The sequence below is a fragment of the Salmo salar genome, chromosome 03 (genome assembly GCF_965601325.2).
Source record: "Salmo salar chromosome 03, fSalSal1, whole genome shotgun sequence".
Classification (NCBI taxonomy): Eukaryota; Metazoa; Chordata; class Actinopteri; order Salmoniformes; family Salmonidae; genus Salmo; species Salmo salar.
The window spans coordinates 40,712,693-40,856,871 of NC_138293.1; the positions used below are offsets into that span (position 1 = coordinate 40,712,693).

The 144,179-nt window shown below is 43.1% G+C and overlaps 1 protein-coding gene across 1 annotated transcript; it reads right to left on the bottom strand.

The window, feature by feature from the left end:
- Window positions 1-3,818: 3,818 nt before the first annotated feature.
- Window positions 3,819-63,794, bottom strand: LOC106599990 (leucine-rich repeat and immunoglobulin-like domain-containing nogo receptor-interacting protein 3). The gene is made up of 4 exons (XM_014191322.3): window positions 63,142-63,794; window positions 6,019-6,631; window positions 5,168-5,911; window positions 3,819-4,988 (listed from the first exon to the last, which is right to left on the bottom strand). Exons 2-4 carry the CDS (start codon window positions 6,568-6,570, stop codon window positions 4,416-4,418), a joined length of 1,869 nt encoding a protein of 622 aa, XP_014046797.1. The 5' UTR covers window positions 6,571-6,631; window positions 63,142-63,794; the 3' UTR covers window positions 3,819-4,415.
- Window positions 63,795-144,179: the final 80,385 nt, after the last annotated feature.

Here is a 144,179-nt window from a genome sequence, read left to right on the forward strand (position 1 = left end):
AAGACACCCCCAATAAAGGAGTGGTTCTGCAGGTGGGGACCACAGACCACTTCTCAGTTCCTATGCTTCCTGGCTGATGTTTTGGTCACTTTTGAATGCTGGCGGTGCTTTCACTCTAGTGGTAGCATGAGACCCACACAACCCACACAAGTGGCTCAGGTAGTGCAGCTCATCCAGGATGGCATATCAATGCGAGCTGTGGCAAGAAGGTTTGCTGTCTGTCAGCGTAGTGTCCAGAGCATGGAGGCGCTACCAGGAGACAGGCCAGTACATCAGGAGACGTGGAGGAGGCCGTAGGAGGGCAACAACCCAGCAGCAGGACCGCTACCTCCGCCTTTGTGCAAGGAGGAGCAGGAGGAGCACTGCCAGAACCCTGCAAAATGACCTCCAGCAGGCCACAAATGTGCATGTGTCTGCTCAAACGGTCAGAAACAGACTCCATGAGGGTGGTATGAGGGCCCGACATCCACAGGTGGGGGTTGTGCTTACAGCCCAACACCGTGCAGGATGTTTGGCATTTGCCAGAGAACACCAAGATTGGCAAATTCGCCACTGGCGCCCTGTGCTCTTCACAGATGAAAGCAGGTTCACACTGAGCATGTGACAGACGTGACAGAGTCTGGAGACGCATTGGAGAACATTCTGCTGCCTGCAACATCCTCCAGCATGACCGGTTTGGCGGTGGGTCAGTCATGGTGTGGGGTGGAATTTCTTTGGGGGGCCGCACAGCCCTCCATGTGCTTGCCAGAGGTAGCCTGACTTCCATTAGGTACCGAGATGAGATCCTCAGACCCCTTGTGAGACCATATGCTAGTGCGGTTGGCCCTGGGTTCCTCCTAATGCAAGACAATGCTAGACCTCATGTGGCTGGAGTGTGTCAGCAGTTCCTGCAAGAGGAAGGCATTGATGCTATGGACTGGCCCGCCCGTTCCCCAGACCTGAATCCAATTGAGCACATCTGGGACATCATGTCTCGCTCCATCCACCAACGCCACGTTGCACCACAGACTGTCCAGGAGTTGGCGGATGCTTTAGTCCAGGTCTGGGAGGAGATCCCTCAGGAGACCATCCGCCACATCATCAGGAGCATGCCCAGGCGTTGTAGGGAGGTCATACAGGCACGTGGAGGCCACACACACTACTGAGCCTCATTTTGACTTGTTTTAAGGACATTACATCAAAGTTGGATCAGCCTGTATTGTGGTTTTCCACTTTAATTTTGAGTGTGACTCCAAATCCAGACCTCCATGGGTTGATAAATTGGATTTCCATTGATTATTTTTGTGTGATTTTGTTGTCAGCACATTCAACTATGTAAAGAAAAAAGTATTTAATAAGTTTATTTCTTTCATTCAGATCTAGGATGTGTTGTTTAAGTGTTCCCTTTATTTTTTTGAGCAGTGTGTATATATATATATATATATATATATATATATATATATATATATATATATATACAGTTGAAGTCAGAAGTTTACATACACCTTAGCCAAATACATTTAAACTCAGTTTTTCACAATTCCTGACATTTAATCCTAATAAAAAGTCCCTGTTTTAGGTCAGTTAGGATCACCACTTTATTTCAAGAATGTGAAATGTTGGCATAATAGTAGAGAGAATGATTTATTTCAGCTTTTATTTCTTCCATCACATTCCCAGAAGTCAGAAGTTTACATACACTGAATTAGTATTTGGGTCAAACGTTTCGGTTAGCCTTCCACAAGCTTCCCACAATAAGTTGGGTGAATTTTGGCCCATTCTTCCTGACAGAGCTGGTGTAACTGAGTCAGGTTTGTAGGCCTCCTTGCTCGAACACGCTTTTTCAGTTCTGCCCACAAATTTTCTATAGGATTGAGGTCAGGGCTTTGTGATGGCCACTCCAATGCCTTGACTTTGTTGTCCTTAAGCCATTTTGCCACATATTGAAGTATGCTTGGGGTCATTGTCCATTTGGAAGACCCATTTGCGACCAAGCTTTAACTTCCTCACTGATGTCTTGAGATGTTGCTTCAATATATCCACATAATTGTCCTGCCTCATGATGCCATCTATTTTGTGAAGTGCATCAGTCCCTCCTGCAGCAAAGCACCCTCACAACATGATGCTGCCACCCCCGTGCTTCACGGTTGGCATGGTGTTCTTCGTTTTGCAAGCCTCCCCTTTTTCCTCCAAACATAACGATGGTCATTATGGCCAAACTGTTCTATTTTTGTTTCATCAGACCAGAGGACATTTCTCCAAAAAGTACGATCTTTGTCCCCATGTGCAGTTGCAAACCGTAGTCTGGCTTTTTTATGGCGATTTTGGAGCAGTTAGCGGCCTTTCAGGTTATGTTGATTTACTGTGGATATAGATACTTTTGTACCTGTTTCCTCCAGCATCTTCACAAGGTCCTTTGCTGTTGTTCTGGGATTGATTTGCACTTTTCGCACCAAAGTACGTTCATCTCTAGTAGACAGAACGCATCTCTTTCCTGAGCGGTATGATCGCTGCAGATGAACGTGGTACCTTCAGGCATTTGAAAATTGCTCCTAAGGATGAACCAGACTTGTGGAGATCTACAATTTTATTTCTGAGGTCTTGGCTGATTTCTTTTGATTTTCCCATGATGTCAAGCAAAGAGGCACTGATTTTGAAGGTAGGCCTTGAAATACATCCACATGTACACCTCCAATTTTTCTCAAATGATGTTAATTAGCCTATTAAAACCTTCTAAAGCCATGACATAATTTTCTGGAATTTTCCAAGCCGTTAAAAGGCCCAGTCAACCTAGTGTATGTAAACTTCTGACCCACTGGAATTGTGATACAGTGAGTTATACGTGAAATAATCTGTCTGTAAACAATTGTTGGAAAAATTAGTTGTGTCATACACAAAATAGATGTCCTAACTGACTTGCCAAAACTATAGTTTGTTAACAAGACATTTGTGGAGTGGTTGAAAAACAAGTTTTAATGACTCCAACCTAAGTGTATGTAAACTTCCGACTTCAACTGTGTGTATGTGTTTGTGTGTGTGTTTGCCCTCTATATGACTTTGTGTTTGTCTTGAGAAAAGGTTCTGTGCACTTGTGAATGAGTGCGAACATGTGATTGTGAACATTTGTGTGCATGCTTGCATGTCTAAAAGTGAGTATGTGTTCTGCACTGCATGTGACTCTAAATGTGTCGTGACTTCCATGCTGCTCCCCTGGCAGCTGTGTGGAGGTCAGTTCTGTCCCAGCACAGCCAAGGGCAGTCAGACGGGAGCAGGGTTAGAGGGAGGTTAGAGATAGGGTGCATATACACTCCCTTCTCCACCTCCCTCTCCCCACATCCTGCAGTGGTATGGTAGTAGTATTATTCGAAGGTTAGAAAGAGGATGCATAAACAAACTCCCTCTCCCCTTGTCCCACTGACCCCACTACTCCCTGCTGCACTGGGCTGTGTATTGGTTGTCATGATTACCGTGCGGCCCGTGCCCAATGGGTTAAGCTTCCCAACCAAACCCTTGGGGCGTCGGGCCGTCATCACAACCGTCGGCCAGTGGCTTTGTTCCAACTCACACAGCTAACCTTGTTGCAAACGGTCACGTCTGAAAGTAAAGTGGGCCCAATTTAGAATATATGGTCAGAATATACTTCTTTTCATGTTTTTTTTAATGTTTCTTCTGATCTTTTTTTGTCATGAATTTGAAAGGGTCAAATGATTGAAGTAATTTTCTGTATTCATTTCACTTCGATTCAATGTCTTTCTGGAGTCCTTGTCTCAGCACATCCTTCCTCAGTTCAGCTGTGGCCTTGATGCTGTCTTATAAATGTGACAATGGAAATCATATCCTAAATGTCTTACAAAAATGGCTTGTTTTTATTCAATACTATAATCTTATTACTATACAACTAACTTTAAACTGCAATATTTACATGCTATTGCAATATTTCTCAAAAAGGCAGAATTTAAGAAAGCAAGACTACAAATACTGTGATAAGTTGATGGCCGTGTCTCTCCATGCCCTCTGTGCAATGACCACTACAAGTACACAGCTTCCAGGAAGTCCTTTTCACTTCCTGTGATGTCACTTCCTGTGAGATAGACATAACTACAAGCATTTCACAACACAGTAATCACCCAGTAAAAGATCACACTAAATTCTTAACTTCTATAATTCTTATCAAGCTCAATGACAAAAGAATTTCACTGGAAAATTCTTATAATTATCTTAAATACACATTTGTACCACAAGCTGAATAAAACCAGTAAGAGTTGGTGAGATCAAGGTCATCATCAAATCGAATCTGGCCATGCCATGTGTGAATACTGTATGGATTAATTATTATTATTATTATTTTATCTTTGCGAGTCAGCGCTGTGTGTTTTGTCAAACACGTTTCCGGGACATGCTTATGCCTCCCCCGGCTGGCCCTTGGCTGCGTTGTTTCATATCATCTTCATGTTGAATTTCCGGGCCCCTCCGGCACTACCCGTGGCCGCAGGCCCCTCGGCCTTCCGGAAAGGGGTCTCCACTGTGAAGTTGTTCTTGCGCTGGCCCCGCCCCCTGCTCCATGCAAACAACAACAGGAAACAGAAGAGCACCACGCCTAGGAAGGTGATGCAGCCCATAGCCGTGGAGACAAGAATGGTGGTCAGGTCCAGGGTGAACTTGAGGAAGACGCGCGTGCTGTTCAGGTTTGTGTCGTTGAAGAACTCGCCGCCGTATAGCGAGCGGTTGGCAAAGAAAGCCGACGCGGCATCCAGCGGCGCGCCCCGGACGGTGAGCATGGCAAAGTAGGTGTCGTTGCCGCCGGCGTTGCTGGCGATGCACATGTAGGTGCCACTGTCGGTGACCTGGGCATAGCGGATCTCTAGCGTCCCTCCTGGGTGGACAGTGATGCGGCCATTGCTCTTTGCTGTGATTATTCGGCGCTGAGGGGAGATCCACATGATGTTGGGGGCGGGCTCTCCCACGGCACTGCAGAGGAAACTCACTGGCTGGCCCTCACGAGCTGTCACCTTAGAGGAATGAATGAATGGATGAATTAATTAATGAATATATAAATTAATTAGTGAATTAAGTATTAGGCACAAATCTGAAACAGGCAACAAAGCTGTAAGTACTACATATCAATGTGTACCTTCACTGTAGTTACATTATGCTTACGTGTACAGCAAAGTGGGATAATAACTATTACCTGTTGAAGCTTGCGGTTGCGTATCTTGGGCTTCTGGCATGTGAAGTGATCGAAGAGCGCTGAGTCGGTGAAGGTGCTGAGGCTATACCCCTGCACCTCCTCCGGCCCAGCGCACACGGGCACCCTGCCGTCAAAGTTGAGGGTCTTGCGTCTCTGCAGGATCCACAACAGACGGCAGTCACACAGCAGCGGGTTCCCGTCCACCCGCAGCGTCTCCAGACTGTTGACAGAGTGGAATGATCCCTCCTCCAGGGTCTGGAGTTCGTTGGAGGAGAAGTTGAGGACCCGGATCTGTCTGAGGCCTCCCAGGGAGTGGGGCTCCACCGTAGCTAGGCCCGTGTTCACCATGATCAGCTCCTTGAGCCTCAGCAGGTCCCTGAAGGCCCAGGGCTCCAGGGTGGTGATGGGGTTGAAGGACAGGTTGAGATGAGTGAGATGGATCAGGTTCCTGAAGGAGGACGAGGGGACGGAGGTGATGTTGCTGTTAGTGATGGACAACCAGGACAGGTCCAGGCCTTGGAAGCTGAGCGGGGAGATGTACTCCAGATAGGGCCAGTTATCGATCTCCAGCCCCCGCAGGTTGTTAAGCTTGCGGAAGTTGTGGTCTTCTAGGGCGGCGATGCTGAGGTGCCGTAATCGCAGAGTGACCAGGCTGCGTAGGTAGGACAGTGTCTGGCCAGAGATGGACGTCAGGTTGCAGTGCTCGATGGTCAGGTCCTCCAGCCCCAGCAGACCAGAAAAGGCCTTCAAATACAATCAGATTGAACTTGATTAGATGTGAGTGCCATTTGTGGAAACATAATATAATCAATAAAAGGTTAGAGAAAATACTTGGAAAACAGATGGCTTACCTTATGAGAAATGTAGACCAGGTCGTTGTCTCCCACCTCCAGATGTCTCAGACTCCTCAGGTCCTGGAAGGTGTAGTCCAACAGAATCACCATCTTGTTCTCACTCAGGTCCAGCGTGGTCAGGTTGCCCAGCTTGGCGAAGGCCCCCATGGGTACCAGCTTCAGCTGGTTCCCCCTCAGCTGTAACACCCGGAGGCTCTGCAGATTGACGAACGCATTGGGCTCCAGCGTGGCAATGAGATTCTCACTCAAGTCCACCACTTCAAGGTGCGGGTATGGTGCCAGGTCGCCCATTTCGACCCAGCGGAGCCGGTTCCGGCTGAGGTCCAGGAGGCGAGTTTCCGTAGGGATGCCCTCTGGGATGCCGGTGAGGCGCCGCCGTTGGCACGAGACTGACCGGATCTGGGCCGAGCACTCGCACCGCGGCGGGCACGCCTGGCAACTACCTGGCAGCAGGGCTATAATGGTAACCAGTAGCAGGGCCGGCCCCCAGAGACTCACCCACCGCCATAGCGTCAGGGACCACACACCGGGGCCCAGGGAGCCAATCATGGCCCTGGTGGTCACGGTCTGACTCCTAGCCTATCACAGGCAGGGTCAGTGTACTACACACCTATAGCGAAAGGGAGACAGAGGGAGGAGAGGTTATTGAGAAAGTTTGGGAATAAAGAGTAGAGGAGTAGGGAGGAGAAAGGGAGAACATGTGAGGGAGAAGGTAGATAAAGACAGAGAGAGGGAGGTTGAAGAAAGAGAGGGAATGATGGAGAAAAATAGAAGGGAAAATTGAGGTAAGAAATTGAAGAGATGGGGAAGGGATAATGGACAGTACAGACAGAAAATAGTGTGGGTGAAGGGAGGAGAGGAAGACAGATGGAGAAGTATTTTAAAACACCTATCAACACATTTATGTTCATAAAAATGACATTCAGTGTCCTGGATAATCCATTCTCCTTACTATACAACTGTCATTATGCCCCTGATAACCAGAGAGGGTAGACGTCACAGCTACTATACAAAGCATTAAACCACCACTGACACCATCACTTTACAGCCCATTATTTTGTTTATGATAGTTAAGATACAGATGTAGGATCTTTATTGGATCACCGTTCAATGCAGGAAATGTTAAACTTGCATTTGAGGTTTAAAAAGACTTATGAAGTTTGTAATTTCCAGACTTTCAGACTTGATTTTCCCTTATGTATTAACCCCTACAAAAATGTCCATCAATTATAATCCACAATAATTCCCATTTCCTGTTGCTGCAGGATTATTTTCCTGCTGTAGCAAACTGGCTCAAATTAAGATCCTACATCTGTAGTGAGGATACTTGTTAATTTATCTCTGAGTGTAGCAGTAGAACAAGGGCATTGGGAATCACGTGAGTGAGAAGCAGCCTGTGAATTCATGCATGTTTCCTCCCCTTCTTTCCTCCTCGCTATGTGCTTTCTTCATACCTCGACACACACTGAATTCATCACACACAACATATGATGCGATGCAAAGAGACAACAGGGTTAGCGTGGAAACATCCCCTGAAATGCCTGTAAAATCTGTGTGTATATGTGTGTCACAGTGACATGAACACATTTTCTTCATACAAGACTCACATACACCAACATTTTACAGACATTTCAGATAACGTTTTCAGGCAAACCCTGTTGTCTCATTGCCACTATGAGTCATTTTGTGGGAATGTGTGTGCAAGTGACTGTGAGTGTGTCTTTGAATGTGTCATTTTACTTTGAATAAATAAAAAATGCATGTTGTTCTTCTCTCCACAAAAAAATAAAAAAAGCTAATGCTAACGTTCCTTCAAGCAACATGTCAAGTCGCCCACCCAATGTTGTCATTGAGTGATTTGCCAGAGGACACCAGCCAAAAGGTTCAGAATGTTCAGTACTGCCCCAATACACACACACACACACACACACACACACACACACACACACACACACACACACACACACACACACACACACACACACACACACACACACACACACACACACACACACACACACACAAAGGTTCAGCATTGATTGCACCGATTCTCATTTACATCAACTACCTACGGAAGAGTTATAGGTGATTAGGTTGCCAAAGTCAGTGACCTTGGTTGAACATTTCATAAAGAGGATGTGATGCTCCTTCAAGTGGGACAGGGAGTGATGACAAGTTAATGTTTTTATATTGGGACCAGAACCCAGACTTCACCAGGCCCCTGGCTTACAAACCTAGAGCTCCATCTCATTAGTCCTGTATCTCATTCCCTCCACGTCTCCAGTTAAACACTGGAAGAGAGCTGAGATCAGCTCAACACAATTAGCACATCAGAGATAAATGGGAGTGGGATCGACACTGATCCCTGTCAGGGATCAAAGATGAAACAGGTACAGTGCAGCCTGTTTAACAGGAATTAAAGAGCCACACAAGAATCTTATTATAAGGAAACACTGAAGATTTTTTATTCTCTCTAAAATCTAAAGGCTGCTATTTTAAAAAGACCATGATTAAAGGATTGATGATGCAAAGTATTGGCTTCACTTAGCTGTTATTAGCGGTGAAACACCATGAAAAAAGCAGACATTAAAACTTCTTCAGGATTGGTGGGTCCCCTGTGGGATGGTTGAGCTAACGTAGGCTAATGCGATTAGCATGAGGTTGTAAGTAACAAGAACATTTTTCAGGACATAGACATATCTGATATTGGTGGAAAGCTTAAATTCTTGTTAATCTAACTGCACTGTCCAATTTACAGTAGCTATTACAGTGAAAGAATATCATGCTATTGTTTGAGGAGAGTGCACAGTTTTGAACATGAAAAGTTATTAATAAACAAATTAGGCACATTTGGGCAGTCTTGATACAAAATGTTGAACAGAAATGCAATCGTTAATTGGAACAGTCTGAAACTTTGCACATACACTGCTGCCATCTAGTGGCCAAAGGAAGGTGACGGCTCATGAGGGCCAGCAAGTGAGTTTCCTCTGCAGTGCCGTGGGAGAGCCCGCCCCCAACATCATGTTGATCTCCCCTCAGCGCCGAATAATCACAGCCAAGAGCAATGGCCGCATCACTGTCCTCCCAGGAGGGACGCTAGAGATCCGCTATGCCCAGGTCACCGACAGTGGCACCTACATGTGCATCACCAGCAACGCCGGCTGCAACGACACCTACTTTGCCATGCTCACCAAGCTGACGCTGGATGCCGCGTCAGCTTTCTTCGCCAACCGCTCGCTGTACGGAGGTGAAATCTTCAACGACACAAACCTGAACAGCACGCGCGTCTTCCTCAAGTTCACCCTGGACCCGACCACCATCCTTGTCTCCACGGCTATGGGCTGCATCACCTTCCTAGGCTGTGGGGCCAGACAGATTACCAGGACATGTACTCAAAGCATGACCGGACCAACTGGCAAGTGTTTTCACTGACATTTTAAACCTCTCCCTGACCTAGTCTGTAATGCCTACATGTTTCAAACATACCACCATAGTCCCTGTGGCCAAGAAAGTAAAGGTAACCTGCCTAAATGATTACCGCCCCGTAGCACTCACGTTGGTAGCCATGAAGGGCTTTGAAAGGCTGGTCATGGCTCACTACAACACAATCATACCAGAAACCCTAGACCCACTCCAATTCGCATACCGCCCCAACAGATCCACAGATGACGCAATCTCAATCACGCTCCACACTGCCCTTTCCCACCTGGACAAAAGGAACATCTATGTGAGAATGCTGTTCATTGACTACTGCTCAGCGTTCAAAACCATAGTGCCAACAAAGCTCAGCACTAAGGACCCTGGGACAAAACACCTCCCTCTGCAACTGGATCCAGGACTTACTGACGGGCCGCCCCCAGGTGGTAAGGGTAGGCAGCAACACATCTGCCACTCTGATCCTCCACACTGGGGCCCCTCAGGGGTGCGTGCTTAGTCCCCTCCTGTACTCCCTGTTCACCCACGACTCCGTGGCCAAGCACGACTCCAACACCATCATTAAGTTTGCTGATGACACAACAGTGGTAGGCCTGAACACCGACAATGATGAGACAGCCTATAGGGAGGAGGTCAGAGACCTCGCAGTGTGGTGCCAGGACAACAACCTCTCCCTCAATGTGAGCAAGACAAAGGAGCTGATCGTTGACTATAGGAAAAGGAGGGCCGAACAGGCCACCCATTAACATCGACAGGGCTGAAGTGGAGCGGGTCGAGAGTTTCAAGTTCCTTGGTGTCCACATCCCCAACGAACTATCATGGTCCAAACACACCAAGACAGTTGTGAAGAGGGCACGACAACACCTTTCCCCCTCAAGAAAAGATTTGGCATAGGTCCCCAGATCCTCAAAAAGTTATACAGCTGCACGATCGAGAGCATCCTGACCGGTTGCATCACCGCCTGGTATGGCAACTGCTCAGCATCTGACTAAGGTGCTACAGAGGGTATTGCGTAAGACTCCAGTCACAGATTCCTGTCAAAGACTCCAGTCACCCAAGTCATAGACTGTTCTCTCTGCTATCACATGGCTAGTCATCTCTCCTCCTTCCAGGCTTTTTCTTCTCTGGACTTTATATTGTGATTGGCAACTTTCATATATTAGGTGCATTACCGCCACCGACGATGTTTGTCTTTCAGTCACCCACGTGGGTATAACCAATGAGGAGATGGCACATGGGTACCCGCTTCTATAAACCAATGAAGAGATGGGAGAGGCAGGACTTGCAGTGCAATCTGCGTCACAAATAGAACTGACTTCTATTTGGCACGCGCGAGCAATGTGGGTGCAATAATTGAATAATATAGATTTCAAAATGTATTTTGCAATGCTCACGCACGTGATGCGAGCGGTGTAGTCAGGGTATTAGTGTCAGGTTAGGCAAGAGGTCAAAACCGTGAGGACCAGAAAAAACAGAGACTAGGAAAAACAGAAACTCGGAAAACACGCTGGTAAGCTTGACAAGACAAGACAAACCGGCAACAGACAAACAGAGAACACAGGTATAAATAACCTGGGGATAATAGGGAAGATGGGCGACACCTGGAGGCGGTGGAGACAAGCACAAAGGCAGGTGAAACAACTACAGTGAATACAATTTTTTGATGTACGGCACACACACACACAAAGCCCCTGGTAAACCCACACAGATTGCTGCCTGCTCTCAATCTTAGCCTGAGGCCTATCTGGGAGAGGTCCCCATCTCGATAGAGAGCTTGAATACACAACTAGATCTCAAGTTTAGAAAACAAGCCTCTCTATTTCACTCACTCACTCACACACACACACACACACACACACACACACACACACACACACACACACACACACACACACACACACACACACACACACACACACACTTCCCCGCCCTGTCAAAACATAGCACAGCCAGACACCTCATATATCTGAAGGATCCTGCCTGTTTTATGATAGCTGGAAATATAATTTTTGGGGGGAATGTGACAAATATAGCTACTTCTTCATGACACAACCTCTGCAGCAACAGATGAGCGGCCAAAATACCCAGCCAAGCTTCACTCTCACTTCATTGCAAACCAGATTAACAAGACCACTGAACAACCATTCTCATAACTTATACCAGCCTATGGGTGTGTATGTGTGTATGTGTGTGTGTGTGTGCATGTGTGTCTGCATGTGTGTGTGTGCCTGTCTGTTAGTGTATGTGTGTGGTGTGTGTGTGTGTGTGTGTGTGTGTGTGTGTGTGTGTGTGTGTGTGTGTGTGTGTGCCCTTGCCTGGCTTCTCTGGCTGTTATTCAGTGTGATGGATGAGGTCTGTAGGTCTCCTCTCCCCTGTGTCATCCTACGGTTCACTGACTGAGTCACTGCATGAATGAGGACTGTGAACAGGGCCAAGGGCAGACCTCCCCCAGAGGCTCCAGTATACTCCATTCCATCACCTCCCCTTCTCCTCCCCTAGATCAGTGCTCCATTTGTGGGGTGAGTGATGGAGGCAGTGGGGCCTCTGTCTGTGATGGCTAGTACTTTTATCCAACTAGTTCTCACAGTCTCATGTCTGAATTAGACATTCATCCATGTTTCTCAAACGTCAAATTTAGAAGTGTTTAAGGTGAAGTTTAGGCATTAACTCAGAATTTTTAAGGTTATGGTTAAGTTTAGGCATTAACTCCAAAATCGTAAGGTTAGGCATTAACTCCAAAATCTTAAGGTTAGGCATTAACTCCAAAATCTTAAGGTTAGGCATTAACTTCAAAAGGTTATTAAAGGTTTGAGATAGGCTTAAAACAAAAATCTCAAAAACAACTTTCTATCATTGGATTTGAACCTTTGGCACCAGAGGCAGATGCTTATGGGCAGTTGGTGCTTATGCCCATCTGCCATCCCTGCACACAACACCCTAGCAAAACTGAAACCTACTTGAACGTAACAGCGCTCATTGTTGCCCCTAGTGGCCGGTTTCCATGTGCTCTCCCGATGCCCTCAGACATGGATGGATGTTGAATACTGACTTGCATCACAGGTGACCTGGCTAGTTTATCAGATGTATCACTATCTGCTGTTGCAAACTATAAATACTGTAGATAAGTGTTGTCATTGCAGTTGGTATAGTGTTGTCTGTCTTGTTGATGTACTGTGTGTGTTGTTACTGTTGTTGATTCATTGTTGTTAGTATACTCGTGTCATTAGCCTGTCCATCTGTAGGATACCTCAGGGCAGAAATACATGGCTCTGATAGAGAGGACAACTCTGTATCTATACAGGAGCTTCATTTTTGACTCCCACACTCACAGACCAGACAGGTCTACAGCCCTGTTAACATGCATCATTAGTGCAGCCAGATGGCAGTAGAAAATCATGATCTCCTAAAAATAACATTTGTAAATCCCACATATGGAAATCGAATTCAAATCAAACCCAATGGAGCTACCAAACATTAATAGCTAACTTTGTATATTGAATATGCAGACAAGACTGTGAAAATATTGATGCGAAAACTACAGTTTCTGTCTGGCTCTCCTCATTACTGGGCTGTGGGTCGGTTTGAGAGCTAGTTTCACCACCTGCCTAGACACGCACGCACACACACAAACACACACACACGTACACACGCACACACATGCACAAACACACCGCCCAGCTGCGCCCCTCTGTTGGCCAGGGCAGCACACCAGCGGTACCCAAACTCACACAGTGTTGTGAATGTCACACCAGCCAGATGTAAAGACTCCACCTGAGGGAGATGAGAAGGGGTAGAGGAGCAGACCCACCACTGGTCCCCAAACACACAGAACAGCATGATCCCACACTTCACCCAACACTGGCCAGATGTCCACGCAATACCACTGGCAAATTTTATTTAGGCCTAGATTCAATCTGTTCAGTGTTAACAGGCGATTACCGGCAACTGCATAGCATGTCATTGCTTTTGTTTAGGAGATGTTGGAGGTGTAACTGCGTTGGAGCTGTCAAATCGGTTAGCGGCTGCTGTTGTGGTCATCTGTCCTTAAATCCCCCCTGCATTAGAAGTTCAGCATGAGAAAGTGTACAGAAAAATACAATAAATAGATAAAATATAGAAATAATGACACTCGATGAAAATAATTCAATGATATAATAAGGATTTATATCAGCCTTCTTGAGTAGTAGACTACGTCACAGATTCCAGTTTGTACTAATGCGACTCGGTGCATCAATGGCAATGTCTGCAATAGGGATAACACCGGGAGCCGCTTGTGGGGGTCGGCAACCCAAATGAGAGGAGCCATTTTTAAACTTCCGGTCACAAATGATTGAATATTTCAGTGGATTCTATGTCATATAATTTTACATATCTGAACCAATCATTATAAACAATTACTTCAGTAGATTGATATTTACAGTTGAATATACAACTGATATATACAGTTGAAGTCGGAAGTTTACATACAATTTAGGTTGGAGTCATTAAAACTAGTTTTTCAAACACTCCACAAATTTCTTGTTAACAAACTATAATTTGGCAAGTCGATTAGGACATCTACTTTGTGCATGAAACAAGTCATTTTTCAAACAATTGTTTACAGACAGATTATTTCCCTTATAACTCACTGTATCACAATTCTAGTGGGTCAGAAGTTTACATACACTAAGTTGACTGGGCCTTTAAACAGCTTGGAATATTCCAGAAAATGATGTCATGGCTTTAGAAGCTTTTGATAGGCTATTTAACATATTTTGAGTCAAGTGCGGGTGTACCTGTGGATGTATTTCAAGGCCTACCTTCAAACTCAGTGCCTCTTTGTTTGACATCATGGGAAAATCAAAAGAAATCAGCCAAGATTTCGGAAAAAAATTGTAGACCTCCACAAGTCTGGTTCATCCTTGGGAGCAATTTCCAAATGCCTGAAGGTACCGCAGCCTTCATTCCTCTCAGGAAGGAGACGCGTTCTGCCTCCTAGAGATGGACGTACTTTGGTGCAAATCAAAGTCAAATCAATCCCAGAACAACAGCAAAAGACCTTGTGAAGATGCTGGAGGAAACATGTACAAAAGTATCTATATCCACAGTAAAACGAGTCCTATATTGACATAACCTGAAAGGCCGCTCTGCAAGGAAGAAGCCACTGCTCCAAGACTACGGTTTGCAACTGCACATGGGGACAAAGATCGTACTTTTTGGAGAAATGTCCTCTGGTCTGATGAAACAAAAATATAACTGTTTGGCCATAATGACCATTCTTATGTTTGGAGGAAAAAGGGGGAGGCTTGCAAGCCGAAGAACAGCATCCCAACAGTGAAGCACGGGGGTGGCAGCATCATGTTGTGGGGTGTATTGCTGCAGGAGGGACTGTTGCACTTCACAAAATAGATGGCATCATGACGCAGGACAATTATGTGGATATATTGAAGCAACATCTCAAGACATCAGTCAGGAAGTTAAAGCTTGGTCGCAAATGGGTCGTCCAAATGGACAATGACCCCAAGCGTACTTCCAAAGTTGTGGCAAAATGGCTTATTAAGGACAACAAAGTCAAAGCATTGGAGTGGCCATCACAAAGCCCTGACCTCAATCCTATAGAAAATGTGTGGGCAGAACGGAAAAAGTGTGTGCGAGCAAGGAGCCTACAAACCTGACTCAGTTACACCACCTCTGTCAGGAGGAATGGGCCAAAAGTCACCCAACTTATTGTGGGAAGCTTGTGGAAGGCTAACCGAAATGTTTGACCCAAGTTAAACAATTTAAAGGCAATGCTACCAAATACTAATTCAGCATATGTAAACTTCTGACCCACTGAGAATGTGATGAAAGAAATAAAAGCTGAAATAAATAATTCTCTCTACTATTATTCTGACATTTCACATTCTTATAATAAAGTGGTGATCCTAACTGACCTAAGACAGGGAATTTTTGCTAGGATTAAATGTCAGGAATTGTGAAAAACTTGAAATGAATTTGGCTAAGGTGTATGTAAACTTCCGACTTCAACCGAATATATATATTTTTACATCTCAAAACATGCAATTGGGGCTGCTGTAATAAAAGGTCAACGTCATAATGATTGAAAATATTCAGTAGGTCCCATATATATTTGTGTAGATTTTCTTCCTCATTGTTAGACATGGAGAGCTGAGGGAACATCAAATACATTTTTATTTGTCACATGCTTCGTAAACAACAGGTGTAGTCTTAGACCGAAATGCTTACTTACTACGGGCCTTTCCCAACAAAGCCGAGAGAGAGAAAATAACTAAATAATATAAAAGTAATAACTCATAATAATAAAAGTAACAATGGACACAATGAGTAATGATAACTTGGCTATATACACGGGGTACCAGTACCGAGTCAATGTGCAGGGGTACGAAGTAATTGAGGTAGATCGGTATGTATTGGTGGCAGGTAGCCTAGCGGTTAAGAGCGTTGGCCAGTAACCGAAAAGTTGCTGGTTTGAATCCCTGAGCTGACTAGGTGAAAAATCTGTCGATGTGACGTTGAGCAAGGCACTTAACCCTAGTTACTCTGGATAAGGGTGTCTGCTAAATTACAAACATTTAAATGTAACTAGGAATAAAGTGACTAGCCAACAGGATTGATAACAGCATATGTGATGAGTCAATTATTGTAAAAAGGGTTAACACAGATAGTTTGGTTAGCAGCCTTATGGCTTTGGGGTATAAGCTTTTCAGAGTCATAGGGCTGAAGGAACTTAGGTCAGACCCCCTTTTAGGATATCAACATGATCATTTTGAGAGAGACCTGCAAGATGCTAGTAGTTGTCAGCATACAAAGCACAGGGTTCATCCTGAGCATGTATGAACTGTTTTTTTTTTAGCTCTGTCTGTGTGTCCACAAATACATATGTCTGTCTGACTCTGTCTGTCTGTTTCCATCCCTGTGCTGGTATCAGGTAGTTTGTTTGTGTGTAAATAGGTCAGACATGTTGACTGGCACGGCTGGTATATGGGCCGTAGAGCATGGTCCTCCCTAAAGCCCAGCCTCTCTCTTCGTAAGCCCTGCCTGGGTTTAGAGACAGCAGCCTGCTCAACCATCCACAAATACACAACTACACAGTAGACATTTACTATCGCTAGAGACAGGGACAAACACACACACACACACACGCTTTATAAGCCTCGTAAACCTTCTCACACAAACCCAATTTAGTAGCAGTCAGGCGAGAGCAGTCATCCAGTCAGCAGGATATTCGGAGAGCTTCTACATTTCTTGTCACGAGACAAATTGAGGCGGGAACTTGACAAGTCTGTACTTCCCGGGGAAAGCTGACAGATAGTGCTTTCCATAGCTAAGTACCAGTAAGTCCCATATTCAATCCATGCTTAGTTTGCCCATTTTAAACCCAAGCCAAGCGTAGCACAGGGCTTAGCATCACATTCCCATAGCTTTACTGTGGCAGTCCCACGGCCTCAATATGAGGTCACATAGAGAGAGAGAGAGAGAGAGAGAGAGAGAGAAGGAAGGAAGGAAGGAAGTGGAGAGAGAGGAAGAGATTTCGATAAACTCCCATATCTATTGAGTGAAATACCACAGTGTGCAATCACAGCAGCAAGATGTGTGACCTGTTACCACAAGAAAAGGGCAAACAATCTTCATTGAGGTTATATTTACAAACACCATTGTAAATACAACCCGTATGAATTTATTTTCCTTTTGTAGTTTAACTATTTGCACGTTTTTACAACACTGTATATAGACATAATGACATTTGAAATGTCTTTATTCCTTTGGAACTTTTGTGTAATGTTTACTATTATTTCTTTCTATTGTTTATTTCACTTTTGTTTATTACCAATTTCCTTTGCTTTGGCAATGTAAATATATGTTTCCCATGCCAATAAAGCCCCTTGAATTGAAAATGAATTGAATTGAGAGAGAGAGCGAGAAGGACAGAGACAGAGATATCTCTGAGAAGCCTAGCTGGAAAATATAAACTATGATCAAGACAGACATGAGTCCTCACATGAGCCTCAGCTCATTACAGAAACAAACACATTAACGAATCACAATAACAACCATAAATAAGAGTCAGAGAGACAGGTTACCCTAACGGTGATTCATATGTCCAAAGTTTTAGTCAGACATTCTGACGAGGGCCATAGGATAATGTCTTCCTGCTAAATTAATCAATACAAATATCAGTTTTCAAAATAAATATCTCCATCTTTTAAACTAGGCCAGAAAGCCTATAATAAGTTTTGTCACAGTCAAAGTTTTTATGCATTACATTTTGGGAGATTTCTATCTATATTTGATTGAAGAGTGCCTGTATCTTGAAAATGAATTACTGCATATTGATCCAAGGAAGGTATCCAAAAGATGTCATTGACATTATGAAGTTGACAGGCCAAATTTTCTGGCTTGAATGCCGGCCAGCATTGTGTTTTGGGAAAGGGGTGTGGAGAAGAGAGCCAAGTTGTCAGGTGGCATGCTGTTAGCTATAAGTGGACCTCTGCTGCTCACTTTGGGCTGGCTGCTCATTTTGGGCTGGCCACAAAAGTGTCCAGCAGACACGCACACACGCAATCACGCTTGCACGCACACTCACACACACACACACACGAGCGCACACACACACAAACACATACTGCATGCAGGCACCCACACATATAGACATGGACACACACTGCAAGGTAATAACATCCCTCCATGGCAGGCACCACTGTTTAGGATGTCAGGTGCAACCGATGAATATGGGGCACATTCTGTATGCTCTCCATGTCAAACAATGAGTGAGAGCGAAAGAGTGTGTGCGCGGCAGAGATGGAGACAGAGAGAGATGAAGCGTTGAAAGACAGAAAGAGAGAGATGGGGGTTTTGAGAGAGGTGAGAGAGAGAGAGGTGTAAGGAATAAAGGCCACCGGGAAATGTGCTGATGACACAAACCTCTCTGAATGGAGATGATATGTGAAGGGCAGACTCTCTCTCTCTCTCGCGCTCTCTCTCGCTTTCTCTCGCTTTCTCTCGCTCTCTCTCGCTCTCTCACCGTTCAAAAGTTTGGGGTCACTTACAAATGTCCTTGTTTTTGAAAGAAAAGCAAATTATTTTTTCCATTAAAATAACATCAAATTGATCAGAAATACAGTGTAGACATCACTAGTTAATGTTGTAAATTATTATTGTAGCTGGCCAAATCCAGCTAAAATAGTAATTTACAACATTAACAATGTCCACACTGTATTTCTGATCAATTTTATGTTATTTGGATGGACAAAAAAAAGTGCTTTTCTTTAAAATACTAGGAAATTTCTAAGTGACCCCAGACTTTTGAACGGAAGTGTTTATCTGTCTCTCCCTCTCTCATCACATCTTAGATTAGCTAGCATACCACATATCTGATAGTACAAGCTCTTTTTTAAAAGCCTGCAAATCACACTGGAACTAGACATCAGCTAGGATGTCTGACACATCAAGTACAACTTCTGACATCCACAAAAGAGCAGAAAACAACAGTCCAAAAAAAAAAAAAATATAGATATAGGACAGACACTTTAAAACACTTTAAAACACATTTTAAAACAAACTTTCTTTTGAGTTATTGTTTTTCTATGTATTCAATGCGTTTCTATGAGCTAAATGCAGTAAGGCTTAGACTCTTAACCTTTCCACGCGTGAGTTCCAAACTGTCGCCCCAGCCTGAGTTTTTTTGGGGGGTGATGTCAGAATGCACTCACTGTTCCAAAATTTGATCGTTACACAACAGGACAGTTAACCCACGCTGCCCTCAAACCAAGGCACGATGCCTGCTAATTATCTATAGGCTATGTTTCAACTTGACAATTTCAAATTATTTGAATTGAGCGTGTTCCACCTCCTCATTAATTCACATAAGAAGTAACCCATTTCACTGTTGCGGACAATTTATATTTGTGGCTTTACTGAGCCGGACAAACATCTCTCTGATGAGAGCCCAAGCACTTCCCCCGTGTTTCCCCAGATCAAGTATGCAGACATTTGCGCATCTCTAGTCAGAACAGGCCTTTCAGAAACTTTTCCCCCCTGGCACATTTTCTGGCTGACTCTCGCATTGCCTTCATTGTTGTTTTCCTTACAAATAATAACTTTGGACATGTGTGTGTTCCTATCAAAGTAAGTACCTGATTTTCTGTATATTGTGTTGTAGTTTCTACAGTAGCACACATGATTTGGATGTGTTTGATGTTGTTCCATTCACTCCGTTCCAGTCAATATTATGAGCCGTCCACCCCTCAGTAGCCTCCATTGGTGTGTTTGTGCATATGCGTGTTTATGTGTGTGTGTGTGTGTGTGTGTGTGTGTGTGTGTGTGTGTGTGTGTGTGTGTGTGTGTGTGTGTGTGTGTGTGTGTGTGTGTGTGTGTGTGTGTGTGTGTGGATTGTGGTATTAACCATAAAAGTTGCAATTTATTATTCAATACAGCACTCTAAGGGGAGTAAACAGCCCGAGACAAAAAGGAACTAAGTGAGTCTTTGTGTGTCCCACTGTGTGTGTGTGTGTGTGTGTGTGTGTGTGTCCCTCTCCCCTTGTGGAGACACCTGAAACCCCACCTCTTTAAGGAATACCTAGGATAGGATAAAGTAATCCTTCTAACCCCCCCCCCCCCCCCTTAAAAGATTTAGATGCACTATTGTAAAGTGGTTGTTCCACTGGATATCTTAAGGTGAATGCACCATTTTGTAAGTCGCTCTGGATAAGAGCGTCTGCTAAATGACTTAAATGTAATGTAATGTAAATGTGTTGTAACAAGCCTAGAGACAGAGTGGAGCTCACCCGTCCCATAACTCTCAGTAATAAGCCTGCTACCAAGAGAAAACAAAGAAACGATCAGCTCCTAGGTGTGTGTTCCTTCACCCTCCCAGTTTATGAACCCCTATTAATATGAACGGGACCTTCCATTTCTCATTGTGCTATCATTGTCTCTCTGCGAGCGTCTCGACACACTCATTCCTCACTCAGTTATCTCACACACACACGGACACACACACACTCACATTTTGGAGATGTGCACAGTGGACAAAACATTTTACTGCCATTATCACCCCATTGGTTTGGACCCCGCCCCTTGCTCATTTTCTTTTTGAATATTGGCATCCTCTTCCTGTTGGATCTCACTGTGCCACAGGCCCTTGTATTCTCCCTGAAAATGTAATGGAAAGGGTAGGGCTACTGAAACAGTTGTCCACAAATACAACGTGCCCCTTTCTGAGGTAAGGATACAGCATGGTGATCACCATTGATCCAGATGTGCCAAGACCCTCAACATGCCTTTTATCTGTGGTGGCGCCAGTGTAGATGATCAGGTCCTGTACATACACTGTTAGACAATGACATAAAACAAAGAACTTGACTCAAAATCTGTGGTGCTTTGATGGGATGTATTGGCGGAATACAAGCCTCCTTTTCCAAACCATGAGAGACTCAAAGTACTTGTGAAGCACAAAAACTCAATGATGATGCTGCAGGACTTCCTCAGACACCGTTTTGAGTAGATGTCATGAATGGGTGGGAGCATGGCCCCAGTGATATACTGGGCCGTCTTCAACACCCGCTGGAGGGCCATGAGGTCTGGGTGGAGCGGTTCCTGCACCAGGCCATGATGCAGCCAGTCAGGACGCTCATGTTGGTCCGTGTCAAGTTCTCTTGATGTGGAAGCTGAGGAACTTAAAACTGCTGACTCTCTCCACTGCATCCCGTTAATGTGGATTGGGGTGTGTCCTTTCCTCTGCTTCCTGAAGTCGACAATCAACTCCTTTGTTTTGCTGACGTTGAAGGAGAGGTTGTGGTTCTGGCACCAGTTCTGGCAGACTTGTTGTTGTTAGTGATCAGACCTACAACTGTGGTGTCATCAGCAAAGTTGATAATGGAGTTGGTGTCGTGCTTAGCCACACAGTCGTTGTTGAACAGCGAGTACAGCAGAGGGCCAAGGACACTTCCCTGGGGGGCCCCTGTGTTAATTCAGTGTGGAGCAGACGCTATTACCAATCCTCACAGCCTGTGGTCTGCCCGTCAGGAAGTCCAGGATCCAGTTGCAAGGGATGGTGTCCAGGCCCAAGGCCCTGAACTTGGTGATGAGCTTGAAGGGAACAATAGTGTTGAACTGTAGTCAAAGAACAACATTCTCACATAGGTGTTCCTATTACCCAGGTGTGTTTGGGCCATATGAATTGTGATGGAAATAGCATATTCCGTGGATCTATTGGAGGGGTAGGCAAATTGCAGTGGGTCCAGTGTGTCCGGCATTCTGGTCTTGATGTGGGCCATGACCAGCCTCTCAAAGAACTTTATGATGACTGGGTGATAGTCATTTAGGCTTGTCACCTCGGTTTTCTTGGGAACTGGGATGATGGTGGTCTCCTTGAAACAAGTGTGACAGGGACAGGTTTAAGATATCCGAGAAGATGCCTGCCAGCTGGTCAGCGCACACTCTGAGGACACGGCCAGGGTAGCCATCTGGACCCACGGCTTTGTAAGTATTCACTCTCTTAAGAGTTTTCCTGACGTCAGCCTCGGAGAGCGAATGTACCTGGTCGTCAGGATCAGCTAGAGCCCTCCTGGATGGTTCGGTAGTGTCTGCCTCGAAGCGAGCATAGAATGTATTAAGCTGGTCTCGGAGGGAGGCTTCGGTGGGCACCACACAGCTGGATTTGCCTTTGTAGTCCGTGATAGCCTGTAGTCCTGGCCATATGCGTAGCTAGTCTGAGTTATTGAACAGTGATTCAAATTTCAGTCTATATTGTCTTTATGCCTCCCGAAATGGATTTGCGAAGCTCGTACCTGTTTGCCTTGTAAGCATCGTGCGCAACCGACTCATTAGGGTTCGTTTCGCTGACATTGAATGCATGGCAAGGATTTCTCTGTTCATCCAGAGTTTTTGGTTGGGGTATGTCCAGATTGTTATTGTGGGTACAAAGTACAACAGAATCAACACATTTCCTGATAATTCCTGTGACTGACGATGAACAATATATTCCTCAGTGTTGATGGATGTATCCTGGGTGGATGAGTCTTTGAACATTTTCCAATCAGTATTCTCAAAACAATCCTGCAGCATTGAGTCTCATCCATCCAGCACCTCACTATTGTTCTGGTGAATCCCTCTTGGGTTGCTGCTTGTTGGTGGGGAGTAGGAACAGAAAGACGTGATCTGATTGGCCGAAGTGGGGGCGGGAGATTACTTTGTATGCATCACATATGTTTTTGTACACGTGGTCTAGCACATTGTTGCCTCTCGTGGGGCAGGAGACATGTTGGTGATATTTTGGGATAATTTGTTTTGAACTTGCTTGGTTAAAATCTCCTGTGATGATAAATGCTGCATCCGGGTGAAAGGATTCTTGCTGGCTAAAATGGTCTTGTACAGTTCGCCGAGTGCCGCCGTTGTGTTAGCTTGTGGCGGTATGTAAACAGCAAACAGCGGTGATAATAACAGAAGTGAATTCCCTCGGCAAATAGTGGGGTCTTCCTCCCAAGGCACTTAAAGTATTCACACCCATTTCGTTTTTCCACATTTTGTTACAGCCTGAAATTAAAATAGATACAATTTATAACAATTTGTGTCACTGGCCTACACACAATACCCCACACTATCCAAGTCAAATTATGTTAATTTTTTTTTTTAAATAAACCAATAAAAAATGAAAAGCTGAAAAGTCTTGAGTCAATAACTATTCAACCCCTTTGTTATGCCAAGCCTAAATAAGTCCAGGATTAAAAATGTGCTTAGAAAATCACATAATAAATTGCATGGACTTAATAGGGTTAACATGATTTTTGAAAGACTCCATCATCTCTGTTACCCACACATACAATTATCTGATTCAACCATAAAGAGGTTTTCCAATCCGTCGCAAAGAAGGGCAGCTATTGGTAGATGGGTAAAACATTTTTTTAACACTTTATTAATTACACTTTGGATGGTGTATCGGTCACTACAAAGATAAAGGAGTCCTTCCTAACTCAGTTGCTGGAGTGGAAAGGAAACCATTCAATGGTGACTTTAAACAGTTACAGAGTTTAATGGCTGTGATAGGAGAAAACTGAGGATGGATCAACAACATTGTAGTTACTCCACAATACTAACCTATTTGACAGAGTGAAAAGAAGAGAGTCTGTACAAAATAAAAAATATTCCAAAACATGCATTCTGTTTGCAACAGATCACTAAAGTAATACTGCAAAAAATGTGTCAAAGCAATTCATTTTTTGTCCTGAATACAGAGTGTTATGTTTGGGGAAAATCATATACAACACCTTATTTTTAAGCATAGTGGTGGCTGCATCCTTTTATGGGTATGCTTGTAATCGTTAAGGACTGTGGAGTTTTTCAGGATAAAAAAGAAACATAATGGAGTTAAGCACAGGCAAAATCCTAGAGGAAAATCTGATTTAGTCTACTTTTCACCAGACACTGGGAGCTGAATCCACCTTTCAGCAGGACAATAACCTAAACCTAAAACAAAATAACCTAAAACAAAATAACCTAAAGGCCAAATCTACGCTGGAGTTGCTTACCAAGAAGACAGTGAATGTTCCTGAGTGGCCAAGTTACAGTTTTGACCTAAATCTACTTGAAAATCTATGGCAAGACCTGAAAATGGTTGTCTAGCAATGATCAACAACCAATTTGACAGAGCTTTAAGAATTTAGAAAAGATAAATGTGCAAATATTGTACAATCCAGGTGTGCAACGCTCTTAGAGATTTACCCAGTAGAGACTCAGAGCTGTTGTCGCTTCCAAAGGTGCTTCAATAAAGTATTGACTCAGGGGTGTGAATACTTATGTAAATGATGATATCTCTGTATTTCATTTTTAATACATTTGCTAACATTTAAAAAACATGTTTTCACTTCGTCATTACAGGGTGTGTAGATAGGTGAGAAAAAATATCAATTTAATCAATTTTGAATTCAGGCTGTAAGACAACCAATATGTCAAGGGGTATGAATACTTTCTGAAGGCACTGTATATTATTGTTTACTAGTGTGTGGGACAACATGTCCTATGACTATTGACTATTAACTATTCCGTAACCACTCACTTTTCAATCAGGGTTGATCGGAAAATGCTTTGTTCAAAATAAGACATTGTATCATTGCGTCTTTGTACTCCCTGACAAAGGGCATGCAGCCGAAACGCGTCAGAGCTTTTAAATCTTGGTTCCATTGACATACAAGTAAAGGCATTTTTATTCATTATATGAAAAATGCCTTCATCCTCCTTTGTTTTTGGTGACCAATTTACCCCTTTTACCAAAGACCACTACAAAGACCTACTAATGTGTACCCTAGCAGCGCTTTCCTTCCTTCTTTTATTCCATGTCTCATGGATAACGTTCTCTCAGAATCAGATAGGAACCTTCATAACATTCCCTAATGGACATCAAAATACCTTATTATAATGTTATACTGTGACCAAACCCGGGACCTGTACTGAATGTCCTCTGATGGTCCTGAAGTTAAAGTCATGTTTTAATGTTCCTAGAACGTTCTCAGAACGTCAGTGGGACCTAATGGGAACGTCCCCACATGTCCTTAGGATGTCCCCTGTTTGCTGGGCAAGCACGGCCAAACAGCTATAGCTGCTGTAATTGTTATTGTCGCATATGGATACACAATGAATCTACTGTATCCATAGAAACACACACAGATGGTGGTCCAGGAGGAGATAGGGAGGTGATGGGTAAGAGAAAAGGTTGGAGGTGGTGATTCATGACATGATTCAGCCTTGCTTCCCCCTCTCCACTGCCCCAGCTGTTATGCTAATGTGATAATCTTACTAATGAGATGAGGCACTCATACACACACACTCGCGCGCATGCACACACACACACGCACGCACGTACATGCACACACAGAAACAGACACTAATAATTATAATGAAGGATGGGTTGTTGTCTTACTGGGATGAGTATGATTGGTTAACAGACCTCGTCATGCTCTGTCACCACGGTAGGGATGCTTGTTCTGGACTCACTGGGGATTCAGTAGTCTGAAGTGTGGCTATCTGTCCTTGTCTTGGGCTGTTAGTTCCCATCCTTTCACAGTACAGGGATTTCTGAAACAAGGTGCATCTCAAAAGTCTAAACTCACCTCTCCTTGTCTCCTTTCCTCCATTTGAACTGACATGAAAGAACTGGATGGTTGAAAGTAAATTCCTGTTGGGCATCCATATTGCTTAAACTTGCCTGTCTCGTCAGATCAGTGCAGATGAAGGAGATGAGACAAGGAGACAAGGCCATTTTACACTATTGAGATCTACCCCTGTGCTGAGTAACGATAGTATCTAAGTCGTACACTCTATACATCATAAGTCCATAGCTGCAGTCAGTGGCGCTACAATAAGATCATGCTGTGGAACATGTTCCTTAAGAGCAGGGCTGGAGATAACGCCTGTAGAATGGAACATTTAATTAGCTTTGGCTAAGCTAATGACTTAGACACCTTGCAGTGATGTGACCTGCTTTTCTCTATGACTCACGAACACATACCGTATATATGCACACTGACACACACATGGGTCCCCAAACACGCAAAGGCACACACACACACACACACACACACACACACACACACACACACACACACACACACACACACACACACACACACACACACACACACACACACACACACACACACACACACACACACACACACACACACACACACACACACACACGCTGACTTATACCCCTTATACCCACACGCAAATAAGGGGGCTTGGAGACATTATAAATATGAAGTAAAATGGAAGGGAGATTGCAGCATTGGGACACCGGGTACAGTATAAATAACAAGACTCACCATGCAGCCACTAAGTGCTTGAACATTGTTTTTGCTGAGCTTTTGAATAAAGTAACACTCTGCTACTTCTGTGCCTGTCAACAAAGCAAAGAAACTCCTCAACATACCCCCGAGATGACACACTTATGCTAATCACACAGCTGATCAGCTCTCATGTGACACACACACGTGTAATTCCATACATTCTATTTCTACACTGTGACATCCCTTTTTTCCCCCTCCAGTGCCTAAAGCAGTCACGTGATTGGGTTCAAAGGTCAAGTCTGTGCTCTTTTACTGTAAATCCACCAGTCGCTGGGAAGTTTCCACCAGTCAGTGGGCAGAGATTTTTGGGCTAAATGGGGAAGGGACTGGTATACATGATGACCAGAGCTATGTCTTTCTGGCTTCCTTCCTTGCAGCTTCCATTAAGAACAGAGAGCCATGGCATGCCATCATTTAGGGCATTGCGCTGCCATAAGTAAGTGAGCAAGTCTTTCTGGGTGAGATGAAGAAATCTCTGTGATTAGTAGATTGCCATTGTGCCCGCTAGTACACAGATAACAGACTTACAAGCCACTTACTCTTGTGTGTGTTTGTGGGTGTTTGTGTGTGTGTGTGTGTGTGTGTGTGTGTGTGTGTGTGTGTGTGTGTGTGTGTGTGTGTGTGTGTGTGTGTGTGTGTGTGTGTGTGTGTGTGTGTGTGTGTGTGTGTGTGTGTGTGTGTGTGTGGTTGTGTGTGTATGTGTGTGTGTTTTTGTGTCGTGATTCAGTCATTTATTCTGGCACGCGATTGTTTGTGCTAAATTCTAATTAGCTAGTGAGAGTAGAGGTTATTTAGACTCTTAATACAATTAGGAAGACAGAGAGTGAGAAAGAGAGATACAGAGAGAGAGAGAGAGACAGAGACAGAGAGTGAGAAAGAGAGATACAGAGAGAGAGAGAGAGAGAGAGAGAAAGAGACAGAGACAGAGACAGAGAGCGAGAGCGAGAGCGAGAAAGAGAGATACAGAGAGAGATAAACAGAGACAGAGAGTGAGATAGAGAGATACAGAGAGTGAGAAAGAGCGATACAGAGAGAAAAAGAGAGAGCGAAAGATACACAGAGAGAGAGAGAGAGAGAGAGAGAGAGAGAGAGACAGAGAGAGATAATGAGAGAAAGGGGGAGTTTTGGTTTTGGTAGAAAATTCACTGCCAAGAAACACTAACGGACAAAAAACATTATCTTACACATTATAGTAACACATCACACCATTCCAAGCATTTTACTGTTTTGGAATACTGTGTTCAATATGTTTAGAGGTTCTCTATTGTGTCCTTATTGTTTAACCATAGATATGTTCTAGGAGCATTAGGTACTGCTGGAATTTCTACCATTGGCAATTCCATCTTTTTGTGAGAAATTACACTGGTCACTCAAACTATTCATGAAGTATTTATAAAGTACAAATAGCCCACACTTTAAATGAGGCCACACAGAAAGACTTAATTAATGATTAGTAAATGGTTTTAAGGACCTATATTAAACATCTTATGAATGGAGTAATGATTAATACATGGTGAAGAAACTATTAACTAATCCATTATAAATACTTTATTACGTGGAGTTATTTTAAAGCGCTACCTGAAGTTAGAATTTGAAACATAAGGAAGCCAAAGTCCTGACTAAACACAAGAGCCCATCACTGATGAAATGGTCCGAGAGAGAGAAAACAGGACAGGCAATGAGCATGATTTCGGTGATCCAGAATGTTGTGTCGGGAAATGACAGAGTTCATATCTGATGTCCTGTAAAGGAATAATGACTGATTAGAAACAAAATAGCTGCTGAGGTGAGAGACTGCAAAAAAACATCACGATCTCACTGCCCCAGACCGGCCATAGATTGATGATAAGAGAAGGAACTCTGAGTAAGGAAAAATTTCCCTTGAGGACTTTCACCTGAAAGAGATGAGGCCTATTCACCCTGTGTGTGTGAAATTGTGTGTGCATGCAAGTGTTTGCGTGTCTGTGCGTGTGCACGTATGTGTGAGTGTTCATTTCCCTGGAGGTTTTTTACCTCAAAGTGAGCAGCCCTTCTAATGCACCCTGTGTGTGTGTGTGTGTGTGTGTGTGTGTGTGTGTGTGTGTGTGTGTGTGTGTGTGTGTGTGTGTGTGTGTGTGTGTGTGTGTGTGTGTGTGTGTGTGTGTGTGTGTGTGTGTGTGCAGGCGTGCATGCGTGTGCTCATTTCCTTGTGGAATTAAAGAGAAAAGGAATTAATTCAATCCACTCTCTTGTTCGACAGGTGAAAACTGGGAATTTAAAACAGTGACTGACTAACTGAGGAGAGGGTTAGAGAGGAGTGTATGTGAAAGGGTGAAAGAGTGCGATAGTGATGGATAGAGAGTGGCTGATGAAACTACATACAGAGAGAAAGGGAGGGACACAGAGAGGAAGAGGTAGAAAATTACAATGAAGAAGAGAGAGAGACAAATAGAAAGAGATAGACAAATAGAGAGAGAGAGAGAGATAGTCAGAGAGAGAAGGGTGACGAGGAAGCGAGAGATAGACAAATAGAGTGAGAGAGAGTAATGACAGGGGAAGGTCAACTCCATTCCAGACAGAGCCAATCTAATGGATACAAAACAGCTTGTATATCATCCCTCATACTATAGGAGAGCAGAGAGCAGGGGGGGGGGAGTGGGCTGGTCTAACTCAAGGTGTCATAAAAATATTTTCACATGACTCTCCCCTTCTACTGTAAAATAAATTGCACACCTCCCTTCATATAATTAACTCAAAATAATGTTTACGGCCACAAATAACAATAAATGTAGCGACCCTGTGATAAATGTAGCGACCCTGTGTTTATAAACGTGGATATTAACTTTGCCACTTTCAGAATGCATTTGTGGCACAGTTGAAAGTGGCGTATATTCATGTATGCGAAGGGAAGCCAGGCTTCCCCAAAAAAGTACCAATAAAATGTTTTGAAATAAATAAAATAATTGATCATTCATCTCTCTGTGTTTCATAATTTTCCTTCAATTCGCAAGATGCTGAATGTATCTTACAGGAGAAAGCAACCGAGACAGCGTCCCTCTGTCTCTCTATGTGTAGGCCGTCTATCTGATGCTGTCTGGTCCAAACGAGTATGACATTGTTGCTGCCCGTAGCATTGAAGGCAAGGAAAGCAAGCGAGCATCTGGCCTCCCTAGACAAAAAAAGTATAAAAAATGTGCCAATCAGCATTGAGCTAAACTGAGCGAGCTCAACTGTGAATGGTGTCAAGGAAGTCAGCTTGGATCTGGCATCACTCCTATCAAATCCTATTGAGAGTATACGTCATTGACAGTGGCTAGCTAGCCAGCTTGCTAAAATTGTCCCTTTCCTAAATTAGCCATGGATGAAGATAGGGGTTTGGACTTGTGGTTTTACTTAATTCTCCGTACTGGCCAACGATTACAACGGCGATTCTGATCCAACCATTAATTCATACATTGTTGTGCCCCTGGCCTGAGAGGATGGAAGTTCAATATGTAGCTAGATGCAGAAGGCTAATGTTGATGAACCTACCAGGTTCTAACCTAACCTACTAATGTTGATGAACCTACAATGAACCTACCAGGTACAACCCCAAATCCGTAAACACGGGCACCCTCATAGATATCATCCTAACCAACCTGCCCTCCAAATACACCTCTGCTGTCTTCAAACAGGATCTCAGCGATCACTGCCTCATTGCCTGCGTCCGTAACGGGTCTGCGGTCAAACGACCAACCCTCATCACTGTCAAACGCTCACTAAAACACTTCAGCGAGCAGGCCTTTCTAATCGACCTGGCCCGGGTATCCTGGAAGGACATTGACCTCATCCCTTCAATAGAGGATGCCTGGTTATTCTTTAAAAGTGCTTTCCTCACCATCTTAAATAAGCACGTCCCATTCAAAACATTTAGATCCAGGAACAGATATAGCCCCTGGTTCACTCCAGACCTGACTACCCTTGACCAGCACAAAAACATCCTGTGGCGTACTGCATTCGCATCGAATAGCACCCGCAATATGCAACTTTTCAGGGAAGTTAGGAACCAATATACACAGGCAGTTAGGAGCGCAAAGGCTAGCTTTTTCAAACAAAAATTTGCATCCTGTAGCACAAACTCCAAAAAGTTCTGGGACACTGTAAAGTCCATGGAGAATAAGAGCATCTCCTCCCAGCTGCCCACTGCACTGAGGCTAGGAAACACTGTCACCACCGATAAATCCATGATAATTGAGAATTTCAATAAGCATTTTTCTACGGATGGCCATGCTTTCCACCTTTCCACAATGCTTTCCTACCCCGGTCAACAGCCCTGCACCCCCACAGCAAATTGCCCAAGCCTCCCCCATTTCTCCTTCCCCCAAATTCAGATAGCTGATGTTCTGAAAGAGCTGCAAAATCTGGACCCCTACAAATCAGCCGGGCTAGACAATCTGGACGCCAAAATTGTTGCAATCCCCTATTACTAGCCTGTTCAACCTCTCTTTCGTATCGTCTGATATCTCCAAAGATTGGAAAGCTGCCGCGGTCATCCCCCTCTTCAAAGGGGGAAACACTCTAGACCCAAACTGCTACAGACCTATATCTATCCTACCCTACCTTTCTAAGGCCTTCAAAAGCCAAGTTAACAAACAGATCACCGACCATTTCGAATCTCACTGTACCTTCTCCGCTATGCAATCTGGTTTCCGAGCTGGTCATGGGTGCACCTCAGCCACGCTCAAGGTCCTAAACGATATCATAACCACGATCAATAAGAGACAATACTGTGCAGACTCAACAGCCTTGGTTTCTCAACTGACTGCCTCGCCTGGTTCACCAACTACTTCTCAGACAGAGTTCAGCGTGTCAAATCGGAGGGCCTGTTGCATGGACCTCTTGCAGTCTCTATAGTGGTGCCACAGGGTTCAACCCCCGGGCCGACTCTTTTCTCTGTATACATCAATGATGTCGCTCTTGCTGCTGGTGACTCTCTGATCCACCTCTACGCAGACGACACCATTCTGTATACTTCTGGCACTTCTTTGGACACTGTGTTAACTAACCTCCAGACGAGCTTCAATGCCATACAACTCTCCTTCTGTGGCCTCCAACTGCTCTTAAATGCAACTAAAACTAAAAGCATGCTCTTCAACCGATCGCTGCCCGCACCTTCCCGCCCGCCCAGCATCACTACTCTGGACGGTTCACCCACCCGTAACACGCGCTCCAGCAGGTATATTTCACTGGTCACCCCCAAAGCCAATTCTTCCTTCGGCCTCCTTTCCTTCCAGTTCACTGCTGCCAATGACTGGAACGAACTGCAAAAATCACTGAAGCTGGAGACTCATATCTCCCTCACTAGCTTTAATCACCAGCTGTCAGAGCAGCTCATAGATCACTTCACCTTTACATAGCCCACCTGTAATTAGTCCATCCAACTACCTCATCCCCATACTGTTATCTATTTTATTTATTTTGCTTCTTTGCACCCCAGTATCTCTACTTGTACACTCATCTTCTGCACATCTATCACTCCAGTGTTTAATTTCTAAATTGTAATTATTTCGCCACTATGGCCTATTTATTGCCTTACCTCCATTATCCTACCTCATTTGCACACACTGTTTATAGACTTTTTCTATTGTATTATTTACTGTATGTTTGTTTATTCCATGTGTAACTCTGTGTTGTTGTTTGTGTTGCACTGCTTTGCTTTATCTTGGCCAGGTTGCAGTTGTAAATGAGAACTTGTTCTCAACTAGCCTACCTGGTTAAATAAAGTTGAACAAATATATATATATATATATATATATATATATATATATATATATATATATATATATATGTTAACTACCTAACGTTGCCCTTGAATAACAAGCATTTTAGCTAGGTGGCCTAGGACAACGAAAAATAAAAGCGCGTACTCTATGACAGAGATAGACCTTTTCATCAACATGAAAGAGAGAACTGGCATTTCTCTACAGTTAGGGTGAGTTGACATGTTTTCTACTTGCATGAACACACCCAGAAATCAGAACCATGGACAGCCACATCATATTTAACTTATGCTGATTGGGCAATTTTTTTGGTATCTTTAGTTGTCACTACATTAGACTAAGCAGAGGTGATTTGATGATGTTGAAATAGTGGAGACAGCTCTTGTTTTCTTTGCAACTTGCAGTAATCACATTTACATTTGGGTAATTTAGCAGATACTCTTGTCCTGAGCGACAGTAGTAAGTGCATACTACGTTTTCATATTTGTTTGTATTGGTCCCCCATAGGAAACGAACCCACAATCCTGGCGTTGGAAGTGCCATGGTCTACCAACAGAGCCACATGGGATCACTCCCTGTGGTTCTATATCAATAGTTTTTTAGTGGTCCGAAAATTTTACTTTAACTTGCTTTACCATGCTGTAAGTAATTTCCCCTGCCTGTTTCATCACACTGCTATCAGAGCCAGCTGCAGACAACGATCAGCTAGTGGGAAATCAGATTTTCAGCATTTCGATGCCATATTTATAATTATATAAAATATATGCCCCAAATTTTCCTCCAACAGTTTTCTGTGCCAATGCACCACACAACAAATAAACAAAGCATTGTCAATCTCGACAAACAGAAAATACATCCCTCACTACCTTGTAGGCCTACCCAGTATCGAAGGCTTAGTTTGACAATCTCTGTATGTCATTAAACATTATGGTGTTTTGTAACAGATGTCTCGTTTAGGCTACTACATGATACAAACATTTCCCCTATACCCATCATGAGGTTTGATCCTGAGTGGCGCAGCAGTCTAAGGCATTGCATTGCAGTGCTAGATGTGTCACTACAGACCCAGGTTTGATCCCCAGCTGTATCACAACCGGCCGTGATCGGGAGTCCCATAGGGCAGCACACAGTTGACCCAGTGTCGTTAGGGGAGGGTTTGGCCAGGGTAGGCCGTCATTGTCAATAAGAATTTGTTCTTAACTGACTTGCCTGGTTAAATTAAAGGTTACATTTAAAAAATATATATAGTTGCAAACGAGAGTTTCTATTGGACAAATTCAGGTATGTTTATCCCCCTTTCATTCTATTTAAGATTTTTTTTTCAACAGAATCGGCAAAATTAATACACCCCTGATAACACGCTAACATAGTTGACTTTCATATATGGGTGTGCCGAGTAGTCAGACAAAACAAGTATGGTAACAGATGTCGGCAATTTTCTGGATATGATTTTGATCCCAGTATTTTTTGTAATTATCAGTGAAAAAAAAACATATTTTAATTTTTTTCCAGCAGGCATCTTTCTCATGTCAGTCAGTTTCTAAACCGTACTGTACTGTCTTTGAGTCAGTCATGTGCGGTCTAAATATCTCAAATGGCTAGTTTACCCGTCTGTAAAGAGAAGGGGCAGGCTGTACGTTGATCCTGCTGCTCTGATTGGATAGAGTGAAGCTGTGTTTCTCACAGTACAAATATTTTCTGAAGTGACCGGGATTGCACAATAAAGTCAGGGATTTATTTCCATTGTGGTCCCTATTTTCTACATAAATACATATACAATGACATAGATAACAGGCACATTACAGAGATACAGACCAACAAAAATTATGTCCTCCAGATGAGTATGAGAGGGGAGTTTAAGTACAATTCTTCCAAGCTTGTTTTGGCTGGTCTGTAGCTTATTCTTTAAAAGTTTGTTTGGAAACCTGATTAATTTCAAGCCATTTTGAGGATGCTTGGAATTTTATTTTGGATGAACATGATTACAGGAGACTTTTGAAGTAGCCTAATCAGATTAAAACATTGTGACTGGTTGTGTTAATGCCACATATAAAAGGTAATACATTTTAAAACTTAAATGATAAATATTTAGGTTATATTGAAGCGTAAGGTTGCAAACTGCGTGAGGAATAGCCACTAGGATTGGAGAGGAGGCAGAGTGCTTGTTAAGCTTTCCTAAATAACTGGGCCTGCCGGGAGCAGACTGTACAGTGCATTCGGAAATTGGCCCCCGTCACTTTTTCTACATTTTGTACAGACTCAACAGCCTTATTCTAAAATTGATTAAATAAAAACACATCTTCATCAATCTACACACAATAACCCATAATGACAAAGAGAAAACAGGTTTTTAGAAAGGTTTGTAAAAACAGAAATAGCTTTTTTACATAAGTCTTCAGACCCTTTGCTATGAGACTCTAAATTGAGCTCAGGTGCATCCTGTTTCCATTGATCATTCTTGAGATGTTTCAACAACTTGATTGGAGTCCACCTGCGGTAAATTCAATTGATTGGACATGATTTGGAAAGGCACACACCTGTCTATATAAGGTCCCACAGTTGACAGTGCATGTCAGGTCAAAGGAATTGTCCGTAGAGCTCCGAGACAGGATTGTGTCGAGGCACAGATCTGGGGAAGTGTACCAAAACCTTTCTGCAGCATTGAAGATCCATTCTTAAATGGAAGAAGTTTGGAACCACCAAGACTTCCTAGAACTGGCCCCCTGGCCAAACTGAGCAATCGGGGGAGAAGGGCCTGGGTCATGGAGGTGACCAAGAACCTGATGGTCACTCTGACAGAGCTCCAGAGTTCCTCTGTGGAGATGGGAGAACCTTCCAGAAGGACAACCATCTCTGCAGCACTCTACCAATTAGGCCTTTATGGTAGAGTGGCCAGACAGAAGCCACTCCTCAGTAAAAGGCACATGACAGCCCACTTGGAGTTTGCCAAAAAGCACCTAAAGATCTCCCAGACCATGAGAAACAAGATTCTCCGGTCTGATGAGACCAAGATAGAACTCTTTGACCTGAATGCAAAGTGTCAGGAGGAAACCAGGCACAGCTCATCACCTGGCCAATACCATCCCTATGGTAAAGCATGGGGGTGGCAGCATCATGGGGCGGCAGGTTGCATTGAGCCAGTAACCGAAAGGTTGCTGGATTGAACCCCTGAGCTGACAAGGTAAAAATCTTTCGTTCTGCCCCTGAACAAGGCAATTAACCCACTGTTCCCCGGTAGGTCATCATTCTTAACCTGTTGGGGCTCGGGGGCAGTATTGAGAAATTTTGAAAAAAATATGTGCCCATTTTTAACTGCCTCCTACACCAACTCAGAAGCTAGGATATGCATATTATTAACACATTCGGATAGAAAACACTCTGAATTTTCTAAAACAGTTTCAATGGTGTCTGTAAGTATAACAAAACTCATATTGCAGGCAAAAACCTGTGAAAAATAGATTAAAAAAAAAATGTGAATTTTGTGACTGTACTATTTAGTGTCATTGTTTTATAGATACCATAGTGAGAAAGGATTCATTTCGCAACACCTACGGCTTCCACTAGATGTCAACGATCTTTATAAAGTTGTTTGAAGCGTCTATGATAAACAGAGAGCAAATTAGAATGCAAGGAAGTTGACATGTCATCACTTAATTTTTTTGCGCCTGCGCATAAATCTGAGAAGCGTGAGTTTGTCATTATTGTTTATCTAGACATAGGATAGGTTGTGTGAAAATATTACTGATGTTTAACGTTAAAAATGGACCAAAAGATTAATGCTAAACAACGTTTGACATGTTTGAACGAACGTAAATAGATTATTTACTAGTTTTTTTTAGCTTTTCGGCGTGATTTACACCCCCCCCCCCACCACGTTTTGTGGGAGCATAATGAACGCTAACTACTTGGTGTTATTTGGACATAAATTATGAACTTTGTCAAAAGAAACCACATTTGTTCCGGACCTGGGATTCCTGGCAGTGGCTTCTGATGGAGATAATCAAAGGTAAGGGGATATTTACAATGTTATTATCGATATTAGATGATGCTAACTGTATAGCATAGCTTATTGTTCTTAGCATAGCACCCCGTTTATTGCAAAATGTGATTTCCCAGTAAAGTTATTTTGAGATCTGGCCATTCGGTAGCAATTACGAGATGATAATATATTATTCTTTGAATGACAATATTATAATTTACCAATGTTTTCAAATAGTAATTTTGTTATGTTCACCGGAAGCATTTCAGAGAAGAAAAAAATCTGAATTTCACGCTACTGTAAAATGCTGTTTTTGGATATAAATATGAACTTGATGGAACAAAAAATGCATGTATTGTATAACATAATGTCCTAGGAGTGTCATCTGATGGAGATTGACAAAGGTTAGTGCATAATTCTAGCTGGTTTCTGCTTTTGGTGACGCCTGACCTTGAATTGAAAATGGATGTTTGTACTTTTGTGGCTATGTACTGTCCTAACATAATCTAACTTTATGCTTTTGCCGTAAAGCCTCTTTGAAACTCGAACAATGTGGTTAGATTAAGGAGATGTTTATCTTTTAAATTGTGTAAAATAGTTGATTGTTTGAGAAATTGAAATTATTAGATTTTTGATGTTTTGTATTTCCAGCCTTGTTAGCAATCCCGACTCGGGGTTCATTGCTAACCTGTAGCCCCAACAGGTCTTGTTATGGATAGGGGGCAGTATTTTCATGGCCGGATAAAAAACGTACCCGATTTAATCTGATTATTACTCCTGCCCAGAAACTAGAATATGTATATAATTATTAGCTTTGGATAGAAAACACTCCAAAGTTTCTAAAACTGTTTGAATGCTGTCTGTGAGTATAACAGAACTCATTTGGCAGGCCAAAACCTGAGAAGATTCCAAACAGGAAGTGCCCTCTCTGACCATTTCTTGGCCTTCTTGATCATCTCTATCCAAAACAGGGGATCTCTGCTGTAACGTGACATTTTCTAACGCTCCCATAGGCTCTCAGAAGGCGCCAGAACGTTGAATGATGACTTTGCAGGCCATGGCTGAAAAACAGTAGCGCATTTGGTAAGTGGTCGATCAGAGAACAATGAGACTGGCGCGCGCATGCACGAGAAGAGTCCATTTTAGATTTTTAGTCTTTGAACGAAAACAGGGTTTCCCGGTCGGAATATTATCGCTTTTTTACGAGAAATATCGCATAAAAATTGATTTTAAACAGCGTTTGACATGCTTCGAAGTACGGTAATGGAATATTTTGAATTTTTTTTGTCACGAAACGCTCCAGGCGCGTCACCCTTCGTTACCCTTCGGATAGTGTCTTGAACGCACAACAAAACGCCGCTATTTGGATATAACTATGGATTATTTGGAACCAAACCAACATTTGTTATTGAAGTAGAAGTCCTGGGAGTGCATTCTGACGAAGAACAGCAAAGTTAATCCAATTTTTCTTATAGTAAATCTGAGTTTGGTGAGTACCAAACTTGGTGGGTGTCAAAATAGCTAGCCCGTGATGGCGAGCTATCTACTCAGAATATTGCAAAATGTGCTTTCACCGAAAAGCTATTTTAAAAATCGGACACCGCGATTGCATAAAGGAGTTCTGTATCTATAATTCTTAAAATAATTGTTATGTTTTTTGTGAACGTTTATCGTGAGTAATTTAGTAAATTCACCGGAAGTGTTCGGTGTGAATGCTAGTTCTGAACGTCACATGCTAATGTAAAAAGCTGTTTTTTTTATATAAATATGAACTTGATTGAACAAAACATGCATGTATTGTCTAACATAATGTCCTAGGAGTGTCATCTGATGAAGATCATCAAAGGTTAGTGCTGCATTTAGCTGTGGTTTTGTTTTTTGTGACATTATATATGCTAGCTTGAAAAATGGGTGTCTGATTATTTCTGGCTGGGTACTCTGCTGACATAATCTAATGTTTTGCTTTTGCTGTAAAGCCTTTTTGAAATCAGACAGTGTGGTTAGATAAAGGAGAGTCTTGTCTTTAAAATGGTGTAAAATAGTCATATGTTTGAAAAATGGAAGTTTGGGGATTTTTGAGGAATTTGTATTTCGCGCCACGCCTATCATTGGATATTGGAGCAGGTGTTCCGCTAGCGGAACGTCTAGATGTATTAACTGACTTGCCTAGTTAAATAAAGGTTAAACAAAACATTTAAAAATGAAAATGCTGTGGGGATGTTTTTCAGTGGCAGGGACTGGGAGACTAGTCAGGATCGAGGGACAGATGAACAGACGCAGGCCGCCTTATTGTCCTTAGAATTTCTAACCAAACAGCTGGAGGCAGGGCTTTCTCCTATATAAATACATTTTTATAGATTGGTCTGCCTATCCATGTGAGAGATTCTGACTCAGTCTCAACCTTTAAGTTTTTACTGAAGACTCATCTCTTCAATAGGTCCTATTGACTGTAGTCTGGCCCAGGGGTGCGAAGGTGAACGGCAAGGCACTGGAGCGACGAACCACCCTTGCTGTCTCTGCCTGGCCGGCTCCCCTCTCTCCACTGGGATTCTCGGTCTCTGACCCTATTACGGGGAATGAGTCACTGGCTTACTAGTGCTCTTCCATGACGTCCCTAGGAGGGGTGCGTCACTTGAGTGGGTTGAGTCACAGACGTGATCTTCCTGTCTGGTTTTGCGCCCCCTTGGGCTCGTGGTGTGGAGGAGATATTTGTGGACTATACTCAGCCTTGTCTCAGGGAAGTAAGTTGATGGTCTGTTTATATCCCTCTAGTGGTGTGGGGGCTGTGCTTTGGCAAAGTGGGTGGGGTCATATCCTGCCTGGTTGGCCCTGTCTGGGGATATAGTCGGAAGGGGCCAGCCTCCAGTATCTATGATGCAATAGTCTATGTGCCGGGGGGCTAGGGTCAGTCTGTTATATCTGGTGTAATTCTCCTGTCTTATCTGTTGTCCTGTGTGAATTTAAGTATGCTCCCTCTAATTCTCTCTCTCTCCCTCCACTCCCAGAGGACCTGAGCGCTAGCACCTGAGCCCTAGGACTACCTGGCCTGATGACTCTTGGCTGTCCCCAGTCCACCTGGTCGTGCTGCTGCTCCAGTTTCAACTGTTCTATGGAATCCTGACCTGTTTACCGGACGTTTTACCTTGTTCCGGACCTGCTGTTTTGACTCTCTCTCTCTACCGCACCTGCAGTCTCGACCTCTGAATGCTTGGCTATGAAAAGCCAACTGACATTTACTCCTAAGATACTGACCTGTTGTACCCACTACAACCACTGTGATTATTACTTGTGCCCTGCTGGTAATCCATGAACGTTTTAACATCTTGAAGAACAATCTGGCCTTTATGGCCATGTACTCTAAAAATCTCCACCCGGCACAACCAGAAGAGGACTGACCACACCTCAAAACTTCATAGGTTGCTGCATTTCTAGGGAGTTTTCCATGCCACCGTGCTTCTACATCTGCATTGCTTGCTGTTTGGGGTTTTAGGCTGGGTTTCTTTTTAGCACTTTATGACATCTGCGGATGTAAAAAGGGCTTTATAAATACATTTGATTGAATGGCACAAAGTACAGAGACATGCTTGATGAAAGCCTGCTCCAGAGCGCTCAGGACCTCAGACTGGGGCGAAAGTCCACCTTGCACCAGGACAATGGCCCTCAGCACACAGCCAAGACAAAGCAGGAGTGGCTTTTGGACAAGTCTCTGAATGGCCTTGAGTGGCCCAGCCAGAGTTGGGCCCGGAATTGAACCCGATCGAACATCTCTGGAGAGACCAAGCTTCGTACTTCATACCCAAGAAGACAAAGTACTGAGTAAAGGGTCTGAATACTCTACAAGGTGTTGAAAGCATTCCACAGTCAATGCTTCTCACAGTTGTGTCAAGTTGGCTGGATGTCCTTTGGGTGGTGGACCATTCTTGGTCCCCATTGTAAGGCTGGAGCAGAATGCATAATGTGAATGTACTTCACAATGCATCTGACAGTGTATTGCTGTTCAGTTGTTGATAAAATGGCTACTGTTGATCAAAACAATTTGACAGGGAGCTAAGAGTCGTGGTTTGAGATGCACAGTCAGTTTCAGTATGCAAGTGATATAGATATGTATGTTTACGTGGATGGGATACTTGGCACGGTATGTAAGCAGTATAGCCGATGGGATGTTAGACACAGTGTGTAATCACGGCTTTACCAGTAAGTACTGAATGTGTACGTGGATGGGATGCTCAGACCAAAGAGAGGGATTTGTATGTGGATCAGCAGTAGAGTGCGCTGTGTACATGGATGGATGGGTTGTGTGCAGTGTGTAAGCTCTATCAGTAGGTACGTGTACATGGATGGGATGTCGACTGCTCTGTATAATTGCGCTGCTCCATGGGTAATGATGACCCTGTTGAACTGTGTGCTGATTGGCTCCTTGGCTCCCACGCTGTAAAGGCTCAACCAATAGGAACTGTCGCTAGGGTTTCAGAGCTAAGTGTAAAATGGAGAGAGAGAGAGAGAGAGAGAGAGAGAGAGAGAGAGAGAGACACTGCCTGAATCTCCATCACACCAGGTTCACACACAAACATGCACAGTTGTGGAGATTCTGTAAACAAGGACCTTAAACAAACAATGCACAGCATGGCGACAACATAGCAAGGCGAGGGGGGTTCAGGGACAGGCAAGGAAAAGAAGACAGAAGAGATTGAATGATATGGAAAAGAGGAGAGTGCGCAAAGAGGTGGGAAAAGAAGGGAAGAGATGTCGGTAAAGAGGAGAGGAAGCTTGAGGCTACAGTATCTTCTACTCTGTGCTTTCTATTGGGGTTATTGGGAGGTCAAAGATGGTTTGCTGATTGAGAGCAGACTGGTGAAATAGTGGAGACATTCTGGAGACACAGCATTACTGCCAACCCTTATGGAAAACCCACATGCATTTCACATGAAGTGTTCCAAAAAGACGTTTTCATGTGATCACATGATTTTATGTGAAGTTAATGCAATAACGTGGGACAGTATGTAAAGCAACATGTGATAACATGAAACAACACATGAAAACATTTGGTCACATTTGATCTGTTCCAAAAACATGTTGTATTCCACATGTAAAATCATGTGAAATACTTTTCTGTAAGGGAATCCTCATCATATTCTCCAGTCCCCCTATTCCCCCCCCCCCCCCACACACACACACACACACACACACACACACACACACACACACACACACACACACACACACACACACACACACACACACACACACACAATAACCGGTGGAGTTTTGATCAGATTGCCTGCGGGTTCCTCGTTAGCACCGTTAAGCGGATGTGACATCCAACCTCAGGTATGGCTGAGGCTCGAAGGCTCCAGACCTGCGCCAGGCATCCCAGGGGAGATAGTGCTGTGGTCAGACTGTGCTTATTACCCTCCACACATCCTGAGGGGAGCTCGGGGATGTGGCCCGAGCAGACACACAGACACTGAGAGATGAGGCTACTCTCCAGGGGATAATCTGTTGACAGATAAGTCCCAGGCTGCAGTTCATGCTTGCACTTTCTCTCTTCCACTCACTCACCCGCTCTTTTCTCCTATCCACATGTCCTCTTCTGTCTCTCTTGGTAAACACAGATAAAGTAAGGAAGCTAAATGAGATGTGTGATTACAGGAGGAATGAAAAATAAACCATTTCTTTTGTTTTAAGGGAGGTGTTTGTGAGTGTAGACTTGGGTGAAAATCCAAGGTGAAATACTGAAAAGAGAGACCTGTATAAGAGAGATGTAGCAACCAATATAGACTTCTGAAAGCACAACATGTAGACACAAAGCAGATATTTCTATCTATATCAAATGTTAAAAGATAATTTAGCTTTTTCTTTTTCAGCCGAATCATTATTTTTATGTAACTGGAAATGGAAAGGGGGATACCTAGTCAGTTGTACAACTGAACGTGTCTTCCGCATTTAACCCCTCATGTTATAGAAGGGTCCAGACACGATTTCACTTATTCTTGAGACACTTACCCCAACCAGCAAGTAATTTCCTGATCCTCATTGTGCAGTACAGAAGAAGCATTTTCATGTAAAAAAAATTAGCAAATGCTCCAAAAACACCAAAATACGTCCTTTTAGAAATGGAAAAGCTCTCAATATAGTGATACAGGTCTTAAGATGCTGTACACACAAAATTGAACATTATCCGCAACGCTATATTCCATTTTGTTGTGACTCAAACAAACCTCTCCGTCCATTCTAGCAGCAGGCTTCACAGAGAATGGAACAACTGGATAGGGGAAACAGCTCTAGTTGCACAATATGGAATTTAACATTGTGGATAAAGTGAGAATGACAATTGCAAGTGTACAATATCTAAAGACCTGCATTACTATACTGAGAGCTTTTTGTTTCTAAAATAACCTATTTGGGTGTTTTTGGAGCATTTGTTCATGTTTTTTCAGAGCCCCAGTACTGCACAAGGTCCTGTGAGGTCCTAATAGAGAGAGAAAAAGAGAGAGAAAAAGGGAGAGAGCGAGAATTTATAAAGACAGAGAGAGAGGATATAGAGGCAGAAGAGGATGGAGATACAGAGATAGAGATAGAGGAGGACAGAGACAGAGAGGAGAATAGAGACAGAGAGAGAGGAGGCATCTTGTCATGGGTCATTTTACTCTCTCTACTAATCGTCGTCACCCAAACAAGCCAGAAGGACAGAGAGTGTCAAGGGATTTACAATGCCACACACACAGTCACGCAATGCCAAAATACAGTATAGCATGCTTTGTTAACTCTCTTACACATGTACACAGACAGTACACATACGTAAAAACACACACATGCATGCACGCACACACATGCTCTCTCCTTTCTTTCTCTCTCTGACAGAAATACTGAGCTACTGTAGCAGCATGCACAAGCAATAGCCTAAATGAAAATGCCACTTTCATCTCCACGCTACTCCACAATCCACTTAAAGGCCAGCAAGAAAAACGTAAGGAAAACGTTGAGTTGACTGTACAATGCAGTGTATGATTCGACACAATTGTATTTTATAATAAGTGGAGCAGCTAGGCAAAGCCAAAGCATGCGTGTGTGTGTGCACCAGTGGAGGCTCATAACAATGGCTGGAACGAAGAGAATGTAATGGCATCAAACACATGGAAACCATGTGTCTGATGTTGTTGATACCTTTCCCCTGATTCAGCTCCAGTCATTACCATGTGCCCGTCCTCCCCAATTAAGGTGCCACCAACCTCCTGTGGTCAGCACGTCCGTGTGTGTGTGTGCGCGTGTTTGTGTGTAACTTGCACTTTAGTATCATATATAGTCGCAGCGTATGTGACAAAGAAAAAGGACATTGTGACCGCTGTATGCCTCCGGTCCCTGAGGAGTATGATGTCTGTGTGTGTGTATTGTATATTCACATTGGTGAACTGTCTTCAGGCTTTCGCAGGTCCTGTTCGTGTTGCAGTGAGGCAGAACTAACTGCTGAAGCACTGCGCCCTCACAACATTGTGTGTGTGTGTGCGTGCACGCATATGGATGTGCATGTGTTTGCATATACAATGGAGACTATATCAGCTGCGGCGTCAAAGAATACTACGAAGCACTTACCGTAATTTCCGGACTATTAAGCGCACCTGAATATAAGCCACACCCACTGAATTAAAAAATATATATTATTTTGAACATAAATAAGCCGCACATGTCTATAAGCCGCAGGTGCCTATCGGTACATTGAAACAAATTAACTTTACACAGGCTTTAACGAAACACGGCTTGTAACAAAAATAAATAGGCTTTAACGAAACACGGCTTGTAACAAAAATAAATAGGCTTTAACGAAGCACGGCTTGTAACAAAAATAAATAGGCTTTAACGAAACACGGCTTGTAACAAAAAACAAAAAATTTGCAGTAAACTGTAGCCTACCAAGAAAGTCATTGGTCACTATCTTCCTCTCTCCTTCGGAGCTGAATAGCCTCAGAATTGCTTCATCCGATATTGGATCGTTTTCATTGTCGCTCTCGTCACTTTCATCCGGAGGCAAATCCCCCGCTGAGCCCTTTTCAACACGCAGCAGTCCAGCGTTTCGAAACCCGTTGATGATAGTGGATTTTTTGACAATGCTCCACGCTGTCAGGACCCACAAATTTGAAAGCGGGAAAAATCCATATATTAGCCGCGTTTGAGGCTACAGTTGAGGATAAGAACGCTTAGAACAAGTCCCACTACCTCCACAGGCCATCAAACATGTTGAAAGACAATACAGGAATAAGGTGGAATCCTACTACACCGGCTCCAACGCCCGACACATGTGACAAGAACTACAGTCTATTACGAATTACAAAAGAGGACCCAGACTTAAACTACCCAACGATGACTCCTTATCATAAGAATGTAATGCTTTTATACGACTCCTTATCAGACGAATGTAATGCTTTTATACAAACTTCAACAAAAACAACACAAAGCCTTGCAAGAGGGCCCCCGCTGTTCAAGAGGATTGGGTGATCTCGGTCTCCAAGACTGACGTTCGTAAGACTTTTAATCGGGTCAACAATCGTAAGGCCGCAGGGCCAGACGTTATTCAAGGTTGCGTCCTCAGGGCATGAGCAGACCAGTTGGCTGGCATCTTCACAGACATTTTCTACCTATACTTTATCTCGGTCTATAATCCCTACATGTGTCACGCCCTGACCTTAGAGAGACGTTTTATTTCCTCGGGTTTGGTTAGGTCAGGGTGTGATATGGGGTGGGCAATCTAGGTTGTGGTATTTCTATGTTCCATTCTATGTTTTCTATTTCTTTGTGTTGAGCCGAGTATCGTTCCTAATCAGAGGCAGCTGTCTATCGTTGTCTCTGATTAGGAATCATACTTAGGCAGCCCTTTTTCCCTCCTTCTGTGTGGGATCTTGTTTTTGTACAGCTCCGTAAGCCTGCAGAACGTGACGTTTGTTTTTCGTTGTTTATTATTTTGTTTTAGTGTTCTGAGTTAAAATAAAGAAATATGAGCACTTACCACGCTGCACTTTGGTCTACTCCTTTTGACGATCGTCACAACATGTTTCAAGCTGACTACCATCATTTCTGTTCCCAAAAACTCTAAGGCAATGTGCCACAATGACTACTGCTCTGTAGCAGTCATATCAGTAATAATGTCATCATGAAGTCCTTTGAAAGGCTGATTATGGCACACATCAACTCCATCATCGCAGACATCCTGGACCCACTCCAATTAGCATACCACCCCAACAGATCTGCAGATGACGCAATCTCAATTGCACTCCACACTGCTCCCACCTAGACGAGAGAATTCTGTTCATCGACTACAGCTCAGTGTTCAATACCATAGTGCCCTCCAAGCTCGTCAACAAGCTCGGCACCCTGGACCTGAACACCTCCCTTTGCAACTGGTGAGGGTAGGCAAAAAGCACCTCCACCACACTGACCCTCAACATGGGGGCCCCACAGGGGTGTGTGCTTAGTCCCCTCCTGTACTCCCTGTTTACCCACAACTGTATGGCCACGCATGACTCCAACTCCATTATCAAGTTTGCTGACGACATGATGGTGGTACGCCTGATCACTGACAATGATGACACGGGTGGAGGTCAGAGTCCTTTTAGTGTGGTGGGGCAGCAGTGGAGTAGGGGAGAAGGTCAAGAGCTTCATGTTCCTCTGTGTCCACATCACTGAGGACCTAACATGGTCGTCCCACACCAGCATAGTCGTGAAGATGGCACGACAATGCCTCTTCCCTCTCAGGAGGCTGAAGAGATTTAGTATGGGCCCTCAGGACCTTTTACAGGCGCACAATCAAAAGCATCCTCACTGGTTGTATCACTGCCCTCAAACGCAAAGCCCTACAGAGGGTGTTGCGGAGGGCCCAGCGCATCACTGGGTGCGAGCTCCCGGCCATCCAAGACATTTATGCCATCTGAGCCGTGGACTGTTTTCTCTGCTCCCGTCCAGTAGGCAGTACCGGAGTATTGGGTCTCGGACCAACAGGCTCAGAGACAGCTTCTTTCCCCAGGCAATAAGGCTGTTGAATAGCTAGCTACCCTTCTCCCACAGATTATCCACACTGACTACATGCACTGACTCTATGCTCATCCACAGGTCTCTACCATTCAGGCACACACTCCTACACTGACACTCTTCTCATTCACGCTTACACACATACCAACATACACACACTCTCATGCACCCATGCTCAAACACTCACTACTGAGGCCACACACATGCTGCCATAGTGATTATAGTGACTACTGTTACCATTCGCTGCTGCTACGTTGATTATTATGATTATTATTACCATTCGTATTTATCCTGCTACCAGCCACTTTCTACCCCTTTTCTATTATTGTGATTATCATTATCGTTGGTATTTATCCTGCTACTAGTTACTTTACCCTTGTTTACATACCTACATGTACATACTGTACCTACCTCAATTATCCCAGTGCCCCTGCACATTGGATTTATGGTACTGGCACCGACCTGTATATAACTGCATTATTGTGTTTCTCTTCTTTTTTCCCTCTTGTATTTTATATGTTTTTCTTCTTATCTATAGGGAAATTCCACGTTAAAGCAATTATGCTGAGAATGTTTTTCACTTTAAAATGTATGCCAAACATATAACCACCAACAAAAAATGGCCATTAATAATTCAAAGTTCCTGTTGCTGCAGGATTATTTTCCTGCTGTAGCAAACTGGCTCAAATTAAGATCCTACATCTGTACAACTCTATGCACAATGACTACTTTGAACAATTTACACAGTAAAAAAAAACTATTTGGGAGAAACTGTGCAGACGCAAACACTGTATCTGCACAGATCTTCCTGTAAATGTGAAATTGTTAAAAGATGTCCTTGTGCATAAAGTTCTATGGTTTATTAAATCAATGGGTTTAGTCTCAGCATATTTCCGTTACCATGGACCCATACTATTACCTTTTATTCTGCATTGTTGGGAAAGAGCTTGTAAGTTAAGCATTTCACTCTACTGTTTTACACCTGCGGTATCCTGTGCATGTGACAATAAAACTTTGAAACTTGAAACGTGTGCACAATACACACATTTTTCTCACAGCATGTTTCTAATTGTGAGGATGAAGGGTATCTGAACGAACCTCTGAAGTGTAATGGAAGAAACATGTCTATAGCAGTACTTTACAAACAACAGGACTGCACTTAATAAGCCAAAGGAGCACAGAGTATCAGAGCGGACAGGTCATAGAGATTGAACACTGATTAACACTCTCCTTTAAGCTCTGCTAGTCTTTCAAGAGCCATTCATCTACTGACAGAAAGGGGGATGGAGGGAGAGAGAGCGAGCGAGAGAGCGCGAGAGAGAGAGAGAGAGAGTGAGAGCGAGAGAGTGAGAGTGAGAGAGAGACTGAGAGAAAAAGAGCGAGAAAAAATAGAGAGAGAGGATAAGGTTGAACGTCAACAGCTAAATCACCAAGCAAACAGCGGATAGAGAAAACACAAAGACAGTGTGTAAACATCGATAACTCTGATGTGGATGTGTGAGAGAGTGGAACAGGGCGTGTGTGTGTGTGTGTGGAAATACAACTAGACACACATACACTAGAAAACCCTGGTATGAGAGGCCATCCCCTAGTATTATGTTGCATCTCACCCCCTGCCCTCCTCTCCCGACCAACAGATGGCATCGGATGGCACACCCACCCCCACCCCCACACACACACAGTGACATCGACAGAGTCTAAACTGTACGGCATAGCAACATACAAACACACACTGAGACACAGCCACAAAAGTTAGAACCTCACTGCATTGATAAATGGCAAAAAAATCCAGAAGATTGAATTAAATCCACTCCCCCTCTCCTCCTACAAAACCACAACAATCTCAACCACGTCAGCCGGCCAGGACACTTTAAACATGAATCCAAATGGCCAAAGGTTATGTTTTGATAAAACATTTCAATTTGCCACAGCTTACTGAAAGCCTAGCTGATCTGATCACTAACCCTGGGCTTTAACAAATGACAGACAGAGTTAAAGCAAACTTTCACACACCCCCACACACACCCACGCACACAGACACAGATAAGGACACACGGTAAAAGGACATTACACACACAGATACATATATGTTCAAGGTCGCAGACACTCAGGCGAAAGATAAAAGGAAGGAAGCAGAGAATGGTGAGAGGAAAGGACCAATCTAACAACAAACGTTCCCAAAAGTGTAGAGAACTTTCCCTTAAGAATCTCATTAGGTCAAGCGAGGTCCATACAGAAAGGGTTTGTTGAGATCGGTGTGGAAGAACTTGACTGGCCTGCACCGACTGCATTCCACCTAATTGCCCAACATCAGTGCCAGACCTCACTAATGATCTTGTAGCTGAATGGAAGCAATTCCCCTCAGCAAATGTCCAACATCTAGTGGAAAGCCTTCCCAGAAGAGTGGAGGCTGTTATAGCAGCAAAAGGGGGACCAACTCCATATTAATGCCCATGATTTTGGAATGAGATGTTCGACGAGCCATTTGGTGTATTTGTTTGTCCAACGGTTTGGTCTGGACAGTCAGTTTTGTGAAGACCTCTTCGAAATGTGGATATCCGTGACAGTTAGCTCAGACTACTGCTATAAAGCTTGTGGATGTCGAAGAGCCAAACAACCAACATTGTTGTTTGTAGAGTCTCTTTCAATATTGGTGACATATTAGTTTATAGCTCACACGGTTTGGGTTTTACCAACTATTTTGTGACTATGTTCTTGTCCGGATCCTCTCATGTGTAGAAAAAGCAGTTTTCACAAGCCCCATATTAGGGAATAGGCTCAAACCTTATATCGGCAGAAAGAGGGGATTGAGCTGCAGTCACTACATGAAACAGTAAGTCTCTAGAAAAAACACACAGGGAGCTATTTAATATTCAAAATGTCTTCACCGTGCGATTGACGCATGTATGTGTCAATCGGCTCTAGGGGGATTCTAACTCAAATAGAATGTGGTTAACATGTTCTCAGAACTTAAGATATTAATGTTCTGTACATGTTTCAAATCAAATCAAGTTATATTTGTCAGATGCTTTGTAAACAACAGGTATAGACTAACAGTGAAATGCTTACTTATGGGCCCTTCCTAACAATACAGAGACAAAAAAAGAGAAATAATAGAAATAAAGTGCCTTCGGAAAGTATTAAGACCCCATGACCTTTTCTACATTTTGTTACGTTACAGCCTTTAAATGTATTAAATACATGTTTTTCCTCAGCAATCTACACACAATACCCCATAATGCTAAAGCAAAAAAAGGTTTTTAGAATTTTGGGCAAATGTATTAAAATAAAAAACAGAAAGACCTTATTTACATAAGTATTCAGACCCTTTGCTATGAAGCTCGAAATTGAGCTCAGGTGCATCCTATTTCCATTGATCATCCTTGAGATGTTTCTACAACTTGATTGGAGTCCACCTGTGGTAATTGTTGTTGCAGAGATTGTTGTCCTCCTTGAAGGTTCTTACACCTCCACAGAGCAACTCTGGAGCACTTTCAGAGTGACCATCAGGTTCTTGGTCACCTCCCTGACCAATGCCCTTCTCCCCTGATTGCTTAGAGATTCCAAACGTCTTACATTTAAGAATGATAAAGGCCACTGTGTTATTGGGGACCTTCAATGCTGCGAAAATGTTTTGGTACCCTTCCCCATATCTGCACCTCGACAAAATCCTGTCTCAGAGCTCTATGGACAATTCCTTCGACCTCATGGGTTGGTTTTTGCTCTGACATGAACTGTCAATGGTGGGACCTTATAGAGACAGGTGTGTGCCTTTCTAAATCATGTCCAATCAAATTATAAAAACATCTCAAGGATGATCAACGGAAAAACCTGAACTCAATTTCGAATCTCATAGCAAAGGGTCTGAATACTTATGTAAATAATATACACTGCTCAAAAAAATAAAGGGAACACTTTAACAACACAATGTAACTCCAAGTCAATCACACTTCTGTGAAATCAAACTGTCCACTTAGGAAGAAACACTGATTGACAATAAATTTCACATGCTGTTGTGCAAATGGAATAGAAAACAGGTGGAAATTATAGGCAATTAGCAAGACACCCCCAATAAAGGAGTGGTTCTGCAGGTGGGGACCACAGACCACTTCTCAGTTCCTATGCTTCCTGGCTGATGTTTGGGTCACTTTTGAATGCTGGCGGTGCTTTCACTCTAGTGGTAGCATGAGACGGAGTCTACAACCCACACAAGTGGCTCAGGTAGTGCAGCTCATCCAGGATGGCACATCAATGCGAGCTGTGGCAAGAAGGTTTGCTGTGTCTGTCAGCGTAGTGTCCAGAGCATGGATGCGCTACCAGGAGACAGGCCAGTACATCAGGAGACGTGGAGGAGGCCGTAGGAGGGCAACAACCCAGCAGCAGGACCGCTACCTCCGCCTTTGTGCAAGGAGGAGCAGGAGAAGCACTGCCAGAGCCCTGCAAAATGACCCCCAGCAGGCCACAAATGTGCATGTGTCTGCTCAAACGGTCAGAAACAGACTCCATGAGGGTGGTATGAGGGCCCGACGTCCACAGGTGGGGGTTGTGCTTACAGCCCAACACCGTGCAGGACGTTTGGCATTTGCCAGAGAACACCAAGATTGGCAAATTCACCACTGGCGCCCTGTGCTCTTCACAGATGAAAGCAGGTTCACACTGAGCACGTGACAAACGTGACAGAGTCTGGAGACGCTGTGGAGAACATTCTGCTGCCTGCAACATCCTCCAGCATGACCGGTTTGGCGGTGGGTGGTGTGCGGTGGCATTTCTTTGGGGGGCCGCACAGCCCTCCATGTGCTCGCCAGAGGTAGCCTGACTGCAATTAGGTACCGAGATTAGATCCTCAGACTCCTTGTGACCATATGCTGGTGCGGTTGGCCCTGGGTTCCTCCTAATGCAAGACAATGCTAGACCTCATGTGGCTGGAGTGTGTCAGCAGTTCCTACAAGAGGAAGGCATTGATGCTATGGACTGGCCCGCCCGTTCCCCAGACCTGAATCCAATTGAGCACATCTGGGACATCATGTCTTGCTCCATGCACCACAGATTGTCCAGGAGTTGGCGGATGCTCTAGTCCAGGTCTGGGAGGAGATCCCTCAGGAGACCATCCTCCACCTCATCAGGAGCATGCCCAGGCATTGTAGGGAGGTCATACAGGCACGTGGAGGCCACACACACTACTGAGCCTCATTTTGACTTGTTTTAAGGACATTACATCAAAGTTGGATCAGCCTGTAGTGTGGTTTTCCACTTTAATTTTGAGTGTGACTCCAAATCCAGACCTCCATGGGTTAATAAATTGGATTTCCATTGATTATTTTTGTGTGATTTTGTTGTCAGCACATTCAACTATGTAAAGAAAAAAGTATTTAATAAGATTATTTCTTTCATTCAGATCTAGGATGTGTTGTTTAAGTGTTCCCTTTATTTTTTTGAGCAGTATATATATTTTTTATATATATACACATTTGCAAAAATTTCTAAAAACCTGTTTTCACTTTGTCATTATGGGGTATTGTGTGTAGATTTATGATGAACATTTAAAATGTAATCCATTTTAGAATAAGGACGTAACGTAACAAACTGTGGAAAAAGTCAAGGGGTCTGAATCCTTTCCAAATGCACTGTATGCTAATATGGCAAAAAGTTGCTAAACATGTCTAAAATTTGATAGCTAACCAACAACTTTAACGATGTATTTGAGAGACAACAAGTGCTCACTGTGCTAATTAATTTATATTTTCAATAAACATTGGAGACAAAAATATAGTTTCATGTTTCTAAGTCAACCCCGTCTGTTTTTGCCCCATAGTTGCACATGTATCGGTTTTGTTGCTAAACAACCAAATGTTATTACACCAGATAGTGTATATTAATGTCATTATTAATGTCACCTGAGTGTACAATACATTAGGAACACCTTCCTAATATTGAGCTGCGCCACCTTTTGCCCTCAGAACAGACTGAATTTGTAGGGGCATGCTCTACAAGGTGTCGAAAGCGTTCCACAGGGATGCTGGCCCATGTTGGCTCCAATGCTTCCCACAGTTGTGTCAAGTTGGCTGGATGTCCATTGGGTGGTGGACCATTGTTGATTCATTCGAGAAAACCCGGCAGCATTGCAGTTCTTGACACACTCAAACCGGTGTGCATGGCACCTACTGCTATACCCCGTTCAAAGACACTTAAATCTTTTGTCTTGCTCATTCACCCTCTGAGTGACACACACACAATCTATGTCTCAATTGTCTCAAGGCTTAAAAAAATCCTTCTTTAACCGGTCTCCTCCCCTTCATCTACACTAAGTGACATCAATAAAGGATCATAGCTTTCAAATGGATTCACCTGGTCAGTCTACGTCATGGAAAGAGGAGGTGTACCTAATGTTTTATGCACTCAGTGCTAAGAATGTGAGAGTAGGGTGACTCCCTAGACACTTATGTAGATGAAACAACTTGATAGGTAAGCAACAAGTTGAATGACCTTTAAAGTAAATCTCAGCTCTGTTAAAAGTACACTCAAGAAAAACTATTTAATTGATCATAGTGATTCAGGAGTATGATTAAAACAGGTTAACTTGCCACACCAACATTAGACAACTACACAAAAAGCCCTTACATTTCTGAAATTAACCAATTAAATCAATGATGAGAATAGTCCGATTAACCAATAGCTGACACGGGCATGGTGGCGTAGCGGGAAGATCGGAGTACCGTGAACCAAGAGGTTGTGAGTTGAAGTCCCAGGTGACAGCATGTTGAATAATAATGACTGTATAAATGAGCATGTGCAATGTAATCATCTACGGCAAAGTGTGTCAAATATGTACTGTGAGTTGACAACACTATGTTAAAAGCACTGTGTGAGCATCCCTAACCTTGCCAAGAGACAAAGAGCTATGAATGGATCAGTAGCTCACCAATCAGGGCCTTGATTGGCTCGGCAACAGTAACAAGGCGTGATGTGTAATGAAACGCAATTTTTTGGGGAGAACGTTTCTTTGGGACCATCAGGAGACGTCCTGACAACTGATACACAGAAATGTCCTGCAATGTTCCCATGAAATGTGTCTAGGAACATTAATATCTTATATTCTGAGAACATGGCAAGCATGTTCTGTGTATGTTTGGTGGAATGTTGATATTCTCCTAACCCACAGAAAATTGGACACATTAATGTTCTTGCAAAATTCCCATGAAGTATCTACAACATTCATGTTAAGTTCTGAGAACATGTTTACCACGTTCTGGGTAAGTTTTATTTTACATGAAGGGAATGGTCTCATGGAAACAGTCCTTGCACGTCACTGGAACACTCCTATGAAAACGTTAGGTAATGACCTAATATGACTCTTAAGGAAACGTTCTCTAAAGTTGTGGGAATGTTTGTTGTTAGCTGGGCACACACACACACGCATACACCCTAGTTAGACAGGTGAAACAGTTCGACCCACATTAATCATTCAATGAAGGACAAGGAACACAAGTCCTGACTTCCAGAGAACAGGTGGTGAGGAAAGGGGAAGGCAGCCAAACACCACCACGTGAAGAGACGTGAGCTGAGTCCTTCACTCTTTGTGAACAGGTGATGGGCCGTGAGATAACATTACTGGAGACTGAATATACACTCTCAGGAAAAAAGGTGCTATCTAGAACCTAAAAGGGTTCTTCCGCTGTCCCCATAGGACAGGGATTATCAACTAGATTTAGCTGCGGGCTGATTTTGTACATTGAAAATTGACAGCAAGAAGCACAAACAGATATAATATTGGAATAAAACATAATTTCAAACCTTGTTTGCATTTGTTTATGATCACGTGTCTCTCTATTATTCGTGGAAATACTTGGGAACAGATTTCCCAAATTAAAAACACTTGAAGCTGATTTCCTGGCATTTTTTACAGTTTCTTTTTCCAACAATGAAAATTTGAATTAAAAAAATATAGATAATTTTGCTCAGAAAACTTGGGGGGCCAAATAAAACCACATGCAGGCCAAATTCGGCTGGCGTGCCGCCAGTTGGGGAACCCTGCCATAGGAGAACCCTTTAAAGAACCTTGTTTGGTTCCAAGTAGAACTGTTTTTGGTTCCAAGTAGACCTTTTTCCACAGAGGGTTCTACATGGAACACAAAAGGGTTCTATCTGGAACCAAAACTAATTTTACCTGGAATCAAAAAGGGTTCTCCTATGGGTACAGCCAAAAAAACGTTTTTTCTAAGAGTGTAGGCTGATAGACAGAGAGTTTCAGGTCAGCCATCGAGCCATCAATTTATCCAGCCACCACCATAGACTGGAAAGATATAATGATCTTATGATGCCCAATGATTACAACAACCAGCCAAGAAAACCTCTGAATGAACAAGAGAAAGACAAAAAAGAAAGACAAATGGAGTGATCTGTGAGTCAGTGATCTGTGAGTAAATCTGGCCTGTGAGTCACATCTGAGAAAATGTAGCCAAGAAAGTAAATGAAAGTATATCGAATGGAATAAGAGGGAAATGAGAGAGAGTGTTTAGTCTGTTCTTCCATCTCTATTTTTATTGTGACCTAGTTATCCAACACAATAACAAAATAGCTAGAGGGCTAACTCCTGGTTACACATAGAGCAGGGATGGGCAACTTTGATAGGGTTGGGGGCCACAAAAAAATCTGAACTCCTCAAGAGAGGCCACAGTGGCTGCCGGGGCTGATAACCCACATATATACCCACACATGCAGTCAGAGTTGGCCCTAACCTTCTGAGGGCCAACACAAAAATGTGCATTTCCATACATTTTGCAATAGAGTGCAGATAAATGTTGCCTGCTTTTAAGCTAATTTCCTGCAATTCTACACGTTGCACAGACTTATGCCATGTTAATATGATATCTGAGTGAGAGTGACTAACAAAATCAATGGGCCCCCGGTCCGTAATTCTACCATGATTACTACAAGTTTAGATAGCTGGCTAGACTAACTTACCAATGTCATTTTTTTTTTGCTGAAATGTGCTAATTGAGACAGTGACTGATATAAGAAGAAAAAAACTGCACCCTGTCTATTCTACAACTCTAACTCTCAACAGCAAGTTGAGACCCCAACGGAGACCATAAAAAGTATTATTATCATAGGTGTGTGTGGGTGCTGTGTGGGTGCTGTGTGGGTGCTGTGTGTGCGTGTGTAATTGACCTTCCTGGGTCTGATAGCTTCTTCTCCCCTAGCACGTCAGACAGACTGTCAGTTCCCATCTTTGTGCCAACCAGGATAATTATATAATCCTCCACACCCTAAGAATGTGATTGTGTGTGTGTGTGTGTGTGTGTGTGTGTGTGTGTGTGTGTGTGTGTGTGTGTGTGTGTGTGTGTGTGTGTGTGTGTGTGTGTGTGTGTGTGGTGTGTGTGTGTGTGTGTGTGTGTTGAAGTCACCTTCTGTGGGCTAATTGTAAAATCCTGAACACAGAGGACGACCTCAGCATGCTCACTATGGTTACCAATATTTTTCAAGGTCAAAAGCATAAACGGGCTCGCACGCCCCCACAACACACACACACACACACACACACAGTCAACACCCCTTTCTTCCAAACCTTTCCTCTTTTAATCCCCCACCTCCCCTTCCTCCTTTCTCCTTTCTCCCTCTTACTTCACTCCCTCTATCCCTCCATTATCTAGGCAACCTTCAGATACACTCCTCCCTTCAAATTCCCAGCCCTTCATGGTTCTGACCGTTTTCCTCCATTGAGGTTTTTACAGCTTCCAGTGACAGAGGAGACCACCACAATGGACAAGAGGATTTCACTCTGCTAACACTCTCTTTCTTTTAATTTCTCTCTCTCTCTTCATCTCTTATCGCATCTCCTTCTCCATTTCTCATTCTCTCCTCTTCCAAAGCCTAACTCCCTGTGATGGTTTATGTGTGAGGTCCCTGCAGGTTGGCTAAAACCACTCTCTCTCTCCTCCCTCCCCTCTCTTTTTTTCCCCTCCCTCTCTCCCCATGGTTAGCAAAAACCATCACACCTTTCTCTCTACACTCCTCTCCCCTCTCTTTCACTATCCCTCCTCTCCCCAGGTTTGGGTAAATTGTCATCTCCCTGCTGTGCCCTGAAACCAGAGAGACATCATTATTCTCTGCCTGTCAATGAAGAGGCTAAGCATTTCACATCCTTTTGCGTTGTCCTGCCCCATTTCAATTCCTCATCCCACCTTCTACTCTGTTCATTTTCGATTTTCCTCTTCTCTTTTTAGTCTTTTCCTCATTCCTTTTATCTATTTATGTTATCACCTGTATACTGTGCATCCATTTTCCACCTAATTCTCACTACATCGTTATCTAATATCTCTCTTTCCACCTTTTCACTCCATCATTTTCTATCTTCCTCCCTCAGTCTCTGTCTCTCTGAACCATTCCTCTAGCAGTGGGAAGCTTAGCAACAGCAGCAGGCAGCCATCATGCTAACTCCACTAAAGGGATTATAGGGGTGTGTGTGTTTATGTGTGTATTTTGCACATGTATCTGAGAGAGAGAGAGAGAGAGAGAGAGAGAGAGAGAGAGAGAGAAGGAGAGGGGTAAATGCATTAGGCTTCAGAAAGGGGTTCTCACACCATGCCCAAAAGGACAGTCAAAAATAGGGAGAAACTGGCAGGACTCCACTGTGTAAGTGTGTGTGAGAGTGTGTGATGGTTCAGGGTGGCCATATGGAGGGCTGGATTTCAGAGGAGAGCAAAGTTGGCCTGGACTCCCTTCTAATGGATATCTCTATCTCAAAGGGAAATGTCTGGCAAAACAATGGCTTCATATGAGAACACAAAAACAGGTAGTAGAGTGTTGAGGAGGATCTGGGCATGCAAGGGCATTCATTAACGTGTTTGTCAGTCTATTAGGGGCATTACAATGCAGATTTACAATTCGATATAACTCACCTGTCTGATATGTGAATGTTACATTTCTCTAGCCAGACTACCCCACCCCCCGCGAGCCTTGGCATCACACAGGGAAAGACTCCGACACAACAGGAGATAGAGGGAGAAGATGATGACTGACCAGATAGAGTGAGGGAGAGGGAGAGAGAGTGTGTGTGTAAGTGAGTGAGAGTAAGTGAGTGAGTGAGGGGGTGAGTGTGTGAGAGAGTGAGTGAGTGAGTGAGTGAGTGAGTGAGTGAGTGAGTGAGTGAGTGAGTGAGTGAGTGAGTGAGTGAGTGAGTGAGTGTGAGTGAGTGAGTGAGTGAGTGAGTGAGTGAGTGAGTGAGTGAGTGAGTGAGTGAGTGAGTGAGTGAGAATGTAAGTGAGTGAGTGAGTGAGTGAGTGAGTGAGTGAGTGAGTGAGTGAGTGAGTGAGAATGTAAGTGAGTGAGTGAGAGAGAGAGAGAGAGAGAGAGGAAAGGAATAGAGATGGAGACGGAGAAAGCTGTAGAGTAAAAATGGTGTGTGATATACAGTGCATTCGGAAAGTATTCAGACCCCTTGACTTTTTCTACATTTTGTCACGTAACAAGCCTTATTCTAAAATGGATTAATTACAAAAAGATCCTCATCAATCGACACACAATACCCCATAATGAAAAATCCAAAACAGGTTTTTAGAAGAAAAGAAATGCAAATACTGAAATATAACATTTACATAAGTATACAGACCCTTTACTCAGTACTTTGTTGAAGCAGGTTTGGAAGCGATTACAGCCTCGAGTCTTCTTGGATATGACACTACACGTTTAGCGCACCTGTATTTGGGGAGTTTCTCCCATTCTTTTCTGCAGATCCGCTCAAGCTCTATCAGGTTCGATGGGGAGTGCCGCTTCACAGCTATTTTTAGGTCTCTCCAGAGATGTTCGATCGGGTTCAAGTCCTGGCTCTGGCTGGGCCACTCAAGGACATTCAGAGACTTGCCCCGAAGCCTCTCCAATGTTGTCTTGGCTGTGTGTTTAGGCTCATTGTTTTGTTGGAAAGGGAACCTTAACCACAGTCTGAGGTCCTGAGTGCTCTGGAGCAGGTTTTCATCAAGGATCTCTCTGTACTTTACTACATTCATCTTTGCCTTGATCCTGACTAGTCTCCCAGTCCCTGCCGCTAAAAAACAGCATAATGCTGCCATCACCATGGTTCACCGTAGGGATGGTGCCAGGTTTCCTCCAGACCTGACGCTTTGCATTCAGGACAAAGAGTTCAGTCTTGGTTTCATCAGACCAGAGAATGTTATTTCTCATGGTCTGAGAGTCCTTTAGGTGCCTTTTGGCAAACTCCAAGCGGGCTGTCATGTGCCTTTTGCTGAGGAGTGGCTTCCATCTGTCCTTCGACATCATGGCTTGGACTTTGCTCTGACATGCACTGTTAACTGTGGGATCTTATATAGACAGGTATGTGCCTTTCCAAATCATGTCCAATCATTAGAATTTACCACAGGTGGACTCCAATCAAGTTGTAGAAACATCTCAAGGATGATCAATGGAAACAAGAAGCACCTGGGCTCAGTTTCGAGTCTCAAATAAAATCAAATCAGATTTTATTGGTAACATACACATGGTTAGCAGATGTTAATGCAAGTGTAGCGAAATGCTTGTACTTCTAGTTCCAACAGTGCAGTAATATCTAACAAGTAATCTAACAATTCCACAACAACTATCTAATACACACAAATCTAAGTAAAGGGATGGAATAAGAATATGTACATATAAATATATGGATGAGCGATGAACGAGCGACATAGGCAAGATGCAATAGATGGTATAGAATACAGTATATACATATGAGATGAGTAATGCATGATTTGTAAACATTATTAAAGTGGCATTTTTAAAGCGACTTGTGGATTCCGATTGGTCAGACCAGTGTTGAAAAGTTCTAGTCACGGGAACATCCTGTTTGAGTTTTGCCTATAGGACGGTAGGAGCAAAATGGAGTCGTGGTCGGATTTGCCAAAGGAATGGCGGGGGAGGGCCTTGTATGCATTGTGGAAGTTAGAGTAGCAGAGTATGATTGTGTATGATTGTAGCATGAGTGCTACAATCAATATGCTGATAGAATTTAGGTAGCCTTCTTCTCAAATTTGCTTTGTTAAAATCCACAGCTACAATAAATGCAGCCTTAGGATATATGGTTTCCAGTTTGCATGGAGTCCAGTGAAGTTCCTTGAGGGCCGTCGTTGTATTGACTTGAGGAGGGATTTACACGGCTGTGTTAATAACTGATGAGAATTCTGGTCGGCATTTGATTGTAGGTCAGGTGAACAAAAGGACTTGAGTTCCTGTATGTTGTTACGATTACACCATGAGTCGTTAATCATTAAGCATATACCCCTGCCCTTCTTCTTCCCAGAGAGATGTTTATTTCTGTCGGTGCCACGCATAAAGAATCCCGGTAGCTGTACCGACTCCAACAACATATCCCAAGAGAGCCATGTTACCGTGAAACAGAGAATGTTATAATCCTGGAAGTCTCTCTGGAAAGCAAACCTTGCCCTAATTTAGTCTACCGTGTTATCTAGAGACTGGACATTGGCGAGTAATATACTCGGAAGTGGTGGGTGGTGTGCACACCTTCGAAGTCTGACCAGGAGGCCGCTCCATCTACCTCTTCTGCGGCGACGTTGTTTTGGGTCGGCCTCTGGAATCAGATCCAATGTCCTGGGTGGTGGTGCGAACAAAGGATCCGCTTCAGGAAAATCGTATTCCTGGTAATAATGTTGGTAAGATGACGTCGCTCTGATATCCAATAGTTCTTCCCGGCTGTATGTAATAACATTTAAGATTTTCAATCTAAGAAATAATACATAAAAACTAAATACTGCATAGTTTCTTGAGGATTAGAAGCGAGGCGACCATCTCCGTCAGCACCATCTTTAATAGAAAAGGGTATGAATACTTATGTAAATAAGGTATTTCTAAAACTTGTTTTCACTTTGTCATCATGAGATATTGTGTGTAGATTGATGAGGAAAAAATAATAATTTAATCAATTTCACAATAAGGCTGTAACGTAACAAAATGTGGAAAAAGTCAAGGGGTCTGAATACTTTCCGAATGCATTGTAACAGTGACTCATTTCAGGACACTAGCCATACTTCGCTTGTCACTCCTTCACAGGAGAGGCATTTGAAGAAGAACTGCAAAAGTGTTGCTAAGGCTCTCCACTTTCTTGAGGACCGAGTTTTGAAATCAGTGGAGTGCCCGGTGGAAGCAGAGTATGATAGCTAAGGAGCTGGAGAAAATTCAGGCGTGATTGCAAATGCGGAGGGAGTTGAAAGGAAAACACAGAAGGCTATTGTATAAAATGCCTGTCTCCAGTTTACATCTTCAAACTAAGGGCAACCATGACATCCGTGACAGAGAGGGAGAAACGTTCATCTATGTATACAGGTAATAGTCTAGCTAGCTACATTTTCAGATATTATAAGTTTCTAATTTGATCAGAAAGTCATTTTCATTGCAGGTTAAAGTGTACTGTTAGCTAGCTAACATTAGCTGGCTGGTTCGCTAGCTAACATTATGATCTGTGTAGAAATATTATTCGTATCTCAGAGCCATTTGCATTTCTAGTGAAAGCCTAATGTTAGCTAGCTAGCTAACATTGAACCTAGTTGGTTAGCTACCTGTAGATTCATGAAGGTTAGTAACATTATGATTTGGGATTATGGTTGATTTTTTAGCTAGCTAGCTAGCTAGCTACATGTCTAAACAAAAGACTCCACTATGCAAGTAACCATTTCACTGTACCGTTTACACCGTCTGTATCCTGTGCATGTGGCAAAGAATCTTTGATATAATGTGATATAGTGTGTGTTTACCAGAGACGGTAATGTGAAAAACAACATGACCTGCACCAAAGTCAAATTAGGATAGAACTTTAGTCCAAATTCTAAAATCCTCCGGTAGAATGCCCTGATTTTAGTTTTTCACACTCAAAACCGTAAGCTATTTTCTGTAATTAGCTCGCCATTAACTTGTAAATAATGATCTTGTTGTGAGTTTATTTTCCTGTAATAATGAAGACAAAATTATCTAAGGTTAAGACGTTGTCAGCTATATGATATGGTCATTATTTGAACTGGCTTAATGTGGCTTAACATTAGCTAGCTTGCTAACAAGCTAGAAACTAACCAAAACATTGTTTAGAAAGTTGCTTTTACTTGTCTGATTTGCCAGATTGACATATACTAAATGTATTGGTGTTAAAATACACCAGTTATACTTTTTGGGACCACCAGGCTGCTGATGTCATGCAGCCTGTTGTTTTTGTGTTTATACTTTTTCATTACAACAACGACAAGTTCATGATGTCACTGCGACAACTGTATAATAAGAATTTGTTTACAATGACGGCCTACCCTATACAGGTTAAATAAATACTAAATAAATAGCTACAGACATGTCGATAGACGTAGTATAAAACCGCCTTTAGTTTTTAAATATTTTCCTTGTTGTCACGTCCTGACCAGTAAAGGAGGTTGTTTGTTATTGTAGTTTGGTCAGGGCGTGACAGGGGGTGTTTGTTTAGAGTGTTTCAGGGTTTGTTGGGCTATGTTCTTGTTAGTCTATTTCTATGTTAGTTCTAGTATGTCTATTTCTATGTGGTGTTTATTGGGTTGACCTTCAATTGGAAGCAGCTGCTCCTCGTTGCTTCTAATTGAAGGTCCTATTTAAGAGGGGTGTTTTTTCTATGGGATTTGTGGGTAGTTGTTTCCTGTTTTGTGTTCGTGCACCTGACGGGACTGTTTAGTGTCGTTTGTTGTTTTTGTATACGTGTTTCTTTTGTTTTCCTTCTTTAATAAAATAAGAAGATGAGTTTACATGTTCCCGCTGCGTTTTGGTCCAATCCCTACGACACCCGTGACACTTGTACACTACCGTACTCACTGTTCAGCACATGGCCTCACGTGAATCCTTAAAGAGATGAGTGGGGCTAAGGCTTAAGCGGGTGTGAACGATACTGAATGGGTGTAGACAAAGAAGAGCTCTTCACAACGTGTGCCAAAACATTCAAGGGACATTTTCTCAAAAGTGGGGTTAAAAGTTTATCAACTTTCAAAGAGGAGTTACTTTCCCATTATCCCTCAACTACAGTGTGTGATATACCCTTTTATAGTTCTGAGTCTCTACTTTTATCCAACATAAAAAAAACACAATTTCAAATTTTGCTACATAAGGACGAATATCACCATCACTTATGCCAGGTTACGACAGCTGACTTAACACGGTCAGGATAAAGTTTGTTAGCAGCCACCAAGTCAGCCATAGTTAGTGTTGCTTCTGCCCCAAAACACAGTAAGCCGATAGTCGTTTTACCACTAAATACAAAAACACATGTAATCACCGTGGTGATTACTACATTATTATCATGTTATTACCAGGGCTGGACAGAATCTGCAGGAAAGGAATATCATTACAGGTGGCTTTGTAATTATATAAATACAAAAAGCTTGCAATTCAAGCCTCACTACTAATATTCATTATAATGTGCTGACCCAATGGAGCAAACAGCATTACAGCTTGACCACATTTCCATTACAGGGCTAATGCAGTGCAATAGACAGAGAATGCAAATACAGAGACAGAGACAATGGCAATGCTATAGCAACCCAAAGTTTACCCTACAAACACTATTTTATAGTGTACCCATGGGTATACTTCATTTTCAAAAAGTGCTACATGAAATTTATGTGTTTACATAATCAAGACAGCCTATGAAATCTGTTATGAAATGCTGCTGCCGGAATAACAGAATTTATGACGGAGGGTTGAGCTACAAACCCAACTATACCAATTCCACATACAGTAGGCTACCAATCACTTATCTGTCTGGATACAATACAGTAGCTGTATTGTTCAAGGTAAGCTCCAGGTAAACAGTTGCTCACATTCATCCACAGGTAAACAAGCACACTCCTTTCTCCCTCTCTGATCTGATCTCGCTCTCTTAACCCTGGAGATATGTGAGTGAGGAGACAGGGTCAGGGTTGGAAGAGGTCCTCATGACATACCGACAGGAATATATTCTCAGTGTGCGTATACATCTGTGTGCATGAGTGCGTATGTGCAAGTATGTGATTGCATCTGTGTGTGTGTGTGTGTGTCTTTGTGTATTATGAGTGTGTATGCGTCCATGTGTGTGTGTGTGTGTTTGGCTTAGTAGAAGTTAACTCACCCAGGACTGAAGCGTGGACTTTGTTCCCTCCTCATCATTGTGTGTGTGTGTGTCCGTGTGTGTGTGTTCCCCGGCACTGTGTCCCTATCTTCTCTCTGTCCATAAGTTTGATCAGCTCTTCATGTGCCAGTCTTTCTCTCCTCCGATCCTCAGGTCTTCAGATCCCTCTTTCTCTCTCTCTTCGTCAGCCTCCCTCTCTCCCTCAGCCCCTGGCATCAGCAGCTGTGCCAAACACGCCACTCATCCCTCTTTTCTTTGCTCTCTCCTTCTGTCTCTCTTCCCGGTTTGTGTATTTTACAAACAAACAGACAAACACCTTTTTCCCAGCTCCTTGTTATTCAAAAATAAGTCCCAGAGAACCTGGTGGAGTGGGGTCTGTGAGATCTCCTCCCCAGAGAAGGTGCTCCTCAGTGTGGGTGTGTGCTCACCGTCTCCCCTGGCATGGGTCTGGTTCTCTGTGTGTGTGTTTGTGTGTGTAGGAGAGAGGGAGCATGTTGGCTCTGTTGCTGTAGCTGTTGCTTCTGCCTCTTTCACAGTGTGTGTCTCTATCAGTGTGAGCGTCTCTCTCTCTTTCTCTCTCTCTCTCCTCTCTGTCTCTCTCTCTCTCTCCTCTCTGTCTCTCTCTCTCCCTCTCTGTCTGCTGCTCAGGCTGTTTGGATTCACAATTGGCTCTGCCACCAGGCTCAGGGCTTAGGGATCCTCTAGCAAGAGCTGGATGTGAACAAAACCGTAGAGGGAGAGAGGGAGAGAGAGAGAGAGAATAGAGGATTTCAACTGGTTTGTATTTGGCACATTGTAAAACACACATGTCATAAATGTCAACCAATCAAATGTTTGAGAGAGGGAGCGGGAGAGAGAGACAGAAAGACAGAGGATAAAAGAGAGAGAAGAGAGATAGAGAAAAAATGGAGCAGGAAACAGAAAGGCAAATTGGCAGACAGAAAGCGAGAGGGGAGGATTTATATCATTATATGTCGATTGGAAATTATGTTGGGAATACTGTGTAGCCAGGGACTGGGGATTATTGGGAATGATTGTGTCCAATAATGATGAGCAAACACACTGAACAGTGAAACAGATTTTTTGTTTGTTACTGTGAACATCTCCCCTCATTGTCAGTGGAGCGTGGACGGAGCTAGCACACACACTCACAATCATTTCATATCACTGTTCCACCCGTAGAGAGCCAGTGTACTTTCTATGAGATTCACACATGAAACATGGATGAGTATGTTTTTGTGGCAATTTGTTAAATCAGCTGGATTATGGCTCAGAGAGAGAAGAAGAGAGAGAGATAGAGGAAGGAAGAGATGGAGAGAGAAAATAGGCATTTTTATTGTTCTGTCCTTCTGCCCTGTCAGAGTGTATAAAATCATCAGCCAGCTGGGTTCAGGCAAAGACACACAGATACCCCCCCCCCCACACACACATATATGTCCCCCAAGACACACACATATCCCACAAGACACACACGCTCTTTGGCACATACCCACACTACCTGCATGCCCTTAAAGTCAGTTAAGAGCTCATCACAGGAAAGGAGAAGTGTGGCCCTTGATCTAGAGGCCAAGGGTCTGGCATCTCAATAACCTCACTGGAGTCCAAGGCCAAGTAACACCTGCTGCCCAGCTAATAAACACACACACAAACACACACATATGAACGTGCATGTACAGGCACACACTCACACACGCACAGACACACAAACAGATGCATGCTCACAAACACGTACTCACACACACACACACACACCCCTCTCACACACCCCTCTCATCACATGCACACTCACGCATATATAGTACCAGTAAAACGTTTGGACACACCTACTCATTCAAGGATTCTTCTTTAAAAAAATATAAATATACATTGTAGAACTATGAAACTATGAAATAACACATATGGAATCATGTAGTAACCTAACAAATGTTAATCAAATCAAAATATATTTTAGATTCTAGATTCTTCAAGGTAGCCACCCTTTGCCTTGATGACAGCTTTGCACACTCTTGGCATTCTCTCAACCAGCTTTACCTGGAATGCATTTCCAACAGTCTTGAAGGACTTCCCACATCTGCTGAGCACTTGTTGGGTGCTTTTCCTTCACTATGCGGACCAACTCATCCCAAACCATCTCAATTGGGTTGAGGTCGGGTGATTGTGGAGGCCAGGTCATCTGATGCAGCACACGATCACTCTCTTTCTTGGTCAAATAGCCCTTACATAGTCTGGAGGTGTGTTAGGTCATTGTCCTGTTGAAAAACAAATTATAGTCCCACTTAGCGCAAACCAGATGGGATGGCGTATCGCTGCAGAATGCTGTGGTAGACATGCTGGTTAAGTGTGCCTTGAAATCAAAATAAATCACAGACAGTGTCACCAGCAAAGCACCCCCACACCTCCTAATCCATGCTTCACACAGGGAACCACACATGCAGAGATCATCCGTTCACCTACTCTGGGTCTCACAAAGACATGGCGGTTGGAACCAAAAATCTCAAATTTGCACTCGTCAGACCAAAGGACAGATTTCCACGGTCTAATGTTCATTGCTCGTGTTTCTTGGTCCAAGCAAGTCTCTTCTTATTGGTGTCCTTTAGTAGTGGTTTCTTTGCAGCAAATTAACCATGAAGGCCTGATCCCTGCAGTCTCCTCTGAAAAGTTGATGTTGAGATGTGTCTGTTACTTGAACTCCGTGAAGCATTTATTTGGGCTGCAATTTATAAGGGCACAAGGCGAGACCCAAATGCAGACACAGGAGGCAGATGGTAGAGTGCTGATATTTATTATAACAAAGGGAGTTGGCAAAGGCAGGTCGGGGACAGGCGAGAGTTCATCAACCAGGTCAGAGTCCAAACAGTACCAGACAATAGGCAGTCTCGAGGTCAGGCCAGGCAGAGGTCAGAAACCAGATCCGAGTCCAAAACAGTACAAGGGGATAGGCATGCTGGTAGTCAGAACAGACAGAGTGGTCAGGCAGGCGGGTTCAGAGTCAGGACAGGCAAGGATCAAAACCAGGAGGACAAGAAACAAACAGAGACTGGTTGACAAACCACTGGTTGACTTGGCAAACAACACAAACTGGCACAAAGAGACAGGAAACACAGGGATATATTCCGGGGATAATAAGCGACACCTGGAGGGGGTGGAGACAATCACAAGGACAGGTGAACCAGATCAGGGTGTGACACAATTTCTGAGGCTGGCAACTCTAATGAATTGATCCTCTGAAGCAGAGGTAACTCTGGGTCTTCCTTTCCTGTGGCAGTCCTCTTGAGAGCCAGTTTCATTATAGCGCTTGCTTTTTTTGCGTCTGCACTTGAAGAAACCTTCAGTTCTTGAAATGTTCCAGACTGACTGACCTTCATGTCTTAAAGTAATGATGGGCTGTTGTTTCTCTTTGCTTATTTGAGCTGTTCTTGCGATAATATGGACTTGGTCTTTTACCAAATCTTCTGTATACCACCCCTACCTTGTCACAACACAACTGATTGGCTCAAACACATTAAGAAGGAAAGAAATCCCACAAATTAACTTTTAACAAGACACACCTGTTAATTGAAAAGCATTCCAGGTGACTACCTCATGAAGCTCATTGAGAGAATGCCAAGAGTGTGCAAAGCTGTCATCAAGGCAAGGTGGCTACTTGAAGAATCTCAAATATAAAATATAATTTGATTGAACATTGTTTTGGTTACTACATGATTCCATGTGTTATTTCATAGTTTTAATGTCTTCATTATTATTCTACATTGTAGAAAATAGTAAAAATAAAGAAAAACCCTGAAATGAGTAGGTGTGTCCGGACTTTTGACTGGAACTGCATGTACAGTTTACATACACCTTAACCAAGAATTGTTGTCCATTAGTTTACTCCAATTAGGGGAGGGGATTGGAAATGATGCAGACAATTACATGACAGAAGCAACAATCTATCTGCAATATTAAAGCTGATCTACCCCCTAAAAAAATATTTAACAATAATAATACTTATTTTTTTAAACACACACTAACATTTAACCCCCTTCCCACATTGCTTTCTAACACACTGCACTGTGTATCGCCGGTACTATCCATTAGTCATGTCATCTAAGAACGTCATGAATCATAAACAGTAAGCTGACTCAGACAATGGAGACAATGTCTATTTTGAGCTTTGATGGATTATTTAATTAGATTCTGGTGCCTGGAATAACAGAATTGAGTTGGATTCCGGTATGGGCAAAATATAGCCTACTACTGTATGAGTTGATTGTGTTAAGTCACTTTGGATAAAAGCATCTGGTCATTAAAATGCCATAATATACTATTATCTTATATCCTAGTACATTATATCGTGTCATATCATATCACAACCAATATTACCCCACCACCAAAACCATAATATTCATAAAATAAAGTAATACCCTCACTCTCCTTCTGAGGTTCACTTTCACTCTGGTTGACATTTGCAGCCGGACAGGGTGAGCTACAGGGTGACATTTGAGAGAGCTGAGGGGCTCCATAAATATCTGAGATTTATGACTATTACAGAATGATGTTACACCCTGTGATCGAGCTGGCTACCGTAAAGTCAAACACAACATACCAGAGCAAAGGCTTAAGTAGTATGGAAAGCAACAGAATTAATAAAGTAGTGGGAGTTGTCAACATGATCCATTTGTGATGTATTGTTAGTTGTTGTTTTGGCAACTTTTCTGCATATTTGTGCCTTGTCAGAATGAAACAGTGAGTCAGACAGTCAGGAGACAAGAGACATTAACCCATACGGTCATGCATACCACACACAATCACAAACACACACGCACTCGTACACATACTCACACACATCTCATATGTGGTCATCCCCCTCTCATCTCCCTCTTCAAAGGGGGAGACATTCTAGAACCAAACTGTTACAGACCTTTGTCTATCCTACCCTGCCTTTCTAAGGTCTTCAAAAGCCAAGTTAACAAACAGATCACCGACCATTTCGAATCCCACCGTACCTTCTCCGCTATGTAATCTGGTCTCCGAGCTGGTCATGTGTGCACCTCAGCCACACTCAAGGTCCTAAACGATATCATAACCGCCATCGATAAAAGACAATACTGTGCAGTAGTATTCATCAACCTGGCCAAGGCTTTCAACTCTGTCAATTATAGCATTCTTATCGGCAGACTCAACAGCCTTGGTTTCTCAAATGACTGCCTCGCCTGGTTCACCAACTACTTCTCAGACAGCGTTCAGTGTGTCGAATCGGAGGGCCTGAAGTCCGGACCTCTGGCAGTCTCCATGGGGGTGCCACAGGGTTCAATTCTCGGGTCGACTCTTTTCTTTGTATACATCAATGATGTCGCTCTTGCTGCTGGTGATTCTCTCATCCACCTCTACGCAGACGACACCATTCTGTATACTTCTGGCCGTCTTTGGACACTGTGTTAACTAACCTCCAGACAAGCTTCAATGCCGTACAACTCTCCTTCCGTGGCCTCCAACTGCTCTTAAATGCAAGTAAAACTAAATGCATGCTCTTCAACTGATCGCTGCCCGTGCATGCCCGCCCGTCCAGGACGGTTCTGACTTAGAATATGTAGACAATTACAAATACCTAGGTGTCTGGTTAGACTGTAAACTCTCCTTCTAGACTCACATTAAGCATCTCCAATCCAAAATTAAATCTAGAATCGGCTTCCTATTTTGCAAAAAAGCATCCTTCACTCATGCTGCCAAACGTACCCTCGTAAAACTCAATGTCCTACCGATCCTTGACTTCGGCGATGTCATTTATAAAATAGCCTCCAACACTCTACTCAGCAAATTGGATGCAGTCTATCACAGTGCCATCCGTTTTGTCACCAAAGCCCCATATACTACCCACCACGGCAACCTGTATGCTCTCGTTGGCTGGCCCTCGCTTCATATTTGTTGCCAAACCCACTGGCTCCAGGCCATCTATAAGTCTTTGCTAGCCTCTTCAGCGTCTCATCCCGTCAGCGGGATCAAAATCCAGCGAAAAATCATATCGCCAATTAGCATTAAAAAAAGTAATCTTTTTTTTTTTTATTATTAATACTTTTTTGTTTTGTTTTATAGATACACCTCTCCTGAATCGACCCACGTCGTCCGATTTCAAAAAGGTTTTACAGGAAAAGCAAATCATTAGATTATGTTAGATGAGTCCATCGTAAAAAGCAGCAACATAGCCATTTTCCGACCAACCACTTGCATCACAAATAACCAAAAAACAGCTAAATGCAGCACTAACCTTTTACAAACTTCATCAGATGACACACCTAGGACATCATGTTACACAATGCATGCATTCTTTTGTTCAATAAAGGTCATATTTATATATAAAAACAGCATTTTACATCGGCGTCTGACGTTGACTAACTATTTTCCCCTCAAATGCGTCCCGGGAAACAGTGCTACAATTCCCTAAATTACTATTCGAAAACGATTTTTTAAATTTATATTGTCAATCTAACATTTATAGATTAATATCTCTTGAGAACACCTGTCATACCAGATTTTAAATTAACTTTACTGGGTAATCACACTTTGCGATAAAAGGAGATGCGATATTCAGAAAATGAGCTAATAAACCGAGCTCGGCGCCATCTTGGAACAATCGCATGTCACATCTCATCTTGTATAATATTGTCAATAATCGCCTACCTTTAGTTGTCTTCATCAGAAAGCACTTCCAGGAATCCCAGGTCCACAACAGATGTATTTTCGGTCGAAAAAGTCCATCCTTTATGTTCCATTAGCTTTCTGTTGTTAGCGCGTCTGAATGCTGTATCCAAATACACAGCCGTTTCGAAATAAAACATTTTTTCCCATTTAGGTTCGTTCAAACATGTCAAACGTTGTAAAACATTAATCTTCAGGGCCTGTAACACCTAGAGAGCCAATAAGATTCGACGGGGACGGTTGCAGAGTGTTTTAAAACGTTTCCAAAGGTGGGGGTAGACAGGGCCGCCGGCGTCATAATGGTGATGGCCCATCCCCTGTGACCAATTTCCAATGCGTCTCATTCACTGAGTTTCGACTGTATAAGGCTCAAACCACTGTGAAAAGACTGGCTACATCTAGTGGAAGCAATAGGAAGTGCTCATTGAACCATTGTTAACGGTGTGATTAATAGGGAAAGATGAGAAGTCGAGTCCACAATTCAGAATTCCACTTCCTGTTTCAATCGGTCTCGGGGTTTTGACTGCCATATGAGTTCTGTTATACTCACAGACACCATTCAAACAGTTTTAGAAACTTTAGGGTGTTTTCTATCCATATATAATAAGTACATGCATGTCCTAGCTTCTGAGTTTGATTAGTAGGCCGTTGAAAATGGGAACGAATTTTTTTCAAAATGCGCTGTGGCGCCCCCTATCCTAGGGTATCCTCAACTAGGTAAAGCTCCGCCTTATCTCAGCTCTCTGGTCACCATAGCAGCACCCAACCGTAGCACGCGCTCCAGCAGGTATATTTCACTGGTCACCTCCAAAGCCTATTCCTGATTTGGTCGCCTTTCCTTCCAGTTCTCTGCTGCCAATGACTGGAACGAACTGCAATAATCACTGAAGCTGGAAACTCATATCTCCCTCACTAACTTTAAGCATCAGCTGTCAGATCAGCTCACATATCACTGCACCTGTACATAGCCCATAAATAGCTCATCCAACTACCTCATCCCCATATTATTATTATTTTAGTTTTGCTCCTTTGCACCCCAGTATCTCTACTTGCACATTCATCTTCTGCAAATATATCACTCCAGTGTTTAATTGCTAAATTGTAATTACTTCGCCACTACGGCCTATTTATTGCCTTACCTCCCTAATCTTACCTCATTTGCACACACTGTATATAGATTTTTTCCTATTGTGTTTTTGACTGTACGTTTCTTCATTCCATGTGTAACTCTGTGTTGTTGTTTGTGTCGCACTGCTTTGCTTTATCTTGGTGTAACGGGTGTTGTATGAAGTAGACCAAGGTGCAGCGGGAAAATGTATACTCATTTTCTTATTTATTATAAAAGAAGGAAAAACCAAAAGAAACACGTATACAAAAACAAACGAACGAACGAACGAACGAACGAACGACACTAAACAGTCCCGTCAGGTGCTACATACACTAAACAGGAAATAACTACCCACAATTCCCATTACCAAAACACCCCTATACATAGGACCTTCAATCAGAGGCAGCGAGGAACAGCTGCCTCCAATTGAAGGCCAAATCAATAAACTAAACATAGAACTAGTAAGACTAGACTAGAACATAGAAATATACTAACATAGAACATTAACCAAAACCCCGGAACACTCTAAACAAACACCCCTGTACAAAACACATAGCCCAACAAACCCCGAAACACTCTAAACAAATACCCCATGCCACGTCGTGACCAAACTAATATAACAAATAACCCCTTTACTGGTCAGGACGTGACACTTGGCCAGGTTGCAGTTGTAAATGACAACTTGTTCTCAACTGGCCTACCTGGTTAAATAAAGGTGAAATAAAAAAATTAATAAAAAATATGACCCAATTCACAGTGGCGTGTACTCATGGATGCCAAGGGAAGCCAGGCCCTCCCCCCAAAAAACGACCAAGAAAAATAAAGAATATATATAAAATAATGTATCTTTCGTCTCTCTGTGTTTCATAATTTTGTTTAATTTTGCAAGAGGCTGAATGTATCTCACCGGAAAAAGCATCTGAGTGAGCGAAACAGCGCCCCTCTTTCTCAGTATGTGTAGCCCATCTATCTGATGCTGTCTGGTCAAAAAGAGTGTGACATTGTTGCCACCTGTAGCATTGTATACAAGGGAAGCCAGCGGGCATCTGGCCTCCCTTGATATTTAAAAAAATTAAATAATAGCCAATCAGCATTGAGCTAAACTGACAGTCACATCATATTTAGGTTACATTGATTGGACTAAATTGTTTTTGGTATCTTTTAGTTGTCACTGTATTAAACTAAGCAGAAGTGATTTGATGATGTTGAAGTTGAAAAGGTGCTGGAATAGTGGAGGCAGCTCCTGTTGCGGTAGCTCGCCGTGGTTCTAAATCAATGGTTGTTTAGTCCAAAAATGTCAGAAACATTAACTTGTTACATGCAAAATGCTTTGTGGACAGATGTTGCTCTCCGGTTATTTGATGAAACAAAGGTGTGGTTGAATTTATTCTGCCACTGTCTCTTCTTATTGTGGCAAGGTGTATGAACTAACAGGTTATAGGGCAAACAATGCAATTATCAAAATGCATACGTTGTAATATGGCTTTTCTTTCTGGCTTGGCTACACAAGTGATTTACCCACTCACCGCTAACCGCCAATTCAACTGATAACATTACACCTACGACACACCCTCCTAACTCCCTCATACTGTATAATACCCACAGCCAGAGATATACAGCTCTCAACAGTCTGTTCTCCATGTTGATACCAAGATGTTCCATGACACCCTAACAAGGTTTATAAAATGGAAACCTTCTGGAACGCCAACTTTTTGTTCACTGAAAATTTAAGGGCTAGATTTAAAGACCTGTGCAGCTTTGTTATTTTTGGAAGGGGAAAAAAATACAAAAAGACAGAGATAAAACTATGAAACTGTCTCTTTATATTAATGCCATGATCTTGCTCTTAACACCATCATTTCAGTGTTGGTATCTGACTCAATCCCCTTTGGAAAATAACAGGTGCTTCAATCTGCACAGACGCCAGTGCTAAGTAAATCTGGACTTTTCTCTCATGCAAATGCTCAGTAAATTATACCCTCCGTCTCAATTGAGTTTGACTAACTCCGTACCTGGCTCTATAGTAATGTCGTAGATAACCCAGAACTCAGCCAACACTCACAGATAACCAGCTTTTTCACAACACCTGTGCCTGCTACGACTATGAGACATCAGGTAACGATTTACTCTGTTTTCATTTCAGTCTCTCACTCTCTCTATTAAATATAATTCAATTTAAAGGGCTTTATTGGCATCGGAAACACACAGTTGAAGTCGGAAGTTTACATACACCTTAGCCAAATACATTTAAACTCACTTTTTCACATTTCCTGACATTTAATCCTTATAAAAATTCCCTGTCTTAGGTCAGATAGGATCACCATTTTATTTTAAGAATGTGAAATGTCAGAATAATAGTAGAGAGAATGATTTATTTCAGCTTTTATTTCTTTCATCACATTCCCAGTGGGTCAGAAGTTTACATACACTCAATAGTATGTGGTAGCATTGCCTTTAAATTGTTTAACTTGGGTCAAATGTTTCAGGGAGCCTTCCTCAAGCTTCCCACACTAAATTGGGTGAATTTTGGCCCATTCCTCCTGACAGAGCTGGTGTAACTGAATCAGGTTTGTAGGCCTTATTGCTCGCAAACACTTTTTCAGTTCTGCCCACACATTTTCTACAGGATTGAGGTCAGGGCTTTGTGATGGCCACTCCAATATCTTGACTTTGTTGTCCTTAAGCCATTTTGCCACAACTTTGGAAGTATGCTTGGGGTCATTGTCCATTTGGAAGACCCATTTGAGACCAAGCTTTAACTTCCTGACTGATGTCTTGAGATGGTGCTGCAATATGTCCACATAATTGTCCTGCCTCATGATGCCATCTATTTTATGAAGGGCACCACTCCCTCCTGCAGCAAAGCACCCCCACAACATGATGCTGCCACCCACATGGGCGGTTTTGGAGCAGCGGCTTCGTCCTTGCTGAGCGGCCTTTCAGGTTATGTCGATATAGGACTCATTTTACAGTGGATATAGATACTTACAAAAGTACAAACCTGCTTCCTCCAGCATCTTCACAAAATCCTTTGCTGTTGTTCTGGGATTGATTTGTACTAACCCTAACCCTAACCCTAACCAAAGTACGTTCATCTCTAGGAGACAGAACGCGTCTCCTTCCTGAGAGGTATGACGGCTGCGTGGTCCCATGGTGTTTATACGGGCATACTATTGTTTATACAGATGAACGATGTACCTTCAGGCATTTGGAAATTGCTCCCAAGGATGAACCAGACTTGTACATACAATACATCCACAGGTGCACCTCCAATTGTCTCAAATTATGTAAATTAGCCTATTGGAAGCTTCTAAAGCCATGACATAGTTTTCTGGGATTTTCCAAGCTGTTTAAAGGCACAGTCAACTTAGTGTTTGTAAACTTCTGATCCAATGGAATTGTGATACAATGAGTTGTAAGTGAAATAATCTGTCTGTAAACAATTGTTGGAAAAATTACTAGTGTCATGCACAAAGTAGATATCCTAACCGACGTGCCAAAGCTATAGTTTGTTAACAAGAAATTTGTGGTGTAGTTGAAAAACGAGTTAATGACTCCAATCTAAGTGTATGTAAACTTCCGACTTCAACTGTATGTTTACATTGCCAAAGCAAGTGAAATAGATAATAAACAAAAGTGAAATAAAAAAATCAAAGATAAACATTACAAAGTTTTAGAGGAATTGAGATATTTCAAACGTGATATTGTGGCCATGTACAGTGTTAGAACGATGTGCAAAAACAAATAAACACAAATATGGGATGTATTTACAATAGTGTTTGTTTTTCACTGGCTGCCCTTTTCTTGTGGCAACAGGTCACAAATATTGCTGCTATGATGGCACACTGTGGGATGTCACCCAATAGATATGGGAGTTAATCAAAATATGTATTTGTTTTCAATTATTTGTGGGTCTGTGTAATCTGAGGGATATACAGTGCATTCGGAAAGTATTCAGGCTCCTTCCCTTTTCCACATTTTGTTACATTACAGCCTCATTCTAAAATGGATTCAAAAAAATATATCAATCTACACACAATACCCCATAATGACAACGTGTTTTAATTGTTAAAAAAAAAACAGAAATACCTTATTTACATAAGTATTCAGACCCTTTGCTATGAGACTCGAAATTGAGCTCAGGTTTATTGTGTTTTCATTGATGATTCTTGAGATGTTTCTACAACTTGATTAGAGTCCACCTGTGGTAAATTCAATTGATTGGACATGATTTGGAAAGGCACACACCTGTCTATATAAGGTCCCAAAGTCCAATACAGGATTGTGTCGACACACAGATCTGGGGAAGTGTACCAAATAATGTATGCAGCATGGAATGTCCCCAAGAACACAGTGGCCTCCATCATTCTTAAATGGAAGAAACTGAACAATCGGGGGAGAAGGGCCTTGGTTAAATAGGTGACCAAGAACCCAATGGTCACTCTGACAGAGCTCCAGAGTTTGTCTGTTGAGATGGAAAAACCTTCCAGAAGGACAACCAGCTCTGCAGCACTCTACCAATCAGGCCTTTATGGTAGAGTGGCCAGACGGAAGCCAGTCCTCAGTAAAAAGCACATGACAGCCCGCTTGGAGTTTGCCAAAAGGCACCTAAAGGACTCTCAGAGCATGAGAAACAAGAGTCTCTGGTCTGATGAAACCAAGATTGAACTCTTTGGCCTGAATGCCAATCATTCGCGTCTGGAGGAAACCTGTCACCATCACTACACTGAAGCATGGTGGTGGCAGCATCATGCTTTGAGGATGTTTTTCAGCAGAAGGGACTAGTGAGATTAGTCAGGATTGAGGGTAAGATGAAAGGAGGAAATTATACAGGGATCCTTGAGGAAAACCTGCTCCAGAACAATCAGGACCTCAGACTGTGGGGCGAAGGTTCACCTTCCAACCGTATAATGACGCTAAGCACACAGTCAAGACAACACAGGAGTGGCTTCAGGACAAGTCTCTGAACATCCTTGTTGAGTGGCCCAGCCAGAGCCTGGACTTGAACCCGATCGAACATCTCTGGTGAGACCTGAAAATAGCTGTGCAGCAACGCTCCCCATCCAACCTGACAGAGCTTGAAAGGATCTGCAGAGAAGAATGGGAAAAACTCCCTTAAATACAGGTGTGCCAAGCTTGTAGCGTCAAACCTAAGAAGACTCAATGCTGTAATTGCTACCAAAGGTGCTTCAACAAAGTACTGAGAAAGGGTCTGAATGTTTCTGTAAATATGATATTTCTGTTTTGAATTTTGTATACATTTGCAAACATTAAAAAAACTGTTTTTGCTTTGTTATTATGGGGTATTGTGTGTAGATTGATGAGGGGAAAAAAACTATTTAATCAATTTTAGAATAAGGCTGCAATGTAACAAAATGTGGAAAAAGGCAAGGGGTCTGAATACTTTCCGAATGCACTGTATGTGTCTCTAATATGGCCATACATTTGGCAGGATTTTAGGAAGTGCAGCTCAGTTTCCACCTCATTTTGTGGGCAGCGTGCCTGTCTTCTCGAAAACCAGGTCTGCCTACGGCGGTCTCTCTCAATAGCAAGACTATGCTCACTGAGTCTGTACATAGTCAAAGCTTTCCTTAATGTTGGGTCAGTCACAGTGGTCAGGTATTCTGCCACTGTGTACTCTCTATTTAGGGTCAAATAGCATTCTCGTTTGCTCTGTTTCTTGGTAAAATCTTTCCAATATGTCAAGTATGTATCTTTTGGTTTTCCTATGATTTGGTTGGGTCTAATTGTGTTGCTGATGCTATCCTTGCCACCACCTACAGAGAGATTAACCTAGAGAAGAGTCCCCTAAGCAAGCTGGTCCTGGGGCTCTGTACACAAACAGAAACAGACCCGAAGATCAGCTTGCTTAGGGGACTCTTTTCTAGGTTAATCTCTCTGTAGGTGGTGGCTTTATTATGGAAGGTTTGGAAATCGCTTCCTTTAAGGCGGTTGTAGAATTTAACAGCTCTTTTCTGGATTTTGATAATTAGGCCTAATTCTGCTCTGCATGCATTATTTGGTGTTTTATATTGTACACAGAAGATGTTTTTGTAGAATTCCTCATGCAGAGTCTCAATTTGGTGTTAATCCTATTTTGTTAAGTCTTGGTGGGTGAGCGGACCCCAGACCTCACAACCATAAAGGGCAATGGGTTCTATAACTAATTCAAGTATTTTTTGCCAGATCCTAATTGGGATGTCAAATTTTATGTTCCTTTTGATGGCGTAGAAGGCCCTTCTTGCCTTGTCTCTCAGATCGTTCACAGCTTTGTGGAAGGTACCTGTGGTGCTGATGCTTAGACTGAGGTGAGTATAGTTTTGTGTGCTCTAGGGCAACAGTGTCTAGATGGAATATGTATTGTTGGTCCTGGCAACTGGACCTTTTTGGAACACCATTATTTGTTCTTACTGAGATATACTATCATGGCCCAGGTCTGACAGAATCTGTGCAGACGTCTAGGTGCTGCTGTAGCCTCCCCCCCCCACCCCCCTCCCTCCCTCTCTCCCTGTCTCTCTCTGTCCTTTCTCTCCTCATCTCTCACCCTCTTACCTCCCTGTCACCCCCCCCCTCACACACACACACACACAAACACTCCCTCTCTCCCCCATATAGAACGATAGATAGATCAGTGCTGACAGCTTCATTAGTGGTAGCATTAGAGAGGCGGGAGAGAGTTAGCTGTTAGCGATGATGTGAGCCTCTTATCAGTGGAAACAGTCCTGTATGTTAGCAGGGTGGAGAGTAGGGAGGAGAAAGAGGTGAGGGGTAGATGGAGTGGGGAGAGGTGATGGGAGTGGGGGAGAGGGCGTTGAGGTATGTGTGGGGAGGTGTCGGAGGGGCCTGTGATGGGGAGGAGGCGATAAAAGGCGATGAGATGGGGGAGAAAGGATGATAAGACGGGGGGAATGCAAAGAGGGGATGGGGAGTACTGGTGGAGAATACAGCACATGGATTAGTAAGGAACTGAGATATGGAGAGGAGAAAGGGGGAGAGAGGAAGATATTGGAGGGGAAAGTCCAAGGGGAGAAAAGGGGTTATGTGGATCCGTTGGAGGACCGCGATGGAGGAGAATAGAAAAATGAAAGGAAGAATCTGGACTTGACTAGGGAAGGGGGCCTTGGATGGAGGAGAGGGGATGAAGCGGTGAGGAGTCAGAGAAGGTCAAGGTGGTGTGTCCCAGCCCTGCTCCTGTGTATCTCACTCCCACTCTCCCTCCATACAATTGACCTTGCCCTTTACCAACCTTGATGTTGACCTTTTCATTAAATATTTTTTCTCTATTGCTTGGCCTGCGCTAACACCTACTGGACCCACTTATCGCACCCCATGAAACCCCACAGTTATTTATAGATAACAGGTCATTTTTATGCGCACATCATAATTGAACCATATAAATAAAATGAGTGGAATGAAGATGCTAGTTCAAGGTGATGTTCTAAGACAAGTGGACTAGCTGCCATATTGACGATACCATCTTTCAGAATGTAGTGTCTTTCTCAATGTTCTATCCATGCTATACATTTTACAAGGCTGCCATATTGGACTGTGGGAAAATGTGGGCAGGCCTACATAAGACAACAGACTACTTTTAGTCTTAATTTCTTATATTGATGACGTAGCTCTCTCCAGAAATATTGTTCCTGTCCACACAGCCATCAGGGTACTCCGTTCATCGCACAGACAGAAAGAAAGAACTCTCTGGGAAAAACAAAGGTGGAGGGGTATGTCTCATGATTAAAAACTCATGGTGTGATTGTGGTAATATACAGGAACTCAAATCCTTTTGTTCTCCCAAGATCCTTTTTTCTTTGGTTATTGTCAACACGACGGCTCTCAAGGAACTACACTGGACTTTGTGCAAACTGGATAGCTCATATCCTGAGGCCACATTTATTGTAGCTGGGGACTTTAATAAAGGAAATCTGAAGAAAATACTCCTCAAATTCTACCAACACATCTCCTGTGCTACACGCGAAGAAAACACTCTTGACCATTGTAACGCTCCATTCCTGGGACGTCTACAAGGCCCTTCCCCACCCTCCCTTCAGCAAATCAAATCACACCTCCAGGCTGCTCCTCCCCGCCAATAGGCAGAAACGTAACCAGGAAGCCCCTCTGGTAAGGACTGTTCAATGTTGGTCTGAGCAATCGGAATCTATGCTTCAAGACTGTTTTGATCATGCAGAATATTATCGACGTATACACTGACACAGTTACTGGGTTCATCAGGAAGTGCAAAGAGGTTGTTGTTCCTACTTATCTAAATTAAAAGCTGTGGATAGATGGCAGCATTAGCGCAAAACTGAAAGCTCAAACCACCACATTTAACCACGGCAAGGTGACTGGGAACATGGACGTATACAAACAGACCAGCTTTGACCTCCGTAAGGCAATCAAAGAGGTAAAACGACAGTACAGGGAGTGGAGTCGCAATTCAATCATTCAGACAGGAGACATGTGCCAGGGACTCCAGACAATCACAGGTTATAAAGGGAATGCCAGCCACATCGCCGACACCGACGCCTCACTCCCAGACAAGCTAGACATCTTCTTTGCCCGCTTCGAGGAAAACAACACCGAGCAACAGCTGTGTGCCCCCGATCTCCGTGGCCGACGTGAGACATTCAGATCAAATCAAGGTTTATTGGTCGTGTACACAGTTTAGCAGGTGTTATAGTTGGTGCAGCGAAATGTTTATGTTAGTAATTCCTAACAATGCAGTAAAATGTTTTAAAAAATGCAAACGTCAGGAAAAGAAAAAGACAAAAAAGAAATCAAGAACGGTGGGACGAATCTGATACTTGGCCTACTAGTCTGATCTCTTATACTGGGCCTACTATTACTAAAATAGCACTGTAGCAGTAATCAAATGCAATCTATATGTATGTACACTGGGATAATTTACACAAGATCAGCTAATAATGATATGTACAGCAGTAGATATATTAGAGTAAGCTATGTCAAGAATCCAGTGTATAATAAATATGCGGTGTGTACAAACAGTGTAACTACAATTGTGGGAAAGTTTGGGAAACTCTGACCTCGCCCACCTGGACAAGTAGAATACCTATGTGAGAATGCAGTTCATCAACTACAGCTCAGCCTTCAATACCAAAGTGCCCTCCAAGCTCGTCACCCATGACTGCGTGGCTACGCACGTCTCCAACTCAAACATCAAGTTTGCTGACGACACAACAGTGGTAGTCCTGATTACCAAAAATGACGAGACAGCCTACAGGGTGGAGGGGAGAGCTCTGGTGGAGTGGTGCCAGGAAAATAACCTCTCCCTCACGTCAACAAAATGAAGGAGCTGATCATGGACTACAGGAGACAGCACAGAGAGCCGTCCCAATCCACATTGACAGGGAGAGAGGGTTGAAACCTTTAAGTTCACTGAGGACCTGAAATGGTCCCTCTGCACTGACAGCATTGTGAAGAAGGTGCAACAGTGCCTCTTCAACCACAGGAGGCTAAAGAAATTTGTCTTGGCCCTTAAGACCCCGCAAATTTCTACAGATGCACCATCAAGAGCATTCTGTCGGGCTGTATCACCGCCTGGTACGGCAACTGCACAGGTCTCTCAAGAGGGTGGTGCGGTCATCCCAACGCGTCATCGGGGGCAGACTGCCTGCCCTCATTTAACATTTACATTTAAGTCATTTAGCAGACGCTCTTATCCAGAGCGACTTACAAATTGGTGCATTCACCTTATAATATCCAGTGGAACAACCACTTTACAATAGTGCATCTAAATCTTTTAAAGGGGGGTTAGAAGGATTACTTTATCCTTTATCCTCCATGACCTCTACAACACCTGGTGTCACAGGAAGGCCAAGAAGATAATCAAGGACCTCAGCCACACAAGCCTGTTCATCTCGCTACCATCTAGAACAGTGTTTCCCAACTCCGGTCCACGAGTACCCCCAACAGCACACATTTTTGTTGTAGCCCCGGACAAAAACACCAAATTTAAACCTGTCAAGGGCTTGATGATTAGTTGACTAGTAGAATTAGGTGTGCTTATTCGGGGCCTCAACAAAAATATGTACTATTGGGGGTAATTGAGGACCAGAGTCGGGAAACACAGATCTGGAAGGCGGCGACAGTACAGGTACATCCAAGCTGCGACCGAGAGACTGAAAAACATGTTACCATGATTGCGGATAATCCTGAATGAATCCTGAATAATGATGAGTGAGAAAGTTACAGAGGCATAAATATAAAACTTCTATAATACTTTTGGTTCCCTAAAATGAAGGGACTATGTACAAAAAGTTATGTAATTTCTAAACGGTTCCCCCGATAAAGCTGTTAGTCTGCACTTTAACTTCATAGTCATTGTATCATTTTAAATCCAAAGTGCTGGAGTACAGAGCCAAAACAACAGCAAAATTGTCACTGTCCCAAAACTTTTATAGCTTACTGTACTGTATGTACTGTATGTACTGTATTCTAGTGATGGCTCATTCTACAGCATATGTCTACAGCATATATACTGAACAAAAATATAAACGCAACATGTAAAGTGTTGTGTTGAGGAGTATTTCTGTCTGTAATAAAGCCATTTTGTGGGGGAAAACTAATTCTGATTGGCTGGGCCTGGCTCCCCAGTGGGTGGGCCTATGCCCTCCCAGGCCCACCCATGGCTGCGCCCCTGCCCAGCAGAAGAGGCAGGCCAGTGGGAGGAGCTATATGGAATTAAAGGGGAGGAGCTGGAATGGAATTAAACTTTTATTTTATTTTATTAATGGTCTTTTTGTATTGATGATTTATTTATTGAGATGTAGGCTAGTTAGTTGCTTATCATGGTGTTTTATTGATGATCTATCTAAAGTGTGTGTAGACTAGTTAGCTGTTTATCATGGTGTTTTATTGATGGTGTATCTAAAGTGTGTGTAGGCTAGTTAGCTGCTTATCATGGTGTATCTAAAGTGTGTGTAGGCTAGTTAGCTGTTTATCATGGTGTTTTATTGATGGTGTATCTAAAGTGTGTGTAGACTAGTTAGCTGTTTATCATGGTGTTTTATTGATGGTGTATCTAAAGTGTGTGTAGGCTAGTTAGCTGCTTATTATGGTATATCTAAAGTGTGTGTAGGCTAGTTAGCTGCTTATCGTATGCCCATATATTTTTATGTGTATCTCCATGTATTTTCCTGTGTGTTATGTATTATTTTTGTCCTACACCGAGGACCAGTTTGGAAATAAGTGTTTTTACGATTTCATGTGTCATCCTTTGGGTTTCTTGTACTTTTAAAAACGATTTTAAACGGTACAAATTGTTTTACATTAAATAAAATCAATCAAAATCAATCACTATAACATTATAATTCTATAACTTATCACGCTGTCCTCCCTAAGAATTGGGAGCATAAGGTTAGCACATCTTAGATTCAGCATCTATCATCCCATCCTGTTCCCTGATTGGTTAGTTCTGTGACCCATACATCTCCATACAGGCACAGGGCGACAGCTGCACATCTCTAGGTCATTCTCTCTCTCTCTCTCTCTCACACACACACACACACACATGCAACACACACACAGAATGCTCTGATTCCAAAGAAAAAAGAAACACAGAGTATAAAGGCATAACATGTTATTCACACACACTCAAGGAGTGCCTGCAAAGGCACTGTGGGAGTACCTACTTTATCATACCTACACTAACAGGACCTACTTTATCACACCTACACTGACAGGACCTACTTCATCACACCTACACTGACAGGACCTACTTTATCACACCTACACTAACAGGACCTACTTTATCACACCTACACTAACAGGACCTACTTTATCACACCCCAAAAACCGAACAGCTCTTTACTGATATCTGATCAGTTTTATACCCACATGATAATTGAGCCATAGACATAGAATGAGTGGAATTGAGATTCCAGTTCAAGGCAATGCACCATGGCAAGTGGACTAGCTGTCATATTGGGTGGGTGTATCATTTGGAATGTTTGAAGATTTGATAAGGATCATATAATCTTTCAGAATGTACTGTCTTTCTCGGCGTTCTATCCATGCTATAACTTCAACACTGTTTCCATCTTGGATGGACTGTGAAAAATGCTATTTGGTAGAAAAAACCCTTTCTATACCCATTATAATTCTAAAACGTCCCTTTTTCAGGACCCTGTCTTTCAAAGATAATTCGTAAAAATCCAAAAACTCAATCAGTGCTCAGACTGTCCGCAATAGGCTGAGAGAGACAGGACTGAGGGCTTGTAGGCCTGTTGTAAGGCAGGTCCTCACCAGACATCACCGGCAACAATGTCGCTTATGGGCACAAACCCACCGTCACTGGACCAGACAGGACTGGCAAAAAGTGCTCTTCACTGATGACTTGCGGTTTTGTTTCACCAGGGGTGATGGTCGGATTTGCGTTTATCGTCGAAGGAATGACCGTTACACCGAGGCCTGTACTCTGGAGCGGGATCGATTTGGAGGTGAAGGGTCCGTCATGGTCTGGGGCAGTGTGTTACAGCATCATCGGACTGAGCTTGTTGTCATTGCAGGCAATCTCAACACTGTGTGTTACAGGGAATACATCCTACATCCTCATGTGATACCCTTCCTGCAGGCTCATCCTGACATGACCCTCCAGCATGACAATGCCACCAGCCATACTGCTCAGTCTGTGCTTGATTTCCTGCAAGACAGGAATGTCAGTGTTCTGCCATGGCCAGAGAAGAGTCCGGATCTCAATCCTATTGAGCACGTCTGGGACCTGTTGGATCGGAGGGTGAGGGCTATGGCCATTCCCCCCCAGAAATGTCCGGGAACTTGCAGATGCCTTGGTGGAAGAGTGGGGTAACATCTCACAGCAAGAACTGGAAAATCTGGTGCAGTCCATGAGGAGGAGATGCACTGCAGTACTTAATGCAGCTGGTGGCCACACCAGATACCGACTGTTACTGTGACCCCCCCTTTTCTCAAGGACACATTATTCAATTTCTGTTAGTCACATGTCTGTGGAACTTCAGTCCAATTCAGTTTAAGTCTCAGTTGTTGAAGATGAATGTGCAAGTAGAGATACTGGGGTGCAAAAGAGCAAAAACAATAAATAACAATATGGGGATGAGGTAGTTAGGTGGGCTATTTACAGATGGGCTATGTACAGGTGCAATGATCTGTAAGCTGCTCTGACAGCTGATGCTTAAAGTTAGTGAGGGAGATATGAGTCTCCAGCTTCAGTGATTTTTGCAATTCGTTCCAGTTATTGGCAGCAGAGAATTGGAAGGTGGCCAAATGAGGAATAGGCTTTGGGGGTGACCAGTGAAACACACCTGCTGGAGCGAGTGCTACGGGTGGGTGCTGCTATGGTGACCAGTGAGCTGAGATAAGGCAGAGCTTTACCTAGCAAAGACATATAGATGACCTGGAGCCAATGGGTTTGGCGACGAATATGAAGCGAGGGCCAGCAAACGAGAGCATACAGGTTGCAGTGGTGGGTAGTATATGGAGCTTTGGTGACAAAACGGATGGCACTGTGATAGACTGCATCCAAATTTGTTGATCTGAGGCTATTTTGTAAATGACATCGCTGAAGTAAAAGATCGGTAGGACAGTCAGTTTTACGAGAGTATGTTTGGCAGCACGAGTAAAGGATGCTTTTTTGCGAAATAGGAAGCCGATTCTAGATATATTTTTGGATTGGAGATGCTTAATGTGAGTCTAGAAGGAGAGTTTACTGTCTAACCAGACACCTAGGTATTTGTAATTGTCCACATATTCTAAGTCAGAACCGTCCAGACTAGTGATGCTAGACGGGCGGGCAGTTGCGGGCAGCGATCGGTTGAAGAGCATGCATTTAGTTTTACTTGCATTTAAGAGCAGTTGGAGACCACGGAAGGACAGTTGTACGGCATTGAAGCTCGTCTGGAAGTTAGTTATCACAGTGTCCAAAGAAGGGCCAGAAGTATACAGAATGGTGTCATCTGCGTAGAGGTGGATGAGAGAATCACCAGCAGCAAGAGCGACATCATTGATGTATACAGAGAAAAGAGTCGACCCGAAAATTGAACCCTGTGGCACCCCCATAGAGACTGCCAGAGGTCCGGACTACAGGCCCTCCGATTTGACATGCTGAACTCTGTCTGAGAAGTAGTTGGTGAACCAGGCGAGGCAGTCATTTGAGAAACCAAGGCTGTTGAGTCTGCCGATAAGAATGCGATGACTGACAGAGTCGAAAGCCTTGGCCAGGTCGATGGATACGGCTGTACAGTATTGTCTTTTATCGATGATATTGTTTAGGACCTTGAGCGTGGCTGAGGTGCACCCATGACCAGCTTGGAAACCAGATTGCATAGGATTTCGAAATGGTCAGTGATCTGTTTGTTAACTTGGCTTTCAAAGACTTTAGAAAGGCAGGGCAGGACGGATATAGGTCTGTAACAGTTTGGGTCTAGAGTGTCTCCCCCTTTGAAGAGGGGGATGACCGTGGCAGCTTTCCAATCTTTGGGGATCTCAGACGATACGAAAGAGAGGTTGAACAAGCTAGTAATAGGGGATTGCAAGAATTGCGACGGATAATTTTAGAAAGAGAGGGTCCAGATTGTCTTGCCCAGCTGATTTGTTGGGGTCCAGATTTTGCAGCTCTTTCAGTAGATCAACTATTTGGATTTGGGTGAAGGAGAAATGGGGGAGGCTTAGGCAAGTTGCTGTGGGGGGTTACGAGCTGTTGACCGAAGTAGGGGTAGCCAGGTGGAAAGCATGGCCAGCCGTAGAAAGTGCTTATTGAAATTCTAATTTATCCAGGATTTATCGGTGGTGACAGTGTTTCCTAGCCTCAGTGCAGTGGGCAGCTGGGAGGAGGTGCTCTTATTCTCCATGGACTTTACAGTGTCCCAGAACTTTTTAGAGTTTGTGCAAAACTCAGTTTGAAAAATTTCAGTTTGAAAAAGCTAGCCTTTGCTTTCCTAACTGCCTGTGTATATTGGTTCCTAACTTCCCTGAAAAGTTGCATATCGCGGGTACTATTCGATGCCAATGCAGTACGCCACAGGATGTTTTTGTGCTTGTCAAGGACAGTCAAGTCAGGAGTGAACCAAGGGCTTTATCTGTTCCTAGTTCAAAATGTTTTGAATGGGGCATGCTTATTTAAGCTGGTGAGGAAAGCACTTTTAAAGAATAACCAGGCATCCTCTACTGACGGAATGAGGTCGATATCCTTCCAGGATACCCGGGCCAGGTTGATTAGAAAGGCCTGCTCGCTGAAGTGTTTTAGTGAGCGTTTGACAGTGATGAGGGGTGGTTGTTTGACTGCGGACCCATTACGGATGCAGGCAATGAGGCAGTGATCGCTGAGATCCTGGTTGAAGACAGCAGAGGTGTGTTTGGAGGGCAGGTTGGTCAGGATGATATCTATGAGGATGCCCGTGTTTACGGATTTGGGGTTGAACCTGGTAGGTTCCATGATAATTTGGGTGAGATTGAGGGCATCTAGCATAGATTGTAGGACTGCCGGGGTGTTAAGCATATCCCAGTTTAGGTCATCTAACAGTACAAACTGAAGATAAATGGGGGGCAATTAATTCACATATGGTGTCCAGGGCACAGCCGGGGGCTGAGGGGGGTCTATAACAAGCAGCAACAGTGAGAGACTTATTTATGGATTTTTAAAAGTAGAAGCTCGAATTGTTTGGGCACAGACCTGGATAGCATGACAGAACTCTGCAGGCTGTCTCTGCAATAGACTCCACCCCCTGTGGCAGTTCTATCTTGGCGGAAAATGTTGTAGTTGGGGATGGAAATTTCAGAATTGTTGGTGGCCTTCCTAAGCCAGGATTCAGACACGGCTAGGACATCAGGATTGGCGGAGTGTGCTAAAGCAGTGAAAAAAAAAACTTAGGGAGGATGCTTCTGATGTTAACATGCATGAAACCAAGGCTTTTACGGTTACAGAAGTCAACAAATTTTAGCGCCTGGGGAATAGGAGTGGAACTGGGGGCTACAGGGCCTGGGTTAACCTCTACATCACCAGAGGAACAGAGGAGGAGTAGGGTACGGCTAAAGGCTATAAGAACTGGTTGTGTAGTGCGGGGACAGAGAATAAAATGAGCAGATTTCTGGGCATGGTAGAATAGATTCAAGGCATAATGTACAAATAAGGGTATGGTAGGATGTGAGTACGGTGGAGGTAAACCTATGCGTTGCATGACGATGAGAGAGGTTTCGTCTCTGGAGGCATGAATTAACCTAGGTGAGGTCTCCTCCGCATGTGTGTGGGTTGGGACGAAAGAGCTATCTAAGGCATTTTGAGCGGGACTGAGGGCTCTACAGTGAAATAAAACAATAAAATCTAGCCAAGACCACAGTAGACAAGGCATATTGACATTAGAGGGAGGCATAAAGCAATCACAGGTGTTGATCAGGAGAGCTAAGACCTCAACGGGTAAATGGCGATGAATGGGCAGAGCGGGTCAGTTAGGTACATACAGGACCTGAGTTCGAGGCTGAGGCCGACAGGTAAACAAAATGAGGTACCGTGCCATTGAAACAGTCCAGGGGGCATCAGCTGTGTAGCCGAGTGATCATAGGGTCAAAAGAGCAGCAATAGGTGAGTCAGGGTGCTGTTCGGTAGTCACTACTACGCTAGGCAAGCAAGGGACACAGCGTTCAGAAAAGCTAGCGGGCCGGGGCTAGTAGATGGTTCTTCGGCGATGTCGTCGGCAGTCCAGTCGTGATGGATTGGCGGGGCTCCGTGTCGACAATAAAGAGTCCAGGCCAATTGGTAAAGGAGGTATTGTAGCCCTAGAATTAGCTGATATATGGGCCTAGCTCGAGGCTAGCTCAAGGCTGGTGCTTGTGTCGGGACAGAGGCGTTAGCTAAGCCACTTGTCTGCAGATAGCTAGCTGCGATGATCCGGAGTAATGATCCGGTGTAATGATCCAGAGCGGCAGGAATCCGGTGATATGATAGAGAGAAGCAGTCCGATATGCTCTCGGTTGATATCGCGCTGTGCAGACTGGCAGGTGATTGTCCTAGCTAAGGCTGGCTGATGCCGGGAAAAAAAAGGCGAGGACCGCTAGCAGTGGCTAACAAATACTAGTAGCTAGTTAGCTGGCTAACTCCTGATGAAAGTTCCAGTTATTAGGAATAAAAATAACAGATCCGTACCACATTGAGTGAGGAGGGTTTCAGGAATCCGGTGATATGGTAGAGAGAAGCAGTCTGATATGCTCTGGGTTGATATCGCGCTGTGCAGACTGGCAGGTGTTGTCCGAGCAAAGGCTGACTGATGCCGAGGGGAAAAAAAGGCGAGGACCGCTAGCCGTGGCTAACAAAGACTAGTAGCTAGTTAGCTGGCTAACTCCTGATGGAAGTTCCAGTTATAAGGAATAAAAATAGCAGATCCGTACCACATTGGGTGTGGTGGGTTGCAGGAAAGTATATTTAGTTCGGAGATAGGAAGTGAGATTAAGATATATAAGAAAAGACCGGCTATTTACAAGGGATAAGACACGGGATAAGACAAAGAAAGATATACACGTCCTACTGCGCTGGCATCTTTGATTAGATGCCTTCCCTTAGAGGAAAAAATAATAATTCACACACATTATTGAGAGTGTCAATGAGAGCGGTAGGAAGGAGGAGAGAGAGAGAGTGAGAATAAGAGAGAGGGCGAGAAAGAGAGGAGTTTCGTTCTCTGGCTGCTCTCTTTCAGGAAGGACCAGGATGAGTGGGCAGCGAAACATCGTTTACCAACACAAACAGCTTGTGTGTGTGTGTGTGCTTAGGCGTGTGGGTATGTGTGTGCTTGTGAATTTGCGTGTGTGTGTGTGTGTGTGTGTGTGTGTGTGTGTGTGTGTGTGTGTGTGTGTGTGTGAATATGTATTCAGCTTTTCACCGCGGCCACGAATCACATTATATAACAGTCCTGAAATCAGAAGACACTCTGCCAAAAGCAGGTTGACGTTTATTGTCATGAATCTTGCCTTGGAGGCAGAACTGAGCGATTTCCCCTAGATAGGCCAACTGCAAAGTCAAAATATGCTATATGCTAAAAATGCATGACAACCAAAATGAGCTTTTTGGTCTTAATTTAAGGTTAGGGTTAGGCATTAGGGTTAGCAGTATGGTTACTTTGCAGGGCTGCCTCCAGAACAAGATTCATGACAGAAAACGTATTGCATGGCAATACAAACCAATAGCTTTGATAACATCACCAGCAGATGCAAATGAGCTTTTAAGCTAGAAAAATAGCAACGTCTAGTGCAGTTAAGCCAGTTGTGAGATTGAAATATCCCACATTCCAACCAGATATGAGGTGTGAGTATTTGTGGAGGGGATGGGTTACTGAATTGTAGACAGGAGTCTAAACAGTGGCAGGCTTACTCCTGGGAGTGGGGGGTGTAGATGGGTGTATTGTATTGCGTTGTTTCTATAGGCCCCATATAGAAATAGACTGAAGTGGGGTGCAGTAGGTTACATGCCCAAACCCCCCTGAACACAAAAGGTGCTGCCTTGGTTGGACCCCAGATTAGGAGAGGATAAAGTGGGCTAAAGTGGAATAAAATGGGCTAAACTTGGCCTCGGTTGGCCTACATACCACCACCAGTAACCCCAACAGTCCCCAAACTCCACAACAGCCTAGAGACAGACAGAAATACAAAGAGACAGAGACAGGAAGGTAAGACTCAGAGTGGACACAGTTCTATTTTAAGAACGGACACTGTTCTATTCTCTTATAGATGTCAAAATGAGCTGTTGGCTGTAGCGTGTTTGTGAACACATTAGAATTAGAATCACAGATGCTCTCCTGCGTGTGAGATCAGAGGTGTGTGTGTGTGTGCACGCACATTGGGTACATTCCCGCTTTGTTGGGTCCCTAGTTGCCGTGCTGACCTCCACTCTGATTGACAGGCACATTGCTAGGCGCAGCGGGAAGACAGACACTGACCATGATGTCATCAAAGTATGAGCGACCGCGGTGTCAGCCATCTGACTGTGGCCATCTGTTTAGACTTACATATCACTGTACACCTCTTCACACACACACATACACACACACAAGGTAGGTATTTATGCCTAAGGGGCATTCATGTCAGTCTTTTCTCAAATACCATACCAGTACTGAAATCAAATACTTCTAAATACAAGGATGTTTTTGGACTTCGTAGTTACAGTACAGTAATGTTCTATGCTTAAATAGATTTTCATTTCTGCAAAAGCAGAGGAAGGTCCAACCCGTCGATCAGCCCTACAGCTGCTGTGCCCGCCAGGTCAAGTGTGTGTGTGCACTCAGGTGCTTACTTACGAGTGTGTGTGCGTTTGAGCGCAACGTGTGTGTGTGTTTGTTTGAGTGCAATGTGTACACGTGCACCGTGTGTGTATGTGAAAAATGCAGCTAATTGGATGTCCTTCAGGATTAATCTACTGTCTTTAACCTTTCAGATCTCCATGGAGATGCCACAAGGCCTACAGTCAGGCTAAGCTTTTTCAATTCTGACTGTGTGTGTGTGTGTGTGTGTGTGTGTGTGTGTGTGTGTGTGTGTGTGTGTGTGTGTGTGTGTGTGTGTGCACTTACTTCCTCTAATAAGCCAATTCTGCATTCACTGATAATAATTTGTGACACATTGAGAAAATGTATTATGAAAGTGATGCATAAATAGGTACACACCAGAAGGCCTACTCTACGTGAGGCAACATTTTCCATTCTGGCCCATTCAGACTCAATTACAGGACATCTGTGATGTGATATTATAGGAGACACCCCATACCTGGATTCCTGTACATAACTAGTGACTTGTAACAGGTAACTGCCAAAATAAAGGAAACACTTAGTATATGGTGTATAGAAAGCAGACACTTCCACACGTGTGGTTCTTGAGTTACTTAAGCAATTAGCATCCCATCATGCTTAGAGTCATGTATAAAATGCCCAGGTGCCCATTATTTTAGCTACCATGGCTAGGGGAAGAGATCTCAGTGACTTTGAAAGAGGGGTCTCAAAGGAGCATAGGGGGTTTAAAGTGTGTGTGTGTGTGTGTGTGTGTGTGTGTGTGTGTGTGTGTGGTGTGTGTGTGTGTGTGTGTGTGTGTGTGTGTGTGTGTTGAACACTTACGGGAGGTTCTGGAGCGACATTTGAGACACCACTATATACACCACTATAAAAATAAAATAAAAAATGAAGTAATTCCTCATAGAGGAATGGTGTCGCATCCCTCCAATAGAGTTCCAGACACTTGTAGAATATATGCCAATACACATTGTAGCTGTTTTGGCGGTTTGTGGTGGTCTCTGCAGAATCTCCCATACGCGTTCTATTGGGTTGAGATCTGGTAACTGAGACCAACATCCACTCTTTAAACCCCCTATGCTCCGTTGAGACGCCTCTTTCAAAGTCACTGAGAGCTCTTCTAGCCATGGTAGCCAAAATAATTGCCACATTTTTAAACATGACCCTAAGCATGTTAATTGCTTAATTAACTCAGGAACCACACCAGTGTAGAAGCACCTGCTTTCAATATACTTTGTATCCCTCATTCACTACAATGTTTCCTTTACTTTGGCAGTTACCTGTTTATTTGCACTTTATTTTGATACTCAATATACTGTACCTGTATTATTGTAACCCAATTGTCTCTTGTTGTACAGAAAAGGCTTTGGGGAGGAAACAATACTTTAATGTTCTTTACAGTACAATTCTCAAAAGAGTCAATTAAATGAGATAGAGATGAGAAAATATTATGTGTGTGCATGTGCGTGTGTGCGTGTGTTGTGAGAGCATAGTTGTTGAGGCAGCGGGCTGGAGAGCTCTGCTGTACCCAGTCAAACTCAAGGGTGCGACGCCCTGATTAAAAACCCCTGAGAGCACACACACACACACACACACACACACACACACACACACACACACACACACACACACACACACACACACACACACACACACACACACACACACACACACACAGGCACATGGGCAATTCCGTGATAACTCTCTCTGTTTTATTCTGTTACCAAACTTTGAATCTGCACAGTTCTTCCTGTAAATGTGTTTTTGTAGTGAAAATTGTTCAAAGTAGTCCTTGTGCATAGAGTTATATGGCTTGTTAAACTTTTAAATCAATGATTTTTGTTTGATATTCATTTTAAAGTGGCAAATCTGAGTCTCAGCATCATTCCGTTAACGTGGAATTGCCCAATCTATGGAATGCCTGGTGGAAGCAGAGTATGATAGCGAAAGAGGTGGAGAGAATTCTGGCATTTGATTGCAAATATGCAGAGGGAGTCAAAAAGAGAACACACAGAAGGCTGTTGTATAAAACACCTGTCTCCAGAGTACATCTTAAAACTAAGGGCAGCCATGGCATCTGTGACAGAGAGGGAGAGGCATCCATTAATGTACAGTCAAAAGTTTGGACACACCTACTCATTCAACGGTTTTTCTTTATTTTTACTATTTTCTACATTGTAGAATAATAGTGAACAGGTGTGCCTTATTAAAAGATAATTTGTCGAATTTCTTTCCTTCTTAATGCGTTTGAGCCAATCAGTTGTGTTGTGACAAGGAAGGGGTGGTATACAGAAGATAGACCTATTTGGTAAAAGACCAAGTCCATATTATGGAAAGAACAGCTCATATAAGCAAAGAGAAACGACAGTCCATCATTACTTTCAGCCATGAAGGTCAGTCAATCGGAAAATGTCAAGAACTTTAAAGTTTCTTCGAGTGCAGTTGCAAAAACCATCAAGCGCTATGATGAAACTGGCTCTCATGAGAACTTCTACAGGAAAGGAAAACCCAGAGTTACCTCTGCTGCAGAAGATAAGTTCCTTAGAGTTAACTGCACCTCAGATTGCAGCCCAAATAAATGCATCACAGAGTTCCAGTAACAAACACATCTCAACATCAACTGTTCAGAGGAGTCAGGCCTTCATGGTCCAATTGCTGCAAAGAAACCACTACTAAAGGACACCAATAATAATAAGAGACTTGCTTGGGCCAAGAAACACGAGCAATGGACTTTAGACTGGTGAAAATCTGTCCTTTGGTCTGACAAGTCCAAATTAGAGATTTTTGGTTCCAACCGCTGTCTTTGTGAGAAGCAGAGTAGGTGAGTGGATGATCTCCGCATGTGTGGTTCCCACCGTGAAGCGTGGAAGAGGTGGTGGTGTGGGGCTGCTTTGTTGGTGACACTGTCAGTGATTTATTTAGAATTCAAGGCACACTTAACCAGCATGGCTACCACATCATTCTGCAGCGATACACCATCCCATCTGGTTTGCGCTTAATGGGCCTATCATTTTGTTTTTCAACAGGACAATGACCCAAAACACACCTGTGTAAGGGCTATTTGACCAAGGAGAGTGATGGAGTGCTGCATCAGATGATTTGGTCTCCACAATCACCCAACCTCATCCCAATAGAGATGGTTAGGGATGAGTTGGACCGCAGAGTGAAGGAAAAGCAGCCAACAAGTGCTCAGCACATGTAGGAAGTCCTTCAAGATTGTTGGAAAAGCATTCCTCATGACGCTGGTTGAGAGAATGCCAAGAGTGTGCAAAGATGTCATCAAGGCAAAGGGTGGCTACTTAAATATATTTCGATTTATTTAACAATTCTTTTGTTACTACATAATTCCATATGTGTTATGTCATAGTTTCGATGTCTTCTACAATGTAGAAAATTGTAAAAATAAAGAAAAACCTTTGAATGAGTACCGTAAGATAGTCTAGCTTGCTACATTTTCAGATATTATAAGTTTCTGATTTTGTCAGAAAGTCATTTTAGTTAAAGCATAGTTAAAGCATACTATTAGCTAGCTAGCTAACGTTTGCTGGGTGGCTCGCTAGCTAATGTTACATGTAATGATCTGTGTAGTAATATTATTTGTATCTCAGAGCCATTTGCATTTGTCACGTATACTCCCTTTCCGGCCTCTAGGTCATCAGGCTGCTGATTATCCCGCACACCTGTCACCATCGTCTCGCGCAGCTGCGCCTCATGACACACACCTGGACTCCATCACCTCCTTGATTATCGTCCCTATATCTGCCACTCCCCTTGGTTGTTTCCTCAGGTGTTATTGACTCTGTTATCATGTTGGTGTGTTGTTTGTGTTACGTGTTTATTGTTTCGCTCACTCCCTGTACTTGCTTCCCAACTCTCAGCACACTTGTTACAGAATAACAACTCACCCAAGGGAAGCATCAGGGAGTGTTTTTTTGTTGTTGTTATTTTCGTGTCAGAGCAATGATGTTGGGTCCGGGAACTGCTACAGGCTCTCATGCCTCAGCCGGCTCATCGGGCTCTCATCCCTCAGCCAGGTTGTTGGGCTTTCATGCCTTAGCCGGATCGCCAGGCTCCCCTGCCTTAGCCGGCTAGTCGGGCTTTCATGCCTCTGCCGGATCGCCAGCCTCCCCTGCTTCCACCGGCTCGCCAGGTTATCATGCCTCAGCCGGATCGCCAGGTTCCCGTGCCCCAGCTGACTCGACAGGTTCCCGTGCCTCAGCTGGCGTGACAGGTTCTCTCACATCAGCAGGGGTGACCGGTCCGCTCCTGATACCCGGGTTCGTCCCCTTTGACGACGTCTTGCGGCTGGAGCCACGCGACGGGGAGGGGGAGCTGTCACGTATACTCCCCCTCCAGCCCCTAGGTCATCAGGCTGCTGATTATCCCACACACCTGTCACCATCGTCTCATGCAGCTGCGCCTCATGAAACTCACCTGGACTCCATCACCTCCTTGATTATCTTCCCTATATCTGCCACTCCCCTTGGTTGTTTACTTAGGTGTTATTGACTCTGTTATCATGCTGGTGCATTGTTTTCTGTGATGTGTTTATTGTTTCATTTGTTAAAACGCTCCCTCCCAGGACTTGCTTCCCGACTCTCAATGCACTCGTTACAGCATTGCTAGTTATAACCTAGTGTTAGCTAGCTAACATTTACCTGGTTGGTTAGATACCTGCAGATTCATGCAGGGTAGTAACATTATGAGTTGGGATTATGGTTCATTGTCTAGCTAGCTAGCTACATGTCTAAACAAAACTCCACTATGCAAGTACCCATTTCACTACACCTTCTGTATCCTGTGCATGTGACAAACTGGGTAAACACATACTATAATCATATAAAATCAGAGCCGGTAATGTGAAGAACATGACCTGCACCAAAGTCATATTAGGATATAATGTTAGGCCAATGAGACAGTATCCATGTTGTAAAATTGCCCTGCTTTACTTCGTCACACTCACAACCATAAACTATTTTCTGCAATTGGGTTGCCATTAACTTGTAAATAATGATCTTTTTGTGAGTTTATTTTCCTGTAATAATGATGACAAATGAGCTAAAGTGAAGACGTTGTCAGCTATATGATATGGTCATTATTTGAACTGGCTAGCCAGCTAACTTAACATTGTTAGCTAGCTAACAAGCTAGAAACAAATCAAAACATTGTTTAGAAAGTTGCTTGATTGACATATACTTAATTCATTTTTAAATGGGTTTTAAACGGGTGGTTTTATTGGTGTTAAAATACACTAGTTATGCTATTTTGGACCACAAGGATGCTGATGTCATGCAGCCTGTAGTTTTGTGTTCATACTTTTTCATAACGACAACGACAAATTTGATTTGGACGACAATAGAATGTTCATGATGTCACTGCGACAACTGTCGATAGATGTAGTATAAACCAGCATTTTGTCTTGAAATCTTTGGTTGTTTAGTAGATGGCCTGAATCCTAAAGAGATGGGTGAGGCTAAGGCTTAAGAGGGTGTGAACGATGGTGAATGGGTGTAGACAAAGAGCTCTCCAGTAGGTTTACCGAAATTCAAGGGCCATTTTCTCAAAGTAAGGTTACAAGTTTATCAACTTTCAAAGCAGAATTACTTTCCCATTGTTCTTCAACTGTAGTGTTTGGTATACCATTTTCTAGCCCTGAGTCTCTACTTTTATCATTTCAAACGTTGTTACATAAGACCAAATCGAGCCGGTCGTTCACAAATACACCACACAAACGCACACACACACACACACACACATTCTCTGTCTATTAGACAAGTACTTGTTCTCTCTAATACAAAACACACTTTCTCTATGGCCTGCTCTGTTCTGACTCTCCTGAATACATCTCTCCTCAGGGCTGAACTGAATACATTGTGCGAGAGAACAACTATTCATTCTTAATTTCCATATTCCTCCACCTTTCTAACCACAGTCCTCCATTTCCGCCCCGATCCCTCTCTCTGTCTTTCGTCCCCAACCTTTTCATTCTGCACTTCCATCATAGCCTTCTGGCCTGACAACTACCCCGTGATCATCTCTGAGTGGCCGTACAGAGAGAGAGAGAGAGAGAGAGAGAGAGAGAGAGAGAGAAATGCAATTATTTTCTCACCTCTATCTCTATCCTCCATCCCCCTCTTTCCCATAACCCTTTAACCTGAAGCTTTCAAGCGCCTAGTCCTGAAGACATAGTCATTTCCGCAGGGAGAGAACTACAATTAATTCTTAACCTCTTTCAGAACCCCCTCTTTCTAACCTTTCCCTTCATCCTGTCTTTCACTGCACTGCACCTCCCCCCTTGCAATTCTAGCCAGGTCAGTATTCGACATTCATCCATGTCTGAGGATGTCGGAAGAGGACGTAGTAACCGGCCACTAGGGGCAACAGTGAGCGCTGATACTTTCAAGTAGGTTTCGGTTTTGCTAGGGCGTTGTCGACAGGGATGGCATTGTGGCAGTAAGCATCTGCCTCTGATTCCAATGTTGGTAAGTTTGATTCCAATGATAGAAAGTTGTTTTTTAGATATTGTTTTAAGCCTATCCTAAACCTTAACCCTCTCTCTCTCTCATCTCCTTTCCACCACCTGTGTCAAGTTATTCAATCAGTTGCGGCTGAACAGTTTGTTTGTGTGTTTAGCTTTGCCTGTAAACACGCTGGATGATTCAGAATCCATTGAAGAGCTTGAACGATTCATTGACGAGAGATACTTACGAACTCAAGGAAACATGTCGCTGGTTTCGGGGGATTCAAGCATTGCTAAGGACAACCAACCCAATCAACAAAACAAACCAAAACCAGGTTGGCCAATTGGTATCAACGATGGAACCAAACCATCCCCTAGTAAGAGGGCGCGTGTGGCGAGTGGGGAGAGGTTTACTGATATGGATGTTGACTTGTTAAAATCCATCAATGAAATGCTTGCTAAACTTGATATCTTGGATGTATTATGAGAGGACATCAATGCATTATGTGCTGGTCTAGAATTCAGCCAATGTCAGATTGATGATCTAAGGAAAGAAAACACGGCGCTGAAAGGTACTGTAGACTCTATTCATAGCAAGGTGGAGGTGGTGCAAAGGGAGAACAAACAATTTAAAGAAACCTTGCTTGATGTACAGTGTCGATCAATGCGGGACAATCTAATATTTTCAGGGATACCGGAGAATGACAACAGCAGAGGCTGTGAGGACACAGTCCAAGACTTTATGTCAACTCAACTAAAACTGCCCACTGATGTGCGTAATGTCACTTTCTCCAGAGTCCATAGAATAGGTAAGGCCTCTGGAAATAAACCACGGGCTATTATTGCATGTTTTGACAAATTTAAGCAAAAGGAAATGATGAAGAACATGGGCAGAGATCTCAGAAACGCTGATTTTGGAATGAATGATCATTTCCCCACCGAGATCAATGAAAGGAGGAAAAAACTATATCCCATCATGAAGGAAAAGCGTTGCCTGAATCAACGAGTCTCCATGGTGATGGATAAACTTTATATCAGCGGGCAATTGTATCGGGACTCTAGAGTAACTCCCTGGCTATTTTAATTTAATGTTCAAATTTGATTTTGTGTGTTGTAGTGTATCATGACAACTTCAACTATAACGAATACATGCTCTATTGATCTTCACTTGATAAGGAAAGGGTTGCATATAGCTTAGGTTAATGTATGTAGCCTTCCTAACAAAATACATGAGGTTTTTAACTTGGTCAAGATAAATAATATTCATATTTTGGCTTTGACTGAAACGCATTTAGATGCATCTGTAAATGATGGACAAATTAATATTCATGGATATAGTCTACTGAGAAGAGACAGGAATAGGAATGGTGGGGGTGTAGTACTGTACATTCAGAATCAGATACCTTTTAAGAGAAGGGATGACCTTAATGTATGTCAAGTAGAGGCACTATGGGCTCAAGTACATCTGCCTCACCAGGCACCCATATTGGTAGGATGTGTGTATAGACCTCCTAGCTCTAAGGTGTCCTATCTGGATGACTTATGTACTGGGTTTGACAAGGCCACAGATAGCAACAGAGATGTATTTATCTTGGGTGATTTTAATATAAATTGGAAGGATCACAATAATTCGAATAGAACAAAATTGATGAGATATGCCAAGAACTGTGGTTTGAAACAAATTATACTACTAGATCATCAATTAAGTTGGGTCATCGTTCAGACACATGCATTGATCTGATTTTCTGTAATATACCATTGCAATGCTTAAAAGCCAGATCAATGCCAGTGGGCTGGACAGACTATAATATTGTGACCATAACCATGAACACCAAGGTTCCAAAGAAACCCCCTAGGATTGTGGTCAAGAGGAATTTAAAAAAAAAATTAATCATGAGCTATTTCTAAATGATTTGGCTGCTGTACCCTGGGAGCTGATTTATCTAGAGGATGATTTAAATCACGCTACAGAATGTTTTATTGATTTGCTCACTGAGGTAATTGTAACGGTTGTCGTCTGGAAAGGACCAAAGCGCAGCGGGTTGTATACTCATCTTCTTTTAATAGGCGAAAGAAGGAAAACCAAACAAACACGTATGCCAAAAATAACAACAATGATGAACGATGAAAAGACAGTCTTGTCAGGCATAGACAGCTAAACAAGAAACAACCTCCCACAATTTACAAACACACCCTAATATATAGGACTCTCAATCAAAGGCAACTAGACAACACCTGCCTTCAATTGAGAGTCCACACCCCAATTAACTAAACATAGAAACAGACTAACTAGAAAGAACATAGAAATAGACTAACATAGAGCAGTGACCAAAAAAACCCAGAATACATAAATCAACTACCCTCTACATAATACACACACCCCGAACCACAGAAACCAAATACCCTCTGCCACGTCCTGACCAGCCTACACTAAAAAAATAACTGACCATTACTGGTCAGAACATGACAGTAATGGACCATCATGCCCCAGTAAGAAAGAGTACAGTTGGTGCTCGTCCATCTCCATGGATTGATGATGAACTGGGTGAGGCTTTTTCTCAAAGAAATATGGCAAAAGTCTTAGCAGCGAAGTCAAATTTAGAAATTGATGAACAGAATTATAGAACATTAAGTTATTATGCAGTTAAATTGAATCGAAAGAAAAAAAAGTTATTTTACAACAATGTTTTTATTGATTGTAAAAATGATTCTAAAAAGGTATGGAACACAGTTAAGGGCTTACTTGGTACATCTATCTCATCATGCCCATCTAGTGTGGAGGTTGACGGGAGAACAATAACAAAACCAGTTGATATTGCCAATCACTTTGAAGATTTCTTTACAAAGAAAATGTATTTACTGAGCAACAATGTAAACATACATTCTTCCAAACAAGCTATTGCCCAATGGATTGATGATCATATTATGAGCAACAAGTTCTGCTCTTTTAGTCTGTAAACGGTGTCAGTGGAGGAGGTGTTAAACCTATTGAAGTCATTACCTGATGGTAAATCTACAGGTTATGGTCTTATGAACAATTTTTTGCTTCGCTGTGCTGCTCCCCAGATTGCAGTTCCACTGAGATACATATTTAATTGGTCACTGGAAAAGGGGATGTTTGCAAATGTATGGAAGCATGCGAAACGGTGTCCTATTCCGAAAGACTGCAAAGAACCCATTACTCCTGCTAATAGTTGACCAATTAGTCTACTCCCTACACTCAGTAAGATATTGGAGGGTATTGTGAGTAGACAAATATGGGAGTACATGGAAAAGACCAGTGGCTCAATGCTATGGATAACGGCAAGTTTGTGGGTGTACTATTTTTAGATTTCAGTGCAGCATTTGATTTAGTGGATCATGAAATAATTTAGACAAAATTAATGCATCATGGTTTTAAGGAGGTAGCATTGAATTGGGTACAGTCATATCTAATTGATAGGAAACAGTCCACCTAAATCAATGGTTATTTTTCTTCCCCTCGTGTTAAACTGTGGAATACCGCAGGGCAGCTGCCTTGGGCCACTTCTTTATTTAATACACTGCTCAAAAAAATAAAGGGAACACTTAAACAACACAATGTAACTCCAAGTCAATCACACTTCTGTGAAATCAAACTGTCCACTTAGGAAGCAACACTGATTGACAATAAATTTCAAAAGCTGTTGTGCAAATGGAATAGACAACAGGTGGAAATTATAGGCAATTAGCAAGACACCCCCAATAAAGGAGTGGTTCTGCAGGTGGTGACCACAGACCACTTCTCAGTTCCTATGCTTCCTGGCTGATGTTCTGGTCAATTTTGAATGCTGGCGGTGCTTTCACTCTAGTGGTAGCATGAGACGGAGTCTACAACCCAAACAAGTGGCTCAGGTAGTGCAGCTCATCCAGGATGGCACATCAATGCGAGCTGTGGCAAGAAGGTTTGCTGTGTCTGTCAGCGTAGTGTCCAGAGCATGGAGGCGCTACCAGGAGACAGGCCAGTACATCAGGAGACGTGGAGGAGGCCGTAGGAGGGCAACAACCCAGCAGCAGGACCGCTACCTCCGCCTTTGTGCAAGGAGGAGCAGGAGGAGCACTGCCAGAGCCCTGCAAAATGACCTCCAGCAGGCCACAAATGTGCATGTGTCTGCTCAAACGGTCAGAAACAGACTCCATGAGGGTGGTATGAGGGCCCGACGTCCACAGGTGGGGGTTGTGCTTACAGCCCAACACCGTGCAGGACGTTTGGCATTTGCCAGAGAACACCAAGATTGGCAAATTCGCCACTGGCGCCCTGTGCTCTTCACAGATGAAAGCAGGTTCACACTGAGCACGTGACAGACGTGACAGAGTCTGGAGACGCCGTGGAGAACGTTCTGCTGCCTGCAACATCCTCCAGCATGACCGGTTTGGCGGTGGGTCAGTCATGGTGTGGGGTGGCATTTCTTTGGGGGGCCGCACACCTCCATGTGCTCGCCAGAGGTAGCCTGACTGCCATTAGGTACCGAGATGAGATCCTCAGACCCCTTGTGAGACCATATCCTGGTGCGGTTGGCCCTGGGTTCCCCCTAATGCAAGACAATGCTAGACCTCATGTGGCTAGAGTGTGTCAGCAGTTCCTGCAAGAGGAAGGCATTGATGCTATGGACTGGCCCACCCGTTCCCCAGACCTGAATCCAATTGAGCACATCTGGGACATCATGTCTCGCTCCATCCACCAATGCCACGTTGCACCACAGACTGTCCAGGAGTTGGCGGATGCTTTAGTCCAGGTCTGGGAGGAGATCCCTCAGGAGACCATCCGCCACCTCATCAGGAGCATGCCCAGGTGTTGTAGGGAGGTCATACAGGCACGTGGAGGCCACACACACTACTGAGCCTCATTTTGACTTGTTTTAAGGACATTACATCAAAGTTGGATCAGCCTGTAGTGTGGTTTTCCACTTTAATTTTGAGTGTGACTCCAAATCCAGACCTCCATGGGTTGATAAATTGGATTTCCATTGATTATTTTAGTTTGATTTTGTTGTCAGCACATTCAACTATGTAAAGAAAAAAGTATTTAATAAGATTTCATTCATTCAGATCTAGGATGTTATTTTAGTGTTCCCTTTATTTTTTTGAGCAGTGTATATACCAACGACCTTCCCTATGCCTTAGCTAAAACTCAAGCTACTATATTTGCAGATGATACTACAATTTATGCAGCAAGACAATCAGTTCAACAGGTACAGCAAGCTTTACAAGGAGATTTGGAGAATATCAGGGAGTGGGTTTGCCAAAACAAACTTGTTTTAAACACCAAGAAAACCAAAGTTATGTTGGTCTGTTCCACTAGGAAAAGGCCAAAACAGCATTGGATACAATTAAGTATGGGAGGAGTACTAATTGAAGAAGTGGCAGAAACCAAACTATTGGGAGTGCAGCTAGACAACTGCTTATAATGGTCGTCTCGAATAACTAATCTATGTAAAAACATTATTAAAACAGCATGCATAATCAGAAGGATAGCTAAATATTTACCAGAAAAAATTTATCAGCAAATAACACAAGCATTAATTGAGAGTCAGGTGAACTACTGTTCTTTGGTCTGGGGAAATGCATCATCAAGTGAAGTTAGGAGGCTGCAGATTGTTCTGTGCAAAGCAGCAAGGATTGTTTTAAGGTGGAGATATGGTTCTTCTTCTGCAATGTTCTTGGTTGGTCATCAATGGACAAGATAATTGAAAAAAACATGCTTATTTTATTTCATAATATACATAATTTAAAACACAGAAGTTCTATTCACAATGGTATTCAGTTGGTAAGAGACAGACATTCCGTAAATACTAGGAATAGATTGTCCACCATCTATGTGTTATCCAGACAGAAAAGAGAAATAGGCAAAATAACATTTAAATTTAGAGCAATAAAGAAATTGAATAAATTAACTGAGCAAACCAGAAACCTTTCAATATATAAATTGAAATATTATTTGAAAACGATTTAAATATAATACATAGAAATGTTGTGGGACTATAGTAGATGAAGAATCAATATTTTTTAGATTGAGTATTTATTGGGTCATTATGTTAGTATATTATGTATGTGAAAATGTGAAAATGTTTTCGTATTATAAATTGTATTTTAATGTTTAAGGACTCTTGGAAGATAGTCCAAATGGGGACTAAAAGAGATCCAAATAAAATAAAATCAAACCATTCACAGTTTGTCATGGTTGTCGTAAGGAGAGGACCAAAATGCAGCAGGGAAGTGTATACTCATCTTCTTTATTCCGGACAAAGAAGGAAAAACCAAAATAAACACGTATACAAAAACACAAACGAACTAGACAGTCTTGTCAGGCACACACAGCAAAACAATCTCCCACAAACACTAAACCAAACACATACCCATATATAGGACTCTCAATCAGAGGCAACTAGAAAACACCTGCCTCCAATTGAGAGTCCAACCCCAATTAACTAGACATAGATATACAACTAACCAGAAAGAACATAGAAATACTAACACAGAACATAAACCCGGAACTAACTAACCAAACACCCTACTAAATAAACCACCCCGAACCACATAAACGAAATACCCTCTGCCACGTCCTGACCAAACTACAATTACAAATAATCCCTAATACTGATCAGGACGTGACACAGTTAATGCCTAACCTTAAGATTTTGGAGTTAATGCCTAAACTTCACCTTAAACACTTTGAAATTCAACGTTTGATGCACAACTTCTAAATTTGACGTTTGAAAAACATGGATAAACGTCTAATTCTGACGTGAGACGTAGTTGTGCAATCCATGCCCTTACTCCACCACACACAAATGAAACTTGTTTAAGCTTTGCCTCTATTTTACTATCACCCCTCCAACCATCCACGTTTCATTGCGGACCGATTTCCCCCTCACTCCCCCAAGCCTTATCCTCCATTAGTCCACTTCCTCATTCCTGTTCTACTTCCTGTCCTTGTCATGTCTCACCTCCCAGGATCTCCTCTGGAGTAGAAAAGGACAATTAATCACCTCGGGTACACCTCTCTCACACACACACACACACACACACACACACACACACACACCCCTGACAGTAGCCCCTCCCCTCCTTCTCATTTTGTCTGCTTATATAAGAGAGTCTAAGGAGAGGGACAGGGGAAGAGTAGGAGATGGAGTAGAATTAAGTGAGGGAAAAGGGGACAGGCACACAAGGTCAATTCCACAATGAACAGAAAGAGGGAACAGAAGAGTGAGGGCCTGGAGAGGAAATGAACTAGGGAACAGAGAAAGGAAGAGGGTAGTGGGAGAAATTAAGAATAGACCTACGGCAAAGAAAATGGAAAGAAATGATAAAGGACATGAGAAGAAGGAAGAGAGATAGAGGAGGGAGGCTGTGTTTGGCCTGTTGACGTTGGCCTCTTTTTACTCTGTCTAAATACCCCGTTGTCGGACACACACACACACTCGGATTGGTGTGCCAATGAGTGTTAAGTCTCAGTGTGGACAAATAGGCAATTTAGTCCAGTGGCTCAGATGAAACTACCCAAGTATTAGATATGCTTTAAGATGTTGATATTTGGTTGCATTGTCAACCAAACACAATTCAATAATATTTTGTATAAACAGTAAATAGCCAAAAGTTAAGGCTATCTTACAAAGTAATCTAACCCCATTTATTCAACTTTAAAAAGAGTAACACATCCATGGCCACATTTTGACGTTAGCCTACTGTAACTATGTCTTCCTATGTAATCATAGAAAGTGTCCATGTTCAAGATAGAATGCAAAAGTCTCAGGTCTGTGGAGAATTTCACAATTGGTGTAATAATGTGCGCAGAATCTTGAACAGCATTTATCACTTGCATTATGTACTTTTAATGTAATCTCAACTGCAATCCAGGTAATTTGGTTGTGCTATTAGATGAAGCACAGTGATAACACATTGAGTAGTTGTTTTAATACAAAATATCAGTTTAATTTTGTATCTGTTTGGTCTGTTCCTCTCTGAAAAGGACAGATGCAATGGCTGTGAGAGAGTTGTTAGCCATGAGTCCTCATGTACTACAATCTGCCTCCCTAGAGGGGTGTGTGTGTGTGTGTGTGTGTGTGTGTGTGTGTGTGTGTGTGTGTGTGTGTGTGGACGTATTTAACTATTCTTGTGGGGACCAGAAGTGCCCACAAGAATAGTAACAAACAAAAATTTGACCAACTGGGGACATTTTGTTGGTCCCCACGAAGTCAAATGCTATTTCTAGGGGGTTTAGTGTTAAGGTTAGAATTAGTGTTAGAATTAGGTTTAGGGTTAGGAGCTATGGTTAGTTTTAGGGTTTGGGTTAGGAGCTATGGTAAGGGTTAAGATGAGGTTTTTGGATAAAGGTTAAGGTTAGTATTAGCGTAAGAGTACGGGTTAGCGTTAGGTTTAGGGTTAGGGGTTGGGGAAAATTGGATTTAGAATGGGACTGAATTGTGTGTCCCCACAAGGTTAGCTGTACAAGACTGTGTGTGCGTGTGTGTGTGTGTGCAGTGATGTATAGCCCATATCTCTGAGCTGGACAGCTCATAATAAGGCAATCAGAGGGCCTGATGGAGAGTATTATCTCCCAATGGGAGAGCGGCTGACATGATGATGTCTTCTGCTGTGAGCAGGGCTAGCGTAGCACAGGCCAGCTATCCAACAGCTGAGCTCATGACAGTGACAACCAGGTCCTTGGTCTGGCTCGTTAAAAGCAATAGGCTGGGAAAGGAAATACGTCTTTTGTTGACATCACATCAGGGCTGCCGGAAAACGTGTGGGGAGGGGGCGTTTGCCACAGCAAATCAGGTGTAGTCGCGCCACATCACTTTTGATTTAGTTTAATAAAATATATTGAAGCAAAGCGTTAAAAAAAGAGGGGCAAGTGCAGTTTTTCTTTGTCAACGCGCGCGCAATTTCTCTGTCCTTCACATCCAGTGCTGCTGCAGGCTCTTTGTGTTTCTTGACCAATCACATTTACGGAAATTGCAGGTCACGCGGGCCGGGCACAAAGCTTAAGGCGCGCTCTCCACTTACCTCTGGTATTTATTTAGCAAGTGTGATAACACATCACTACAAGCAAAAACTCTTATATTCATGTAGCAGCCTACACCTAAATATTAGCGATTTGACATGCTGTATGGCATGGAAATAAGAAAATGTTTCCATCTGATCAACTCTAGGCTACTAACAACCGCAGCTGCATGGTCTAGCTAGCCAATGCTTTATATAAACCCTAGAAGACTAACAGGGGGGCTGTTTTGAAGCCGCCGCGCCTCCAGCTTGACACTCACCCACCAATATTTTGGAAGCTATAAAAATGCATTTATTAATGTTTACATTTGTTTTTGCCACACTTATTATATTACAGACACCTTAATGCATACTTTCACATTATATTATGTGAGCTAAACATGCAATTTTGGGTGAAAACAAATTATAAAAATATTTTCCTTAAAATATATATGTTGTCACGCCCTGGCCATAGAGAGGGTTTTGTTCTCTATTTTGGTTAGGCCAGGGTGTGACTGGGGTGGGCGTTCTATGTTCCTTTTTCTATGTTTTTGTATTTCTTTATTTTGGGCCGAGTATGGTTCCTAATCAGAGGCAGCTGTCTATCGTTGTCTCTGATTAGGAATCATACTTAGGCAGCCTTTTCCCACCTGTGCTTTGTGGGATCTTGTGTTTGTGTAGCTGCCTGTGAGCAGCCCAAAACGTCACGCTTCGTTTTCGTCTGTATTGTTTTGGTGAGCTTCATATTTATTAAACATGTGGAACTCTAAGTACGCTGCGCCTTGGTCTACTCCTTTAGACGATCGTGACATATTTTGGAATGTAATATTACTGTCCCCACTACAATAACACAAATATTTTAATACATGTAATTTTGTCATTGAAAATTGTAATTTAAATACTCTAGAATTCCATTAATTCCTATGGACTGCTTCTTCTGGGGAGTGCTATGGCCGACCAGTGGCGTCAAAGCCTCTCACTGACAATACATAGCATCAGCAATCCAGGGTTTATATACATCATTTAGTCTAGCCTAGTATGCGCCCTAGTATGCACCTCTGGCCAGGGTAAATGAAGCGGTAATGTTGTGGATATTCAGCCCATTCGTTTTTTGAGAAAATGGGAATGGGATCACATTTGATTGATATATTCAAACTTGACAAGTCTACATACAATTTTCAATTCAAAATTATTCACCAGAATGAATCAATAATGGGGTGGCAGGTAGCCTAGTGGTTAGAGCGTTGGGCCAGTAACCGAAGGTTCCCCGAGCTGACAAGGTAAAAATCTGTTGTTCTGCTCTTGAACAAGGCAGTTAACCCACTGTTCTCCGGTAAGCCGGCATTGTAAATAAGAATTTGTTCTTAACTGACCTGCCTAGTTAAAAAAAAGGTTAAATATATATATTTTTTTTTAAATAAACACAATACCAGACATAGACTATGAGTACATTGTTTATTAGGCCTACAGTTGCATAGGGCAGCTCAGCCCTGTGAGTTTATTGTCCAATCAGGTTACTTTCTCTGTGTTTGTGTATAGGATAGTCCTTCTTTAAAATATAATTCATATGACAAGTACAAGGTTGCTGAAGTTTGACAGGGTTTTCATCCTCCCCAAGGCCAGGAGTTTTTCTGGGAGATTTTTAAAACCATGTGACCTGATTAGAAAAACTCTGGTCCCATCGTAGCCCATATGAAACCTTTTTACAACAGATGAATAACGTCATACCATTTAAGGCCCAGAGTTTTACTTAATTAGGTTACCAGATCAGGAAAAATGACAGACCCCAGAATGTTTTTTGCGCCACACCACTCTGGGACCAATTTTGGAGACACAAATTATTCATTGAAAAGCTAAAATATATGTTGATGACACCATGTCATCATTGGAGATATGTAGCGTTAATGCTAATCGGATATGATCTGATCTTACATAGCAGCATAACTATGAGAAATACAGTATACTTTTGATAACATTCTTTTTAAGATACTTGGTATAGCTGATATTGTATAGTAATATAATTGGCTTTTGGAAACAGTCAGAAACATAATTGTTTTGTTAGAGGTAATAGCTTGAAGGTACAGTGTTTCCCTCTTAATCTTGGGGCTATGTGGGACGCTAGCGTGCCACCCGTGGTGCACCCTATCAACAGCAGGTGCATTTCAAGAGCGGCAAATTTGAAACCAAATAAATGTCAAAATTCTAATTTTTCAAACATACAACTATCTTACACCCTTTGAAAGATAAACATCTCCTTAATCTAACCACGTGGTCTGATTTCAAAAAGGTTTTACGGCGAAAGCATAAAGTTAGATTATGTTAGGAGAGTACATTGACAATAGCTGTGTGTAATGTTTTGTCAATTCAAAGACAGGCGTCACCAAAACCATAAAACCAGCTAAAATGATGCACTAACCTTTGACAATCTCCATCAGATGACACTCCTAGGACATTATGTTAGACAATACATGCATTTTTAGTTCTATCAAGTTCATATTTATATCCAAAAACAGCGTTTTACTATGGCGTTGATGTTCAGGAAATCGTTTCCCTCCAATAACCGGCAGTCAAGTCAGCACAACAAAATAAAAAATTAATCTTAGAAAACATTGGTAAAATATTATATTGTCATTTAAAGAATTATAGATTTACATCTCTTGAACGCAATCGACTTGCCAGATTTAAAAATAACCTTACTGGGAAATCACACTTTGCAATAATCTGAGCACTGCGCCCAGAAAAATACGCTTTGCGATACAGACTAACGGCCATGTTGGAGAGATCTAAAATCGAAAATACTATGTAAATAATCCATTACCTTTGATTCTCTTCATCAGATGTCACTTCCAGGAATCCCAGGTCCATAACGAATGTAGTTTTGTTCAAAGAAGCTCATCATTTATGTCCAAAAAGCTCCGTGTTGTTAGCACATGATCTAAGCCCGCCGGACTTCACTTCATGAACGAGGGGAAAAAATATATTTACGTTCGTTCAAACATGTCAAACGTTGTATAGCATAAATCATTAGTGCCTTTTTTAACCAGAACATGAATAATATTCAAGGTGGACGAATGCATTCTCTTTTAAAACGTATTGGAACGAGGGTACCCAACATGACCTCGCCTGCCAGAGTCTAATCGGCCATCACCGTTCCAAGGCTCTTGTTCGGTCAGATCTCACAGTAGAAGACTCAAAACACTTTGTAAAGGCTGGTGACATCTAGTGGAAGCAATAGGAAGTGCCAAAACATTAATAAGCCCCTGTGTGTTTCAATGGTATAGGCTTAAAGGTAATTCAACACATCAGGTATCCACTTCCTGTCAGAACCTGTCTCAGGGTTTTGCCTGCCAAATGAGTTCTGTTATACTCACAGACACCATTCAAACAGTTTTAGAAACTTTAGGGTGTTTTCTATCCATATATAATAAGTATATGCATATTCTAGTTACTGGGTAGGATTAGTAACCAGATTAAATCGGGTACGTTTTTTTATCCAGCCGTGAAAATACTGCCCCCTAGCCCCAACAGGTTAAGTGGAATGCCTGAAATGTCTGATTCACAATCAATCATTCACAGCTATACGCAAAGCACAATGATCACACTCTTATTGCTCACTGCAGGTGCACACAGACTGACACACAGGCCTGCAAACAAAATCGCACATGGGAACACAAGCGTGTACATATCCACAAACAAACGCACACACAATTAAACATCTAGCCTATACACACTCACAAAATGTATTGGACTCATTTGAATGATTTTCCCTGTTTTTGTTTACAGTTCATTAATCACCTACTTATATTTATCTTGTAAGAACTATAGGGGAGAGTGGGGTAAATTGAGTCCCCCTTGTTTCTAGGAAACCATACACAAAAGTACTAATTTGACCAAATATTTAGGAAGAGGTCATCATTTCATGGCATCTGTGAAGGAGGAAACCAAATAAAAAAAGTGGTAATCAGGTTAGGTTCAAAAAACAGATTTTCACCAAGTCAAATTAATTTATTGTGTTAGAGGTTTCATGATGCTTGTATCTAAACCAAAGTAGATCCTTTTAAGATTGTTATACACATCAGTTGGGGTCTCTATAAGCTCCTAAACCTAGCATGAAAGTGCATCCTTGTAGCTGTGTGGGCTAATATAGTCAAAATGTTTGCCTTTGGGTAAGTTGAGCCAATGGCCATGGTGTAAGTTGAGCCAATTCTTGAGCCAATGCATTATCGCTGGGATATGAGGTAACAACATGGCCTGGCCTATGTTAAAAGTGTAAAAAAAAGTACCATAGTGTTTGTTCGGTGTTAAGCCTTAACATGACTAAAAGACAAAACAATCTATTGTGATTGTGTTGAATTGTGTTCGGCAAATAAAGATAGACATGGTTTTAAAAAGGTAATAGTAATATTTAATTCAGTAAAGAAATGTGTAGGCAGCTTAACTTAGCCTGTCCCGTGGCTTCCAGGTCTCCCACAGGGCCAACCAAGATCTTAGACCATTAAACCAAGAGAAAATTCCCCTTTTTATTCAAAGAGACCAGTACACAGAGACCGCTTTTTTAGACAAGTTATGTCTTCCAAACTGTCATGTTTACATTAATTCTGATTATTTCCAGGGATACACAACATCCTGAAATACATGCAGATATCTTTGTTAGGAAGAATACTATATTTCGCCTGATGGAGTGATTGTCAAGGCTGTGGGTAACTGGTGAAAGGAGTCAGGCGCAGGAGAGCTGAGATGCGAAGACAAGGTATTTCATTCAAGAAAACACCAGTATAAACACAATACTATGGTGCTGGAAACATACCAGTACCACAAAATAAACGGGCGTAAATAACAAAACCCGGTAACAATATACCAGCCGTCAGATACAGCCTTACAATAAAACAAACACGCACACAAACATGGGGGAAAGTAGAGGGTTAAATAATGAACATGTAATTGGGGAATTGAAACCAGGTGTGTAAAAACCAAAGACAAAACAAATGGAAAATGAAAAGTGGATCGGTGATGGCGAGAAGGCCGGTGATGTCGACCGCAGCTTGAACAAGGAGAGGGACCGACTCCGGCGGAAGTCGTGACAGTACCCCCCCCCCCCCCCCCTTGACGTGCAGCTCCAGCAGTGCGCCGACACCGGCCTCGCGGACGACCCGGAGGGCGAGGCGCAGGGCGATCTGGATGGAGACGGTGGAACTCCCGCAGCATCGAAGGGTCCAATAAGTCCTCCACCGGCACCCAGCATCTCTCCTCCGGACCATACCCCTCCCACTCCACAAGGTACTGAAGGCCCCTCGCCCGACGCCTTGAGTCCAGTATGAATTGGACTGCATACGCCGGGGCCCCCTCCATGTCCAGAGGGGGCAGAGGAACCTCCCGCACATCAGACTCCTGGAGTGGACCAGCTACCACTGGCCTGAGGAGAGACACATGGAACGAGGAGTTAATACGGTAATCTGGGGGAAGCTGTAAACTGTAACAAACCTCGTTCACCCTCCTCAGGACTTTGAATGGCCCCACAAACCGGGGACCCAGCTTCCGGTAGGGGAGGCGGAGGGGCAGGTTTCGGGTCGAGAGCCAGACCCGGTCCCCCCGGTGCGAACACCGGGGCCTCACTGCGGTGACGGTCTGCGCTGGCTTTCTGACGCCTCACGGCCCGCTGAAGGTGCACATGAGCGGCGTCCCACATCTCCTCCGAGCGCCTAAACCAGTCGTCCACTGCAGGAGCCTCGATCTGGCTCTGATGCCATGGCTGGTACCCCAGTACGCACTGGAAAGGGGAGAGGTTGGTAGAGGAGTGGCAGAGTGAGTTCTGGGCCATCACTGCCCAGGGTATGAACGCCGCCCACTCCCCCGGACGGTCCTGGCAATAAGACCGCAGAAACCTACCCACATCCTGGTTTACTCTCTCCACCTGCCGTTACTCTCGGGATGAAAACCTGAGGTAAGGCTGACTGAGACCCCCAGATGTTCCATGAACGCCCTCCAGGCCCTTGACGTGAACTGGGGACCTCGATCAGATACTATGTCCTCAGGCACCCCGTAGTGCCGCAAGACGTGTGTGAACAGGGCCTCCGCAGTCTGTAGGGCCGTAGGGAGACCGGGCAAAGGAAGGAGACAGCAGGACTTAGAAAACCGATCCACAACAACCAGGATCGTGGTGTTACCCTGTGAGGGAGGCAGATCTGTCAGGAAGTCCACCGACAGGTGTGACCACGGCCGTTGTGGAACGGGTAAGGGTTGTAACTTCCCTCTGGGCAGGTGCCTAGGGGCCTTGCACTGGGCGCACACCGAGCAGGAGGAAACATTAAACCCTCACATCCTTAGCCAAGGTGGACCACCAGTACTTCCCACTAAGACAGCGCACTGTCCGACCGATGCCTGGATGACCAGAAGAGGGTGACGTGTGGGCCTAATAGATCAAACGGTGGCGGACAGCAAACGGAATGTACAGACGCCCAGCTGGACACTGGGGGGGAGTGGGCTCTGTACATGACGCCCGCTCGATGTCCGTGTCTAGCTCCCACACTACCGTTGCCACCAGGCAAGAGGCCGGGAGTGGGATCCATGGACCGCTTCTCTGTGTCATACATCCGGGACAGTGCGTCTGCCTTCGCGTTCTGGGAACCTGGTCTGTAGGACAGGGTGAAAACAAAACGAGTAAAGAACATGGCCCTCCTTGCCTGGCAAGGGTTCAGTCTCCTCGCCGCCCGGATGTACTCCAGATTGCGGTGGTCTGTCCAGAAGAGAAAAGGGTGTTTAGCCCCCTCAAGCCAATGTCTCCACGCTTTCAAAGCCTTGATGACAGCCAACAGCTCCCGGTCCACCACGTCATCGTTTCGCTCCGCCGGGCTGAGCTTCTTCGAAAAGAAGATACAGGGGCGGAGCATTGGTGGTGTACCCGAGCGCTGAGAGAGCACGGCTCCTATCCCAGCCTAGGACGCATCCACCTCCACTATGAACGCCAAAGAGGGATCCGGATGAGCCAGCACAGGAGCCGAGTTAAACAGAGCCCTCAGCTGACCAAATGCCATGTCCGCCTCAGCTGACCACTGAAATTCACCGGTCACCCCTTTCCTCACTGCTGAATGGGAGCCGCTACCTGACAAAAGGCCCGGATAAACCTCCGGTAGTAGTTGTCAAACCCTAGAAACCGCTGCACTTCCTTTACCGTGGTGGGAGTCGGCCAATTACGCACAGCTGTAATGCGGTCACTCTCCACCTCTGAAGTGGAAATGCGGTACCCTAGGAAGGAGACGGACTGTTGGAAAAACAGGCATTTCTCAGCCTTGACGTACAGGTCATGCTCCAACAGTCGACAAAGCACCCTGCGCACCAGGGACACATGCTCGGCGTGTGTAGCGGAGTATATCAGAATGTCGTTGATATACACCACTACACCCTGCCCGTGCAGGTCCCGGAAAATCTTGTCTACAAAGGCCTGGAAGACTGATGGAGCATTCATCAACCCGTACGGCATGACGAGGTACTCATAGTGCCCTGAGGTTGTACTAAATGCTGTCTTCCACTTGTCCCCCTCCCGGATACATACCAGGTTGTAAGCGCTCCTGAGATCCAATTTTGTGAAAAAGCGCTGATCTGGACCGATCTGGACGTCCGCGGGTAGCCAGCAGGTTAACCAGCCGGATGGACAGGTCCACCAGCTGGTCGAATGTGAGAGCGGTGTCCCTGCAGGCCAACTCCTGACAAACTCCTGTGCACTCCTCGTCCCCTGCCTCAGGTGGACGAGACATGGTCCAACACTGCTTCTTCTTCCCCCCATATGGCGTTGGCCCACTCCAGGGCTTTCCCTGAGAGGCAGGAGACGAGGGCGGCGACGCTCACTTGGCCCGAATGAGCCGGGTGGACAGTTGCCAGGTAGAGCTCTAGCTGGAGCAAGAACCCCTGACAACCCGCCGCCGTTCCATCATACTCCTTCGGGAGGGCGAGCCGTATCCCACTGGGCCCGGGTGAAGGAGGGGTGAGTGATGGTGAGACGTGGTGCTGGTGGAGCTGGTGGAGACGCTGGAGGGACTCCTCTTCTCTCCCAGCGCTCCATGGTTTGTAGCACGCGATCCATGGCGCTGCCGAGATGCTGCAGCATGGCAGCGTGCTGCTGGACTCGCTCCTCAACCCCTACTGCTGGGGCACCTGCTCCTGCTGAATCCATTCCTTTAGGTGCGTGTTTCTGTCAAGGCTGTGGGTAACTGGTGAAAGGAGTCAGGCGCAGGAGAGTTGAGATGCGTGGCCAAGGTATTTCATTCAAGAAAACACCAGTATAAACACATTACTATGGTGCTGGAAACATACCGGTACCACAAAATAAACGGGAGTAAATAACAAAATCCGGTAACAATATACCAGCCGTCAGATACAGCCTTACAATAAAACAAACACGCACACAAACATGGGGGAAAACAGAGGGTTAAATAATGAACATGTAATGGGGGAATTGAAACCAGGTGTATAAAAACCAAAGACAAAACAAATGGAAAATGAAAAGTGGATTGGTGATGGCTAGAAGGCCGGTGACATCGACCACCGCTCGAACAAGGAGAGGGACAGACTCCGGCGGAAGTCGTGACAGTGATGCAGAATGTAAAAAAACTGCTTAACCTACCCTACTCTCCCCGACAACTGTATGGGATTCACATGATATAAATACGTCACGGCACCTAAACCTAAACATAAATCTTGTTTACAAAAGACTTTCTAACATGAATACCCAGGGATAAAAAGACCTGAGTGGAAATACCTGACATGATTATGGGGTTGCATTCATAAAGACCTAAGAATAGAACTAGAGAATGAATGAATACAGACAGCATTGGAGCATGCTCAAATCTGGATCAGTGTGTGAATGCAAATCAGACAAAAATTAAGCCCATGTCCCCATATCCCGAAATACATTTAGCTTCCCTTGCTCTGTGTGCTCATGTGTGACCATTTAAAGAAGAGCTAGAAAGATGTCACCACATACGCACATGAAGACACGCACATGAAGACACAGACACACACACACACACACACGCACGCACGCACGCACGCATGCACACACACACACACACGCACATACAGCATCAGAATCACAGATGCTCACCTGAGTGTGAGATCAGAGGTGTGTTAGCGTGTGTGTGTGTGTGTGCGTGCGCATGTGTGTGTAGGTGGTTGGTCAGTGTGTGTGTGTTATTTGTCGATGTGTGTATCTGTGTGCTGTGCAGTTGGTCAGATTGAGTGTGTTTTGTGTACAGAGCTTTGCCAATGCCAAACAGCCATTAATCACGGTGGGGTGAGGGAGCAATCCATTCTCTGTCTGCAGTGCTGGCCAAGGGAAACCTGACAGCGGTAAGGCTCAAAAGTGACTGGGGACCCATTCCAATCACTCCAATAATGTATCCTTCCTTGCTTAATTCCTTCCCTTCTTAATCCCTTCCTCCCTGCCTCCCTCCTTTGCTCCCTAACTCCCTTTTGTGTGTCTATTAACTGCTCTTCCTTTGATCTCATCTTCTATTATCTTCTATTGCCTGTGGGTCAAGTGCACAGCTGTCAAGGCTTTCCATCTGAAATGCAGAGATAGACAGATGGTGTTCCTGTTGTGTGAAGAGCTCCTTTAATCCTCCACAAGTTTCCACTGCAAGCACACAGCTTCTATAAGGAGGGAGCGGGGAAAAGAGAGATGCAGAGACAGGTAGAGACATACAAATTGAGAAAGACACAAAGCAAATAGGCAAGCAGAGACAAGAGAATTATGCAGAGAGAGAGGAGAAAGATGGAGGGAGAGAGAGAGGGAAAGAGAGAGCGTGAATACAGCTCAATTTGAATGTAATATACTGAAAAAATATACAAATGCAACATGTAAAGTGTTGGTCCTATGTTTCATGAGCTGTTGTGCATAGATTTGTTTACATCCCTGTTAGTGAGCATCTCTCCTTTGCCAATATATTCCATCCAATTGACAATAAAAGGCCACTCTAAAATGTGCAGTTTTGTCACATAACACAATGCCACAGATGTCTCAAGTTTTGAGGGAGCGTGCAATTGGCATGTTGACTACTGGAATATCCTCCAGAGCTGTTGTCAGAGCATTGAATGTTAATTTCTCTACCATAAGCCACCTCCAATGTCGTGTTAGAGAATTTGGCAGTACGTCTTACCGGAATCACAACCACAGACCACAACCACAGACCTCCACATCCGTCTTCTTCGCCTGTGGGATCGTCTGAGACCAGCCACCAGGACAGCTGATGAAACTGGGGAGTATTTATGTCTGTAATTAAGCCCTTTTGTGGAGAAAACTCATTTTGATTGGCTGGGCCTGACTCCCCAGTGGGTGGACCCACAGTGGGCCCACCCAAGCCCACCCATGGCTGCGCCCCCTGCCCAGTCATGTGAAAGCCATAGATTAGGGCCTAATGAATTCATTTCAATCGACTGCATTCATTACATGAACTGTCACTCAATAAAATCGTTGAAATTGTTGGATGTTGCGCTTATAATTTTTGTTCAGTATGAAATATAATTGACATTTCAGCTAGACAGAGAGAGAGAGGTGGGAGAAAGAGCCTGAGTCACTCTTAGTGTTCATACAGCAGTGGGTTGAGAGAGGCGTGTAGCTGAAGCTTTAAAACAATGACCTTCTCTCAGAACGAGGATTAGACACACCACGTGTCAGAGGGAGCTGGGGAGGCCTACAAAACAACTCTGAGGAAGGACAGGTGACGCGCAGATGTTGACGCACAGCCAGGAGACCCGGGTTTTAACCCATGCAGTTGGTCACATAGAAGAGTACATGGAGGGTTCCTCTGCCTAAGATAACAATTGATAATCACGTTCATCACCACATGGTTGCAGATTCGTTTTGAGATTTAAACTTTTCAAACACAATATTTTGCTTCCAAAATATCCAAGACATTGTCTTACCAATGCAAATGAGCATGTTATAAATGTTTGTTGCCAACACGGAGGATAAAGTGATTTGCTTAACTGTGCATTGATAGCTCCAGAACTACTGTATCTGCAGCATATTCTAACAGGCGTTCTATCAAATTCCCCCTGTGCCATTCTATCTATTATGTTCCCTCTGTGGCCGTCGCTCTCTGAATCTGGAGAGAGAAATGAGGGCCATTGGCATCACTGTTCTGATCTACCTCTGTAAGTGCTTTTACAGAGAACAGGAAGTGAAAAGCTGCCGTCAAATAGCTGTAATTATCTACAATCAGCCGTCTGCCAGTGGAACGCTAAAAGGCTCTTCACCATCCCGCTGCACACACAAACAACTAGAGAGAGAGAGAGAGAGAGAGAAAGAGAGCGAGAGAGAGAGAGAGAGCTTTTCTATTATAATATTGAACACTGCACTGTTGGGAAGGGCTTGCAAGGTAAGCATTTCACTCTACTTGTGCATGTGACAAATAAAATATGAAACTTAAAACTGAGATGGAGCGGGGGGATAGAATAGAGAAAATTCCCCAGAGAAAAAATAGAGGAGGCAGGGAATTCAGAGAGAGAAAGAAAATCATAGAACAGTATAAGCGAAATCGGTAAACTCGAAAATCATGAAGCGAGAATAAAGGGTTCAAGTAGAATGGACAGAGGGAGAGAGAATATGAGAGTGAGACAAAAGCAGAAAGGAATGAGACAGACAGAACGAAAGAGAGATCAAGGAGAGCAAGAAAGGGACTTCCGGTGATGCAACTTAGGAAATGGATGCCTAGTTTTTCGTACTGCACAAGGGTAAGGTATTTACCCCCTAAATTCAAATATTTACTCTGAGCATTATAATAACTTACACAAAATGGAAAAGGGGAAAATAGGAAAAGGTCATGGAGCTACAACAATAGCCCCTAACAAGGCAGCAGAAGATATAATCGTTGACGAAACAGAGATTGCTAATGCTAGCGCAAATAAGCTAGCAGCAGCAAAATAACCCTCATTTCGTGAGGTGATAAAGGAGGAATTGCGCAAGGCGTTCACAGGCTTATGAGAGGAACATCGAGAAGATGTACGAAAATAACTAAATGAGTTCAAGAAGGACATTAACAAGAAACTCGAAGAAAACAAAGAAGAACTTCACAGCATATCTACAATAATGAGGGATGCAGAACAGCGCATAGGGGAAATTGACACATGGAACACTGCAGTCAAGGAAATACTTGAACAGTCATTGAAAAGTCATCAGGCAAAAGTGACAAAACTCAAAGGTTTTTCACGTCGAAATAACATTACACTTTATTCCGTGGCAGACGGCACAGAAAAAGACTATGTCCAAATTCGTGGAGGGTCTATCCAAAGAAATACTTGAAGACGACACTGACCTGGGAATTGAGAGAGCACACCGAGCTCTGTCCTTAAAACCCCTCAGCTGCGCCCCACCAGGATCCATAGTTGTACGGTTCCTACAATTCTCATTCAAAGAGAAAGTCCTCCACACTGCCTGGAAAAAGCCTCTTAACTTCCAAGGCCAACGAGTTTTCTTTGATCATGACTATGTGCAAGAGATACTGAAAAGAAGGAAGGAATACACCACCATTGAGAAAGCACTTAAAGAGAAAGGTATTCGCTTCCAAATATCATTCCCGGCAGAAATGCGGGTATTTCTGGATAATGACCCCATTACATAGGAGCAGGCAGACAAGGCAGCTGAGGACCTGAAGTCGAGGGGCATCCCAGTGGAGTATACCGCCAGGAGAAAGGTGTCTTCACTGGGGGAAAGACTCGAGCAGGCCCTCCAATGCATCGTTGTCGGCGAGCAGAGTCACGGAAAAAGAGGGAAATCACCTCGGCGAGAGGACGTTCACACCCGAGAGAGACTCAGGCATTTCCAACTAGAAGGTGGAAGACACTGAATCGGATTTAACATACTTAATAGTTACCGCGAGCTGTTAAGACATATTGGGTTGTTACGGTTGACCTTGCAATAGGTAAAATGTCTCCCCTATTTTCCCCCAATGCTGAGCAAGGGTGAGTAGCCAAAAGTATGTGTTCTCATCCCCTCAAACTCCAGAGGCAAGAGACAGTCCTCTGACATGGAAGTCCAAATAGCAAAGTATTTTCCCACTTCGGTTTACTTTTTTATTGTTCTTGTTTTTTCATTCATTTTTAGGCTCATATTAAGCAGGCAGTTATGGTGCACAGGTTTATTGTTATATGTTGATGCATCATCGGGAATTTAAGTTCATAAGTCTCAATGTAAACGGACTGGGGAGTGCCATCAATAGAAGTAAGGTAATAGCAAAGCTGAAACAGGAGAGAGTTGACATACTATTCTGGCAGGAAACTCACGTATCCCCTCCTGAACACGAGAAACTCAAGAAAATGGGATATAGCAATACCTTTTTTTTCTTCTTACTTAACGGGTAGAAGGGGCGTTGCAATCTTGATCCCAAATTCAGTTAATTTTGAGTTTATATTACAAATAGAATACAAGGAGGGTAGATTTATACTTGTTAAATGTAACCTGGATAACAAGGAAGTTACGTTATTTAATGTATACACTCCCCCGGGGAGTGACATGGTCTTCGACAGGAAGGTGTTTGATTTAATTGCCACATAAACCTCTGGCACTCTTATCTGTGGATGGGATTTTAACACAATTTTAAAATTGGACAGCACAACTCAAAATAGGAAAATTAGCCTAGTTGCTAAAAAGATCCAACAATTGCTTATTTCACTTATAATTCACTGTATCACAATTCCAGTGGGTCAGAAGTTTACATACACTAAGTTGACTGTGCCATTAAACAGCTTCGAAAATTCCAGAAAATTATGTCACGCTTTAGAAGCTTCTGATAGGCTAATTGACATAATTTGAGTCAATTGGAGGTGCACCTGTGGATGTATTTCAAGGCCTACCTTCAAACTCAGTGCCTCTTTGCTTGACATCATGGGAAATCAAAAGAAATCAGCCAAGACCTCAGAAAAAAATTGCAGACCTCCACAAGTCTGGTTAATCCTTGGGAGCAATTTTCAAACGCCTGAAGGTACCACGTTCATCTGTACAAACAATAGTACGCAAGTATAAACACCATGGGAACACGCAGCCATCATACCGCTCAGGAAAGAGATGCGTTCTGTCTGCTAGTGATGAACGTACTTTGGTGCAAAAAATGCAAATCAATCCCAGAACAACAGCAAAGGACCTTGTGAAGACGCTGGAGGAAACCGGTACAAAAGCATCTATATATCCACAGTAAAACGTCCTATATCGACATAACGTACTTTGGTGCGAAAAGTGCAAATCAATCCCAGAACAACAGCAAAGGACCTTGTGAAGACGCTGGAGGAAACCGGTACAAAAGTATCTATATCCACAGTAAAACGTCCTATAAAGGCCACTCAGCAAGGAAGAAACCACTGCTCCAAAACCGCCATGAAATAGCCCGACTACAGTTTGCAACTGCACATGGGGACAAAGATCGTACTTTTTGGAGAAATGTCCTCTGGTCTGATGAAACAAAAATAGAACTGTTTGGCCATAATGACCATCATTATGTTTGGCTTGCAAGCCGAAGAACACCATCCCAACCGTGAAGCACAGGGGCGTCATGTTGTGGGGGTGCTTTGCTGCAGGAGGACTGGTGCACTTCACAAAATAGATGGCATCATGAGGAAAGAAAATTATGTGGATATATTGAAGCAACATCTCAAGACATCAGTCAGGAAGTTAAAGCTTGTTTGCAATTGGGTCTTCCAAATGGACAATGACCCCAAGCATACTTCCAAATTTGTGGCAAAATGGCTTAAGGACAACAACGTCAAGGTATTGGAGTGGCCATCACAAAGCCCTGACCTCAATCCTATAGAAAATGTGTGGGCAGAACTGAAAAAGCGTGTGCGAGCAAGGAGGCCTACAAACCTGACTCAGTTACACCAGCTCTGTCAGGAGGAATCGGCCAAAATTCACCCAACTTATTGTGGGAAGCTTGTGGAAGGCTACCTGAAACGTTTGACCCAAGTTAAACAATTTAAAGGCAATGCTACCAAATACTAATTGAGCGTATGTAAACTTCTGACCCACTGGGAATGTGATAAAAGCTCAAATAAATCGTTCTCTCTGCTATTATTCTGACTTTCCACATTCTTAAAATAAAGTGGTGATCCTAACTGACCTAAAACAGGGAATCTTTACTAGGATTAAAGGTCAGGAATTGTGAAAAACTGAGTTTAAATTAATTTTGCTAGGTGTATGTAAACTTCCGACTTCAACTGTATGTCCTGCTACATTGTGGGATGCAGCTAAGGCGGTTATTAGAGGAAAGATCATAACCACATCATCTCTCAAGAAAAGGATTAAAGCACAGAAACTGCTGAAATTACATGAAACATTAAGAAACTTAAAACGATCTCATAGTCATTACAGAGACCCTCTTATATTACGAGAGATTCAAAAGGTAAAACAGGAGATTGACCAGATTTATAGTAAAGAAGTAGAGAAAAAGCTCAGATTCCTGAAACAACAATATTATGAAGCAGGCTCAAAGGCAACAAAATTACTAGCATGGAGACTCAGGAAACAACAAGCACAGAATACAAGTTTCAAAATAAAAGACCCCAAAACAAAGAAGATACATGCAAATTGGATGAAATACAGAATGCATTTGAAGCATATTACACCAATCTGTACAAGCAACCAGAGAAGGCAGATGCACAGATAATAGAGCATTTTTTGAACTCTTGATCTCCCCTCAATAGGGACAGAGCAAAACGATACTTACTTCAGAAATAACTACTTAAGAATTTAATAATGCAATATCTAATCTAAAAGTAAACAAGTCTCCAGGCACTGATAGCTTCTCTTCAGAATGGTTCAAAGTCTTCAGAGAACAACTAACACCTCTACTTCAGGCCTGTTTGAACTGGACTCTGCGGGAGGGGCGTCTTCCACCATCGTGGAGAGAAGCCATCATATCTATAATCCCAAAAGAGGGTAAAGATAAGAAGAAATGCATTTCCTATAGAACTATTGCAATTCTTAACACGGATTATAAACTATATGCATCAATAATAGCCAAAAGAATGGAAGACATAATCCCAGAATTGATTGACGGGGATCAAACTGGTTTCATACATACAAAATAGGCAGACACATGACAACATAAGAAGAACACTACATGTCATGGACCACATTACTCAGAATAAGACCAAGTGCTATATTAATCAGCCTAGATGCAGAGAAAGCATTTGATTCAGTGGGATGGGATTATCCATTCCAAGTTATGGAAAGATTTGGTTTCAACAAAGAACTGATATAGTGCATCAAAGCACTGTATTCATGTCCGACTGCTAGAATAAAGATAAATGGACATTTGTCACAAACGATAAAATTAGAGCGAGGGGCAAGACAAGGCTGTAATCTTTCACCCACGCTCTTCGCCTTCATCGAGCCGTTAGCACAGGCAATAAGACAGGACCCATCTTTAGATGGAATAACAATGAGAGGCAGTGAACAAAAGGCATGCATGTATGCTGATGATGTTCTATTATTCCTTAAAGACCCAAACTCAAGTGTACCAAGATTGATGGATGTTTTACAAACATTTGGAACATATTCAGGGTATGTGCTTAACGTACACAAGACCCAAGCCCTAGTATATAATTATACCCCACAGGAAGAGATGAATCGTAAACTTCCAGTGGACCTCTTCATCCATTAAATATTTTGGAGTAAATTTACCAAGCGATACACTCAAACTTTATGACATGAATTACGATCACATCAACAAGAAAATATATGATGACCTGGACAGGTGGAATTCACTTCCCTTGGATCTTAGTAATAGAATCAAAATGAACATCCTGCCGAGGTTACTGTATTTGTTCCAATCACTGCCCATAGAAATCCCACCTAAACAGTTTAGGGAATGGGATAAACTGATATCAAGGTTTATCAGGAACAGTAAGAGACCAAAAACGAGATATACAACATTAGAATTACCAAAACACAGTGGGGGTATGGCCTTACCAAACCTAAAATATTATTTTGTATCAGCCCAATTGAGACCTCTGGTGTGTTGGTGCAATTCAGAATACGAATCCAAATGGAAAGACATCGAGACTACTTTGACAGAGATACCCATACAGTCAGTTTTGGGAAATAAGGACATGGTAATAGAAATATACAAAATCAGTGGATGAATTTCTCTCTTAAGACATGGTTTCTGGTAGTTAAGCAAAATCAGTTAGACAGAGAGGTCAAACTGCTGAGTTGGCCCGCATATGACCTCAGCTTCATCCCTGCAACTCAGGATAGCAGATTTAAACAGTGGACACAGAAAGGCATCACATCATTCAGTACAATTGTAAGGAATGGGAACCTAGATAACTTCCAGGACCTAAGTAAAAAACATGGCTTGGATAAACAAGATTTTTACAGATACCTACACGTTCGACACTATTTCTTAAGGGAGATAAAAGTGATTGACACCTCAATTAATCCAAGAATTCACTAACACATACAACTTGGGGAGTAACAAAAAACTATTTAAAATCTTTACTTGGGTATTCAATCCTCAAATAAACATTCTACAAACTATATTAAACAGAAATGGGAGGAGGAACTTAACATTGAAATTACTGATGAAATTACTGATGAAATCATATTTGAGACTCAACTAAGCTCCACCAACTCAAGGTCATGGAGAGAATTATGTTGGAAGAATGTTATACGTTTCTTCATAACAATCAAAACATACTGGCTCCCTACACCCTTGTTGGAGAGAACGCGGGCTATCAAGGGTGGATCAATCTCATATATTTTGATTGAAACTTACTGGGGAGAAATAAGATCTAAAAAAATAATGGGATTTGACATAGAACAAACCATGACACAATGGATAGATACTGTTAAAGAAACACACCATATGGAGCGTATGACATTTGCTTTAAAAACTCAAGAGGAGAGAGGTCAGGAAAACTGGGAAAAATGGGTTTTGCACTTTGTCTATTTAAAAGACGATGTCAATGTAACTAATCTGATGAACGTAGGATGTGCGCTGTAACTGCCAGATATTTTTTTGTAGTTCTTTTACTTTATTAGTACTTTCTTTGTGTTCCTCAATAAAAACAAAGTAAAAAAATAAAAGGATAGGGATTAAGTGTTTAATAGTCACATGTACAGGGTTGCAAGTGTGATTGCAGGGTACAGTGAAAATCTTAGGCTCTGAGCTCCAACATGCAGGACTGAAATGAAATAATGAAAACGATAATAGAAAAACAATAACAATAGAAATAGCACTTTATACAGTACCAGTCCAAAGTTTGGACACACCTACTCATTTAAGGGTTTTCTTTATTTTTACTATTTTCTACATTGTAGAATAATAGTGAAGACCTCAAAACTATGAAATAACACATATGGAATCATGTAGTAACCAAAAAAGTGTTAAACAAATCAAAATATATTTTATATTTGAGATTCTTAAAAGTAGCAATCCTTTGCCTTCATGACAGCTTTGCACACTCTTGGCATTCTCTCAACCAGCTTCATGAGGCAGTCACCTGGAATGAATTTCAATTAACAGGTGTGCCTTGTTAAAATAAATTGGTGTAATTTCTTTCCTTATTAATGCGTTTAAGCCAATCAGTTGTGTTGTGACAAGGAAGGGGTGGTATACAGAAGATAGACCTATTTGGTAAAAGACCAAGTCCATATTATGGCAAGAACAGCTCAAATAAGCAAAGAGAAATGACAGTCCATCATTACTTTAAGACATGAAGGTCAGTCAATCCGGAAAATGTCTAAAACTTTAAAGTTTCTTCAAGTGCAATCGCAAAAACCTTTAAGCGCTATGATGAAACTGGCTCTCATGAGGACCGCCACAGGAAAGGAAGACCCAGAGTTACCTCTGTTGCAGAGGATAAGTTCCTTAGAGTTAACTGCACCTCAGATTGCAGCCCAAATAAATGCTTCACAGAGTTCAAGTAACAAACACATCTCAACATCAACTGTTCAGAGGAGACTGTGTGAATCAGGCCTTCTTTGTGAAATGCTGCAAAGAAACCACTACTAAAAGACACCAATAATAAGAAGAGACTTGCTTGGGCCAAGAAACACGAGCAATGGACATTAGATCGGTGGAAATCTGTCCTTTGGTCTGATGAATCCAAATTAGAGATTTTTGGTTCCAACCGCCCTGTGTTTGTGAGACACAGAGTAGGTGAACGTATGATCAACGAATGTGTGGTTCCAACCGTGAAGCATGGAGGAGGAGGTGTGATGGTGTGAGGGTGCTTTGCTGGTGACACTGTCAGTGATTTATTTAGAATTCAAGGCACACTTAACCACCATGGCTACCACAGCTTTCTGCAGTGATACGCCATCCCATCTGGTTTGCGCTTAATGGGACTATCATTTGTTTTTCAACAGGACAATGACCCAAAACACACCTCCAGGTTGTGTAAGGGCTATTAGACCAAGAAGGAGAGTGATGGTGCTGTATCAGATGACCTGGCCTCCACAATCACCCGACCACAACCCAATTGAGATGGTTTGGGATGAGTTGGACCACAGAGATGGCTACTTTGAAGAATCTCATATATAAAATATATTTTGATGTGTTTAAACTTTTTGGGTTACTACATGATGTGTTATTACATAGTTTTGATGTCTTCACTATTATTCTACAATGTAGAAAATGTTAAAAATAAAGAAAAACCTTGGAATGAGTTGGTGTGTCCAGACTTTGACTGATACTGTACATCAGAGCTGTAGCAGTGAATAAATAAATGTCCATTGGGATGGACGCAGAGTAAAGACTGTTGAAGGGGTGGGGGTAAATGACCATAGGGGGAGTAGGATGACCAAGTGAAATAAAAACAACAACAATTATTATTTAAAAAAAGTAAATAATATACATATTAACAACTGCAACAGTGATGAATGTCGTTGGGGGTGGGGGCAGAATAAAATTAAGTTGGGGGGAATGTCCATAGGGGTAGCAGCATGTTGTGGGGGGGGTGTCCCTATGTGTCCCCACTTGAAGTGGTGTGGAGAGAAAATGTCCATAGGGGAAGTAGCGGGTAGGGGGGTGCACGTATCACCCTCTTAAGCGACTTGCGATCCACGGCGGTGGAATTGCTGTACCAGACTGTGATGCAGCCCAACAGTATGCTCTCGATGGTGCTCCTATAGAACACTGAGGCACCTCGGGGACAGGCCAAATTTCTTTAGCATCCTGAGGTTGAGGAGTCGTTGTCGTGCCTTCTTCACCACAATGTCCGTGTGGTTAGACCATTTCAGCTTCTCTGAGATGTGTACACAGAGGAATATGAAGTTATTGACAGTCTCCACGGTGGCCCTGTTGATGAGGATGGGGACGTGTCCAGCTTGGTTCCTCCTGAAGTCCACAATCAGCTCCTTAGTTTTGCTAAAATTGAGGGAGAGGTTATTTACCTGGCACCACGCCATCAGAGTGCCTACCTCCTCCCTGTAGGAGGAGGTCTTGTTGTTGATGGTAATCAGGCCTGCTACTGTTGTGTCATCAGCAAACTTGATGATGGAGTTGGGTATACAGGGAATACAGTAGGGGAATGAGGACGCACCCGTGTGGGGCCCCCGTGTTGAGAATCAGTGTCGAGGAGGTAATGTTGCATACCTTCACCACCTGTGGGCGGCCCATCAGGAAGTTCAGGACCCAGCTGCATAGGAAGGAGTTCAGACCTAAGCTTTGTAATGAGCTTATAGGGCACTATGGTATTGAAGGCCGAGCTGTAATCAATGAACAGCATCCTCACATATGCATTCCTTTGGTCCAAGTGGGTAAGGGCAGTGTGCAGTGCAATGGATCTGTCAGGGCGGGAGGCAAATTGGAGAGGGTTCGAGTGTGCCGGGTTGGGAGGAAGTGATATGGTCTTTGACTAGCCTCTCGAAGCACTTCATGATGACAGAAGTGAGTGCTACTAGTCTGTAGTCATTCAGTTCAGTTACTTTCCCATTCTTGGGCACAGGGATGATAGTGGACATCTTGAAGCAGGTGAGTATAGCGGCCTGAGCTAGGGAGAGATTGAAAATGTCAGAGAACAATAGGCTAGGGAGAGCTGATAGAACATGACAGGGACAGAGAGAGAGGAAGAGAGTGTCAGAGTCAGAGACAGCTACCCTGTGAAAGATATCCATTCTAATGAGATCACAAATTAGGCCACTGATGAGCTGAATACTAAAGCAGGCTAAGGTGTGATAACCACACTGGCTCATATCTCTAACAAGAATATCTCTCTCCAAAAGCTCATATCTACTTCCAAAAAGCCCACAACTCTTCCTAAAGGCTCACAGCTCTTTCAAAAGGCTGTTATCTTCTCCAAAAAGCTGTTATCTGCAGACGTTGGCGTCTTTTGAGACAGAATCAACACACAAATCAATCAGGGTTGCAGTAACAGGTGTGGAAAGAGACAATTTCACCCACCCACTCCTTCTTTAAACCCCCAGACTGTCTCAAAACAGTTAGGGGGAGAGTCAGAATACCTGATTGCCTTTTGAGTTTTTTTGAGGAGAGTGGATAACATGGAGAAAGGATGGGGGAGAATGGGGATTGAGAGAAAGGAGTAAGGGTGAGTGAGAGGAAAGCAAGCATTATTTGACAGTAATACTGTTGTAGAGACTAAAGGGGAAAAGTCAGAGCATGGTTTGAATCAGTGACTCTACAGTGCAAGGTCAAGTGCAGTACCTCCTGTACCGTAAAGTTCCAGACCTCTTGACAGATGCTGTGGGGTTACACAGGGTGGATACACTGTAATAGAACAGTCAGAATAACTCCACATGAATCAGCTGTGATGCACCTGACAAACACACGAAGACAGAATGAGAGAGAAAGCGAGAGATAAAATGTGTTTTTCAGCATATATGATAGCTTATGCATACAGTTTCTGTCACCAGAAAACTGTTGAAATATACATTCAAGTGTGACTGCAAGTGTGTCTGTGCAAATCAGTTTTTGAGTGTGTGAGAGAGCCAGCCCATCCTTACCTATCCCCGCTAGGCAGTCTCTGAGCTCTATTTTAACAAACCTAGAGGAAAATATCGCAATTTACTGGGGGGAGGGGTGGTCCAAAATAGGGGAGAATTGTCAAACAGTTTTTTTTTGGTCTGGGGAGGGTTGTGTGTTTTTTTTATTGGGCATAGGGGAGGGTAGTGTATTTTTTTTCACTGGTTTACATTCGCTATTTGCGTGTTTTACTGTATAATTGCTTCCATCCGAGCCACATTTCCTCATCTGCTTGCATGCTGCTACCCTTTATCAAGGTACTTCCCTGTGCTAACTTTCACTATACCACAGGTCACTCTACCACTCTAACAGCTATCCTTCGCTCTATCCACCATTCATAGTGACAATAGTGGTAGGTGGATTGTTTGTCCAGATCTGCAATAGGCTAACTAGCAATCACACCACATATAAAAGCATTCAAAGCTGCATCAATTCTAATATGAATCCACAAGAACAAATAGGAATAGCTGATAGGCAGCGGAGGCCAGGTGCATCACTGCGCATGAAAGAACAGTGACGACATGACACACAGCTCAAATTTCTCCCCTATTGATATAGTTTAGGGACAATACAATTATCTTACCTAAACTAGCCTACAACACCACAATGCAATGAATAATTGCATTATTGTTTTCAAGTGAGTAAGTAAAAATGTCATTTGAATAACGGCGCAAAAGCCCTGTGATTTGAATGTTTCATTCGATTTGGATCAGTTGTGTCTACTCTTGACAGTATGTAAAGCCAGTAAGGAACAGTAGCAAGCCAGTCTGGCTGTATTTTTACTTCTTATACACAATGCACTGTCTGTTGCAGATCATCATTCTCCTAAGTCGTCCTATAACAATGTGGCCACATACAGTATGGTCCCGGCAGGCCCAGTTATTCAGGAAAGCTTAATGAGCACTGTGCCACTGTCACGTCCTGACCATAGTAAGATGTTATTTTCTATGGTAGAGTAGGTCAGTGCGTGACAGGGGGTGTTTTTCTATGTTTTGTATTTCTATGTTCATGTTCTAGTTTTGTATTTCTATGTTAGTTTTGTTTGGGATGATCTCCAATTAGAGGCAGCTGGTCCTCGTTGTCTCTAATTGGAGATCAGTTTTATGGAAGATTAGTTTTGAGTAGTGTCTGTTTTACCTCTGCGTCACGTTTTTTTTTTTTTTCTTGTCATTCAAGTTTATTTACTTATTGCATAGTTTCACAGTATAAATAAAATGTGGAACGACACACACGCTGCACTTTGGTCCGCTCATTCCTACGACAACCATGACAGCCACCTCTCCAATCGGCTATTCTTCGGGCACCTAGAACCTAACGCTTCAATATAGCCAAAATATTTATTATTTAACGTCTAAAATGTATTACCTTTTATACAGTGCATTTGGAAAGTATTCAGACCCCTTGACTTTTTTCACATTTTGTTACGTTACAGAAAACACAATACCCCTAACGACAAAGCAAAAACAGGTTTAGACATTTTTTTTAATTTATAAAAACAAAAAAACAGAAATATCACATTTACAAAAGTATTCAGACCCTTTATTCAGTACTTTGTTGAAGCACCTTTGGCAGAAAATTACAGCCTTGAGTCTTCTTGGTTATGATGCTACAAGCTTGACACACCTGTATTTGGGGAGTTTCTCCCATTCCTCACTGCAGATCCTCTCAAGCTCTGTCAGGTTGGATGGGGAGCGTTGCTGCACAGCTATTCTCAGGTCTCTCGAGAGATGTTCGATCAGGTTCAAGTCCGGGCTCTAGCTGGGCCACTCATGGACATTCAGAAACTTGTCCCGAAGCCACTCCTGCGTTGTCTTGGCTGTGTGCTTAGGTTCGTTGTCCTGTTGGAAGGTGAACCTTCGCCCCAGTCTGAGGTCCTGAGCACTCAGTAGCAGGTTTTCATCAAGGATTCTCTTTACTTTGCTCTGTTCATCTTTGCCTCTATCCTGACTAGTCTTCCAGTCCCTGCCTCTGAAAAACATCCCCACAGCATGCTGCTGCCACCACCATGCTTCACCATAGGGATGGTGCCAGGTTTCCTCCAGATGTGATGTTTGGCATTCAGGTCAAAGAGATCTTGGTTTCATCTGACCACAGAATCTTGTTTCTCATGGTCTGAGAGTCCTTTAGGTGCCTTTTGGCAAACTCCAAGCGGGCTGTCATGTGCTATTTACTGAGGAGTAGCTTCTGTCTGGCCACTTTACCATAAAGGCCTGATTGGTGGAGAGCTGCAGAGATGGTTGTCCATCTGGAAAGTTCTCCCATCTCCAAAGAGGAACTCTAGTGTTCTGTCAGTGACAATCGGGTTCTTGGTCACCTCCCTATCCAAGGCCCTTCTCCCCCGATTGCTCAGTTTGGCCGGGCGGCCAGCTCTAGGAAGAGTCTTGGTGGTTCCAAACTTCTTCCATTTAAGAATGATGGAGGCCACTGTGTTCTTGGGGGCCTTCAATGCTGCAAAAACATTTTGGTACCCTTCCCCAGATCTGTGCCTCGACACAATCCTGTCTCGGAGCTCTACGGACAATTCCTTCGACCTCATGGTTTGGTTTTTGCTCATATAGACAGTTGTGTGCCTTTCCAAATCAAGGACATGTAGGCCTAAATGTGACTAATTTGGCCAATATCCCTTATTTATTGATAGCGCTGGCTGTGCCAGGTCTGATCTGTATGAATGTCTAGTAAATTTCTCAAATATCCGGTGAATTAAAATCTTCACATTCACGTTGTCCAATGCCAAATTTTCCTAAAGGAAACTCTGAAATTAGAAAGATTTTTTTTTAAATATATTTTAGAATATTCACATGACAATCTGTTTCCAATTGGATGGAAACCTAGCTATAGACACTCTAAAGACTCTAGTCCAGTGTCATTTTGATTATGTTTGCACATCATGGTTCACCAGCAGCTCCAAGCAGGCTAAATAGCCTAAAGCTACAGACCAGCCAAAAAAGCTTGTAAGAATTGTACTTAAACTCCCCCCTCATATTCATCTGGAGGTTGAGCATTTTTTGACTGTATCTATGTAGCCTAATTGCCTTTTTATGTAAAAAAAATTGAGATCACAACAGAAATAAGTCCCAAACTTTATTGTGCAATCAAATGAAATTGTATTTGTCACATGCGCCGAATACATCACCTTAGCGTGAAATGATTGATCAAAAACTAAAGGAAGCATTTGGTTGCGGTCATTGCAGCGAAAGGTGGCACAACTAGTTATTGAGTGTAATGGGGCAATTACTTATTCAAACAGGGCCATTGGGTGTTGCATATCTTTGCTTATGAAATAAGTATGTAATTGTCGGGTTATTTGTTTACTCAGGTTCCCTTTATATAATATTAGGCTTGGGTTGGAGATTTGATAACATTCAGTATAAAAACTATGCAAAAGTAGAGAAAATTAGAAAGGGGGCAAATACCTTTTCACAGCATTCTACAAGTACAGTACATATTACCTCAATTACCTCGATTAACCTGTACCTCCGCACATTGACTCGGTACGGATATCCCCTGTATATAGCCTCGTTATTATTTTGTGTTACTTTTTATTTTGTATTGTATTTTTTATTATTTGGTAATATTTTGTTACTCTGCATTGTTGGTTAAATTAGAAAGGGGGCAAATACCTTTTCACAGCATTCTACAAGTACAGTACATATTACCTCAATTACCTCGACTAACCTGTACCTCCGCACATTGACTCGGTACGGATATCCCCTGTATATTACTATTTTGTGTTACTTTTTATTTTGTATTGTATTTTTTATTATTTGGTAATATTTTGTTACTCTGCATTGTTGGTTAAGATTGTAATCTAAAAGCACCCGCTTTTTACACATCAGCTCCTATATCCTCATTTTTCTTGATCTCTTTCTTATTGTTATTATTACTATTATTATTATGATCATCATTTTAATAATAAGTAATGTCATTATCATTAGTAGGCTTAGTAGAGTAGTCTTGTATAACCACCATCGGGCTGTAGACCTAAGAGTGCATCCTGTTTAGCTGTCTTAAAACCATAACTTAGGCCTATATTTCAATATAGCTTATAGGCTACTGTGTCAATAAATCAATCATTCATTTGTTAATGTCAACGCTTTGAAATACCACTAAGCATTTTTGTTTTAAAATGAAATAACGGAAGCCTTGAATAGTTAGCTTAAACAATAAATAAACTGCAACATGTCTGCAATTGCATTCACAAATGCATGCAACTGTTTTTAGTCTTTGCTGTAATAAAGGCCTTAAAAAAATCAGTTAGAACAGACTCTCTGGTACACTTATAATTTTTGTGTCATTTACACTCTTCCAACAGTACCATTTTTATTTTATTTTGTAAGCTTCCACAACTAAGTAAAATGTCTTCCACACGTCGGACTTTCCCTTTTTTTTTTTTTTTTTTTTTTTCCCTCCTGAACAACCAGTAAACATTCCTCCATATTAGTGTTGCAAAATTCCAGAAATGTTCAATAAATTCACTGGGATTTTGGGAAAAGCAAGGAATTTATTGAAAGTTCCAGTAATTTTGCAACCCTAGTTGCACCATTGTTTTTTAGAACCATATGCAATTTCAGATCCATGTCTTAGAGTGATGGACTGTGCCATCCCCACAGCCTCAGATTAGTCCACTAAGATGGGTGCAAATCAGATTGGTGTCTTGTGCACCATGAAAATAAAAATCTATTTGCGACTGCTCAACTAAAGAAATCTCAGTCGACCAAAATGGGGCAAACTCTAGTAGGGAGGGATGTATTTTTGTTTGTTGAGATTGACATTGTCTATTATTGTGTGTTGAGCAAGAAAACCATGAGAGTGAAGTGCCTGAAGTCGGTATGCTTTGTTAATTGGTTGCGTGGTACATTAGCACAGAAACCTGTTGGAGGAAAATGTATTGCATATATTTTATATAATGATAAATATGGCATCAAAATGTAAAAAATCTGATTTCCCCCTAACTGATCATTGATCCGAATGTAATGAAACAAGCAGAAAGAATGCGCTCGTCTCTGGTGGTCGGCGAACCCCAAACCTTCTGGCCTGTAGCCCTGCGTGGGATCAACTGTACCACAAAAGCATGCAAGTGGCAAAGTCGATATCAACATTTAAAAACACAGGACCTCTACAGTTATTGTTATTTGTGCTCGTAAACATTATTTTGAGTTAATTCTATGAGGGGGGAGGGTGTTCAATTTATTTTACACTACAAGGGGAGGGTCATTTGGAAATATTTTTAAAGCTGGGGAGAAGGGTGCATATATTTTTTATGACACCTTGAGTTGGATCTGTCCCTAACTCAATGGTAAATCTTAGCGCTGGCGGTAGCACTATAGGTCCAGGGTTGTGTCAGAAATATTTTTTGCTATTTTCACAGTGGGAATTATGGGTGCACAGTCTTCCCTGTGGCTCAGTTGGTAGAGCATGGTGTTTGCAATGCCAACATGGTGTGTGCAACGCCAGGGTTGTGGGTTTGATTCCCAAGGGGGGCCAGTACAAAAAAAAAAAGAAGAAAATGCATGAAATGTATGCATTCACTACTGTAAGTCGCTCTGGATAAGAGCGTCTGCTAAATGACTAAAATGTAAAAATGCAGTAGTGTTCCACGACTAAATATTGGGATGCTTCAACTTATGTATTTACAGTCTTTTATGTATTGCGTTGTCATCAACTCCAATTCAATTGTTATTCCATTATAGCCTAGTTTGTTAAAAGGTCCAGAACAGTCATTCTGATTCCCATGTAAAATAGTTTTTTCAGTGCCAAAAATATAATCTATGATATTTGTTTTGGAAAAGCTCAGAATTTGACAAAAAGTTATTTCTCTCTCAACTACCAAGAAGTTTGAAAAGACATGCTGAGTGGGCGGGGAGCTTATGTTCATGAGCTCGCCTTGACTGAGCTCTTTGAAACACCTATGTAAAAAAAAATGGATGCAGTGAGCAGCGTTGCAGTAAAATCATCTCAAGCTAATTTGGTGATACACCAAAGTAACTCAAACAACATTGAAATTGCATCAATTATGTAAAAAAAATGTATAGCACTTTCTGACATCTGCTGACGTTAAAAGGGCTTTGTAAATACATTTGATTGATTAATTGATAGAGGGACATTTAGTTTTCCTCCATTTCCACTCATCTGCCTGCAGCCCTGTTCTGTTAGCACACAGTGAATCACTCAGCCACGGAGTGGGAGGGTAAGGTCAAGCTGGCCGGGAGGAAAGGGGTGGAAATAAATGAATTGATGAGTGGTGAGCCATCATCGGGAAATTAGTTTATCAAGGTGTCAAGCTCATTGAGGAACTCTCTAAGGGCACCTGGTGGGCGATAGATTAAAACAATGTTAAGACTGAATCGACAAGTGACAGCATGGAATTCAAATTAGCAGATGGACAGGTGAGAGAGGGAGAAAAGAGAGTCTCCACTTAAGAGAAATGAGTAGCCCTGTGCCACCACCGAGACGACCAGATGCTCTCAGACTATGAGAGAACACAGAGTCAGATGACGAGAGAGCATCTGTAGTAGCAGTGTTCTTTGGGATAATCTATGTTTCCATAAGGGACAAAAAGTGTAGAGATTGAAGATTAACTCAGCCTTATTGATCACAGATTGGCAGTGCCAAACTGAATTCCACTCTGGTTGTGTGCACAGGGTACACTAAATTAGAAGGGTTGCAGCCACAAGGGTGGGGAGCGTCTGTAAAATCTACAGGGAGAAGAGCAAACTGTGAAAGAAAACACACACATACTTGCCAAAGTTACAAAAGAGCAAAATGACATCATCCGAAACTAAATAGGTAAGATACTCAAGTGAGAGAGAGGTATGGAAACTTCCTCTCTTTCATTCCTCAAACAATTCTGCAGAACAGCTTTCTTTCTTAATATGACAATTGAGTAACTTTGCCACCCCTGTCCTTAAGTACATTTAAAACCAGATACTTTTAGGCTTTTACTGAAGCAGTATTTTACTGGGTGAATAGTAATTTTTTATTAAGGCATCTTTTCTTTTACTCAAACGATAATTGATGGTTGAGTACTTTTTCCACAACTGGGGGCTAGGCCTACTATAAATTGCATTATGCCTGAGCAATGGACATGCCAAATGTCGTCAATAAGCAATATTCAATTCACTATTGATCAGGTATAAATAGAGAGTGAATCATTTTGAATGGAATTGTAATCCAAACTAAACAACAACCTGTTTAAAATATGTTATATAACTGTAAACAGTTACAGGCACCATAATTGCTCCCCATGGGCATATAATACTAAGGCAACGCAGTCTAGGGAAGGGTCCGCGCACATCCAACATTTTCACAAAAGATGGACAAAGATCCAATATTAAGATTATACTGCTACTAAATATAAGGTTTTATAAATATAATGGAACCATCTTACAGATCCCATTCACACTTCTCCAAAAATAGCAGACGGCTCCTAAATTGCATTGCATGTGAGCCATGGACATTATCATCATAAAGCCAGGACGGTGAATTATTCTAATATGTTTTTTTTAATAAAGTTAAATGAAAAACAAGTAATCCGTTTTTTTTTTAAGGGTGGTTGGTCAGGGTGGATGGGTAGACATATAACGCAAAAGTCTAGCAATCCAAAGTTTGCGTGTTCGAATCTCATCATGGACAACTTTACCACTTTTTAGCTACTTTGCAACTACTTAGCATGTTAACTAACCTTTCCCCTAACCTTAAACTTAACCCCTAACTCTAACCCCTAGCCTAGCTAACATTAGCCACCTCACTAAAATTTGTGTTAGCCACCTATGCAATTCATAACATATCATACGAAATGGATGATGGACATTCACAAATTCATACATACCATACGGAACGTAACATGTCATAATTTGAGTGTACAATACAAATACCTTTACCCTCAGCCTGGACTCAGTGGTAGACGTAACATAGTACATTTATTTACATGTACTATGTTACGTCTACCACTGAGTCCAGGTTGAGGGTAAGGGTATTTGTATTGTATTTATTATGGATCCCTACTCTTCCTGGGTTCCAGCAAAATTAAGGCATTTTAAAAACATTACAATACATTCATAACAGATTTCACAGCATATTAAGTGTGTGCCCTCAGGCCCCTACTCTACTACCACATATCTATAACGTGTGTATAGTGCATATGTTATCGTGTGTTATTGCTGTGGTAGCTGATGTGTATAGTGTTGAGTCATCCACATACATAGACACACGCTTTACTCAAAGCCAGTGGCATGTCATTACATTACATTTACATTTAAGTCATTTAGCAGACGCTCTTATCCAGAGCGACTTACAAATTGGTGCATTCACCTTATGATATCCAGTGGAACAACCACTTTACAATAGTGCATCTAAATCTTTTAAGGGGGGGGGGGGTTAGAAGGATTACTTTATCCTATCCTAGGTATTCCTTAAAGAGGTCTCCGGAAGGTGGTGATTGACTCCGCTGTCCTGGCGTCGTGAGGGAGCTTGTTCCACCATTGGGGTGCCAGAGCAGCGAACAGTTTTGACTGGGCTGAGCGGGAACTGTGCTTCCTCAGAGGTAGGGGGGCCAGCAGGCCAGAGGTGGATGAACGCAGTGCCCTTGTTTGGGTGTAGGGCCTGATCAGAGCCTGAAGGTATGGAGGTGCCGTTCCCTTCACAGCTCCGTAGGCAATCACCATGGTCTTGTAGCGGATGTGAGCTTCAACTGGAAGCCAGTGGAGAGAGCGGAGGAGCGGGGTGACGTGAGAGAACTTGGGAAGGTTGAACACCAGACGGGCTGCGGCGTTCTGGATGAGTTGTAGGGGTTTAATGGCACAGGCAGGGAGCCCAGCCAACAGCGAGTTGCAGTAATCCAGACGGGAGATGACAAGTGCCTGGATTAGGACCTGCGCCACTTCCTGTGTGAGGCAGGGTCGTACTCTGCGAATGTTGTAGAGCATGAACCTACAGGATCGGGTCACCGCCTTGATGTTAGTGGAGAACGACAGGGTGTTGTCCAGGATCACGCCAAGGTTCTTAGCACTCTGGGAGGAGGACACAAGGGAGTTGTCAACCGTGATGGCGAGATCATGGAACGGGCAGTCCTTCCCCGGGAGGAAGAGCAGCTCCGTCTTGCCGAGGTTCAGCTTGAGGTGGTGATCCGTCATCCACACTGATATGTCTGACAGACATGCAGAGATGCGATTCGCCGCCTGGTTATCAGAAGGGGGAAAGGAGAAGATTAATTGTGTGTCGTCTGCATAGCAATGATAGGAGAGACCATGTGAGGATATGACAGAGCCAAGTGACTTGGTGTATAGCGAGAATAGGAGAGGGCCTAGAACAGAGCCCTGGGGGACACCAGTAGTGAGAGCGCATGGTGCGGAGACAGATTCTCGCCACGCCACCTGGTAGGAGCGACCTGTCAGGTAGGACGCAATCCAAGCGTGGGCCGCGCCGGAGATGCCCAACTCGGAGAGGGTGGAGAGGAGGATCTGATGGTTCACAGTATCAAAGGCAGCAGATAGGTCTAGAAGGATGAGAGCAGAGGAGAGAGAGTTAGCTTTAGCAGTGCGGAGAGCCTCCGTGACACAGAGAAGAGCAGTCTCAGTTGAATGCCCAGTCTTGAAACCTGACTGATTAGGATCAAGAAGGTCATTCTGAGAGAGATAGCAGGAGAGCTGGCCAAGGACGGCACGTTCAAGAGTTTTGGAGAGAAAAGAAAGAAGGGATACTGGTCTGTAGTTGTTGACATCGGAGGGATCGAGTGTAGGTTTTTTCAGAAGGGGTGCAACTCTCGCTCTCTTGAAGACGGAAGGGACGTAGCCAGCGGTCAAGGATGAGTTGATGAGCGAGGTGAGGTAGGGGAGAAGGTCTCCGGAAATGGTCTGGAGAAGAGAGGAGGGGATAGGGTCAAGTGGGCAGGTTGTTGGGCGGCCGGCCGTCACAAGACGCGAGATTTCATCTGGAGAGAGAGGGGAGAAAGAGGTCAAAGCACAGGGTAGGGCAGTGTGAGCAGGACCAGCGGTGTCGTTTGACTTAGCAAACGAGGATCGGATATCGTCAACCTTCTTTTCAAAATGGTTGACGAAGTCATCCGCAGAGAGGGAGGAGGGGGGGGGGGGGGGGAGGAGGATTCAGGAGGGAGGAAAAGGTAGCAAAGAGCTTCCTAGGGTTAGAGGCAGATGCTTGGAATTTAGAGTGGTAGAAAGTGGCTTTAGCAGCAGAGACAGAAGAGGAGAATGTAGAGAGGAGGGAGTGAAAGGATGCCAGGTCCGCAGGGAGGCGAGTTTTCCTCCATTTCCGCTCGGCTGCCCGGAGCCCTGTTCTGTGAGCTCGTAGTGAGTCGTCGAGCCACGGAGCAGGAGGGGAGGACCGAGCCGGCCTGGAGGATAGGGGACAGAGAAAATCAAAAGATGCAGAAAGGGAGGAGAGGAGGGTTGAGGAGGCAGAATCAGGAGATAGGTTGGAGAAGGTTTGAGCAGAGGGAAGAGATGATAGGATGGAAGAGGAGAGAGTAGAGGGAGAGCGAAGGTTGGGACGGCGCAATACCATCCGAGTACGGGCAGAGTGAGAAGTGTTGGATGAGAGCAAGAGGGAAAAGGATACAAGGTAGTGGTCGGAGATTTGGAGGGGAGTTGCAATGAGATTAGTGGAAGAACAGCATCTAGTAAAGATGAGGTCAAGCGTATTGCCTGCCTTGTGAGTAGGGGGGGGGGAAGGTGAGAGGGTGAGGTCAAAAGAGGAGAGGAGTGGAAAGAAGGAGGCAGAGAGGAATGAGTCAAAGGTAGACGTGGGGAGGATAAAGTCACCCAGAACTGTGAGAGGTGAGCCATCTTCAGGAAAGGAACTTATCAAGGCGTCAAGCTCATTGATGAACTCTCCAAGGGAACCTGGAGGGCGATAAATGATAAGGATGTTAAGCTTGAAAGGGCTGGTAACTGTGACAGCATGGAATTCAAATGAGGAGATAGACAGATGGGTCAGGGGAGAAAGAGAGAATGTCCACTTGGGAGAGATGAGGATTCCAGTGCCACCACCCCGCTGGCTCGATGCTCTAGGGGTATGCGAGAACACGTGGGCAGACGAAGAGAGAGCAGTAGGAGTAGCAGTGTTATCTGTGGTAATCCATGTTTCCGTCAGCGCCAGGAAGTCTAGGGACTGGAGGGTAGCATAGGCTGAGATGAACTCAGCCTTGTTGGCTGCAGACCGGCAGTTCCAGAGGCTGCCGGAGACCTGGAACTCCACGTGGGTCATGCGCGCTGGGACCACCAGGTTAGAGTTGCAGCGGCCACGCGGTGTGAAGCGTTTGTATGGCCTGTGCAGAGGGAAGAGAACAGGGATAGACAGACACATAGTTGACAAGCTACAGAAGTGTTGTTTCTTGTATTATTGTCTCTTGTGTCTTTAGAGAACTGTTTCACTTTGATATCCTTTTTCTTCTGTCCTGATTTTCTCTTTCTTTTCTTCTGTTAACTAGATATTCTTTGTTGTTCTTCGTTAGCTAGCTAGCTTCTTCCAAAAGAGTCCCTAGCAACTGCTTAGCAACTGGTAAACAATTCAGCTAGCTAAGATAACTACAATTTTATGAAAAATAGTTATTTTTCAAAAGCCTATCTTCTTTGTTTGTTGCTTGTTTTTTCTCCTCTTCAGTCTTGCAGTTTTCTTTTGCTTTTTTCCGATGTACTTCACTCTAAAAACCATGTAAATTTCAATATTTGTAGGAGCTCATTTTTCAGCTGCTGCTGCTCAAATTGGAGTTCCGAAACATTTTCCAAATACTTATTTCCCTCATTAAAATGCAAATCAATTTATAACATTTCTGACATGCGTTTTTCTGGATATTTTTGTTGTTATTCTGTCTCTCACTGTTCAAATAAACCTACCATTAGAATTATAGACTGATCCTTTCTTTGTCAGTGGGCAAACGTACAAAATAAGCATGGGATCAAATACTTTTTTCCTCCACTGTAAGTGTACTGCAAGACTTGTCAATTTGTTTACTGTAAAATAGCATCATATCTGGTCAAACACCATTTTTTCCAAAAGTTTACTAAGGGTTGGTAACAGGCTGATTGGTTGGCTATTTGAGCCAGTAAAGGTTTTTTTACTGTTCTTAGGTAAGGGAATAACTTTTTCTTCCCTCCAGGCCTGAGGGTACAAACTTTCTAGTAGGTTTAAATTGAAGATATGGGAAAAAGGAGTGGCAATAACGTCCGCTATTATCCACAGTAATTTTTCATCCAAGTTGTCATCCCCCGGTGGCTTGTCATTATTGATAGACAACCATTTTTTAACTTCTTCTACACTTTAAGTTATTCAAAATTACAATGCTTGTCTTTCATAATTTGGTCAGATATACTTGGATGTGTAGTGTCAGCGTTTGTTGCTGGCATGTCATGCCTAAATTTGCTAATCTTTCCAGTGCTGCACAGATATTTTCAGCTCTCTACAGCTATGTTCGATTGGGTTCAAGTCCGGGCTCTGGCTGGGCCACTCAAGGACATTCAGAGACTTGCCCGAAGCCACTCCTGCATTGTCTTGGCTGTGTGCTTAGGGACTTTGTCCTGTTGAATGGTGAACCTTCGCCCCAGTCTGAGGTCCTGAGCGCTCTGGAGCAGGTTTTCATCAAGGATCTCTCTGTCCTTCCTGAGCAGCCTTTCAGGTTGTTGATATAGGACTCGATTTACTGTGTATATAGATACTTTTGTACCGGTTTCCTCCAGCATCTTCACAAGGTCCTTTGCTGTTGTTCTGGGATTGATTTGCACTTTTCGCACCAAAGTACGTTCATCTCTAGGAGACAGAATAGGTCTCCTTCCTGAGCGGTATGACGGCTGCGTGGTCCCATGGTGTTTATACTTGCATACTATTGTTTGTACAGATGAACGTGGTACCTTCAGGGGTTTGGAAATTGCTCCCAAGGATGAACCAGACTAGTGGAGGTCTACCATTTTCTTTTTGAGGTCTTGGCTGATTTCTTTTGATTTTCCAATGATCTCAAGCAAAGAGGCACTGAGTTTGAAGGTAGGCCTTGAAATACATCCACAGGTACACCTCCAATTGACTCCAATGTCAATTAGCCTATCAGAAGTTTCTAAAGCCTTGCTGTCTCTGCCTGGCCGGCTCCCCTCTCGCCACTGGAATTCTCTGCCTCTGACCCTATTACGGGGGCTGAGTCACTGACTTACTAGTGCTCTTCCATGCCGTCCCTAGGAGGGGTGCGTCACTTGAGTGGGTTCAGTCACTGATGTGATCTTCCTGCCTGGTTATCCGCCCCCTAGGGCTCATGCGGTGGAGATCTTTGTGGGCTATACTCAGGGTAGTAAGTTGTTCTGTTGATATTCCCCTAATTCTCTCTCCCTCCCCTCCTGGAGGTCCTGAGCCCTAGGACAATGCCTCAGGACTTTCTGGCCTGATGACCCCTGGATGTCCCCAGTCCACCTGGTCGTGCTACCACTCCAGTTCTCTCTCTCACACACTCAGTCTCTCTCTCCCTCCCTCCGACCAACCAACCAACCGACCCTGCTGTCTCGACCTCAATCTCCACCCAGAGATTATAAGAGGACTGGACACCCCTCAGTGCCTGGTTTCTTCCTAGGTTCCTGCCTTTCTAGGGAGTTTTTCCCAACTACCGTGCTTCTACATCTGCATTGCTTGCTGTTTGGGGTTTTAGGCTGGGTTTCTGTTTAAGCACTTGTGGCATCTGCTGAAAACCCTGTCAAACTGCAGCAACCTTTTACTTGTTCATATTAATTATATTTAGACTAGATTAGGAGGGGGATTTAATCTACCTAGACACAGAGACAACATCTGATAGACAATAGAAATCACAGGGCTGAGCTTGCTTTATGCATGTTTGCATCATGCAGGCCTATGCAACTATAGGCCTTGTAAAAAACAATCTGTCATCACTATTATGTTGATTGATTCATTCCAGTTAATAATTTTGGATTGGAAACGAATAGGCAGCCTAGCCAGCCCAATTTTGAATATAAACCAAATTTGATCTCGTTCACATTTTCTCCTGACACACAAATGGACTATAAATACATAACGTTACCTATTAGTTACCCTGACCAGATGGACAGGGTGCATAGGCTGTATGCAGCTGCTCTTATTAGTAGGCTACTGTTGATCAGACTGAAAGATTGTCTCGTTTTCATCCCATGCAGCATGTCAGATCTCTAATGTTCAGGAGTAGCCTAGGCTGTTGCAACATTTATGTCATGAGTTTCTGCTTGTGTCTGTCTGAGACTGAGTGAACATGTGTTATCATCTTTGCTAAATAAATACCGGAGGAAAGTGGAAAGCCTACTTGAGCGTGAATGGGAAAATGAAATGCACTGCATCAACCTCTCTCTTTAATCTAACTTTTAATGGATGATGCAATGAAAGCTATAAAATCATTCTGAATTGATTTTCGACATCCCAGAAAATACAGTAGAAAGTTCCATATGTTCAGCAAGTAAAGCATTGTAATGTGCAATTTCCGCTGCAAGCTCCTTGTAGTTGCCCTTGTTAGTGAAACTTTTTTTGCGGCTGGGTTCACACTGCTACGTTGGCAAAATGGACAGATTGTTCACACATGCCAAGATGAAGCTCATCTTGCCTCAAGCGAAGGTGCCCAGCGGTACGTCACGAGGGATAGAAGTCATACGGCACTCAGTTTATGCCACACATGATTAGCATTCTCACATAGTATTCATTCTTGCGATGGTAGGTTTACTTTAGCTGGTCAATTTGATATTATCTAAACAGTGCTCTGCCATAGCTACACATAGTCGGCTGGCAAAAGGTTCTGCTGTTTTGGGGGATTGGTATAGCTTACTGCGCTCACTGCCTGTAGGCTATTTTATATTGATACTTTGCTTGGGCATTGAGCTACCCTGAAGGCTACCCTGAAGGTTAGCCTTCCCTGTAGCTCAGTTGGTAGAGCATGGTGTTTGCAACGCCAGGGTTGTGGGTTCGATTCCCACGGGGGGCCAGCAAAAAAATGTATGAAATGTATGCATTCACTACTGTAAGTCGCGCTGCATAAGAGCGTCGGCTAAATGACTAAAAAATAAAAAATAAAAAAAAAGGTACAGAGCCTATATCGCCAAGATTTGCATTATTCATTGCTTAAACCCCCTAGAGTTGATTGACGCATCAATCTAAGTAACATAATCCCCATCAAAATCTGTCATTTTGAGCTAGAGGTGTGTTTATTTCCATTGGATGCCTCAATCCGCCAATGCAGCACTTCCGCATCTGCTGTGAAAGGTGGCATAGCTAGATCGGTGTTTGTCAGACCATGAGACATCCCAAAAATCCGAAACATCTGTAGCGTCCGAACATCGGTAGCGTATGACCACTCTATGGAAAGGGTAGATTCTCACGAACATGATCGTGGCCTCCGTTTTGCTCTACGACCCCCCCAAGTGTCAGGTGACTTGTCTGAAGTTGGTAACATAATGTGCCATCATCTGTTTGGAGAGTCCGAACCGCTTATAGTCGATTATGTGAAGCCGCTGTGGAAAGGGGATATTCTCACAAACAAGATGACGTTCTCCGTTTTGCTCTATGAGTGTCACGAGACTCGTCTGAAGGTAACTGGTACCGTTTTCTTTTTTATTATGGAAGTTTGAAGGTAGTTTTGTGTTAACCCCATAAAAGGGGTTAAATATGTAATATATAACACAGTCCTACAGTAACCAATACAGCTCTGTTCTACTCATCACAAAACTCCACTCTATAAGGGGTAAACCAATCACACGTGCTGTGATGTCATCATAGAATCGCTCTCATCTGGATAAACCACGCCGCCTCCTCCGTATTCTAAAAACAACTCTCCATTGGCTGTTCTGTAGCCACAGCCACTGTCCACTCTCCACACAGTATATATATATATATTTCCTGATTTTTATTACATCTCCTGGATATAGAAGAGACAATTCAAAACCCTGTTTTCTTTTTTTGCCATTCCTTGCAGGTCCTGCTATTTTTTGCTATAGTAGTAAAGGCCAAATTCAATGTTTAAAAAAATACTTTTTTATATATTTTCTTTATATTGTTTTTGATAAACAACTCCATAAATCAGTTTAGAACCCCCTCACTCCCTTGACGTTGTTCGCTGAAGTTTGTATGGTTCTCCTAAGTTTCCTAATCACAAACAATTAGTTATTATTCTAATTGCTTGCCCAAGCTATAGCAATAAGTAAGATGGCTAACGCAACCAAAACGACGAAGGCTAATAAGACGGGTTTAGGTTCGCAAACATGCCCCAATGAATTAAAAGATACTCACGTTTGTTGTCTTACAGCGACTTGCGAAATGATTCACCCGCCTTGGCATTTTTCCTATTTTGTTGCCTTACAACCTGGAATTAAAATAGATTTTTGCGAGGATTGTTTAATTTTATTTACACAACATGCCTACCACTTTGAAGATGCAAAATAAAATGTATTGTGAAACAACCAAGAAATAATACAAAAAAAACTGAAAACTTGAGCGTGCATAATTATTCACCCCCCAAAGTCAATACTTTGTAGAGTCACCTTTTGCAGCAAGCTGCAAGTCTCTTGGGGTATGTCTCTATAAGCTTGGCACATCTAGCCACTGGG

Coding starts and splice junctions, on each gene's coding strand:
- LOC106599990 (XM_014191322.3), bottom strand. CDS start 6,570: ATGATTGGCTCCCTGGGCCCCGGTGTGTGGTCCCTGACGCTATGGCGG. Junction 5,912..6,018: donor TGGTCTACATTTCTCATAAG/GTAAGCCATCTG, acceptor TTGTATTTGAAG/GCCTTTTCTGGTCTGCTGGG. Junction 4,989..5,167: donor GCAACCGCAAGCTTCAACAG/GTAATAGTTATT, acceptor CATTCCTCTAAG/GTGACAGCTCGTGAGGGCCA.